At 39.8% G+C, this 102,335-nt stretch overlaps 11 protein-coding genes and 1 pseudogene across 12 annotated transcripts; 8 read left to right on the forward strand and 4 right to left on the reverse strand.

Annotated features, from left to right (window-relative positions):
- Positions 1-3,380: 3,380 nt before the first annotated feature.
- Positions 3,381-8,847, forward strand: LOC145897151 (solute carrier organic anion transporter family member 4C1-like). The gene is made up of 11 exons (XM_082985334.1): positions 3,381-3,519; positions 3,850-4,116; positions 4,592-4,783; positions 5,120-5,219; positions 5,462-5,583; positions 5,883-6,143; positions 6,487-6,676; positions 7,125-7,296; positions 7,682-7,863; positions 8,096-8,301; positions 8,624-8,847. The coding sequence occupies exons 1-11, from the start codon at positions 3,381-3,383 to the stop codon at positions 8,845-8,847; spliced, it is 2,055 nt and encodes a 684-aa protein (XP_082841460.1).
- Positions 8,848-11,625: 2,778 nt separating this feature from the next.
- Positions 11,626-15,896, forward strand: LOC145897152 (solute carrier organic anion transporter family member 4A1-like; annotated as a pseudogene).
- A 2,219-nt stretch (positions 15,897-18,115) lies between these two features.
- Positions 18,116-25,696, forward strand: LOC145899043 (solute carrier organic anion transporter family member 4C1-like). Its single transcript, XM_082987752.1, has 11 exons — positions 18,116-18,334; positions 19,487-19,753; positions 20,338-20,526; positions 20,842-20,944; positions 21,367-21,488; positions 22,091-22,351; positions 22,808-22,997; positions 23,252-23,420; positions 23,739-23,920; positions 24,421-24,626; positions 25,441-25,696. The coding sequence occupies exons 1-11, from the start codon at positions 18,163-18,165 to the stop codon at positions 25,596-25,598; spliced, it is 2,019 nt and encodes a 672-aa protein (XP_082843878.1). The 5' UTR covers positions 18,116-18,162; the 3' UTR covers positions 25,599-25,696.
- Positions 25,697-26,447: 751 nt separating this feature from the next.
- On the reverse strand, positions 26,448-50,203 carry LOC145899286 (small conductance calcium-activated potassium channel protein 2-like). The gene is made up of 11 exons (XM_082988019.1): positions 49,045-50,203; positions 44,217-44,300; positions 43,443-43,538; positions 40,132-40,272; positions 38,316-38,488; positions 37,013-37,117; positions 30,365-30,506; positions 29,893-30,003; positions 29,441-29,568; positions 27,834-27,903; positions 26,448-27,537 (listed from the first exon to the last, which is right to left on the reverse strand). Exons 1-11 carry the CDS (start codon positions 50,053-50,055, stop codon positions 27,127-27,129), a joined length of 2,472 nt encoding a protein of 823 aa, XP_082844145.1. The 5' UTR covers positions 50,056-50,203; the 3' UTR covers positions 26,448-27,126.
- A 10,063-nt stretch (positions 50,204-60,266) lies between these two features.
- Positions 60,267-66,308, forward strand: LOC145897372 (phosphorylase b kinase gamma catalytic chain, liver/testis isoform-like). Its single transcript, XM_082985631.1, has 10 exons — positions 60,267-60,427; positions 60,600-60,769; positions 60,906-60,960; positions 61,683-61,748; positions 61,991-62,063; positions 62,478-62,568; positions 62,828-62,948; positions 63,314-63,437; positions 64,887-65,021; positions 65,360-66,308. Exons 1-10 carry the CDS (start codon positions 60,345-60,347, stop codon positions 65,690-65,692), a joined length of 1,251 nt encoding a protein of 416 aa, XP_082841757.1. The 5' UTR covers positions 60,267-60,344; the 3' UTR covers positions 65,693-66,308.
- Positions 66,309-67,028: 720 nt separating this feature from the next.
- On the forward strand, positions 67,029-68,197 carry LOC145897436 (small nuclear ribonucleoprotein Sm D3-like). Its single transcript, XM_082985730.1, has 3 exons — positions 67,029-67,243; positions 67,486-67,665; positions 68,059-68,197. The coding sequence occupies exons 1-3, from the start codon at positions 67,118-67,120 to the stop codon at positions 68,146-68,148; spliced, it is 396 nt and encodes a 131-aa protein (XP_082841856.1). The 5' UTR covers positions 67,029-67,117; the 3' UTR covers positions 68,149-68,197.
- Positions 68,198-68,347: 150 nt separating this feature from the next.
- Positions 68,348-70,335, reverse strand: LOC145897435 (selenocysteine lyase-like). The gene is made up of 8 exons (XM_082985728.1): positions 70,256-70,335; positions 70,054-70,160; positions 69,679-69,948; positions 69,442-69,569; positions 69,193-69,345; positions 68,908-69,138; positions 68,751-68,847; positions 68,348-68,680 (listed from the first exon to the last, which is right to left on the reverse strand). Coding segments are annotated over exons 1-8 (1,212 nt in total). The 5' UTR covers positions 70,258-70,335; the 3' UTR covers positions 68,348-68,456.
- An 11,100-nt stretch (positions 70,336-81,435) lies between these two features.
- On the forward strand, positions 81,436-90,695 carry LOC145897442 (uncharacterized). The gene is made up of 6 exons (XM_082985742.1): positions 81,436-81,619; positions 86,308-86,443; positions 86,758-86,965; positions 88,545-88,858; positions 89,265-89,472; positions 90,050-90,695. Exons 1-6 carry the CDS (start codon positions 81,475-81,477, stop codon positions 90,455-90,457), a joined length of 1,419 nt encoding a protein of 472 aa, XP_082841868.1. The 5' UTR covers positions 81,436-81,474; the 3' UTR covers positions 90,458-90,695.
- A 1,912-nt stretch (positions 90,696-92,607) lies between these two features.
- LOC145897444 (glutaredoxin-like protein C5orf63 homolog) lies at positions 92,608-93,077 on the forward strand. Its single transcript, XM_082985745.1, has 2 exons — positions 92,608-92,775; positions 92,904-93,077. The coding sequence occupies exons 1-2, from the start codon at positions 92,626-92,628 to the stop codon at positions 93,075-93,077; spliced, it is 324 nt and encodes a 107-aa protein (XP_082841871.1). The 5' UTR covers positions 92,608-92,625.
- Positions 92,944-95,284, forward strand: LOC145897443 (ankyrin repeat domain-containing protein 16-like). Of its 2 annotated transcripts, none has more exons than XM_082985744.1 (4): positions 92,944-93,084; positions 93,308-93,734; positions 93,885-94,069; positions 94,270-95,284. In XM_082985744.1, exons 2-4 carry the CDS (start codon positions 93,312-93,314, stop codon positions 94,673-94,675), a joined length of 1,014 nt encoding a protein of 337 aa, XP_082841870.1. In that variant the 5' UTR covers positions 92,944-93,084; positions 93,308-93,311; the 3' UTR covers positions 94,676-95,284. The 2 variants fall into 2 exon arrangements, with proteins under 2 accessions (XP_082841870.1, XP_082841869.1); XM_082985743.1 differs by having other exon boundaries at positions 92,959-93,084; positions 93,297-93,734.
- On the reverse strand, positions 95,057-96,282 carry LOC145897445 (RIIa domain-containing protein 1-like). Its single transcript, XM_082985747.1, has 3 exons — positions 96,102-96,282; positions 95,523-95,599; positions 95,057-95,279 (listed from the first exon to the last, which is right to left on the reverse strand). The coding sequence occupies exons 1-3, from the start codon at positions 96,195-96,197 to the stop codon at positions 95,162-95,164; spliced, it is 291 nt and encodes a 96-aa protein (XP_082841873.1). The 5' UTR covers positions 96,198-96,282; the 3' UTR covers positions 95,057-95,161.
- Positions 96,283-97,033: 751 nt separating this feature from the next.
- LOC145897155 (latrophilin-like protein LAT-2) lies at positions 97,034-99,839 on the reverse strand. Its single transcript, XM_082985339.1, has 2 exons — positions 99,730-99,839; positions 97,034-98,865 (listed from the first exon to the last, which is right to left on the reverse strand). The coding sequence occupies exons 1-2, from the start codon at positions 99,812-99,814 to the stop codon at positions 97,034-97,036; spliced, it is 1,917 nt and encodes a 638-aa protein (XP_082841465.1). The 5' UTR covers positions 99,815-99,839.
- Between the last annotated feature and the right edge of the window lie 2,496 nt (positions 99,840-102,335).

The following is a 102,335-nucleotide window of genomic DNA, read 5'->3' on the forward strand; positions in this document are numbered from 1 at the left end:
ACTCATTCTCCGCTCGACCCCCGTCACACACGCGGGTCATAAAAAAAACGATTTTTCAATTCCAAGACAAGAAACGACCCGCACGATACGAGTTTGCAGCCACTTTGGGCGTGGGAAGTGTCAACACCAGGCGCACGTGATCCCCAACCTACTCGAACCCAGCAACTTGTTCATCAGTCCACAGACCACGTTTATGGCGTCAAGTTACCAAACTTGACCACTCAGGTTTCGAGATTCGATAATCTCGCCCCTATCTCCCACGCACATCTCGAACAGACCGACAATAGGCACAGTTACGCCACGTTATGACACGAATAACACAAAACTATGCTGAAAAGTAATCTTACACGTCAAGTATCAAAAAATCACCTGTTCTGAGGTGACTATATAACGGCATAAAACCGTATGGTAGTAAGAATCTAAAATAATAAAGCCTTCATTTACAGTCGCCAACGCTGGTAATCCATGTTTCAAACCGGACAGCGTTATAACATAATCTTTAAAAAAACAAAAAAAAAAAACATTGATGAGTTCCCGAAACCGATATGAACTTTTGAAAGTTGGGAAGTTAAAATAGAAAAAGATAAACTGGATGAGACGAGAGTCACGAAAGACACGCGGTTTGTGAAAGCGGCTTTAGCGATGCAGTAATGAGAAAAAATATACTCACAGCATTACAAAACCTGATGTTTCTTAAGATAACAAATTATTTTGCGTAAAGACAACTGAGCTACGCAATATCTTAGAGTGCGTGAACCAGCAATGCTGATGTGAAAGAACCGAGGCAGACTTTAAACCAATGGCCACAAAGGCCACAAAACGGGGTTTGCCGGCAGCCATTTTGGTTGTAAGAAATTTTAGGGAAGCGACACAAATGAAGCTTGAATCGAACACAACTTTTTTGATCAGACAATGTTGCGTTTTAATGTTTTTATTTTTTTACCACCATTTGAGGGAAGACAGAATACATGCAGTTAATATTAACAATTAATTGAAATAACGTATATTTCAGTGAAAAGTTTTGAAAAGATTTTCTCGAAAATCTCTGTAAATTTAAACTGACAAAGTTTATGTGGCATTGGGCAGTTTAAAAACCATTTGAGCCGACAAGACTAACCCCAGTCCCTATCTGTAGCTGCACTGCTAGGTCCAAACAGTGTATAGTGCCTAAAGCTCACTAATCATTGTTGGCTATATTGCTTCTCTATTTAGGTTCGTTTGTATTTGCCACACATCACATATTGTAAATCTTTGAACGGGGGTTGCCCTGGTTGGCTTAGTAACGCCGTATTTGTAGCCTGGATGTTCGCCGCGAGAAAAGTACGAGAAATGACTGATCCAGAATTAGATGAGGTTATAATTTGACGATACAGTGCCTTGAATCATTGCCACCAATTTCTCCTGGTGTAAGTCAAAATATGACCAACTAACCCATCAGGTTATCCTACAGCTGCTGACGACCAGGGCTTTGATTCGAGTCGCCATTTTTAAGTAAATAAATTTCCCCAGAAAGAAGTTGATCTACGACCCGAGTCATTTGCTAGTCACGTGCTCGTTTCTTCGCTAATGCCTGAGTTTTACCTCCATGTATTTAATTATATTCATAGCAGGAGATAGAGCAATAATACATGCAAAGAATTGAAAGAAATTGGAGTCTTAAAATCTTGGGTGAAATTTACGTGAATAGTGAAAAGCCACACTGTCCGTCTCACCACTGCCAGATGACCACCAAGATCAAAGGTCATTTTCCGGCGCCATTGAAAATGGGCAAGCGATGAAACACTGGGTCTCAATGCGAGGTCAAGCGCCTTAGCATGGCTGCCAGTGTTGGATTGCCTGCTTTGAATGAAAAGTTAACAGCGCAGGATGAGGGATAACGTTAACCCTGGGACTACTAACGGATATACAGACGTCATTCTTCAGCCCCAGGTAAGTGTGGGATGGGGAATGCGACGTTTTATTACGCTGTGTTGGATGCTTGAAAGGTAAAAGGGCAGCAATAGCATCTTCGCACAAGTTATGGAATGTTCCAAATGGTTTGAATAATTCTATGGATGATGCGACCACGATTGCGATGATCTTGTGCGTATTTGGATTGGATTATAGACATGGAGAGCGGAAGACTTGAGGTGCTGGATCGAGATCCAAACAAAGGTGCATTCCCATTTTGAAATACGACGGTTTAAATGAGAGTAGATAAAAGTCATTGGGCTTTATTATAGAACAAGATTGTCCGACTCAAGCCGAAATCCAACTGAAGTCAGGTCTCCTAAAACGGCCCATTATGTTTGTTAAACAATAAAATTTGCATACATAGACAAAAGTTTGTGGTGTTGCTGTATAAAAACTCACAGTAATTCGCAAGTTCTATGCGTTCTGTGCAAATTGCTCTTTTATCAAATCGCATTTGCTGCAGAGGAAGACCTCAACTTGTCATTTTGGAGTAAATTTTTATTAGCTTTTGAGGAAGACTGAAATACCAACACTATGCAATCACCCTGTACCTCAGCTGTGCTCGCATCGCATGTTTGTAGTTAGGTTTTAATCTGAAATTAAAAACTCCGTGATTTCTGTCAGATAAAACTTAAATGCAAGAAAACAAACACATTCCACATGCAAAGATTAGCTGTGGCTGATCAACCCCTTTGTTCAAATTTCATTAAAATCAGAAAAAGTTCCTGAACATCCAAAGTCGTGAATGAGTAGTAATGTTTCCTTAACCTTTTTCCCAGTCCCACAAACCGTACAACCTCAACTAAAAGGGGTTTGTCTGCTTTTGCGGAACGTTTGCATTGTGCACATTTTGATAGTTTACCGTCAAACAAGAGCACAGAAGAAAGTGAAACACCAGTGCATGTACTGTGCAACACATAAAGCGACGTGCTGCTCTGTTGCGCTGTTCGTCGTAACTCTTAACTGCATCAAATTAAACATTAACATGCTGCAATTCGACTGACTGCACAAACGGCGTTTAATGGGTTTCACTGCGTACACCAGATTGCTTCCGACTTATGTTGTTCTAAATAGCAACCCAAAGTTTGAGGCCCACGTAATAATCTTGGGTTGTCTCACAAGACATGTTTTTTGTGGCCATGCGTTTAAGCAATCAAACAAGTATTTTTACGAGATCTGCCAATGTTGTTAAAGCGTTGACTTTGTGGCAATTAGCTTTACTGTATTTGTACAATTGTCTTCGTGCTGTAAGTAGTTTCAGGCCGGTTTTAATGATTGGTGACACAATTAGGCACGCAGCTAGTTAAACCTTTAAACCAATGCCTGCTGAAGAAGAATTGCATTAAGAAATCTGACAAAAAAGTTACCAAGCACAAGTAGAGATTTGATGATATTTACTTTTGCAGAAGCAAATGTCATAGAGAAGCATGAGTGATTCTGAAAGTAACGCGGACGAGCCGAAGGAAGGACGCTACAAGTTAATTTGCTGCGCTCCTAGATGGCTGCAATGGCTCAACAACCCGAAAGGCTTTTTGGTCGTCCTGTCTCTCTATATAACAATAGCAAGTGAGGTGTTAAACAAGGCCTTTTACCAAAAATTGAACGCACTCAGCCAACATTTTTTACTGTCTTGTTTCATGTCGGACAACATGTACTGTAAAAACGTTTGGATATCACATAAAAACGTTTGGATATCACACAAAAACGTTTGGATATCACATCACATACACAAATTTTTATGGCTAGATTCACCACACAATGCATTAAACGCCATATAAACTCTATATAGGCAAAAGTCACAAATCGGTACAAACCAATGAGAGACTATTGCCCGCTGCAGCAGGCTAGCTGTACAGCAGTCATAACAAAAAGTACTCAGCGCAACTTGATTTGCAGCGTTTCTCACCAGCGGTATCGTGAACATCAATGTAAGTACAGTGGAGAAAAGGTTCGGATTGGAAAGTTCTCAGTCTGCCCTAATACTGGTGGGCTACGACATCGCCTTCTGCATCCTCACCATATTTGTGACGTATTACGGTGGTAGATCGAGCAGACCCAAGATAGTAGCAGCGGGCTGTGGAATTTTCGGCCTGGGTGGTTTAGTTTACGCTTTGCCACATTTTGTGTCACCAGTCTATCTGTACGGGGAAGATGAAATACAAGGTATGGCTTCCACAATACGTGCAATTTCCTTTGTTATTGCAGTGAAGTCGCGCCCTTATCATACCATACTGTACTATGTTGCCTATAAAACTTCCACAGCTTAGACAAAATCCAAATTTATACCAGCATAAGTAGAAGTAAATCCCAAGTCATTTGTCGTTATGATCGTGTTTTTTCTTTGATATATATTTGGTCTGCAAGGCATTGTCAGTCTCACTTATTCAAATAGGATTATTCCATAAGCTGTCGAAAAATTTAGATACAATTCGTGTTGCCCATAAGACTGTTTAATGATTTTGATACTCCATCAAAAAACCTAAACAAAAGGTACAAGTTTCAGAAAAATATTGATCATTGGGGCAATTATGATTTACATGCAGTATTCTCATCTCAGTGACACCAAAAGTGTCCTGAAAATGCTATTTTATTTATGTAAGATTAGCAAATAACACCATGTATCTATTTTGTATTTAAGTTGTTTGTCCTCTCGACCCAAACAGCAACAACTCGACTGGGTGCGGAATTAAGGAAGGAAACCTCAGCAACCTCATGTGGGTGATGTTTATCGGCGAGCTGCTGATGGGGGCTGGCGCAACCCCTATGTTTACCCTTGGGTTGACCTATATCGAAGACTCGGTGTCAAAAAATGTTGCATCTATTTACCTAGGCAAGTAGAAATAAAGTCAAATGATAACAACTGAATTTTTACCAAATAAATTGCTCGTCAGTGGTTGCTGTCAAAACGCAACAATCGTAAATTTAAAGGTAGACGACAAATTAAATATCTTAATGTAATATCCATGAAAAATTGCCCCAGCCCCTTTTTTAGAGATCAACTGCTCTTTAAAAGGCGGGTTTAAGATGCCTGTTATCAAACAAAGCATCAAACCACTATAGATGAATTCGTTTCTTTGTGTTTAACGTACCAGTATGTTTTTAGGCCTTAACAAACCCCATGTCATTATTGACACAAATCGTGAAACTGTTTGTGTGTTGTTTGCAGCTATTGCGAACTCCGCAGCTGTTGTTGGGCCAACGATCGGATTTCTTGTCGGTGGAGAATTTTTATTTAAGTACTACGTGGATTTCGACACGAAAGTAGAGTAAGGGCCCAGTGTCTACAGTAAACCTTTTGATCGATTTGCATTACTTAGAGGTATTTTTTAAATTATACGCTTTTGTGAAAGTTAGATCGACTGTTGCAGATTTTTTTCGGGTTCCAAATCACACATACTGACTTTAATCTAAAACAAACGCTAAAAACGTTTTTAAGATTTTTAAAAGAAAAGAAACAGTGCACATCTGCATGTAGCTCGCAGAATCCATTAAATGTGTTTTTTTGCAGAACTGAACTAACTGTGTACGACCCGAGGTGGGTGGGAGCTTGGTGGGTTTCACCATTGATTGTTACAGTAGTTTGTTGGGTTCTTGTGATACCTTTGTTCGGGTTTCCAAAACAACTGCCAGGTAAAAGCAGAAACTAAGATCGCCCCAAATATTTGTGAGGCATGCATTCGGATTTTTTCCGCATCTATCGTGGGATGCTGGTAGACATGTGACGTTGATTTAAAGGCAAATAATTTTAAAATTTATATTATTCGTTAACTGGTTCGATACATTAAATCTTTGATTTAAAGAAACTGAAATGTAATTGCGTATATCAGATTTTCTGTGTAATTTCATCTGGAATCAACTCCGTAGAAATAATTTGAATAGAAATGTCGTCGACAGAATATCATCAACCACCATTCATACTTTGTTTAAAGGTACGAACGCCAACAGAGCAAAGCGTGAATCGGAAGTACACAAAGATGGCGGAAGCGATCTTGCAAGTAAAAGTAACTTCGGAAAGTCGTTCAAGGACATCCCAAAGGCGGCCTTCATCATTCTACGCAACCCCACATTTACACTGCTCATACTTGGAGGCTGCTGTCAGGCTGTGCTCATTAACGGAGTCAGCGCCTTCATGGCGAAGTTCGTCGAGGTTGAGTTCCACATGACGGCGGGAAGAGCGGCACAGATTTCCGGTGGGTTTTTGTCAAAACTTCCAATCATTTGTAGGAAAAACTCGTCTTGACCAAGGGGTAAAATACACAGGCGATAGAAGTTGTGAAACTTGAAAAGTCTGAAAAGTCCAGGCCTTTAAACCACACTGATGGTCCTAAACTGCGATCAACATTATAAAATGAAAGCTTAACATAGGGAAACACATTCATGCATGAGACCAAGGCTTAAGTTAGTTGTATCTGTGTGAGAACCCAGTAAAAGACTAATCCAGAAAACTAGTATTGGATCAGTCAACATATTAAAAAAAAGTTGCCTTTGTTCGCTGTTTAGCTTCCGACCGACTTTATGTTGTAATATTTCTAGGTGCGGTGTTGGTTCCTTCGGGTGCCCTTGGACACATTATCGCAGGGATAATTATCAACAGAATGAAATGGAAAGTGCCCACCATGCTCAAGTTCGCCTCGATTTCAATGTTTGTTGTCGTGGCAATCGTTCCTGTAGGTTTTGTTTACTGCTCCAATGCCGATATCGCCGGAGTGACGGTGCCTTACCCGTGAGTTGTGTTTTTTAATACGCCACAGCAACAAATGTGCCCCAATACCATAAGCATGATGAATAGTGGTAGCTATGTTATATATTTATGAGCTGACTTTGGCAAACAATACAATAAAAACAACAGCATCATTCGAATTGTGACCAGCATTTAACCAACCAGCATCGAATTAGTTTGCGCCCTAATAGTTTCAGACAGTATGTCTATAATCAGGCGTAAAAATACAACGATAATAAATACACTTACTTATTAATTATTACAGAAAGATTTCCTCTGGAACTAATACCATGTGACTGTCATCAGTCAGCAAAGACAATATTTTTAAACGTACATTTCCAGAGCGAAAAAAATAGTTATGCCCCTTATACAAGTGTTTTTAGACGTGTATGTGCTGTTTTGCCAACACCACAGTAACAACGGAATTAAAACAACTCAAATTTCTACATAGAAACGACGCTGTGTTTGCGGCAAGAAATGTGACCGCACCATGCAACGCTCACTGTCAGTGCCAGGAGGAATATTATATTCCAGTATGCGGGTCGGACAATATAACCTATTTCACTCCATGTCATGCTGGATGCTACGATGCAGAATACCAGAACAACGCTACGAGCCCAACTGTAGGTTAAAACATTATCGAGTATCATTATACTGTATGGTATAAGGTTGTGTGTGGGTGTTTATATTGCTTTATCTTTGCCTTATGGGTTTAACAGAGAATTTACAGAACATAGACTGGGTTTAACAGAGATTTTACAGAACATAGACTGGGGTTGACAGAGAATTTGATTGTACAAATGCATTAACAATAAAACTTGTCGGGGTCACTACTGAATTTAACACAATATTTGCGACCATCTTCTCCATAATCCGTTACTGACGCTGCTAGACATATTCATATTGCAAATAGGCTCTTAGAGAAGTACATCCCGTTGAAGGTTGTCAAAATTAAGAGCGATTTCGCATTGTATTCTCCATAAGTTTAAAAGAGATTATTCTGTTCAGCACTACACCGTGTGTTCGTGTGCACCCCCCGGATTCTCACCTGAGGGTTATCCCCTAGGAAGAACAACCTCAGGAGCTTGTGAAGTTCCATGCAATTCAGTGGGTGGATTCCTAGCCGGAATGTTCTTCGCTATTATGATTTCCTTCTTCCCTCTCACTCCATCGCTTATCGTCCAACTCAGGTCAGTCCTAAACACAAATTTATGCAGTTAGATACCAACATAGCAGAAGTCAATGTTTGAAACTTGTTTGACAAGTAGATCTGTAAGATCGGTCGTCCTGTTAAAGCATTGATTTAATGCAGGGCAAGGGTGGAACTCTGGGATTTAATGGCAAAAATTCAAAAATGCAGTAACGTTTGATATACAGGTCCTGGGATTCTTCAGGGATTGGATTATGTTTCTTCTTTTTTAGAGTTGTACCGGAGAATATGCGTTCGTTCGCTCTCGGTCTTCAATGGTTAATCGTCCGCTTGCTCGGAACCATACCAGGACCATTTATATTCGGCGCCTTCATCGATATGACGTGTATCCTGTGGCAGAAACGGAGATGCGACGGATCGAGGGGTTCATGTTGGGTGTACGATAACTCCGATCTCGCAATTTCTTTCGTCTCTTTGTGTAAGTTGGAGTGAAATTTGTAATCCGCCTTATAACTTGATTTAGGCCCAGCAATTACCACAAACAAGTTGTGCCACTAGAACAACTGGGCCATATTCCCGGCTTTACATTTACTTAGAAATTGTTGAAACTGGGTTAATGGCTAACTGAGATACCCTGGTCAATTTGACAATGCTTTTTTATTCCCAACCAAATATCCTTATGATATTGATAAGACTAGATTTAAAAGTTAAAATTAAAAACAGTTTAAGGGAGCAGTAATGCCTGTTAGCTTCATGCTGCTTGTAAAACCTAACTACATTAGGTATTTTCACATCCGCAGCCATGGTTGGGAACTTCTTAGCCGGCTGTTTCTTCGCTGTCGCTTGCGTTTTTTATAAACCCGAAAGAGAGGAGGCATCGAAAAAAGCGCTTGAAGTTGTGGAAAACAAATACGCTACGGACACGGATAAACCAAATACGGAGAGAAACATCCACGAAAATGGAAAGGAAGTTCTACATGAGGGAATCAAAGGAGAGCCTTACGAAGTGATTGACAGGCTTTGACCAAAAGCGACCACAACGTCATTGTCTTTTGTTTTTTTAAACAGAATTTCACGCAAATTTACACCGTCTGCGTGTATATTTTTTTAGGTTTAGGGAAATAATTATGTATGGGGTTGAAGTTTACTGTATGTGACAATTAATAGTTGTCATTGTGGTTAATTCGCGCAATCTTTCGTTAAGAAGGTGTAGTGTGATTATGTTTTTCTGACTATCGTGTGATTCTCAGGCGGCCAAAGTATGTCTAATTTTCAAACAAATTTTAATCAGTCAATTAAACGTTCCTATTGCTGCTTAACAAACTTTACTGGTGTTTTGGCTTTTAGTGATATTGTAGAAACAAGAACATGATATAGGTTTACTATAGTAAGTTATAGACCTGTGATTGACATGGTGTATTGAAGAAATTTAATGACATGGGTTATATTTTTTACAGTAAATACAGACAGGTTGACTTCCTTAACATGTTCATGTCAAACAGATAAGACTTATGTTGCAGGTCGTATGGGACCCTGCACAAATAAATCGTATGCAAAGGGAAAGTATATTGCGCACAATATAGCCGATAACCTTAGGGTGAACAGTGCAACTACCCCAAGGACAACTACATTGAACTTTATTTAACCTACACTTAAAAGTACATCGCGGGTGGTCGACACAGACAGGATATTCGACACCCACTTGCCTGCTCGTTGCTGTGGCGGCAATCACGGCTTTACAACGCGCGCAAGGCAGCACATGGATGGGTTAAAGGTTAAATACACAATAAAGTTTCGACATATAGGCAGTGTTGAACCTGCAATAAATTCGAATGCACTGCAACACATTCATGCGACTCACACAAACAGTGGTAGCAGTAAGTATTTGCAAATCATTTCCACTAATTCTATTGTACAGTCGTGGTGCTGATTCGAAAATACTTTGGCCATTGCTTAATATACGATCTAGTATTGACTTCTAAAACAGGGCCGTGTTAAAAAAAGAGAAATGGAATCCATTAGATAAAAAATCAATGCAATAATCCGGAGCCAAATCGGCATGTTTGACAAAACCGTTTGCTAAATGTGTGACCAAAATGAAACGCGAAACAACTAAAACACCGGAGGTATCCATTACCCCTTTTCGTGAAAACGTTTTCATTTTGCACAAAGTCGTGACCTTGAGAAAATGCAAAGCTACATCATGTGTTTATTTATACAGAAGCAATTTTTTGTAGATTTGGGCTGATTAGGAACTGTGTTCTACCCTCGGGCGCCGTTGTGGGATTACCACAGGCAAACTCATGCAATTTGCGACAAAAGATCAACAAGAATCAACATTTTGCAAAAGCTATTTCAAGGGAAAGAGCAGCTCAATTGATCTTCAGTGCAGCAATTTCTTCATCACTGGATGCCAATCACAAACTTTGAACTTGTAATGACAAAACAGTGTTGTTGCAAGCTAAACAAATTGATACTATGTTTTTCTACATCTTCGCTTCAGAGTTCATTAAAAAAAAACGCCGAAAAAGGCAGATTTGATCGAGAATAAAACGCTACTGAAAAGGAAAAAATAGAAAAGGAAGAGACTGGGCACGTTTTCCACGCTTGCCAGCGGCGCTACCTTCAACTGTGACTAGATGTATTGAAATCCTTGCTTGCCTAAATAATTTTTGATGCAATTAGGAGGTTTTCAGTGACTGAATAGAAACTGTAGTTACGTAATGCATCAGTGCATGTTGTTCGTAAGTTGGGTCAATTCGAAAGGGTTGCATATAGAAGGGCCGTTTTTTACAAGTTATATTAGATGTTTTAAAACATTTGTGATATTTTAACTTTTCAAACGTTCGTTTCAGCTCTTTTGCCCTTCATGTGTCAACGTCAGCAATGATTGGGAGCAGTACAACGAGGATAGTTGCAATATTGCAAGACCTAGAACATATCCTACATTTAAGCTGTGTCATTATACCAGTTACAAGGCTAATCGTTTAGGTTCAGTTTTTAATGATCCGTTTTGCACGCCTTTTTTGCGCCATTAGTAGTGTTTGCAAATTTTTCAACAAGTGACAGTGAGTTTGCACAACCAACCTATACTATACATCATATACTAATACATGATTAAAACACAGTTTCCATGTTTGGAACTAGTCCACCTTGTTTTCCAGGACTTAAATTTTGCAATATGTTTGCTTAAAGGCCTACTCCTTCACTGCATGAACATTTGTTTCTACAACGCAGCAAAATATTTTGAAAACAACAAGCAAAACAAGAAAGATATGATTATGAAAATCAAACATCCAGTGCGCAGAAATAATTTTGTAATTTTGATGTTGTTCCTTTTTTTCGTAGTTATTATATTTAAATGGTGTTCAAACTCACAATTTATTCAGTGTATATTTTAGAATTTGTACTATCCAGCTCGTGAGAAGTTGCAAAAATATTCTTTTGGTTGGAGTTAACTGTAAATAGAGTAGGTCGAAGCATAGATCTGCTACTTTGACCTCCATTTCACAGACAAGCATATTGGAGCCGCAGGAAGGTCTGGCCTAGCGACTAAACTGGCGTGAGGGTCAGATCGAGTTACATCACAGAAGAAAGTAAAGCTTAAAGCAACTTGTTCCATATCAGCGGACGCAGAATAAAAAAATTGATTTTTGATCCCAATGTCAAAAGGCCGTGTTGTCGATTGTAAGCGGTAGAGCAACGTCCGCACGCGTACCTTAGGGCATGTAATGGAACCACGACAGTCGAAGCCAGGTTATAAAGCCTTATACATCACATCATCGTAGAAGCTAAGAGACTTATGCTGATTGCAAGCAGAAAAGTTTTGCTTATGCTCCCGTTATTTGGATTTCCAAAACAACTTCCAGGTGAGACAGTGGACTGGCATGTTTTAATTAGCAATAAGGTAACGACAAAAGGTAAAGATATTTTCCGCCTCTAGAGGTGTGTAACGGACAACAATGATACATGACGTCACCACCCACGCGAGCCATATCTACGATCTGTGACGTCAGTCAGGCCAGCCCCATATAATCCTGGAGCTAAACAACCACGTCATTTTCAACTGATGATGGCATAAGTTCTTGCCAAAACGACTAAAACAAATAAAACATGTCTATGTTTAAAACAGTATATGGGCCAGTCTTTTTATTACCAGAACTTAACCTGTGTTTGTCAACAACACCCAGGTACCAGCAGTAACAGGGAGAAACGGGGAACTGAAACTCATCGCGACTCTGCATCTCTGTTTGCCACCAGGAAAGGGTTCGGTACCAATATGAAGGACATGCCACGTGCGTTCTGGATCGTGATCAAGATTCCCATGTTCACTTTGGCGATGATTGGCGGGATTTTTCAAGCAATCCTCATCAATGGAAGCTCGGCGTTCTTGTCAAAGTTCGTAGAAGTGGAATTCCATCTGACTGCTGAGAGAGCTGGACAACTTACAGGTTAATATATTCACTTTGTTAGATAAAAACAGTTTTTTACATTGCCAAACAAGAGTTTATTTGCGTTTTATACAATTTTTGCTTGTGGGTTTCTGGTAATAGTGCTAACCTGTGACGTGTAATATTTTTATTTGACGGTATTTTCTGCAAATAAACGATTTTGCAGAAGATTGTCGTCAAATCGAAAAACGGTTTTGACCGTAAAATAAAAGAAAACGGGCAAAGGTTTTCTGTTGCCAAACTAGATACAAACCACAGGGGGCGAACTAGTTTGGTAACCAATGGTTGTAGGCGACAGCATAGTGATCAGAATGTGTCATACCGTCGTTATTAAGATCATACCGTCGTTATTAAAAAAAGACCGTCATCAAGCTGCACTGATGAAAGTCATAATAGGTCATGAGCCGGTTTGCAGCTCACGTGTCAAAAAGAGAAACAGGCTACAATAATAACCATGAGACGCAAGTTATATAAGGGTGGGTATAAAACAAGGGTAGGAAACCAAGTTTATCCAAGCAATTCCAATCAAACGGGTTTTATATAATCAACGGCTGCTTTAGTCTCACACTTCTTAATTTTGACGATAATAATTTCGCTCAAAGGGGCTGCATTGGTGCCTGGAGGAGTTGCTGGACACATCATAGCAGCCATCGTAATCAGTTGCACGAAATGGAAGATCCCATCTCTGCTGAGATTCTCTGGAATTTCTCTGTTCTGTGCAGCCGCATTGCTACCCATAGCTCTCCTACACTGCAATTCCCTCACAATACCCGGAATTACGGTGCCATATGTGTAAGTTTATGAAAGTTTCAATAAACGCATTTCCTTGTGTACGTGACCGCTAGGACTGACTTAAACTATTGCATAATCATCTAAGATAACTACTTGCAAAAACAAGTGCAAATGTTAACACAAAAACCTTGCAGAAGCATCCGCGCCTTTTAATATCGGCTCAAACCGCGAAGTACATAAGAACCTACAAACCGTTGATTAATAAAAACTATAACCTCACTACAACATCCTTATATATCCGCTAGTGCTGATGTTATGTTCCGCAGAGGCGACGCAGCAGCCACGGGAAATATTAGTTCTCTCTGCAACGTGAACTGCAAGTGTCAGGAGGAATTCTTCATCCCTGTTTGTGGACAAGACAACAGGACATATTTCACACCTTGCCACGCCGGGTGCTATACGAACCCAACATCACTCTTCCTGTAGTAATCCATTCTATAGTGCAAGCAAACGTAACAAAACGTTTGTACGTGAGGACGTAACCCGGTCTCCACGCCACATTGTTCCTTTGGTTTTTATCACTGTGAACAGCACACAAACAATCTTCTCATGGACATAATACATTTATATGTATATTAACATACCACTAAAAGCGATTTGTACGTGAGGATGGAACACGGCCTCCACGCCGTTGCGTCTCCATTTACTAGGCAACAATACGTTATTACTATTGAACTGCGGACAGCAGTGCACACTGTTTCGTTCTGTAATGTTTTATTAGTGTTGTAGCCCTGAACTAGCTTGCATGATATCACGAAACTTGACCGAAACCAAACCAGCTTGTCAGGACAGACAAATTCATACTCCTGCTTGTTTAGCATCTTTGTAAGTGAAACAGGACACAAATGACCTTCAGATGGACATAATATGTTAATTTAAAACCTGATGAAGTCTCGCCGCATGGCAGACGAAACGTCGAAGAAATACAGCACGTATAATTTATGCTAGAAGAGCAGTAGATTTTTAAATTGCAATATGCCTGGCAGCTACAGGAATTTCATAATATTTTAATACACGACTGAAAATTGGTATTATTTGTGCAGGGTTACGGCACGTGCAGTTGCGTGAATCCAATTCCCTGGGCCGCAGTCCCACAAGGTTCAGTGACAAGCGGAAGTTGCGTGGACGAAACTTGCACGACCCTTAGCGGTTTTCTGGCTGGGATGTTTTTCGTCATCATGTTCTCGTTCTTTCCTCTAACACCAGTACTCGTCGCACAACTGAGGTGTGATTCAGATATAATATGTATTTGAACACGAATTGTGAAGAAGGAATAATAGAAGTAACCTAAATGTAGCCTTAAAATGTCATATTTTTGTTGAACATATCAAAACACTTGTGTGCAAAACATCTGAAGTTGATGAGGTCTAAATAGGAAAGCCAAATCTAAAATGCTAATGATCATATTAAGTTAGCAACGCTTTTTGCAAGCACTTTAGTACTGATGATGAACCCAGTAAGAGTTCGAAACGTTTACTAACTTAATACGATCAATAGCATTTTAGCTTTGGCTTTCCTATTTAGACATATCAAAAGACATATATCAAAAACACAACTAAAGTAAAGTAACCAACACCAAACCACTTACGACGAGTGCGTATTATAAAACAAACTGATTTTAAACGCTATTCCCAAAAACTTTGGATCAGAGCCTATAAACAGATACAAACAACTAACACACGAATATTTGCCCCTTGCAGAGGGGTTCCCGAGAACTTGAGGAGCTTTACAACCGGTATCCTGTGGTTTTTCATCCGTGGAGCAGGCACCATACCCGGGCCGTTCATATTCGGGGCGGTTATCGATGCAAGTTGTGTTTTCTGGCAAACTCGACAGTGCGACGGCTCACGTGGATCCTGTTGGATCTACGACAACCGCGCAATGGCGATCAACTACATAATCATGTGTAAGTGCTTCTATGTCCAGTGTCAGGGTATTCTACACCGGTATTCTACACCAAGGGTTGAATAGCGTCTTTAGCAGAACAATCAGAAACTTGAGGGATTGAGACCCACAATTTTGGGTTAACACGATATATCGTAACATTTCCGACCGGACACAAATCAAATTTCAATTTAAAACACAAAGTGATGTTGTAATAATTTCAAGCAAAACTTTTTCTGCTATTAATTAAGCAGTAGAAACTATGTAGAAAAATACGCAAAGCACCCTGCAACCAGTTGCCCATTCCGGGGTCTCACCTTATAACTATTGACAACCATACGAAGCACTAAAATTTGTGTTAAAACACATTGTAAAGCATCAAAGTAGCTTGGACGGACAAACAACACAGATAAACCTAAACTCAACAAGGGGAAATTCACAGCCAACCACAATGACACTGAAATTAAGTTGTAGTTTATTACATTGATTTACCCGATCATGAACGTGTTTACTATAACAGCGATCATCGGGTTGGTGATCGGCGGCTCGTTTTACCTGCTTGCCAGTTTCCTCTACAAACCCCTGGATGACGAGAGTAAACCAATGTGGGTGGAAAAAAACGACAATGCGAAAGACACGTAAGTGAGCTCGGTGGAGAATACGGTCTTTGAAGAAGAAAACTGAATACCTTAATGCGTGTACATAGATTACAGTAGATTGCACTCGTGTTTATCAGCGTTATACATCAAACCACTGTTGAAGAACAAAACTTTTTATGCTCAATTTTAACCAACTTTTTATTTTAGTCAAAGTCTAACGTTAAATGCCATTGTATACGTATAATATAGGTCGCTCTTTACAATTTACATGTTGCCAAGGCACAATTTTGCACTTGTGTGTGTTTATTAGCGTCATACATCAAACCACTGTGAATGAACAAAAATGAATGCTCTTATTGTCAAATAAAAAAAGGGGTTATTTTATATAGATAAGGGGGCAAAACCAGCTATACCAGTTGTTAAATCGATTCGTTGCTTTCGATGCGAACTCGTTGTCGCCGTTGATGTTTAGACACAAATCGCTGAGAGTTTATACAGTACAACGGTGGTTACAACAGCAGTAGAACTTTTGGCTTACAAAGTATATTTATATATATAAGCTTACAGATGCATTTAGAAGCAATAGTACCGAGAGCAATATGACGTACAGTTACATGCAGTTAACCAAAGCTAACTAGTACAGAATGAGAACCTCCATGTTTGGTCTCCATCATTCGTCGCGTAATCTCCCAGCAAACCACAGTAACCAAACTTTTGGCTCACCGGGTCAAGCACAGGGCGCTAAATTTGCGCGGCAAAAGTTTGGGCACTGTGGTTTGCTGTTGTGTGCGCTTCAGGCAAATTACTGTGCGATTCAGCGGCAGCTAATCGTATTGCGTCATTTTCCCACCACATCTGTGATGCAAGCTTGCGGTGTGTTAACAAGTATTAACGTATACGTGTCGGAATGAAGCTTTAAAAACCACCGACTTATTCAAAGGAATAATCGCGTATTCAGAGGTACACAACCTCGGTCACCTATGAACATTTGAAAGCAAACGGGCAGAAACGTTTACCTTCAAAACCAGCAATTAAGCGCATTTTATCAAGACATGATACGATTAAGCTATGTCGCTACAGTGCCACCATGCGTATCGCAGGCTCTTTGTGCAATTACGTTCACGACGTACGCCAATATACTGCTATTTTTGCTGCCAGGCATACTAATTGATAAGAAAAACAGTTCTTAACAACGATGTACGCCAAGTCTGTGTTAGGATAAACCCACTCAAGTGTAGATTGTGATTCATAGTGCGCAGTTTTCATAGGTGCTAGTTTCAGAAAAAATGCATAGCTTTTTCTGCATCTGGACAGGTTTTGTTACACAGAAGAATCAGTCCGAGAAAATGGACGTATCGATTACAATTCACCTGACCACACGCATACAAACACAGTGACCGGGATGAAAAGGTTTAATCTATGACAAGTCAGGTAGAAGACACCGCAGGACCTTTTAGGCTCACTAGTGAGCAAGTGAACAAAAGACACCGATTTGTGTCTGACTTAAAGGCGTGACTCAACACCTTTCGGGTCTTGGGTGGTTTTAAAAGTTGAATCACCGAACTTTTAAAGTTCAGAGTTTCGTAACTTGGGGTCCTTAAACGTGCTAAAGTGAGGTCGTAGGCGTAAAGTCTAATCAAGGCTTTACAGTGTTGTAGCAGTACAAGGCATTGCTTCATAACAAGTATAGGCGCTAGCAAAAATCTGGCAACAGCTTAAAGCTGTGTGCAGTGAAGCGTAGGAAAGTAAACAAGCAATTTTAACATTTTAAGACGCACAGAAAAAAACGTGTTTCTCTGAAGGTTTACACAGCTTTGATCAAAAATTTACAGAGGTCCACGGGGAGGGGTTGTAGAAAGTGGGCCACATTGAAAATAGTGGGGTGGCTACGTGGAAGCAATGAGCCGTCTTCACGGTCATACACCACTGACAGGGGCGTCCACATTCCGGACAGTTGCGATGTTTTACAGCAAGCAGCAGTGTGGTTTAAATATCCACAGCAACTACGTTATCATCTCATGTAAGTTGTGAAAAGGATGTCGGTGGCCAGTGCAGTTATTTTTAGAAGTTTGTGAAGATTTTCAGTTTTTGCATGAAAAAGATGCTTGTTTATGTGAGTTTTACACCTGTCGCAAATCTGGGCGCTATTTGGGTCATTTTCACAAAAGCGCATAACCCTTGTAGCGAACCAACCTTGTTTTGAAAACGCCCTGGGGTCCAAGAATGCCTTTTTTCAACATGGCTACATGCCATGATATACGCACAGAATGCTGTTCGTTGCGCGCCAAAACTCGAGAGGTAACCTACTTTTTCTGCAACTTCGATTCACCGTACTGCAGGAATGTCGTAATTTAAAATCGCTTAGGTGATTCGGTGATCCATCAATTCGACAGGATATGATTTTCGAAAGCAACACAGGAAGCCCGCTAAATTTTTCACTATTTCACTCTATCACAATTTAGATTTATCGGTTAAATACACGTTACATCCTTTGTCAGCAACATGAGAGATACGTAGTAGTGTTTTGTTATTTGGTCACAACTTCGGCATTTTTACACAGGTCGGATTAGTGCTAGGTTTAGGAGTGTTGGAAAGTGGTTGATTCAGAAAAATATGGAGGTAATTGCGGGGAGTAGCGCACCAAAAAGTGATGGAAAGGATGAAAATGCAGACGAGCAGAAGGAAGGAAAATTCAAGCTTTTTGGCCTAAGCCCGAATTGGATGCAATGTTGCAACAACGCTATTGGATTCACAATCACCTTGTTCTTTTTCAACATCCTCAACAGTAAGTTTTGTTAAACTATCGTGGCAGTCGCCTCCAGAAAATCCACGAACATTTCGCTCTGTGAAAATAATTCGGAGTAACAATAATAAACAAAAGCAGGGAGAAATTGCTGAAGTAGAGGCTGAGGTGTAATATCTTTATTGCCGGTAGCCATTCGCAATAAAGGTTTTATAATACCAGTGTGACTGACTATGTGCGCATAAGGTTCCACGTATATTTTTGCAATCTCAACATTGTGTTCCACTCGTTGTTTCGAAATTCAACAACACGGAGCAACCCAAGCGCAAAGGCAGATTCGCAAGAAACCGTGCCAACTTTGTCAACACGTTTTGGCCAATAAAAAGACCGTCCATTGCTCGCCACAATTCAAGTGTGACCGCCAGCACACAAGTCGACAGATCCTTCACCCAAAATAAACCTTGGTCAAATGTAAATCAGTAGAAGCCCGTTTTTAATTCTACCCTAGCGAACGGGAAAAGAAGAAGTGCTTCTGGTTGGCAATGATAAATAATGTACTTAAATTTCGGACAAACAAAAATAACTAAAGTTACAGATTCGAACACAACTATTAATTTAGCCTTTGACAATATTTTTCTCGATCATTGATCTTACTTTTGAAACCACCATAGGCATTCAAATGGCTTTTTAACGTAAACGTAACATAAAAGAACTAATAAAAATGATTTACGTGGCATTTTGCCGCTTGAACACCTTTTCGGAACAGAAGATATGAAACGTAAGTAACAGGAACGACCGGTGAGCACGACGCCAACCACAACAGCTAGATCAATAAACTATAATTTTGTCGACACGAGTTAGACAGGTAGTGGCGCTTTCACCTGTAGCCACAATTACGCTTTTTTGAACGAATCCTCGTCAAAAACCAATGTAGGAGAGCGAGTTTCTTTGCGTTACGACTTTTCGGTAAACGCACAATCCAATGGGACGTGAAAAAAACGTTATATGTTATCGCGTGACAGGTGTAGGACCTAGGTAGTCGCCCCACTGCGCAGGTCCCTTACTTCACAGATATCGTATCGAGATCGTAAGATTCAGCCATGCTGGATCAGCCGCTTTTTACCCACAAGCAACTGCGATATCAGTGATTCGAATTTCACAAACAAAAACAGCAACTCTTCTTTATGGGAACAGACTACGTATCGTCGGGGTTGGTGAATGTCAACGTCAGCTCCCTGGAACGACGGTTCGGACTCAGTAGTACGGATTCTGCAGTGGTGGTCGTCGGGTTCGAAATTGCCTTCTGTCTCTTCGTTATATTCGTCGCCTACTTCGGTACTGTATTGAGCCGACCGAAGATGGTTGCGGGTGGATGTGCGGTATTTGCTGTGGGAAGTTTCATGTACTCTCTCGCTCACATGGTGTCACCAACATATGACTACGGCAACCGCCAACTTCAAGGTATTTGTAACCACATTCGCGACTGTTTTGCTCAACATCAGCACGTACTTTAGCTGAATATACGTTTGACGACTGCTCCCAATATTTTCGACCAAAAGTTACATTTATGTGTATTAGGCAACCATACAGTTGCTTTCAATTGTGAGACGAAAAGTTCAACAGCGAACATTAAAATCGTGTTTTGTCCGAAATCAAGAATAAGTAAAAGACAACAAAACGAAATTACCTTTGATTACAAGAAAACCGAAACAAGACAAGACAACCTTGTCATTGATGCGTGCTCAACATCTTTTTTCGTCCGTATTAGGAACGAAATCATGCAAATATTTATATGCCAAAGCAGTAGGTACGCACAACTGCACAATTCCCTTAAATGTAAATCCCTGCTAACATATCGTTCATCACTAAAGTAGTCACAGGAGCTTAGAAAATCGAACATAAAACAAATCACATCTCTTCGTTGCAAGCATATGGGAATAAAAATACTGCACCAAGCAACTTTTACCACATACTTTTATACCACAAGTCTTAGACAGTAATCTCAGCTACAATTCTAACAGTTACGATTGTTTGTTGTAATACAGTCGTGTGTGCGCTACCTGGAACGAACGGCACCGATCCAGGTTGTGGAGAAACTCAGAACGTGAGAGGTTACATGGGACTTCTCTTCGTCGGCACTTTCCTAATGGGTTGTGGTGCCGTGCCGCCTTTTACACTGGGTGTAGCTTACATTGAAGAAAGTGCACCAAGGGATTTGGCCCCTATTTTTCTCGGTAAGTAACGAAGTATTGTCTTTTTGGCGTTTTTGGTGTCTATGCACATGATAACTTGTTACGAAACGACGGTTATAACAAAATCTCGTAACTTTACACCAGAAGAACAGTTTTACAATGATTATTACAACGCCTGACAGCAAGAATAGCACTAAATTATTGTCGGTTGGTAAGCTTTTCTTTGCAGAAATCAACCGCTAAGAATCCGAGGAATTCGGTATGGCAAAGCGTTTTATAATTATATCTCAACGCCTGTATATAATATATATCGCTCCTTCAATTCAGCAAACGTTATAATTTACAACTGTTTCACAGCAATATCAAACTCCGGAACAGTTTTGGGGCCCATGATTGGTTTTCTCGTTGGAGCAAGATTTCTTAGATACTTCGTAGACTTCGACACGGTCAGCGCTGAAACGTGAGTCTTTAGTCACGTCTGACGTATTTTTGTATATTTTGATCTAAATACATGACAATGCAACTAAACAAACTTATAGGAAGATAGGAATTTTATGACAGAAATGTTACGTCTTGTAACCTTGTGCTGTAAAACTTTGTCGCTGATATTGTCAAGTAAAACTTAGTAAAAGTAAAACACGTCCACTCGGTAGCCACTCAAATAGAATGAATTGTAAACAATAACGGTCAAATGCTGTAATTACGCCACAAGCTCAATTACTGTTTATGCATCAACAACACCGGCAAGTAAATACCAGACATAACGAGACAATGTATATCAAGATGGGGATTTTGTAACACAAAATTGTTTACTTTGGTACCACCTAACACATGTATTTTGAGTACTGGTAAACAGTTCTGATTGCATGTTGTTGATTACAGGCATGGATTAACTGTGTTCGACCCAAGATGGGTTGGGGCTTGGTGGGTTGGACCACTTATATCTACAGTGCTGTGCTTCTTCCTAATTGTCCCTTTCCTGGGGTTTCCAAAACAAATGCCAGGTAAGTTTATGACCGCGCCTGTAGGTCGCCATGTACACGTAATTATGACGTAAACATATTCGGAACAAACGTTGTCATATAGAGAAAGGTATTTTCGGGAAAAAGCACAAGAAAACCAATAAAACTTAACAAGCGGTGAACGTTGTTTACTACTGGACAATGAAACATGAACCATTTGCGTAACTCTAAGCTTCAAACCCGAACCACAGTAATTAAGACCACCAGGAGTATTCTGGTAGCATTATAAATGTTAAACCCACACTGTGACGATAAACATAAAAACAAATCCATTTTTTACACGACCGGAAAACGTTTCCCTTTCAGCACATTCACATAAAAGTTGAGCTACAACAAAACTGTTTTTAATACATATCGTTGCTTGGTATCTTGGTATACGTAGCTTGTAACTTGTTTATGTGTCAGTGCGTATATTAAAAACCGCTTTTAATTTATCTTTGTCCACACTTCTAAATTCAATGTTTTGATTGCCTATACTGTGGATTTGGTTGTTCATAAAAGTGACAACAGTTATGATACAAATCACTCCGTGCGACACCCAAGTTACAACAGTTTAAATACAATCGACTTCAAAATACACACAGGTACCAATCGCAACAGGGAAAAACGTGTGACAGAAACTCACCAAGACGGGGGCAATGAGATAGCAAATAAAAAAGATTTCGCGACCACCTTTAAAGACATGCCCCACGCCTTCTGGATCGTCATAAAGAACCCCGTATTCGCCGTCTCAATGACGGCAGGAATATGTCAGGCAATATTAATCAATGGGAGTTCAGCCTTCTTGGCCAAGTTTGTGGAAAACGAGTTTCATTTAACCGCGGAGAGAGCTGGACAAATGACAGGCAAGTTAAAGTGGAGCGGTAAAAGACAGGTTATCTCTTAGACAAACAATATAGCCCATATAACTGCTCTAAAATTCATTACCAACGTTTCGATTGCATCTGCAATCATTGTCAATGCGAAACGCAAATACAATCGTAACGTTGCTAATGAATTTCAAATATATTTCAAAAGAGCAAATATACGGATTAAATATTTGTATTGTCTCAAATGAAAAGTATTTTTGTAGAATCGGCCCGACTGGCTATGACATCAAATACTCAAATAACCAATATCAACATTAAGTAAAATTATACGAAAATAAATAAAAACAAATTTTAAAACTATTCCATGATATGCGAATAAAAGTACATTTCCACCCACGACTATATACCATCAAGGTTACTCTGTTCAAACAAAGGTTAGGTGATTAAAACTTTTTTTTCTATTTATTTTAAAACTCCACAATCTCATTACAGGAGCAGCATTGGTACCAGGGGGTGTTATCGGACATATTTTAGGAGGGATCATCATCAGTAGAACCAAATGGAAAATACCGGGAATTCTGCGTTTCTGTTCAATATCCCTGCTCTGTAATGTAGCCATCGTCCCCATCGCATTAACGCATTGCGCCACTCTTCAAGTGCCCGGGGTATCACTGCCTTACATGTGAGTTCTATTGGTTATGAGTTTTTTTATGGAATAAAATCCTTTGCGCAGCGTAAGATAGATTGCAATTTAGGCGACATTCTTGCATTTTGTTGCATTTTCAGCAGCCCAGGTACATTTCATGCAAGAGACAATAACAATCAAACACATAAAGTACATGTTAATGATTTCAGCGCCATTCAACTATGGGCCAGTCTCATTATTCTCAAGATATTTGTAATTCTAAGTTTGAACCAGCAATAAATCCACTGCAGAGGGGACTCGGCTGCCACAGGAAACGTCACGTCTCGTTGCAACGTGAACTGCAAATGTCAAGAGGAATTCTTTATCCCAGTTTGTGGTGAAGATAACAGGACTTACTTCTCACCGTGCCACGCGGGTTGCTTCAGACCAATCTACGAACCGAACGTCACTTTACCAGTGGTAAGCAAACGGAAAGACCAACTACAACTGCGAAACAGCAGAACCGCCAATACTTGACACCAGTATGCACACAAAGCCCTAGCTTTAACAACAGAACCAGTCTGGTTATTTTTAGGAATATATATATTTCGCCCTGTTGGCATCATCAGTTTCTTTATAGTAAAACAAAAAAAAATGATGTAAAATTTGTCTTAGAAACAACAACAATAAATGGACCAGGGGTTAAAAACCACTTCAACCCGTTACAACAGTTCTGTGCCATGGCTTGCAAAACGGACAATTTTTGGCCTGGGGTCTTGCAATGTTTACATTTTACAGGGTTTCGGTGCTTGTTCGTGCGTGAATCCCGTGCCTGGCGGAGGGGTACCACAAGGTAGAGTAACAAGCGGCAGATGCGTGGACGAAGCGTGCACCACATTGTCCGGATTCCTTGCCGCTATGTTCTTTGCAATCATGTTCTCCTTTTTTACCATCACCCCACTACTTGTGGTGCAACTCAGGTGCGTCATCTGGCGGATAACGTATAGGAAATAATACAGGCGCTTAGGAACGAGTAAATGATTTTAATATAAAAGCTCTGACGTTTTCTGTTAACCATCTTGCGAACAATCAAATTTGCTATTTGGAACACAACACCAGTTAACATTAAAACTAATGTTCTAATCGAAATGTTTGTTTCGTAAGCACAATGAACTCCACAATGAAATGCGTTCCAAACTAAGCAAAGACATTCAAGGACCGCAATCTGAAGCATTCCTACCAAACGCATCCGTTAATGGAAACGCCATTGGTGTATGACCACAACCACCTCTATTTATCTGGAAGTTTCCACAAAAATCCTCTTTAGCACTATATTCTTAAACCAGAAGAAAAAAATTGCATACCATGAAACATTCACCTAAACATATCATGATCATTACAAGTGCTTCAATTTCCTTACTAGTCCTTATTTAGAACAAGAAATGTTCTAAATGCAACTACAATTCCTTTTACTGCACAGGTGCGTCCCAGCCAAACTTCGAAACTTTGCTGTCGGCATACAGTGGTTGTTCATCCGTGGTTTAGGAACAATACCGGGTCCGTTCATATACGGGGCGGTGATAGATACGACGTGCATATTCTGGCAGACACGACAATGCGACGGAACGCGTGGCTCTTGCTGGATCTACGACAATCGCCAATTGGCAATAAGATACATGTCCATATGTAAGCGTTGGTAAAAAACTGCGGATTGATTTGCAAGAGGGCCGGGGTTCGAATCCCGGTGTGCACGCACATAATTAACTGTGATAAGATATTCCTAATCAGTTAAACTGCATTACACAATCTCACACCTGTATTGTTCTGACAAAAGAGCATCATTGAAAGGACCACACACCAAACAACAGAACACTGTTGGGTAAACGCAATGCGGCAGAACATAACAAACAAGTACAAATTAATCCCCCAAAACGCAATGTTTGCATAAATAACATACTATTACAATGAAGTAAAACACTCTTAACAATTTGCATTTAGTTGCTTCAAAAAATTGGTGCAACCAAGTTATTTTTTTTATTGTACATGCAGTTGCTACAGGACAGGGACAAAATCCTGATAACATGATCTATGTTGGGTGCAAAATATCTGGAGTTAATGACTTTAAAAAGGATAGCCAAAGCTAGAATGCTATTAATCATATTATTAGTGGACGTTTCGAACTCCTACTGGGTTCATCATCAGTACTATAATGAACTGCTTTTTTAAACAAAACCAAAAACACAAACATGGGTGGTAAAGACCCAGCAATCTGTTGGTTTTTGCAACTAATATAAAAAATGACCTTCAGAGGTAAGAAGTCAGCTTAATTTTGTTGGATTTATAGTTGAACCAACAGTACACACAAAACTGTCAGATAAAAGCTATATGTTTTATATTTCCTAAACTGCTAAACTGTTTATTGCATATTTGACACAATTTGTCTGTCACATGAGTGTCTGTTTAAAAAGATATTAATAAAAATACCCATTTACCTTTGCAGCAATGGTGGGAAACTTCTGTGCATCCATGTTTTACTTGGGCTCAAGTTTTCTGTACAAACCCCCACAAGAGGAGGATAAGAACTTATGGACTGAAAAACCAAAAGATGCAGAGCTAAACACAGTGGACAACCCAGCATTTGACAACACAAATGAATGATTGTAAAACAGGTTGCTCCTACCAAGCAAATCAACTTGTAAATAAACATTTGTTCTGCAATTAACGCATATGTGTATTATATGTAGGCCTACTATACTTGCTGCTTTGTGTTTATGAAATACACAACAGATTTTCGTTAATAACTTAATGGAAACACTTTCATGGATTCACATGCAACACATTTTAAATTTTTAAAAAAAGTATGTTTAACCCATAAACATGCACAATAAGTCATAAACTTACCTCCAGTTCCTTACATGAGGCCATCCTTATGTGACAAAGCAAACAGTTAAGCATGATATAATACTCCGTTTTAACAAGTGTTTGCTTTGGTATGTTTCTATGGATTAAGTTTAAAATCCCATTCCCGCTAGTTGAGAATGTGTGTTGGTCTGTGTGGGTCTGCGGTAGGTGGAAAGTGGTATCACAAAATCGAATATAAACACAATATAAAAAGAATTTGAATTATTCCTTACACCAGTGGACGAATCCACACAGACAACGCACTTTTTCAGCTAGCGGGAATGGGATTTTAAACTTAATCCATAGAAATATACCAATACAAATACTTGTCACAAAACGGAGTATAAAAGCAAATTCTTATCATAAATTAGTGCAAAATACACCAGTATTAACCGGATCAAGTTGCATTATTACTGCTGCAGACACCACCTTCTACTGTTGACCACAAAAGAAAATAAATAATTCTTACATTAACTTCTGTTTGTAGTTGAATAGCCAATTTTATGTTGATCAAATTTTAAGGTTCGAAAGTGTTTCCTACAGAAAGTTTAAAGCACAACAGGTGCCGAAAACGTTCATGGAGACAGTAGGGATTAGTTTTGAACTGGTACTTTATTGTCAATGAACGACTCAACAATATATATATGTATAAGTGTATATTCGCATAATAATATGCAAATTGGAGCACCACAAGATCACGTGATTCGAAAGCAAACAGAAGAAAGAAGAGCAAAGAAAAGTTGGGGAGCGGAAAGGAACACAAGAGCAAAAGAAGTGGTTGAAACACAATGCACAAAAACACTTTCCGTTTCTGCAGACTGGTAAAAACATAGCCTATAATGAATAGTTATAACAGCACCTAGCATGTACGAGTTTATGGGCATTTATCACAGGAGAAAAGTGTGTAAGTGTCTGTTAAAAACGTAACTAAACGTATCAATGGCTCGGCAAAGGGACTGCATGGTTAAAAAGAAAGACAGAAACACTATGACGTTAAAACCTTGCTAACAATCCGGCAAAAAGCGACTAAAACGTCCGAAGAGTTGAACGTAAGCTCACGGCGCAAGCAAATATATTCCCCTTGGACGGCAAAGTCTTGCACAAGTAGAGGCACGGATGAAACTGCACAAACCGCTGCAGGTACCACCAACATATATAAGTCCATGTAGAGTCACATGTCGCGATTATTGCGAAAATCCCGAAACTTTCTCAAGAGCTCCTCCCCGCCCGGCTTCTCACAACCTCTGCAACTTTATCTGCGTCATGGGCTTTACTTGAAAACGCTTTACGTTGCGCTCTCGTTTCCTCCACTATCAACCTCATTCCTTTTACTGACGTCCTCGCCCACGTCATCCATACGTGACGTGCTGGGTCGGTTGACGTCACAAGTACCAACGGAACTCGTTTCAGAAGAACTCCCGCTGGATTTTTTCTTTCTTCGTCGACGCAAAAGACTTCCGTCTTTGTCTGGGGGACCACGTGACCCGGAAGTTTCGTGGGAATCTGCTGACGGACTTTCCAGCGTCCCCTGGTTGGCGCTAAATTGCTGGCGGATGACGTTGGAGAGGAGATTAGGGAGTTGGGTCAGTCGGTCCTCCAGGATCTCAAGTCGGGATCCAATTTCGTGAACGCGGTCTTCGATATTTTCGTGGCGTGATGTAATCTCACCCAACATATCCGATACCCGGATTTGCATCTGAGCACAAAACATATTATCGTAAATTATACTGAGAAATTTCCTAAAGTACAACTACACAAACAAAGTCGTAAAACTTGATGAAAGGACATACAAAAGTTTGTAAAGTTTTTAGTTATGACGTCATACTTGATTTTAAAACGTAAATGTGTTAAGTCTCGTTTCCAATGTTTTTAAAAAGCATGGTAAGTTGTGACTTACCACTTTTTTCGAACGCAAACTTATTTGAATAGAATGGAGAAAAGAGTTTAAGCTTAGTTTCAAATGAAAAACATGGTTCGAAAGGCTAAACCTACTTTGGCAAAATCAATTAGTGTGTTGGCTTGATCGTTAAGCTTCCGTTGTTCCATCTTGAAGCTACGCAGCCTACGCAAAATTAAAATGGTAAAACACAAATAGTTCGGGAAAAACATATTGCTGTACGTAATTGTTGCCTTTATGCATCCAATGTTTTATTAATTGAAAATACGCAAACAGTATCCATTTAATATCTTTCAATACATCTTCGGTGTAGCAGTTTATTCAACATAGAAAAAGGAAAAATAGCATATAAATCTTTGCGTCCTTATACATTGCTGAATTATTGCCGACCACCCAGATGTTCTAAACCCATATTCGACTTTTGAATGCATAACATATTGGACTTTGAAATTCAGACTTAAAAGCAATAAAAACCCAAAGCACTTTTACGAACGGTTTGTTTACCAGAGAGCAAATGCCAGCAGTTTTTGGTATTTGGTCCCGGGAGTTGAAAATGGAGGTTGATAAAGGTTAAATGAACGTTCAATTTGCTGACAGAGACGCTTAAACTACGGCTTGACATTTAGCTGCGGCAACGCAAGTCCAACGGGAATAGATCAAAATACCAGTTTTAGTAAAACCGACGCCCAAACGACATTACTTAGCTATTCGGATCAACAACAAAACGAATGAATCATGGCACTCTATAAATGCCACCGGTTGTGCTCTATAAATACTGATATACATAGTTCACCTTATTAAGTGTTCCGGCGGGTACCCTTGCGACTAAATTTGTGGTAAAGTTACCATATATAAACATTGGCTTAGGCCAGAACCGATATTGCTTATACTGGATGGGCTCACGACCTAATCGGCCGATGCATCCACCCTTTAAAGGCCCCTATAAAATATTCATGGCACGGGAGAGGCTACGGCAAATGCGTCGAACCCTTTTAGGACGCCCAATGTAGTCAAGCTACGCAGTATGCCCTCAGCGGTGTAACCAATATAAGGCAGCAGCTCTAAAAACGTGTGCGGCAGAGGCATATAACAGTGTTTTGTTGCGATGCGATGCCTCGACGTAGCCCAATTCTCCCGAAGGAAATACGTTTGTGAGCGAGCGTTCACACTCAGTTGCTCCGACCAGGTTTTTCTCTATTTTGCAATAGCGAGGTTGCAAGGCTCGTTAACAAGATGGACACGCAACGTAATTTAAACAATTATATATTTAAACATCTAGACTGACGAAAAGCAGGATCGGATCATTCGAAATGTAATGGATAAAGAACTGTTACAACGACGTTTCAAAATGTGTTCAAAAGGAAAAATGACAAATAAAATTATTTCATTCTTCATCAGAGTTTATAAAAAATATTTTCCAGCTCATTTCGCAATATCAATTACAACATTCGACCTGTTCCAACAACAGCTAAGTGTAGAGACTCATTGTATTTAAAGTTTGATTGTTGAACTTCAAATAGTTCTTTAAGCCTGGTTACAGCTAGCACATCTATAACATCAACAAAAACCACCTATTTGGTTTACTATAGCTGACGTAATTGACAGGTTGTCGCTGGTTGCAGCCTATGAAGTTTTAAAGTGCGTGTACATAGTATTGGTCCCAAATCTTCGCAAAGAAATTTAAATAATTTTACACACTTACTGATATATGGCATGAAGAAACTTCCTCTGATGTTTTCTAATTCTGGTCGGTTCCAGTTTTTCAACCAGTTTAGTGTTTTTGTAGATCAGCCATGTCTCGCGTAAAACATTCGCAGCCGCATTTTTCACCTAAAATATAAAACACTTCAGTTTAAACCACACCACCATAACCTAACATGCGTTTAATAAGCACGAAAAAGTCCTTTTGTAGGCAAGTAGCACTGTCTACCGCTCACTTGAAATGGTAAGTTTAAAAAGGAAATTCCCAGCTTTAAATGCAATAGTGAAAGTCAAATCCACTCGCTTCAAATGCAGTTTAGTAAAAAACAGGCAAAAGCAACATCGAAAGTGGGATCAAAGCCACAAACACACGAAAAATCAGGTTGGTTTAAACAGGTGATTACATTTCACTTATTTCCATCAACAAATGTTGTCCGTCTGCAAGCAACATACCCGTTTCGAAAGTTGTGTGTCCATCATGAAATTGTGGACGTGCTTTTCGGCTTTGGTGAGTTCCAGCTTTCGGGCCACAACCGCCACCACCAACGCAGTACATCCAGCACCCTGCAACGCGGCAACAAGTTTTACACATGAAAATATCCGAACACTGCGTCGCACCATTGGGCAGCGCTACCCAATTTTACATTTGCATCGTACCGGGCCGTTTTAAAAATAGCGTGTACCTGCAGTAACTTATGGAAGTAAAAGTCAATGGAATGTAAATCTAGGAAAACAGCTACTTCCTTCTGTAACTGTTGCATAATCACACAAGCCGAAGCAAATACAAACACATCTTCCAAAAAAATAGTTAAATTGATGCCAAATTATAGTTGTTTACCGGCAGTAAGCTGCTTAAGTACAGATATTGGTATATATACCATAGTTTGAGTAACATTGCCATATAGGGTATGATAATAACGCTTACCATTATCCCAGTAAGAAGACACACGCTTCTTCCACAGTAAGTATTAGGGACCATGTCTCCGTACCCGATTGACAGAAAGGTGATACAGATGAGCCACATGGCACTGAGAAAGTTGCTGTTTACGTTGTCGGCGTCGTGGTATCTGAAAAAGCCAAAAAAAATGCCGCTAAATATTTCCTTCCGCTGATGGTATCTAATATGATTTCTATGACCAGTTGCATGGAGAAATGAAATGCCGAGTGAGGAAATACACAGACGAAACATGGCATTACAACTTTACATACTGGTCTACTACGTTTAGGTTTAAAGAATTATGCACAAACATTACTTTGACAAATTTTATGTACAAGGTTTATGTCCTAATTACAATTTCAATACTTGATGTTGAATCGATTTTAAGATCCATGGTGGAATGTGATCAATAAACGTCTCACTAATTTCCACAAGTGTTTCTGTCAGTTCCGAAAAGTAGTGACGTAATTTCCCTAATCAAAGCATCTTCAAGGCGCAAATCGTCAACGTGAAAACACGTGACCCATACGTCATCGCCAGCACTCGGCACCTCGTAAAAACGTCAACAAGGATTTCCGCATCGGGAATCGGTTCGATTTATCGCGATCCAGAAAATTAATCGCGATAATTCCACTTTCGCCGGGGTGGGTGACGACGGCTTAACGACACCCGTCAATCGTCTCTAACACGCCCCGCCTTTTACCTAATAAGGACAACGAAACGACGTCAGTGACGTACAAGGTGAAGTCGCGCACTTTGTGAACTTTTCTTGACCCCTCCACTGACGTAATAATTAACCGCCATTATGACAACGAGCAACAATAATTAGATCTCAAACCTCATTTCGCTATGTCTGGACGAGAACCTCACCGAACACGTGGCACTAATCTCTGCAATCAGTTTGCAATTATTTGTACCAACCAGGGGTTGATCAAAGTTACCACAAGTAAGCAGGTTGTTAAGTGCGGTGGTGCGGTCACTGACACTAGGACGAAATGAGGAAACCAATCTGCAATTGCGTTTGGAATGAAAACAAACGTTTGGTATCCGGCAAACGAGCCGATATATGATGCGTTACACATTGAAGTTGGTCCAGCAAAACTGTGGTTTTCACTCCATGCGTTCAGACAATGTCAATTTGTCCACTTTGTTCGGACACTAAAGCGAGTGTTTTACAGGAAAATGATGGCCTTCGATGGCGAAATTGGCTCTTTATGTGTTTGCAAATAAACATCGTGGTTTGCAAAGTGCTATTTCATGTCATGCGTCGAAACACGTGAAGTTAATTGTTGGCTGCGCACCTTTGCTGACTTGGATTGTAGATTACATCAGTCGAGAATCGAAATAGTGCAAAAAACATATTAATGTACTGCATATACGCCCACCTTAAAAGCTAAAACGGTGTGGTTGTCTTACGACAAAACAAAATGCGCACATTCAACGAAATACTGTTACGAAATAAACAAGACCACGTACTCATGTGAAATGAGAAAAAGGGGAAGAAACCATCTTGAAAGCATCGGGTATGTGAACACCAGACGACAGGTAGAAAACAACACACATCGAGCCAGCCAACCCGGCAGTTGCTCTGTTCATTCCGCTAGGTGGTGCTAGGAGTAACACTGGCGATGTTCGCCTCCACACCAATTGTACGAAAGTGTGAATAACTGAAACACGACCAACCGGAACTTTTTGACGCGCAAAACATATAAAATTATGTAGGTCATGATGTATTCGTACATCTTGACGAAATCTTTGCAGACAATCAAGAGATAAACTACAAGTTTTGGAGTGAGGTAGTTTCAAGCTGAGGATAATTTTCGCAGACAGAGCAAACTGCAAGCGGCATGTAAAACTTTTGGCCGTAATCGAAGGTGACAGCGATTTTATTGGGGTCGAATAAGTGGATTGGACGAACAAGTTGGTCGGTTCATGGCAGTACGACAGGGACCAAAACGAGGGGGTACAGAGAGTTTTGAACCAATCCATGGTAACCGAATTACGCAGCAGGACGGGAAAAAATTTGATAAACAATAAATTAAAAGATATTTACTTTAAATATTACAAAACTGTTGGATATTTTATAACATAAAAATGCAGCTTGCAACGACTGAGAAACGTCCAGTACATCAACCGGCATACAGGTTTCACTATCTCATTACCATTCTCATACAATACAATAATTATAAATTGATATAAAGCAGGAAATTATATATTACAGGATTGCTCGGAACCATACAGCAAATACCAGTGCAGAAAAAACATTTGAAAATATTTTGGAAAGCAAACTCAATGTAGCAACGAAATAAGAAAAAGAATATTGTTAAATTAAAATTAAGCCCAACGATTTTAAAACCTTTCTTCCCACCGAACACACAACCGGTGCCGGATTAACAATTAGGCAAACAAGGCACATGCCTTAGGGCCAGCCAAAAAACTTACATAAGTTTAGAAATAAAGTTTAGAAATAAAGATGTCGAAAGGTCAACAACGCTTTCTTCGCGGAGAAAGTTAATTCCATCACAAACTTGATTGACGACTCAGTCTGTTACAGCACTGATGATGAGCACAGCAGTGTTCGAACCGTTTGCTTACAAGGATCAGCATTTTAGCTGTGGATTTCCGTCTTATTGACAAATTTGTCGTATTCTATAGTGTTTCTTACGCTTATTTTTGATGGGCGCAATACATGTGTAGTAACTTTCCATAAGGGGCAAGCAGCAGAGCCCTAATCAAGCACAGTGCTGGACGTTGCAAGTAAAGGTCCTGGCCGAATCACGAAGCCGAAAGCAAATGCGAATTATTTTGCACACAAAAATCGTTTGACAATACATATAGAAGCAAGCTGCAAACAGCACGCGTGGTCGACGGATCGATATTTTCTGGACCTGGTCATCTGCGATCGGTTTCTTTAATTCGGACGAGCTCAATGGGTGTCGGGCCATTAGAAATCGATGTGTGTAAACACCACCCCTTATCGCATAAGCACTTTAAAGCCCAAATGGCTTCAGAGGGAGGATTTGCAATCGTCTGTGCTTTCGCCGAATGACAAAGAAAAACACTGCGTTGTAATTTACCCAAACACAAGCCCGACTCTTAAATAAAATTTTATCGGCGTTTGGCTGCTTCGTGCGTTGCTGCTGAAGCAAAAAAAAGTTTCATAAATCTCATTCCGAAAAAATACGGTCGTTTTGGGGTTTGTTGTACAGTAAAAATGTGGTTTTAAGATTCTTGTGCAGAAAATAAAAGGCGCAATAAATTAACTTGCAACAAAAATAATAATTAAAATCACAAGCATAACTTTTGCTGAGTCGGTATGACGAAGAAAAAGTATAGAATCAACGAAACCAAACAAATACATTCACGTTTTAACCTGAAATTACCAACAAAAAAGGACAATAAAAACTGAAAATAGGTTTTTGACCACCATAACGAAACATGAATCTGACGTTCTTCTGGTGAAAAACCACAAATATACACCTATTGTTTAAAAAAAATTGTATTTTCTGACGTTTCGCCTGCACGAACGACCATTAGGCTTCTTCAGAGAATAAAAGCAACACAGTAGCGAACCAATGGGCAATGCCACCACCAGACCTACTAATGTATATACGCGGATCAAGTTTCAACGACCGGCTGTAGAGGCTGAAGAGATTCGACTGTTCAATCGGAAACGAACGAACGTCAAATTAATTAGGCCAATTCCGCAAACGGCTTCGTCGTGTCTTAAAACACTGAAGGGACAGCACATGGAGCAAGCTAGGTACGTCACAATCAATAAAAGTGACGTAACAAAGGAAAGGAAGAGGCTCCCAGTTTGAAAGGAAAACAACAGCATCGACAGTGACTGCTCTAAGAGAGAAATTAAAACGCAATCTCAGTGAGGGACGGGGGGCAAACACATCTATTTTCCCCACGCAACAAATAAACTAGTTCGGCAAATCGATTCAAACGAGACAATGAAATCGCGCGAAGAATATGCGCGAAAATTTGCTCCCGCTCCGGATCAAAAACAAAGCAATTCTTGCTGGAATATCAATCACTGGAGACGAGATTTGAAGTTGAAAATTGGATTATGGCGAGTCAATCGTTCTTCGATTTATTGCAAATCGCTTGCCAACATGCGAACGATATCGCCCAAACAACATCAAGAGCCAACGGAATGACCTGTTATTTCAACGTCGACGTGGAATTCAAACCACGCTTCCACCTCCGGTTGACGGGTAATTTCGTTGCGGTATAGGGATATTAGAAGATCAATGAAAACCCCCTTCGTGTTTGTATTAATAAACGAGCAGAGGCAATTTTGCATGGTGTCAGGGGGCTTTGGTTTAATCGTTCGTCAAGTCGGGGGGGGGGGGCCTAAATCGTCGCCAAAACCAAAAGCCGCCGGGAAGATGCGACAAGTTACCTTCCTCTCATCCGCTTTCAACGTAATCGATATTAAATCGCTCGCACACCGCCCTGCCCCAGAGGTCTGGGTTATCAATTATTCAACACTGCACATTTCTTGCGTGACGGTTGGGGTGAATGAATGCAAACGCATCACGCAAGCAAAATGCGACAGCAACAACGCCTCTTTCTCTTCAACCGAATTTCCTTCCGGGTTTTCCTTTGCGAGAAAATGCCAGGACCCTTGAGAGAACAAAAATGTGCCGTTGCGGGGACATGTTTTTGTTTTTCTGGAGATCACGTGTAATTGTATAGGTGGGACCCAGTTTCTCTGATAGAAATTCCTTAGTTTTGACAATAAACTTCCTTTTCTAATCATGGACAAAAAAGAATGTTTATTCAATTCGGATTACATTTTTAGAATTGTCAAAGACATAATGACATCAAAAGGGTACCCCTCGGTTTTATTAGAATGCAGCAAAAATAGAAACAATAGGTCGAATGCTACAAAGAAGAAATGAACAATTGGAGATGTCCCCCAAAACCCTGACAAAGGTGTAATTCACAATTCAAATGTTTATTTTGTGACATAACAAGCGGAAGGGATTCTGTTTAGTCACAATTGCTCTTTTGTTACGAACTACCTGACGCAACAATGGCCGACAAACGGCAATGTGGCTGGTGTTTCGGTTCGGCAAGGTTGCGCAATGACGTTGCAAAAAACAAGTTTTTCCTCAAACCGCCACGCACGCTATTTACTTGTCGGCGGTCAAGTATTTCTGCCTCCAGCAAACAAAAGTCTTCATAACAAAACCGCCATTTGCGCAAAAGCGGCGAAGCCTGTTTCCGTCAACGTGTCAACACAACATAAGCATGACGCACGCACGCACGACGTAACGTCAAGACGTCGCACGCAAAACACGTCGGTTTCCGAATAATGTGTTGATAATGGCGCATGGCGTCACGCTCCGCCAACCACGCAAAAACGTGTTCTTTCACGCTCGAGCGAGAACAGGAATTTCTGGCGCGGTCAAACTTACAAGATACCGTAATAGGAGGTTCCCACTTACCTCACGAACGAAACCCGATACTTTGGGATTCAGAAGAAGTAGAATCTGCAGTTGACGGTATATATGTGAATTATGTTAAAACTTCGCAATGTTTTGACATGCCTAACAATTGCTGACGTCATAGGTTACACAACAATCTGTAAAGAATATATTGTAGTTGAATTTGCAAATATCTTGTGACAGATGCGTCGTAGCAACCTATGTGGCAGCGCGTGATAATTTCATTAACGATGGTTTGGCGATTTTTTTTGAAAATAATCTACACAAACACAACAACAACAACAACAGAAAAACACACATTCGTACAATTTAAAAAAGCTTAAAATCTATTATGGGTGGCTCCGTTAAGCCCAAAACACCGTGAAGGTCGCACCACTGTTGATTCAATGGAATCAGGATCGCTAAGCAAAGCGTGACGCCTAAGATATCGAAACGCCAAGCCGGATTCAGCAATCTCCAAATCATTTGCGATCGTTTGGCTATTCTATTCAGTCACGGTTAATTTGCCCAGAAGGCACAAAAAAGACCCGTTGCGTTTGCACAGGATATTTTAATCCCTACCATAGCACTGTTATGCAACAAACACAATGCCATCACAATAGGCACGGCCTTGAACATCATGACAATGATACAATTTAAACCTACACCACAACTAAAACAGAACAATATAACAATGGTCCTCTGTTACGTTGCAGGCTTTCAGTGAGATAGAAATAGAACTCAATGACATAAACATAACATTTCCATAACCCTGACGAAGTCTCGCCGGATGGTGGACGAAACGTCGGTTTCAATTAACACTTTCGAAACTTAAATGCCAGAAAAGCAATTGCCATCAATAACATTTCCAATCAAAAGTGCTCAGGTTTTTTGCACCAAAACGAACGAGTAATATCGCCCCATCAGAACACCTCACGTTCTTCGTTTTTTGTCCATGTCTGCATGATTGTGACGTTAGAACACAAAGTTTCAGCAGCTAATGGGAAACGTTTTCAATAATGTAAGACGTTCCTGTGAGTAAGCATGACGCCTGACTCGATAACCCTCATATGGTTTTATCAGTGGCCATGCCATTTTAGTTAGCATATTTTTTCAAGTTCTTTTTGTGCAAAAATTAATTGAGTTGAGTTGAGTGTGGTTATTACATGAACAACGAACAACAAATCCTCCAAACCTTTCGCAAGCTCTGATCGTCCAAGCAGCGATAATCCACAGAGAAATACTGAAGACCAGCAGCACAGTTCCAGGGCAGATCGTCATCAACGTCTTCATCACGAATCTATTTAAAATACTAATTTATTATTTCTGCTTGTATATTTAATTTATGTCGTTAAACTGACGTGGTTGGGTGAAAAAAACTGTTGAGTTCTCCAACTGCCGAAAAGTTTTCATAAACACTGTTTCACTTAACGTGGACAAAATTTATCCAAAACGAAACACGTTAATAAATAATTTAGGCTTTGATTATTTATGGTTTGATAAAACCTTGAACTCTGCTCGTCAAACTTCGGGCATTGCATGTAAAATCTACAGGAAAGTATTTAAAACCCTTTCTCCTTTCAGTTTGTCTTCGGTAGCATGCTGGGGTTGACGTTAGGCCTCAACAATAAAGCGAAACACATTTTTAATATAACTGCGGGTTCAAAATAGATGACCACATGTTCAAAGTAATCGTGTTTGCCAACATGCCACATTAATATTTCAGCGATTCCCATTTATTTTGCATGATACCGAGTGTTGGCAACGTCAACGGTGTGTACAGTTTCAAATATGATCTTGCGGTCACGAAAAAGGTTAAAAAATGCTTTTGTGTCAAATAGTCAACACATTGGCGATGTCACCACTTGCTTGTTCAAAAGCGAAAACAACATTTTTGTGGTTAATGGTGGAATAAAAAAAAACATAAAGTCGTCGGCTTCAATCATTTCAATTAGTTCAAAATAGGTTTCTACACAGTTCAAAATAGGTTTCTACTTAGTTCAAAACAGGTTTCTACTATTTGAGGTACAAAACTCTTGGATAAAGTAACACCATAAACAGTCTTATGGGCAACAAGTATCTGATTTTTAGGCCATTACATAAAAAAAACAAGTCATTTATCGTCATGTTACTTTCTGATATATTTCATCTACAATTAGACATCGTTGATTTTCCAACTATTTAAACAAGCGATTCTTCGGAGCATGTGTTTAAAAAAAGTAGTGTAAGGTATTCCGATACAAAAATAAAATAAACATGTCTATGTTTTCTGTAGTATGGACCAGTTTCTTGATTCTCACATAGCGATTGTAATTTACAATTATCCAAAAATTGTTGACATAAAATATAGTAATGTGACGGATGAAACATCAGCAAACCAAGCAAAGTTTTTTTTAATTCTTACAGCATTTTAGAATCTCACATGCACTTACAATATAGCGTAGATAATAGCATAGTTTTCGAATCTATTCCTAGACTTGATTCATTAAACCGAGCACCTTGTGTTGAAGTTGATTTTGTTGAGAGCACCGATGCTCCGGGAGGAAGCATCCGTAAAGAGGCGACTATGGAGGAGCATCACTCTTCCGATGAGGTACAGACGTAGGAACATTGGGATCGAGAGGAGGATGTCGATATCGGCTGTCGTTGTCGTGGTAACGCCACTGAACGCCTGGATTTATAAAAGAGCGTTCGAGAATCTTTGCAGCTTACACAATATCCTGATTTTTTTAACTTGAACGATTTGGACGGGCCGTCACATATGTAAGTTTATCAAGAACTATCACCAGCAAACCTGGAGCAGTGTTCGGTGTTTAGTACCAGTATTTCCTGTGTGGGAGGGATTATGCTAATGTTTAACGCCCAATGTAACATTCAGTGAAACCAAGTTTCCTTTGTCAGCTACGCTTTTTAGTTGATTTTGAGTAAATTTAACGACTTTCGTCAAAAGATTCGGGATGACTTGAGCGACTCAACCCGAAAATACGATGTTTAAAAACACTTGGATGAAGATTTAGATTGACACGGCGTAAAGATCCGAGGCAAGCAGCAGTATAGCGGAAACAAAGTAAACGCTATTACCCTTGTATGCCACGTGCAGTGATCCGTATAAAAGCAGAAGCAGTCAGCTATACACGCGAATTTAATTCTGCCAGGTTATAATTCCCCAATTTCCTTCGCACCGCTGGGTTTCACGTTCGTTGTTGGCGCAAAATATCATTTTTTTCTCGATAGGAATCGATGTGTTACAAACCGCATTACAGCTTGCGTAATTGCATTGAAATGCGTAATGTCAATGTGCTGCGGATACATCTATATGCATCACCACAGGCTGAGGTTAAGCCCAGTAAAAATCCCCGGATTTCGTTTAAATTCGGGGATAACTGCTGGGTCGTGAACCAGAAAATATCCCAAAAATTTAGGAGCAAAACCAGAGCACCGGAATAAAGTTGTCAGCGTAAGGTTGTATCACGTGCACGTGTGACTCCATAGGACGTTTATGGGCTTAATGTGATCCAAAAATCCCCTGACCCTCCGTGAACGGACAAACGTAAAAAAGGCGCAGTTATACGTTCCATGAAGTCACACCTACAAACTATAACTAAGACCATATGTGGTCAACTTTGGATGGCAAAATGGACCAGACACGTTCATACGTTCTGTGTTACGGTTCTCTGCCCACAAAAACTTAACCAGCTGAGCGACCAGCGCTGTTAGTTGAAACCGCACACCACGCAGTGAGCCTGCAGTCGGTTCAGTGCCAACGAGCAACGCGGAGATGTAATCGAGACAATGGTCTGGCCTGAAGCCAACTGCCAGATTTGAAGCTGGCTTTGATTTTGTTTGAGAGACAGGACCGAATAAATTTATTGTAAGAAACCTGAATTGCAAAGGCACCTCGGGCCACGGGTCGAAATTGCGGTAATTGTTTGGGCTCCGGAGCGGGCCCAACGTCCCGCTTTCAGTTAACGGTTTTCAAACGTTTCGTTCCTGGAAGAGCTTACGTATTTATCTCACGTTTATCATGAAGTGGAATGTTCGGGCCGCGTGCAACAAATTATTGGCTGGTTTTCATTGGCAAATAAATAAAACGTCAAAAGATGTTAAATTGTGTCAGATTAAGTTTATCCAAAACCTGATTAAGGTTCTCCGAAAAGAAGAAACGCTTTGACAATTTATTTGCACGCAGTAAAAACCAACAGAGAACTTATATTTTTTCTTACTCATGGCTGATTTAGCAAAAAACAATTTTCCATTGTTGTTAGTTCGCTGAAAAAGGGTTACACCCATGATAATATTATGTTACCAGGTTACCTGGCGAGCAGACCACTCAAACGTGTAGAAGCCTGGGATTGGATGAATGCTGCACGTGACCAGCTCGAGAACAATAAACATGACGCGTTCCCAATCCATCGCAATCCTCCAATCCTCTGCGCCATTGTCGATCATGAAAAGCTGCCAAATGCATTGCGGTTAGTTTGCTACTTCAATAAGCCCACTATCTCAGAAACTTTGAGACAATAAAAAGAAAGGGCCGGGCAGACTGGAACCCAGTGGGGGGGTCAATAAAATACTGAAATGTGAAAATTGTCCTAGTTTGGCGCTTTACCAGGTTGACGCGAGAAAAGCTTTGATTTTGCTTAAAATTAAAAACAAGTTTCAGGCTCAAATCGCAATCTTGGTAAGTTAGATAAATATAATTCGATTTGTTAAAAGCATCATCAGTGTCTATAAAAAAGCAAAGCAAGAATTAGGTTAATTCAATCAGCGTAACCTTTTTTCATGTTTTACTATGCTTTATAATAGTTTTAAACACTGCGACATTAATGTTATGTTGATGCTTAACTTTTTACTTAGTTTCAAGCACAAAAATTCTAAAAATGTTTTTACGTGAACATTTCCATCAAACGTTTCAACCAGTACCGTAATCCTTCACCACTACTCAAGATCTCCTAATGCACTATATAAAATATAGGCACCTGTATCACCTGGTGTAGTTATTTTTATTGGGGTATTAAGGAGAGGTGGACAATTTCAACCGTAAGCAGATATAACACATTTCAATTAAAAGCTGATCAGACGGGTAACCGCAATCCCGGCTAAATCGAGTCGCCTGTCGCGCGACGCGGTTGCCTGACGCAATGAGTCAGGACGATGAAAGGCGTTGTGCGAACGTCAGGCCACCGCGACGTGCGACAGGCGACATTTACGTGTCGACGTCGGCCACCCAAGTCGGATGGGTTCCGAGGGCCAACGTGACGGAACCACAAAGATCAGAGACATTGTCTTTAACGCGCCGTCCTGTAGCGCTTATCCCACGGGGAAATACCCACTGAGACAAGCGTTTATCGCCACTTGTGTTGAGTGTTTTCCACTTCATGGAATTAACTCTTATGGAAAAACGACAGCATGTTACTGTTTCCTTTGAATGTGATTTTTGCTATGTTTTATTCAATTGCGCTGTCATGTGAAGTTGTTAAAATCGGTAAAAGCGTTTGATGCCGGCATCTACACCGCGGTCCAATCTATAGTAGAGTTGTTTACACAATTTTACATTAAAGATCATTACAAAATTAAAATATAAAGTCAACTACTTGAGCTATTTTATGAAAATAACAACATGTTTTTGCTCCATCGGCTACTTTTTCTGGCCAAAGTAAACGAGATTTTGCTCAGCAACTCAAAATAAAAGCATTGCTCACAGGAATGCTCCCGACGACAGCAGCCAGAACTTATTAATTATGTATGTCTAGTAAATGCCAACGAGTTTTCAACATCAAAAGCAAAGTCGAACTTTAACTTGACCCGAAATCCTCTTTCCGTTTATCTCACGTCCTTTTTTTCTTGTCCCGTTCGGCTTTGCATAAAATATTGAACGAGCGAAATTTTGCCAGCCAGGCGGGAGAAGGCTGCCAATATTTTAAAGTGAACAAAACCACAAGTTTTTTGTGGCACTGCACGCGTCAATGTAATGGATACGAAACAAGCAACCTTTTGAAATCGCCCAATGAACCAAGTTGGTGAAGGTTATTCCTGTTTGTATTGTCAGTAACTGCCAGACCGCAATGTATTGGATGTATATACGGTGTGTTTTCACAGTGCCACATAAGGCCACCCTCAGATTGGCATTTGAGCGCACAAAGGCAATAAAAAAAAACGATTTCTGCGACATATTTGCTTTCCAAGCGTCACGATATATTTGCGGCATCTCACTCCAAAACCAAAGCAGCCAAAAATTTGCTGTGTTTTGTAACCTAACCGGTTCGCAGAAATTTGGGTTAAACGAGGCCAGAAAGAAACAAACTATGACCTTGGAAAGACCTTGGAGAAGTTAATACCTAAAATGAGTTCGACCCAAACTGAAGTTGCCTTGCCTACCTTATCCTATACTTTTATATCAAACGCGGAAAAAAACTGAGCAAATTCTCGGCTGTGTCCGAAAACTTCAAGTTCAAGTTCAAGACGCGATTCACCTTAAATATCGAACGTCTGGATTGACGCGACGATAATGGGCCATTAAACAAGCGAACCTAATTACCCCAGACAAGACACGACTGCTTTTCAATTACACAACCGGCAACAGGCAAAGGTCAAGGGGGAGAAGAGTTTTTGGTTTACTTAAGTCGGCAACAAGTAAAAGCATAGCAGTAAAATCAATGTTGCCGGGATGTATCTCCGCATATTGACCTTTTCAAAGGAAAAACACATATTGGGTTGTTTGCTGCAAAACACAGCGGGCCAACGAGGTTCGAAAAGCTGTGGTGAAAAACGCGAAACTATGATGAATATGGAATATTTTCCAATGACTTATGCGCATTATACCGTGAAAGCAAGTTCAACTCTCTTACGTTATTGATGTAACAAACACTGTCCATACAAAATGAGTGACGTCACCACATTTGTTTTTAAACCAGAGTGTGAATTCTTAAGTTAAGCCCGAAACCCAGCGCCCCTAGCCCAGGCCTAAACTCGAAACCGACCAAAAAAGTTCGGACTCTTGCCCAACCTACTTCCGTATTCCCAAGTGAACTAATCTGAATACTGTTTGATCGATTTTGTGAACAGGTTAAAACCCGCAGGATGCAAGTAACAAGTCTGATGGTCATTCTTAAGCGGGATATCCCGCGTTCGAACCCCGGTTCGGCCAAAACAGAGTTTACCATAACCAAGGTACACATTCTGTGAATAATTATCCAGTGAACACCATATAGTCTCGCCAGGATACCAATAGTAAGTTGCAATTAATAAAACTTTCTATATGTTGAACGTGACACCAATCTGTGGGAAAACAAACGAGTTGATCAATCCTCTTTCCAAATGTAATAACAACGACCGGACAACGACTGGACAACGTCCGCCCTTCGAGTCAACGGGGCCCCGACTCATCTTTATCAGATCGTTAAAACGATTTTTAGTCGTCCTTCAAGGAGCAACAATCAATGCAACGTAAAAACCCGGCTTATTGTCGTAATTACCTTTACAATATGCAAAGACTTCCATATTGGAGCCAAAACTCAAGGTTGAACATCATTTATATTATTTACTACAACCTTTTTACTGCCATCGGCGGAGAAATAAAAAAACACGAACGCCCTCAAAAAAACAAAATAAAACATAAGATTCACCTGTATTTCTCGGGCGTGATAAGCGACGACGAGTCCAAGCAGAACGGCGGTAGAGAAGGAAATGAGGCACTTGAGGGAGAGAGAAAAGTACGTAGCCTGTAAAACACAATTGATGTCTTGAAATTGTTGATGCAAGTTTCTATCATTCAATTTTTCCTATATGTCCACATGCATTCCAGTATGTGGCTCAGTAACCCATCAAACCGATCCGGTAGAGGCTTGTGTTATAGCCTGATTAAAAACGAATTTGATTTGGACTTTTGTAACTCATAAACCATTGCAGCCAACTATGTCCGTATGCTGTCTACTTTTCAGGTGTTTCAATAAGTTTCACATTCAACATCTTGTGAATGGTGGTTTGGAACGGAAGTTTCATGCAATTTCAAAACCATTTCTTAAGCGGCGCCATATTGTTATCAGAGTCCCATTCGGTTGAAGTGCCCGTGACGTTTAAATCGGGCTCATTTGGTTTTCAATGGGCCCTTGTAGCTTTGTTTTTGACTGCTTCATTTGAAAGTCATTAGTTTAAGAGTATAACCCTTGACCCCACCAGCTTCGGGAAATTTATATTTTGAGATTTTGAAAGTTGTGCTATCTGCTGTAACTAAAAGGTACACCAGGTTTGTCAACGTGCAGTAACATAACAACAGAAACATTTATGCCGTAACATAATAACACAGGGGTATATGATTTTGAAACAAGAACGGTTGCTCATAAACTTTTATAGTGATCGCCATTGCGAAATACAGCAGTGTTTCACATATATTTTCTTACCTTCCACGCGCATTCGGCGAGCAACGTTCCTTTCCATGCTTTGATGATTTGATCGTCCGCATTGCACTTGAGAATTTTTCCTTTCTGCAAAATGGCGGAAGTCAAGTTTATTGCATTGTCCAGTGCTACGTGTTTACTTCATAAACTTCACAAAATCTACTTCTTGCGACCATTTTGTATTACCATGGCAACAGACAAATATTGTAATTCGACTGGAATATTTCAGAAACGTAAAATAAAACACTGGATTGGAAACTTTCAGTCACAAAACTACTCGTTGGTGAAGTTCTTGATAAATGTTGAACAGACATTGGCTGACCGATGACAATATTTTGAACGTAAGAATATACAAGAGGTGAACCTTAGTGCTTGTTTTTTATTAACATTGCTGTGCGAAAGTTGAACATTGACTGACAGCTAAAGACAATATTTTGCACGCCAGAATATACAAAAGGTAAACTTAAGTGCATATTTCCGTTAATGTTGCTATGCGACCGCTGGTATTGGTTAGACCGCGTATAGAAAATAGCACAGGAACGCATCCAAGAAACAAGCTCGATCAATCATAAAATCGGTTTAAGTCGGTTCCCAATCGGAGAATAGACAGAATAACAATTTGGCTTAGGGGTCTGACTATCGCACAGCGCACAGCTCGGCGGCATACACGACGCGATTCCTTCAAAATCATTTCAAAAGAATTGATTTTTCATTTGACTTTCATTGGAGGGATCGGCGCAATCAACGTGCGCGAGGAACATCGATCGGAATAAGGTGACGAAACAGCGGCAACTGCTTGGAAGGGACGTTTCCTCGAGGTGAGGACAGGTTAATTGCCGGCTATTAAGTAATTGCGTTTCATTCCTTTCTGTAACGCCGCCTCTAATGTGTTTAAAATCCCAATGACATTCATGCGGATTAAAACTGCCAAAGTCTCATTGCCATTGTTATGGCATTTGAAGGCGTATAACTTGGTTGTAAAACTACACAACCGAAAGCTCAGTTCCTTTTTCCTTTTAAAAGTGTTGCTTTTAAAATTCAATCAACAAAAACGCCCGATACCTAATATCGCATTGTTGATTTTCGAAACAACTGCACGCCATCTCATGTCAGTTGCACGCGTTCCATTCACAAAGTGTTTTCTTTGCTTTGTTCAGAAACATGATAATTAGCCCAAAAATTCTGTTTTTGTTGTGGTAAGTTTAAATCAAAGTTAAAGAAATGTGACAAATTGGACATGCGGCCACTGTCTATATACGCACTTTCCCTGTGTATGTATATAATACATAGCGTGTATCTTTTCAAGCAACAAGCCTCGAGTTTAGGTCAGCAAATTTATTTAGAAAAATCGATTTCGCTTGGGTGCAACAAGCATCATCATTTCTGCGAATAATAAATAAATTTGCTGACATAAATTAGAGACTTACTGCTCTAAAAGACATACCATGTGCAGTAATTTGCTGTCTCGGAGATAAAAACAATGCCCAACCGAGGACCAGATTCACATGCAGTTTATTAGCGTCACATATATCTTTTAGGTCAAAACAGTGGCCATCTGTCTGCAGCTTATACGCATATATCTACAGCGTTGTGCAAAATAATGGTCCACAAAGTGGAGGGTTCTGATTTTAACAGAAACACTGATGTCGATCACAACGAAGTCAAATGGCAGGGTGAGCAATCCAGAGTCCCTGGAAGCTGAATGGATCTTGTGGTAATGTCTCACGGGACCCAATCATACCTTCTCTGTCTAAGCTTTGTTGATTACATGCCGATGTTTCTCACATAACGTCACCAAGCAAAGAGAAGATGCGATGCATATTTACCATGTTTCGAATGGCCAGACGCGCGTCAAGCGGTCAATCAATGGAGAAGTAAAGTAAAAGACAGAATGTGAATTTTTGTAAGTTTTTTGGGGTGGCTACTTAAGGGTATGGCGTGTTCCTTTTTTCGATTTGTTGGAAGCATCCGGACGTAAACAACTTGGCGGTGATACCACAACAGATTATGTGTTCACAAAAAACAGTCGAAACACCGATCAATTAAATGGAATTTTTTTAGCTTCAGCTCCCAATTCTTGAAACACGAAAACTAATAGGGAGACAACATTGTTTGCGATGTTAATCCCCCATGAAGTGTGTCAAATAAAAACCCATCGGGCTGTTTCACAACAAAGGTGCACACAACAGGTACATTGATTGAAAGAGTGCGGGCCCATCGGAGGACGCTCTACCTTGATTTTACATTAATGAAACTAATTTTATTAGAGAAAGTCAATCGGAATTACTTTAGGGAACACTAGAGACATTTTTTTCTAAATTTAATAGCGTACATCGAATTGATTTTGTAGGGGGCAGTTAAAAGCCAGCGCATGTCTCTGCATTTTATTATCCAGTTTGCAAAAAAGCACCTCACAGGAGACAAACAAATGTTGGAAATATTTTGCGCACGAAAATCTCTTCTTACTCAAACGTCAGCAATTGGAGAATGTGTTTCCTTTGCTTGAATAAAGAAATTGGTCGCACTGGGCGTTAGAACCATGAGAAAAGAAGCAGAAAAGTGTCGCAGAGAGTAGGGGGCCGTGCGCGTCTTGAATAAATAATGAATAGTAATCGACACAAAAACTAATCCGCAATTACATTCCTTTCCGCCCCCGGAGACCATGGCCAGGTAAACGGATGACTGTCCTTGCAAGGCTTTGTCCGGTGGAAAACGCTAATCCGCTTTGTAACGGACGGGACTATGAGATTGCATCTGGCTTTGGGCATCCACATCACCTGTTGTATTACTGCAGATCGATCTTAGCAGAGGAGGTCCGTTTACGAGGCCTTTGGTCAGCAGCAGGTTACATGCACAACAAAGTGGCAGTTTCGAAACAAACACAAGCGGAAACCGACATAACAAACGTCTACATGTCACTTATTCTACTGCATTTAGGATATACCATGTCAAAATAGCTAAAATATATGTGGGGATTAAACTCACTTGGAGCGGTCGCTTAGCATTATTGCAAAGTAGCCTTCATAATTAAGGTGACCAAGAAAAGCTATTCGTTCTCTCTCCTCCCACCAATGTCAATAAATGACGACTTACAGCTAATCTTCAGCCTTATTTGCGTTCTAAAAGACTGCAATGATGCGAAATTGGCATCCCAAATAGGATAACACAGGCAATCAGACGGGTCTTTCGTATTCATTTTCGAAAGACTGAGGTGGGTACATTTCAAGAACAAATTCCCGTTAATCTGTTGGCGTGTTCTAAAGTTGGGAAACTGCGAATCAGCGCACGGTCCCTTGGCCAGATATAAATGGATACATTTCAGCTAATACTCTGATTCTCTTCTGAAATGGAAGCACGGTCCAATCCAAATGTGGTCAGAGCGGTGGTAATAACTGGCATTGTTGGAATTGTAGGTTGGTTGCGTATTCAACAATAAGTAAGAAACGGAGATGGTGAACCAATGGCGCACGGAATCAGCTGCTAATTTTAGAGGCGAACGCTGTGGCCGAGCTGCAGCATGCAGTGTCACGTGATGGCAACTAAGCCACTTATAGGTGCATTTGATATTATGTTGCGTAATTACCCGCATTGGGGTTCCATTTATCCATGCAGCTGAACAAGGAGACGGCCTTAAACCCAGCCCACCGTCTTTTATCGCAACCAATATATTCATAGAGCTGGCAAGTTTCACAGCACACACTGGCATGTTTAAAACCATAATATGTTGCTTTAAAACGAAGGTCATGGCAGAAATTGTGACTTCATGTTGAACTAGAGACATGAAATTCAACGTGACCTGAGTCACCACCCGTCAAACTGGCTTTCTTACTTATAACAAATCCAAAACAAACGTTGTTTCCAAGTTAACACAAAAAATCTGGAACACAGGTTCATTATAGCAAAAAATGGCCATTATCAAACAATGCACGTTGAAATGTAGGGACAGTTTAGCAAACTGCAGGGTATAAAGTTTACGCGGGTTCGTCTTGGAACAGCATTCGTGAGCAATGTAAGGAACAGTCCGAAGGCTCATCTTAAGCCCACAAGGGAGCAATCAGCGACAAGGATGGAAACCCGCCAAGGCAGATGCGAATACAGAAGGCTAAGTGTTTTAATGTCACGACTGGGCAGCCTTGGGTCAAAGCCCAAGTACATCCACGCGTGGTGTAATTGAATGTGGTGCATTTTGTCAGTAGTAGACTTTCGCTAGACGTTGAGGCGCCTGCAACAATTTCAAGCGGAAACGCTCGCCAGGTCAATCGTAAGTTATTCGTTTCGAATTTGACATTCACGTTACAATTGATTAATTGGAGAAACGCGCCCAGTCCAAAGACCAAGTATATAATAATAAACCATTGGGTTGACGAACAGCTTCCAAGATAACTGCAATTAAAGTTACTGTCTGTACTAACTTTACTATCAGCGATAACAACACCAAGTGTACTTCTACCTGGCAGCCAACCAAAACTACAGCTATGAGAGAATTAACACCGTTTTGACAGAAAAATTATGCTTTTTTTTTAATTGGGCTGCACACAGGGCAACTGTTTTGACCTTATAGGCTGACGGCACGATTGGTGTTGGTTTTTGACTGGAGTATTTTCAACTTGGTTTGTTTTAGGCGGGTTACACCAAGTTTGATGACCAATGGTTGGCGGCAACTACTATTTCACCACAAGTGGAAGTCTAGCCGGTAATTTAAATTTGGAGGTCGTTATAAGTCACCATGGGTGCACTGATGAGACCAAGTAGGTCGGAACAGTGTCCCTATTTGCAGATCACTACAAAAAAAATTTTGGCTCTATTGCTTATAAATAATATGCCCACTTACGTGATCTGCGATGGTCCCTGACGATAATTCAGTTTCAACCACCATCACTATAATCCCGAACATGGCAAAAATCAACGCGTAATCGCTCAGTCGTTTTCGCCGTTCAAATAGTGTCCGTCGGTATCCCAGCCTGTAGCCAATGTTCATACTTTTTGCAGTCCCAGGTGCTTTCTGGTCCGTCATGGATTCCGTGTCATTTTCAGGCACGGATACGGCGACAGAGTCCCTCGTGAGTGGTCGCGCTTGACCCTGGTACGGGGGTTGCGAGTCTCTTCGGACTAAAACGCCGTCGGATGGGTTCGCAAGTACGTGAACCTTTGAACTTCTGCGCTCTTTAGAGTTAAGAGAAGAATCGGAAAAAATGTTTTTGCCCACTTCGTCGCTCGGCGCGTTCGTGAGCGGTATACACTCTGGGTCGGTGTCGCAAAAGTTGTCCTCCAGCCTGTTGAGACTGCGAGTCGACTGACCGAGTTTCGGAAAAGCTGACATCACGCCGTTATGCTTGGCACTTTTCATCGCTATCTCAGCGATGGGGTTCTGACGGCCACTGGAAGTCGAACCGTGGTCGAAAGGACCCGATAAAAAATTCAAGGTTCCAGCCGACGACGAAGGTTGAACATCACTATAACGATATGCATGTTTTTTGTAGTCCGGGCGGTCATGGTCTAGAGATTGCGCCATATGCCCGCCGCTCAAGCGGTTTCGGTAGATTTGGTCTCGCCGACTTTGTCGGGGTGAATTTCGTTCCGTCGGCCCGAGAGGCAGTTTAATTCCTCCCTCTGATTTGGTCTTTCGTTTGTGCTGAGGTGATGAAACAGGATCGGGAAAAAATGAGTGTATGCCCCCGGGTGGGTGGGACTCCACCGCCGCCCGATTGCCTTCGGATGCTGGGCGTTCGGTCCGCGTTGTATCAATTTTTGTGTCGTGGCCCATGGCGTCTTGGCGGCGTACAGGGGGCCGAGCGCTGAACGACGAATTTGAGCCCGCCTCGTCATTCCTTAAGGATGACATGAAAGGCCGCTTTCGGCTTTTTGCACTTGCACGTGGTTGCTGCGCCTCCTCCTCAACCGACTCGCTTCGAACGTATCCGGGTAGATTTAACTCCCCAGCACAAGAATCTAGTTGATCCGGACTTGAGTTGCCTCGTTTAGAGGCGACGGCGGCAAGTTTGTTTACATTATTTCCCCCTAGAAAGGAATTAGAATCGCCCAGCGCCCTATTGTCGCACGAAACTGAAGCATTCCAGTTTAACCCGTTCGCGCATCGGCTGCTGCGGACAGAAAAGTGATTACTGGTTACGCTATTGTCGCTGTCGTCTTGCGCCTTAGAACCAAGCTCTGCGCATTTCGCACTCACGTATTCGGAAAGCGACCCAACCTTTCTGTGTCCCTGTTGACGTATTCTGCTTCCTTCGCCTGCAGTTAGCTTTGGTTTCTCAACAAATAAACTGGCCAAACTGTTAACTGAGTCCCCTGGCGAGGCTGCTGTAACCGTGACCACTGGATCATCAAGGCAACGCTGTTCTATCAGGCGTCTACGCGCATTGCCGTCATTCTGCGTAGCAATATCTCGCAGCCTCTCAGCATTCAACTGCTCGAAAGCGTTATTCCCAAGCGGCCTCGCGCCGTAGCTCAGAACAGCTGTGTCTGGCTGCGTAGCGTCTTCACGCACAATGCCAGCGCTCGTCTCTGCCAATCCAGGCGGCGGCCTTGCGGTTTCTCCTTTCGACTCCTCTTCGTTCTTTTCTTTTTTTCCCTCGGAATCCGGCGCAGTGAGGTGCCGTTTGTCCTTCTTCTCTCTCTTCTCTTTCTCCGGCGAGTTGTTGTTTTTGGTTTTGTCCTCTTCTCGCGCCCGAGGGGGCGACGCGGAAACGCGGCCGGGCGACGTAGTTTTGTTGTTGCGTCTTGCCACAAGTAGAGGCATGACGGCGACGCAAAGTGGCCATGTTACCCCAAAATCAGTGGCGAATCCATAACACTCACAACCGTAAAAGCGAAAGTAAACCGATTTGATTCTCCGCCTCTCTTGGTTGCAGATTATAGTCTGGAAACGAAACACAACAGCTTTTTCTGTTGTGGAATAACAAAACGTTTTATCTGAAAAGAAACACATGTGGATCATTATCTATTTGACGGACGAATGTCTGCAAAGGCTGGAGCACAAAGCTTTTATGTTGTTAAACAAGCAACACTAAAAACAATTTTTTTCTAAATCAAAATTTTTTCACAGGCAAACTTTTATCGTCTTTTAACAAGTTAAGTACTCTCTTCTGCGTGGTTGCACTACAGTAATTGCTCTCTTACATGCAAAATACATACATGTAACTTGTATCCTTAAGTATTGGTTCACTGGTTATTACGATATTTCGCGAAAAATTTACTCCACACTCCCTCGTATGTGAATATGCATGTGGCCTTTGCAATGGAAAATACATGCTCCCCCCAGAAAGGTTATTTCGGTTCATCTTGGTGCATTTGCTAATAGCTTAAAAAGGTAAAGACAGATCCGTCGGTCACCGACTTGCAAAGGCTGATACCTGTAGTCAATTTCTGACGTTTTCTCTATTAGCTTAAAAATGGTATTTTCTTTTACCTGGGTGCTTGGGAGTCAATACGTTTTAATCAAACCCGACTTCGAAGATCCGACACGAACGCGAAAAGGGTTTTAAAGTCGGGAATCGTTATCGAGTGCGACTAGGTTTCAGCTAATAAAGACGCAAAATGGTCTGCTCCAAATTTCAATAAATGACCGGGAGGCCAAGAGAAATTGCAACTGCCGCATACCCCCACCTGGCGGACAGATATTTTACGCAAGCTACAAAACAAACAGTCGTCATACGATGGTTGATAAAAATTACGACAGTTTCCGACCGAAACACATACGACCCTTTCTTGTGTTTGATCTAATCAAATTTACAAATGTCCAATCTTTCCTATACATTCCGTACGTAGGGATGTAAATTGACTATGAAATCGCATTAGTTAAAGCTGTGTAGTCTGCAAATCAACCTTTGTAAACTGGAAACCGACTTACACTTTCTATACCTTTAAAACCTCCATAGCAAAATACTCAATGAAGGGACAGCAAAAATTTTTTGTTAATTTGTCATGAAAATCCTGCAAACTACCACGCCTGTACACAATTCGCAGCATGTGATGAAACAAAAGCAAACCCAAATTATTAGCACAAATTATTGTACTACTATTGCTGCCACTGATCTTCTGGGATAAAATTAACGTACTGTATTCTTCCGACGTTTCGTCTGCCGTACGGTTAGACTTCATAAGGTTTTGGTACCGCGTTTCAAAGGTAAATCACAAATTATGTTGCCAGTTTTAGCGAGACTTTTTATACTCAGTCTGTTCCACGAATTCTACGACCACGAACTGCCATAAGGTCGCGTTCGAAATTGCACGAAAATCATGCGGTACTGGAAAATAGCGTGAAATGAGCTTTCACTGTGAAATTGCAATTAAAACAGCCACTTGGAAAACGACCGAAGGCAATTTCCGCGGCTATCTCGGCCACCATCTACCAGGTTTCATATTATCGCTTGTGATCTAACGTTACATAACTGCAAGAATTAGTAAACCACCAGAATTTGTAATTTCAACACTGATGACAAGTGCACCCATGAGAGCAATTGAAAATGCACTGGCTGAGGTTATCAACTCGTTTAAACACACCTGTCTACATGCAAATTTAGATCTGTTGACACAGCATACACCTTTTCATGTAGGACCTGCCAATCACACTTTATAGCAAGTACATCATGTATTATTTCAAAAACTTACTGTTTGTCGTGTCGCTTCTTTCTTCAATATCTAGTCCTCTTTCTTTAATGTATGCAACCGCAAATGTACGGCGCGAGTGCAAACACACAATTTTCCTTCCTGTTAACCTTTAAACACAACTCACTCACAGGCAAGCCATCGCTTATCGGTAATTAAAATCCCTTTCTTGTACTTCGACGGTCAAGAATTAATAATTAAAAACCGTTTTGTTACCCACAAAAATCCCATTCGCACGATAGAGCTCACGAGGCACAAAATCACCATCATCGGTATCAATTTTGGGATTTTGTTTTATCTTGATCGCACAGTGGCCCACTAGGCAGGAAAACGTACTGTTTTAGGGGGTCTGACCTCTGTTCTTGGGGGTCTGACTCAAGTATATGTAATTGGTCAGACGTCGTTTTGGTGCAAATATTGATCCGAGCATTTTTTTGATCTGCTGATCAGCATCCGCACAAAAAAAATACTCAAAGTAATGGCGCGATAGTCAAATAAATATTTAATAACGTGTATTTAAACTACTTGGTACGAGCACTTGTACATGGTGGGTGCGTAAGAAAACATGTTATTCGAAGTGAATTTATCATCAAAACTTTTTACACCACGTTTTTCATTAAAATATAATCAGTTTGGCGGAAATGAGAAATGATCACAGCGAAATATTTATTCCCCCGAAAATGTTGAAACGACACGAAGAACTTTATCAAAATATTGCGGCCCGCTTATTTTGAATATTTCATGGCGGTTTGATATAAAAGCGGGCAAACTGTTCATGGGCGGAGTGTGAAATGATGTAATTTCACCCTTTCCCATATTTTAAATCATCCCGAAAGGCACCACATGACTGGCGGGAAGTTAAGTATAAACAGATGAACTTGACCGACACCGAAACATTGACACCGCAAATGTTTACAGCTGATGTTTCACCGCTTCCTCGCTATGTCGACGTTTGAACATAAATACACGGATTGTAGGGTGCTTGTTTATGCATATATAGGCTGCATGCTACGCAAATGTCTGGTTACAACATGATAATTTAAAGACAAAACATGTCAACCAGACTTCATTAGGTAAAGATATTGTTTAAGCTAACTAGGCTGCATGCTACGTGAATGTCTGGTTACTACGCGACAATGTAAACATAAAACAAATATGGGAACAAGACTTTATCAGGTTAAAGGTCTATTTCTCAACAGGCAAATTTTTGGGAGTGTTTCAACTTTCCTATAGCAAGCAACCATTAACAGTTTGCCGCACCCTTGCAATATCAATCTAATCTAATGCCATATTCAACCTTATACCTGATAGCATAATTTCTATTTTAGCAAACAGCAAGCTTTTGTACATGCAACCTGGCTTTTGCCATATATAGTAAACGAGCTGAAAATATGTAAAGTATAGGTCAGTGAAGTTGTCATGGGTGCTATAAATAATATAATATCACCCTATACAGCCGATATAACCGCGCTATATTAATTTAGCAGCGTAGCCTACTTAATTACACTGCAACAAAATTGCCTCATAGCATGCATATTTCAAATTTTTTGAAACAATATTGACTGGGACATGTTGCACGAATTTGCCTAAAAATCTGCCTGTATGTATACATATGTGCACATATGTAGTCTGCGTGTTTTAACTCCAATTGGAAAGGTCTGGTAGCGTATAAACTGAAAACTGCTCAAAATACTCTGTTCCAACATTTTGTGTCTCATTTCCATGCCTGTTGCGTCATGAACATGCCTTGCATAGTTACATGCTGTTTTTAACTGGACTTTAAAAACAGACATGTCAAACGTGCATTATTTATTTAGTTTGCCAACACACGATTGGCTACCGTATTTTGGCACGTCGCTTATACTGTAGGGCTTTAAAAAAACTTCCGCTCAACTATATTCTCTTTGTTTGGTAAATCGCACTTGCCTAAACACTTTGGTGACAAATAGCCTGTTGTTTTATCATACAGTAAACTTAAAATAGTTCATTAAACAATGCAGTAGGTAAGGCTTCATTCGCCTAATGGTGCTTTGTTGAATGGTAGAAGTGACAACGACCGTCAAGTTCTTTACATTAAAAGAGAATAAAACAAACTTTAACATTAGCCATATAAACTATGGAAACAAATTACCCAATTCGAAGACTTTTAAAGTTAGTTTGATCTGTTAATTTAACAGAATTAAAAACTAAACTCATAGTAAAACTCCACATATTTAAAACTATGGCGGTATATAAACCACACGTTTAACACAAGTGTTTGAAAATTTTTATGCAATGGCTTTATAGACAAGGTTGCCATACCGTCTATATTTCTAATATTTGCACTTATTTGTGACTAGCCGACCTCATTTTGGACAGGGCTATATAGGCTGTTGTAGCCATCGGCGTCCTTGATTTCAATGTGATGTGCCAGTATCATTTGCCGGCATTTTCCCATAGCGATTAAAAAGTTCATCATGAAATTCAATCACATTCTTTTTTTTTCGTCCTTCTTTTCGCTTCCACGTCAATCACAACCATGTTTATAAAGCAACAAACAACACAAGCATTCTGCTACCCTTTCTTTCAACAAACAAGGCATTGTTTCGTAACAACCCTCAACTATAGGAGCACAACAAGGGCGAGGTGTTTGTTTTGTCACACAAGGTTTATCTGTAAAAAAACGCCAAAATTGAAAAGAGCCAGTAAATTGTAAATCTAATGAAAGAGCGGTAACACAGAATTATTTATGGCGTTTGGTTCGCTTTGTCACCTCCAAATGTCAGGAACTGCTGGGAACATGCAAAATGCAACTGCTATATGCTGGTATTCTACGATTGTCATGCCATGAGCGTGTTTGCTGCACACGAAGTATTTTAAATCAACGAAAACCGACTTTTGCCTGATGCACCAATACACAAACTTTGACTGGAAAAGTTTTCAGGCTTAGCCGTTATACATATTCACTCGATAAGCATTTTTTGTTTTGCTTGATTCTCAGATTTGTGACAAAGCAATTATTTGAATAACACCAAATCCGCGTTGTATAAGTTCCATGGCAACAGAACAAAATCTGTTCGAACGAACTGCAGTATACGAGGTGCCATCAATTGCAACTCAAGAACTATACACAGAGCTACACCTCAAAATCTCAAAATCGCCATCTCCAGCAGTAACCAAGTTTAAAAATCCTGTTTGGCTGTTCTCCAACAATTGTGATGTGCTTTCTAGTCATGACAATTGGCTGAGCAGACAGTGCCCACCCATTTGCCGATGGAGTAATGAAATATTAATGTGATTACGTTTCAGGATCAGGATCATTATGATCGGTTACCGAACGACGTACAAAGCGTTGCGCATACTCAGGCGTGGAGCATGATGTTCCATCGCGCTAATTGCCACCGTGGAGTGATTGAGCGGTCACGGGTCCTTTTTTCAGGGTTTATGGAAACAAATCAATCATATGTGTTAGTGCAGTCCTTCAGGTAGCCTTGTAGCCCTGTATGGTATTTTGATCTCGAATTAAACGGGCATACAACATTACAAGCGTTTCCTTCAACGAAATTTATCTTTTCTGAAAGCACTCGATGGTAACAAAAATTTTGTTCAGTATAATGTTTCTAATGACCTTTATAAGTGCTGTTGGTTCATTTGCGCATGCTTTTTCCTATATTTTTCGTTATTTTGCAGTTTTTTTAGGGTTTTGCATTTTACCACGGTGTATCCTAATGGAAATTTGTTGAATATATAACGACCGAAACATTGATTAGAAAAAATAGTTTTTGCCAGGGGATCCCAGTTTATTTATATGGCTTTTATCATTAACATATATTTTTGCGAAAAATAAACTCCCCATTTTTTGGTAATGCTTGTTTAAAATAAGTTTTAAGTAGTAAAAGAAACAACTGTTGCAGCAGCAGGACTCGAACAAGGTAAAAGTTAAATTCGATTGGCTTTTAACAAATATAGATATCGGAGGGCATATTTCCCTCATCCTACAACGCGAAACATTCCTTTTTGCTTTCTTGCATGCGCTTTTCGCTCATAAAAAATAAAGTACTGACCCAACGGACACAAGACTTGCTTCAGAAACAATCATTACAAAACCTCTGCTGCTGTTACAATTGTGTGCATCTCCATTTCACTTTTGCTCTGCTGCGCGAACCAGAAGGTTTCCTAATTTAAAGTACGATTGAGTAGCTTAGTCGTAAGCTACAGCACCTCTGACCTGAACCTTAGTCTTAAAAACGCGGCAAAATGCTGTCGACATGCCCTTACACGTTCCTTGCCTTGTGCATTGCAATTAATTCAGCTGGACGTAAAATCGACCCTGCCCATAATTGCATACTTCACCATGAGGTTAAGACCGTGCTTGTAAAACAAGCGTTCAACATTTTCACATGAGAATCTGGCCGAAAACTTTGAAGGCGAAAAACAGCGCATTTTGTTTTGTTGTTTTTTTCCTCTGCCTGTATTGACTTTCTCGTATGTGGAAACCGAATTAGGCTCGATTTATGGATTTTTATACGGAAGGATGCCTGTTCTTATACTTTAGAGTCAAACCGAGTCAAACCAAATGTGTAATGTTGCAAGTTTTAGGAGACAAATATCACACTTAAGAATACCTTTTTATCCACACTTCCACATACTGCACAAAACTGGTGAACCATCTAAAGCAATACTAATTCTATACGACCCAAATCTGATATACATCTATAGCAGAGCGCAGAAATTTACCAGCGTCAGTTAATCAATTTAGACAACATATCAGCTTCACTACGCCTCCATTACAACATATAGGTCTTCTTGCCCCTCAAACACCCCTGTCTTTCTGCTTGCATAACCAATTTATGTTTAGTGCTAACTGCATCAGCTAACCTCTGTTACGTCCAATTTCCTGGGCTCTTAAGGAGAATGCGAATCTCCAATCAATTTGTCTTCCTTCGGGACGAAACGTCGTTATTTGATTGCCCTTGCATTTTAAAGCCGCTCACTCAATCATTGGCCTGAATAATCAGTGCCGCATGGTGCCCCAGAGGAAACAAATAATAACACAGGCTATTCCTGCAGGTGAAGGAACCGGCACGATTTCCATGTATGGCAGTGAATTTTTTTCGCCCACCTATTTCTTTCAGCCAGAGGTTGCACCTTTTTGTGTTTAAGATTTATTTATTCAAACGGATTGACAGTCCCAAAAAGCCCACAAAGCAATTATAGCAGAGCAAGAAAAACCTTTTCCTAGCGTAACTGGAGATCTTCACGTTAAGGTTTTTTTTTGCAAAACCAACATATGAAATGCGTTTCTTTTTTTCGATTAGAATAAGTTTTCTTTTTAAATATGGTAGTCAATTTGCCCGCAAGGTGTCGTCTGTGAGTTTTAACGCCGCCAACGTCGGCTTATGCGGCGTCGCCATTGTAAGATACTTCGTTGTTGTTTGTGCAAATGCTTCTGTAAAATGATCAAATGACTACTATTATCTGCGTCATAAGTCACGGACAAGCGCGAGACCAAAGTGCAAGAATATGCGTCAAAAAGATGAATACTAAATACGCGTTGCGCTGAAAATATGTTTTAAAATTTAAGACGAAGAACGTGACCTTTTGACGTTCGCAACAACGCTCAAAAGGCAATAAATCCAACCGGCTCTCCAGCTCAATGACGTAATTAGCGTCGTATAATGACGTCTTCCATCAAACGATGTAATGTGGAGGACAAGCGTGTGAAGGACAAACATGTTGTTCTCGGGCCGTTACCGAGCCAAGCTGTCTGTCAAAACAACTTATATTTAAACATTTTAATATTTTTTAATGCCGATTAACACAGATGGGCAGTGATGGACATCCGTGTGAATGTTGCTGAGAACAGCCAAGAATTAAAGAATGCAAGTCTTTTTGTTTCGTAAGTGTCTAATTGCTAACAAAACTACAACAAACATACATCATCGAATTATTCACCACAAATCACATTGCGTCCCCACCAACCAAAGTCCAGGGGGCAAGTCCCCTGGGTCCCCCCGGGATTTCCGCCAATGGGCATGGGCAACCGCAGAAGAGGAAAAATGGGGTATTTGCACCGCTGGAAAACAGAAAAGAGCGCTTACAGGGGCCGACACATAAAACACATGCTACAAAATAAAATAAAAAACAAACTTAAAAAATAACTTTTGCCTTCCCCTTTATTTGTTCTATAGACACACGTTTGAGATTGAATGTGAAAAAATATTCAGATACCAACTAAATTGTTGGCAAATAATCAAGGGCACAATAGCTACTGTTAAAATCACTGGATTTGGGTTGGTAGATTTTATGCACATGCTCTTTTGTGTTTTAAATTAATTTAGTTGAAGTCAAGTTTAAGCTTGAAGCTTGGTGACGCAACGTTCTGTTCTTTCACCACTATGTACATGCTATATTTGCATTGCGCCAGACTCAAACTTTTTCTTATCTGTCCGTTGGTGATTCCCCTAATATTGCACCAGGTAAATTTCGCCGTCAGCAAGTTGCGCCATGACTTGCAATTGCTGAGAAAGTGTTCTCGTTGAGAAGTGCAAACAAAGTGGTTTTAGGGGTGTTGCCTTACGTAAGTTGTTATATTTTTAGACCAAAAGGTATTGATGCATAGTTTGTTACTTTCTACAACCGTGTTTTGAAGTAATAAAAGAACAAAACATTCTAAATACATGTTTCCCTTTTTTCATACAGAGCAAATGAGACATGTTGTCGGAGCAGGCTGGTTGGCGTAACTGGAACAATAACATGTTTTTAACAGTGCCCACAACGCCCTGCAACGACGTCCCACCGAGACCACGTGAGAATCTTTCGCGCCGTCACCGAACCATCTTTTGTCCGGCGGCCATACGCTGAACTTTGTGTACATATGGTTATGTAAGACCCGATGACGACAAAGAATTCGACTAGCCTTGCGCAGTGGAGCGCGACCACTTCTTTGTTTTCTTTCCTCTGGTTAGCGAGCGCTGATTAGTCGACTGTGTGGGCGGTGTTGGAGGCCAGGCAGAAGAAGTTGTGAGTCTCTCCTCTGTTGTCAGCTGATCTTTACTAAGCCGGTTTATAAATAACCAAAGCTTCGCTCGCACTCTGCTCTTGCGCCACTCGACGATGGCGGCATTTTTCTTGTGAACTCGACTGGGTTGAGTGAGTCACCGCGTGGGCCAGACGTAAGTTAAAGGTTTTCATCGTTTGCCTGCTGTGTATTGACGCTCAGTGTAGTATACGTGACTTTGAGCAAGTACATACCGCCCTGTGTACATACGGTTGATGATCACCTTGTAGGGTTAGTTATTTTACCAGCACATTCGTGTTCGATGGTTTAAAAGCTTTGGAAGATATTTTGTTGGTAGACATGCTTGCTTTAAAGCTGCAGTAACGTTTCTCAATTGTATAGCAGTTGCCAGAATGTGATTAAAACATGTGCATTTTTGTTCATGCAGCTTAGTTAAGTAAATAGGGCATGTTTTGAAGTTTGTGCAGTGAATTTATTTGTTTTTACTTGTTAAAACCATATTGTCAACAATGGCTAAAGATGAAGAACTGCCAGATGTAACCACAGCTCGTGAGTTTTATGCAAAATATGTTCCAAAAGAAATTCTGGGAAAGTAAGTGGATACTACATAAACATTATTAGGAAATACATTTGAATTAGTGTTGTTGCTGATACTGATTTGATATAAATCAAAGCTTTCTGTGTTATTTCATACCATCTCAGTGACTTAATTAGTATAATTCACTATTTAATAATGTTAAACTAAATCCTAATTTTGTTTTCAGAGGTGTAAGCAGTTGTGTAAGGAGGTGCGTCCACAAACAGTCGGACAGGGAGTATGCCGTGAAAATTATCGACCTGACAGACCAGAACAATAAAATCAGTGAGGAATTGCGTTTTGTTACCCACAATGAAATCAACATCCTGCGGGAGGTTTCTGGTCATGCTCACATCAGTAAGTTACATTTTTGTATATCTATAACCTATATCAGACTACGAGCAGAATAATTTTTAAGCATTATGGTAAAATGTTATTTTTTTCATGTGTCTTATTGCCCTGTACAAAAATAAAAACCTGGTATTCTTTGCAGTCGAGCTGGTTGACGTGTTTGAAACAGATGCTTGCATCTTTCTTGTCTTCGAACTGTAAGTATTAATAATTCATAGTACAGCATCTGCATTATGGTAACAAAGAATTGAATGCAATAGGGTATATGTTGTGTGTTTGCTTTGATCATCGAAGTGTTAAAACTATTGTACCCTGGCATAGCTAACAGCAGTTATGATTCATAACTCAAAACTTTGTTTTTAATGTGTCATGAATATGTGAAGTCAATCTATCAGCCAGATGCCTTTTCTGTGAATAATACAGGGAAATTGCCATATTAACTAATCACCTTCCTGCTTGTTTAAAATGACATCACATATAAACAAGCAGATGGGGTGTTTTGATAAGTCAGCAGCCAAAATTGATCCAGGAAACCAAGCCATGGAAGTGCATTACACCATATGTCAACAGTGACAAATAATCCCATGCCAGTACATTGGGGGGCATTAAAAATTGGTTTGGTGCATGATCCTAATTGGCAATTAAAGGGTCTTAGCAAAATGAGATCATTGTAATCTTGTTTTCTGGATCCATTACCACAGATTGTCTGACTACATCTTTTGATTTCATGACCAAAAAATTGTTGTTACGTTTTGCTCTGCAAATTTCATGCAAAATAAATATGTTTTTTTTAAGATAAACAATATATTATATTATAGAAATGTCCACCAAATATATTATACATCCGCCCTATGGGCTATGATATTACGATTTACAAATCAATGAGCTATATTCCTAAATAGGATTTATTATGTGTTAGGTTGCGGAAAGGAGAGTTATTCGACTATTTAACCAAAGTGGTCAAGTTTGGAGAAAAACAGACAAGGTATAAATTGTGTATAAAGCACACATATCTACTAACTGCAATTTTAATACATTACTATTCTGTTTTAATTTGTAAATTATATGTAGTATATTGGTTTGTGTAACATTTCTACATGGAATCAAGCTCATTGGATATTGCAATAATGAATTGACATCATTATTTTTAAGACTTATCCATGTATGGTATATACGTTGTTTTTCAATAGATGTTCTTGTACCTGAAATGTACATTATAATTTACAGGTTTACGATGCGTTCATTACTAGAGGCAATTTCCTATCTCCATTCACAAAATATAATTCACAGGGATCTAAAGGTTTGTACATGATGTAGTTTTTTACTAACATCTAGCTCTGTTTACCTTGTGGTAAAATATGCGCCCAGTTGAGGCATTACGCTCCACATCCACTTCGGGCAAACATTCGATGTAATTACACATACACACGAAAGTTGGTAAATATCCAACACCGGCGGCGGGTAATGGTTGATAGAGTAGTTGGTATTTGAGCGTTACATAACCTTCAAAGTCTGCAATCGCCAGCTGCAAAACCACGATCCACTGCGGCAATACTACGCACTGGAATCGCCCAATTGAAACCCAACAATTCGCCTTCAAAACATTGTTTTGAATATTTTGAACAAGTTATAGCAGATCGCATGTTTTAGTTTGTTGTAATGTTGGTAAACTGTACAATATGTAGTTAACACGTTGTTGTTGCTTTATTTTTAGCCCGAGAACATTCTCCTCGACGATCAACTTCAAATCCATTTGTCCGATTTCGGGTTTTCGGTGCGAATTGGGGAAGGTCAAATCCTCAAAGGTAAACCACCTTTTTCTTTGCACTATTCTTTTACTCTTTGTGTATTTGTCCTTAGGGAGGTAAAGTGTCAATACCTCATTATTGGCTATAATCATTCAAAAAACGATTTGAGGTTTGTGATGTGCCGATGTTAGCTATATAACACATGGTCAGTGCGTTCTCGCAGGGCGCGTAATTTCCCCAGTGACTCAAAGCGACCGCAATTGCCCGTTAACAGACGGTCGAGCCATATAAATAAAAACTTCTTTACGTGTCGCAGATTTGTACGGCACCCCTGGCTACATGTCACCTGAAATGTTGAAGTGCACGGTTGACGAATGCCATCCCGGTTACGGCAAGGAGATTGACATGTGGGCCTGTGGCGTCATCATGTACACCTTGTAAGTCAGGAGGCCGTTTTGTCGTTGGTAATATGTGCTGTGACCTTCATGAAAGCATAAAGTTGTGGTTGCCAAACATGTTTTCAAACAAGTTTGTTTGATGATATTGCAAATATATGAGCATTTACATAAATAGCAGATAAAACTCTATTTCATGAACAAAAGACAGTTGTGAATTTTCGCTCCAATCCGTTTGCAACTGGTTACATCTCGTAGGATGTCGTACAACTGCTTCCTGTTGTGTTTAACAACCAACCTATTTTTATACCTATGTATTCGCACACCACTAAAACAGTTTAATCTCCCTCTATATCCTGTGCTCTATTGTTACAAGAACTAACCCTGATATTATTTTTGTTCCGAAGACTTGCAGGTGTTCCCCCCTTCTGGCACAGACGTCAGATTATCATGTTACGTCGCATTATGGAGGGCGAATACGCTTTTCCAAGTCCTGAATGGGATGATGTGTCAGAATCAGCAAAAGATTTGGTAAGTATTGGATTTGTTGGCACAATTTAATGCCACATTTTTGACGTTTGTTGAGATGTTGTATTTTATTAACGTCACAGCTGCAAGAGCAAAAGTTTATTTTCAAACATGTTGCGAAACATTTGGGCTTCGCGATTCTTCTTTCAATTAATTTGACTTGTTGCGTATTCCAAAAATTTTTAATTTAAAAAAAACAATTTAATCGAAATATACACGAATTTTCGTCAAACCAACGCTGATATTTCCCACGCAAATTTTGCATGAAACTAATATTCCTCACCACGCGCTCTTCAGCGGTCTCTAAATAACACTTATCTGCTCAAGAACCAGCAATTAGGTCTGTACGAACCACTGCGAAGCGACAGTTAATTACTTGTACCCATTACGTATTGGGAAATTTGGACGCTACCTTTTTCGGCGCGCACTCTTAAAATAATAAGCGGCCGCTTTGGCAATAGGTCATAAGTTTGTAATTAATTTCTGCCAGACATGAGCAAGCTCCAGATGACCTATCACTATTTTTTGGGCTTTTAACATGACAGACAGGCTTTGAAGTTACACAGTGCTCTCTGTGAGCTGGTATGTTACAGTGTTATGAAAAATATGTTTGTGAAGGTTAACAATGCAAGCACGCGAGAAGAGCGAATCAATGTCGGGTCAAAGTCGAAGGTCGTATGACGTAGAATGTTTTTAACACTTGCTGTTAGTCTGTATATGGCGCTAGGTGTGGAAGCAAATATTGTGTTCATTCTGATTGAAGGTTGTTAACTTATGCACACTGTCTTTGCTTTTGTTTTTGTGTAAAACACATGCGTTAACACACGCACATCCTAGATCCAATAATATTGAGAAAAGGGGCTGAAGTCGTATAGAATGCAATCAAGCGAAGGTGGGATCGTTGCTGTGATCACTGTGAAGCAACAAAACGTTAACTTGTGACTAATTTTAAAATACATAAATACTCGTCAATACAACAACCAATAAAGATAAGTTGCTGCGTTCGTCTGCTTCTTCAAGGCGCAATGTCCCCAGCTGTTGTCTAACAGCTCTGCTAACGACCATCGTTAGGTTTTACATCTCCTAGTTTTGTCGTAAATAATTCACGGCTATTTTTTGTTCTTTTTTAAAGGCTTGGTTTACTGTTAAGTTAACCATGGTACGAATGCGGTGCGCCGTCAACGGGATAATTTATGTGTTGCAATGATAAAAAAGTGCAAAACGGCCACGGTTTCTCAGTGCATCGCCTTTTTGCAAACACGCTGCCCACTTCCTGCGTCACCTCCGGTCTCTAAATAACAAAATAACACGTGCTGTTACGTCATAATCGTCGTTGTTGCCTGCGCCTGGTCGATTGTGACTCAGTCAACTTCCTGTAAAGCTTCCTTTGGTCGAGCTATTGCGTTGGTCGGCAAAAAAACGGACGATTAAAGTGTCTCTTGTTGTGTGCAGGTGGTGAAAATGTTGCAAGTTGATCCTGAGAGTCGACTTTCGGCCAAAGCTGCGCTCGCTCACCCGTTTTTCCAGCAAGTGGATGAGGCCTCACGCTTCTCGTCGAAACCCTTCAACGCCCGGAGAAAATTCCGGGTAAGTTTATGAAGTTTTGGTACTTATCGATATGTTTAAGCTATTTAAGTCTTTGTTTAGTCATATTTTGCTCCTATTTACAAAATTTAAAAGTTTCTTTATATGTATTATTAGTAATTATAAAAGGATTTTTGTAAAAACTTCATTTCGCTTTGTACAGATCTTAATCTGCAATTACACAATTATACGACAAACTAAAAGGCCTTTGTTGTTAAAAGGCCAGTTGTTGTCGTTTTGTTGCACGATGTGTCGTCACGGCAACGCACACCGGACGTATAGTTGGTGCTTCTGTCTACGACCCGTAACATGTTGTAAATATTTTGTTTATTTCCTCACAGGTGGCAATACATACAGTGATGTCAGTCAACCGCATGTCGACCCTTGCCTCAAACCATCGGATGCTCAAGTTTTCGGCCGCTTCTCGTGATCCCTACGCCATCAAGAGCCTCCGCAAGGTCATAGACGCCTCCGCCTTCCGTATTTACGGCCACTGGGTGAAGAAAAGCGCCGACCAAAATCGGGCCGCCCTTTTCGAAAACTCGTCGCGGGCCGAACAATTGCGCTTGGCTGAAATCGAACTTGCCGCCGCCGCGCTTATGGAAAACGATATCGGAATACCCTCGTTGGCGCCATCTGCCGGCAACAGCTTGATCGCGCAGGCGGCGTCGTAACGATTTAATTTTTTTTTAATATTTTTACCACTCTTATTCGTTTTAGGCGTTTCGAAGCTCGGTTACCGCTTAGTATATATTTGCCCTTCGTACGTACTTTTGTATTTTATGAAAAACTTATAACAAAAACCTCTTTGCGCCGTCAAAAAAAACGAATTGCTTGGTGGTTAAGTCATGTCTTCGCATGTCAGAATAAGCATTGTGATGTAATAGTGCTTCGAATGATGGCGTCCTAACCGAAGGAAATTTACGATATCGGATTGCGAATTTTACAAACCAGAAGCGACTTTAGAACAATTGTATCTCACGTATAAGATGCTTTAGCCAAGCAACCTCATTGCTTCGTTTGAAACGCTTTGAATTTGTTTCGCACAAGCGATTTTTTTGAATCAACAGTTTCACGTCGTTTTGTTTTCTGTTTTTATTCCAAACTAACGCACCTGACTGCTTTTATTATTTCCACGTGTTTTGTCACGATGACGTCACGTCTCGTACATGATTTTTGTGTTCCTGTTTATATTTTGTGTCAGATTTCTATGCTTTTATGTTTTAACCCTCTGTGCGAAGTTGCAACGTGGGTGACGTAATAGAGGCAATAAAAATTTACAAACCCTGATATCTGTAATACATTTCCGGTTTGTGCAGCTGGGTGGAGTATTTTTGTTTTCTTTGTCTAAAAACACAAAATATGGCAAGATTTAGGATATTAAACAATCAACGTAATGAAATAACGTGCCATTTGGCACCAACAAAACCATAATGGTTGTCCAGTCAGGTGCCAAGGTAAAATGACAAACAATTGCTCGTCTGTCTTTTGTCGAAAAGTGTTTTAGGGCCAATTAGGATTTTCAAAATTGTTCTACCAGAAGTGACAGCGACGCCCTGAACAAAAGGTCAACGAGGGACATGTAAGTGGGATTAAGACGAAAGCAACGGGGCAACGCTCACCGAAGGACAGCCATAATTGAATATCAAACGGATGAAAATGCCCTCGTGAGTATTTTACACAAGTTTAACAGCCGAAACATAGTGAGAACTTGACAGTAAAGCATATCCGCCATTGAAATAGGCAAAAATATCTTTGACCAATGAAAAACCCGGTAATCACCCATTGCTTTCAGGTGATACGTATTATCTTGGGTTTTCAATAATTGTCAAAAGTAGTACACTTTTAATCACAATATTTAAGCGTGCACTGCTTATCCTAAAGATTTCTGAAAAAAATTCAATATACCGACAAGGAGCTGGCAAATTAGTCCCCATTTGTTAAAAAATATCACCTCCCACTCCACTGCGCATGCGCGTACAACACGCGCAAAATCCGGTTCCACTTGCGTGAATTCGTTTTTTGATCGTTTCTCAAACGTAAAACAACTGTGCGTTGAATTTTTGCTGCCAAGCCTTCGTTTTGGCGTATTTACCACCATGTCTATTGGCGTGCCTATCAAAGTCCTTCACGAAGCTGAAGGCCACGTTATCACGTGTGAAACAGCCACTGGAGAAGTTTATCGGGGAAAACTAATTGAAGCAGAGGATAATATGAACAGCCAAGTAAGTGCATTAGACATTAATAACCAAGGCAATGACACAGTTTGATTTTGGATAAACCACACCAAGAATGTTAATATAAACAAATTGTTTTCTGTTGATTTTATTTACTACGTTTTTGTGTCATGTGTTAATGCTGCCAAAACACTGGTTGAGATTCACAAAGAAATTTAGAAACATTTATTTTTTGAAAAAAAACTACTTTTTGCAAGCGCAAAGATTCAAGTTTTTATTTTATTTTGCAGATGCAAGATGTAACAGTAACGTACAGAGATGGAAGAACAGCACAGCTTCAAAATATTTACATTCGTGGAAGTCAAGTGCGCTTTATGATTTTGCCCGACATGTTAAAGAATGCACCGATGCTGAGGCAGGTTAAAGGTGGTAGTGCTGGAAGAGGCAAAGCAGCAATTCTGAAGGCCCAGGTCAGTTTTGTTTCTGCTTGTGTTATTACATTAACACCTATTTTAAATCCACATAAGTATTTTTAATTTAGCTAATCTATTACATTGGATAACACAATTATTATAAATGTCTGTAATAAGCATAAAGCTGCAGGCAGTGGTTTATCTGTAAGATCTCAGTGCATCAGGAGATTGTGGCACTGAACTAGCTGGTGAACCAGCCACAGTCACCAACTGCAATAATGAAATCTTACAGGTTAAAGCAGTGTGCAGTTACTGTACAGGCTCTTTGGCTTTTATGTAGTGCACCTGTTTGACATGTATTGTATTTTGCACAACATTTTGTTGTAATTATATGATCTACCTTGAGATGTGATCCTCGTATTTTTAATGTTCAATTAATTATTTCTGTAGGTAAGGGGAAGAGGCAAAGGTCCGTTGAGAGGAGGTCCCTCCAGTTTCAGAGGAGGGTATGAAAGAGGTGGATGGGGAGGAAAACAGTGATTGGGCAGCGTCAAGCAGAGCGTTTGAAAAAGTCCTTTTTGTTTACTGCTAAATTGAGCTGCTCAATTTTCGCATTCATTTCTGCCATTGTTTGTCAGCGCCAAGTTTTCCAAATAAAGACAAACCTTTTATAAAACAGCATTTTATTGCACCAGCAAGTTTATAAAGGTAAACTAATTGCAAATTGCACAGTCAGTCAAAAGGCTGTAAATCTTACTCTGTTCATGTGACTGCAATTATTACATCGATTTGGTGGTTGTGAGCCCCTCACATGTTGCCAGTTTAGCAGCCACTGCACACTATTCTGTTCAAAAAGTTTGCAGGGAGCGAACAATTTCATTTAACTCTTCAATTACTACATCAATCTCTTTTATGGTGGTTGTGCGCCCTGTTGATATTCGCAAGGCATTCCCGGCTATGTCTGGATCAACGTGAAAGTTCAGTAAAATTTTTGACGGTTCACATTTGTCTGAGTGACATGCAGAACCAGTACTGCAGCAAAATTTTCTTGTTCTTTCCAAAACCTTGTATCCTGCATAACATTTATACAATATTTTGTTTCAATCTGTACAGTGCAATGCTTTGCAGGGTACAAAAATTACCTTCCAGTCCATTACCAATAATAGAGAAGTTACAGGTGTTGGGCAGACAATGTTTGGATGTACAATTGAAAATCACATTTTCTTTCCCAAAAGTTTCCTGACAAACAAAGCACAAAAACTCTCCAGTCTCCACCTTAAACTTAAAACCAAGTCTCACCAAAAGTCGCTGTTGGAGATAATTTCTCGTGTCCAACATATTCTGTTTATACTTCTCCAAGTTTTCTGATACCAGCTTCGCTGCTGCACCCAAACCAACAATCATGGGTGTATTTTCGGTCCCAGCCCTCCAGCCCATTTCCTGTCCACCACCAAACACAAGAGGTGTGTAAAGAAGCCTTTCACTCACGATGTTTTTGACGTACAGTGCACCGTTTCTTGGTCCATAGAACTAAATTGCAATGTATTGTTTGCAACTTAAACATCAACAGTTTACCTGCATAACCTTGTGGCCGACTATGGTTAAAAAATCCACACCCAGTTGTTGAACATCAACTGGTAGTTTTCCTATTACTTGTGCTGCGTCAGTATGAAAAAATATTTTGCTTTGGTGAGTTTCCTCCCGTTGGCGAATAGCACAACACATTTCTCTAACTGGCTGAAAGACAAAAAAGTAATTTGGAAAAATAAACTCAATTCATTCACGCCCATGCTACATTTTAAAAAATCTGCCAAACAATTTTAAGTTTTTTACCAGTACAGTTCCAGTTTCGTTGTTGGCCATCATTACACTAACAAGGACAGTATTAGGTCTGACTGCATCGGCTACAGCGGTTGGAGAAATGCTTCCCGCAGCTTTATCAATTTTAACCACTGTCAGTTCTAAAATAATTTATATTTGTTACTGAAGGCAAACAAATTAATTTATTTCAACAAACTTTATGAACTTCACAAACAGTTTTTTGCAATGCAAGAAACAGTTAATGCCTACCAATATCTCCAGTATTTTGCAGATGTCGCAGTGGAACTAATACTGAGTCGTGTTCAACACTAGTGGTCACAACATGAGGCTTCATGTCATTTCTTTGTAGGTCTCCGGCAGCATCATTTCTGTGCTTATAATATTGTATTGCGGAGTGAATTGCCCAGTTGTTGGCTTCACTTCCACCAGATGTAAATATGACTTCATCGGCAAATGCAGCGTTTATGCATTTTGCCACTTCACCCCTGGCCTGTGCTATTAAGGTTTTTGCGGTCACCCCTGAAAACGAACGTTCAATATCAGAGTCAGTGCAAAGTGAATAAATGCAGCCTACTCAACAACCCATCAATGTTCCTTTGCTTCTGGAGCACATTTTATATTTACCTGTAGGATACTTGCTACTGGGATTGCCCCAAGCTGACAAAGAATCTATAATGCTCTTCTCCACTTCGGGGGCCAGCGGCGTAGTGGCGTTATAATCCAAATATATCCTTCAAACATAACGCCAGTTAAATGCCGGCTATCATACAGGTTAAAAGAAAATTTCTACTTAGTTTGGTCCAACATTTTATGTTGTTTTACTTACATAGTTCCTTAAAGCGTCTTGACTCTTGAGGCAAAAAGAAACTAAAAGTGCTTAACAAACTCATGGAAGCATGTGTTTGTAAACAAAATAACCTCGCTCTGTACCGCCCACTCGTGGTTGTTACATATGGTTTACATTGACACTATACGTCGCACAAGAAGTTTCGTATGACTGAAAAGGTTTGCTGGAGATATCGTAAAAAGAAAAACTAATGTAATTAAGTTTCGTGTACTATTTGGGACACATCAGCGGTTGGTTTCTTACCCAAACGCTGTACCAGTACAAACTATTTTATCGCAACGGCGTTCCGGACCGTTTTATTAAACAAAGCAACCCCTAATATGCAAATAAACAAAGTGTTTCGATGCCAAAAAAATAGTCACTCCGTACTTTTGTGAGTAACAGAAGGATACAAACCGGACAGCTAGACTGGAATAGGACTCAACTATCTCCCTTGTTTTCATGGAATATTTATGAGTTTAGGCATTCCGAGGCAATGCTAATCGTCTGAGCTGTAGATGTCCTTCGACCACCGTACATAAAGTGGTCGCTAGTTTAATGGAAAGTTAACTATTACACAAATTTCCTTTTAAACCTTTTTGTCTGCCCTTCTTACACATTCTCCTAGACTACTTAAGGCACAGAAAAATATGTTATTTTGAAACAAATGAATTATCATAAAAAACAAAAAAAACGTTTTTATTAAGTACCGAATTATTAGTTAGATGCAGGTGCATGGTACGCTTTCCAAAACGCATGAGGTGTTATGCATCCCAATTGACTCCGTAACCCATTGTAGCTAATGCATTTTTGAAAGACCGACAAATATATGACTACGGATTTTTAAGCACGTTTGAAAGGGAATGATTGATAAGACCGCTATTGATTTTGTGCAATAAGTGCACTTACCTCAATTAAGAAACTCACGAAATTTGTAAGACATTTTCAGAGTTTCATTGTATGGCGCGGCTTTGGTAACCAACAGCTCTTTGCTGGCCGCTGACGCCATTGTTTTATACGAGAAGGAAAGCGATATAATTATTAACATCTGCCACAAGCATACTGACAATGACTATGATATTTGAATGTCATTACTCATGGCATATATATGGCGAATAAATGCATTTCCACGTGATATATTTAAACAAGGTTACAACCAGTGCCGAAAGTAAGCTGTACCAGCAGTAAAAGAATTCTTGTCGGTACGCCGTTCTGGTAAGAATTCAACGGCTGGTGTGTCCCAAATAGTTAAGAGAAACTTAAATTTAGTAAAGTTCACTGATTTAAGAAATCTAACTTTGTATGCGAAAGCACAATGGTTTATTTCTCTTCGAGTAAATTCAATCGATCCGAATTTTTTTTTTTTACTTTAAATCCTGCATGACTTTAACAGTTAAGATGCGATGTCCAAACCAAAACAACATTAGTTTTTAATTATTGCTTGGCCAAACCTAAAAAAGAAGGAACCTTGCATGTTTAGCAAAAATTTAGCAAATTAATCTTTTTTTTTTTATGAGACCTTTTAGGTCGAAACAGTGGCCATCTGTCTGCAGCTTATACACAAATAATCTTTTTTTGATTGTCAAAAAGAACGCTGAAGTGTTTCATGCAATTGCATAACAAGGCATGGGTCGCCCCTCTGCACAGGTCTGCTGTCTAGCACTCACAGCTATAGTATCGAAATAATTGGTGTTCAGATCCAGCTGGCTGCCATGTCTGCAAACCTATTTGTGAATAATGGACCTGTGACCAAAAGATACTGAAACAAGTGACATGAATGTTTTGAAACTTTTAAATAGCATAACATCGAGGTTTCCTATTGAAACTATATGTCTATCGCACTTTTCTACATTAGACTTGCAACACAAGCATTATTTTATACAACAGTTGCATGTTTTTCACTGTGGCTCAAGGAGATTAAACAGGATAAGAATATGTGCAAACATTTGGAAACAAAAGCAAACAAACAAATTAAAAGAATTAAATTACATTTAGGTTGAGGTTATAAAAGTGCTGTTTTTCCAATATCTGCCGTGCAGCCAGCGCAACGAATGACTATATTCTGACGTTACCGAATTCCATTACTTTCATTAAATGCCAACCCACTTATACTATTTTATTTTACGTTATTTAAAATCCAAAAAACATAAAATTGTAAGCGTGAAAGTGATTTCGTGCATTTTAGTTTCACTGACCCCGGTTTGCGATCGATCCCAACACTTGGTTTCCCGCGAAAAATTGTAATCAAACGTGACTTAAAGGGGGAACCCCCCTAGTAACTTTTGACCTCGGAAACCACAGAAAGTTGGCAGTTTCTTTCCCAGAGGATTTCGTCAGACTAACTCAATAGTCATTGATTGTAATTACGAACCGCGCAACTTCCAAAGTAAGGAAGTTATTCTGATTCCATTTCCGCTGTGCTTAACGTGATTTCTTCGTAGTCCGATTCCGTGGAATGGAATATAAAACTCTTTACGGCCTTATTCGAGGCGCGCTTTGTGATATGCATTTGGTGTTTACTGTATAACGAACCGTTGTGAAAAGTTCGGCCAAAGATACTTCCAAAAGGACACATGCGTACTTTGCCACTTTGATGATAGGTGGTCGTGCCAGAGACTGGGAAAAATATGTAATACACTGTTGTAAAATTAAAAGGAAATCTGTAAAATTTTGAAACTTAAAAAAATAATCGTACGTCAGTTTTCAAATGTCAGACATTTTGACCACAAAATAGTGCATAATTTTCCTGATACACGATCCCAAACCATGAATAACGTAAAGGAATATTGGGGCATAATTTTGGGAAAACAAGAAGTTCAGAATAAAAAACAAAACAGCCTTAAATTTAGCCGATTTCTACATGTATGGGTTTGGTTATTACTCTATTTAAAGGTCCTGATATTTTGCAACATTTATTTTTTATTTTTATTCAGTTAATCATGTTTTATAAGGCGTTTAAAAGATCACCGCACTCTATGTTCGAAGGATCTGCATAATTAAGTCGCACATGACAAATTTTCCAGCTATAACATTTTATTTATACCAATCAATAAAGTTACCCAATATCAACCAGATCTGACAGAGGTGGACATGCCAAGCTTGTCAATAAAATTAAAGTTGGTTCTAAAACCGGGCGGTTTTAATTTATTTCCAATACAGAAACAAACAAAAACATATCAAAATAGCAATTATTACATTCCGGAACTTCTGATTGAATTTGGTGACATTCCGAAAACATTCAAATCGATTCGGAACGAATCACGTGGCAACCGAGCAAACCAATTTCGACACGTGACCTGCAAAGGTCACTGTTGGTCACCGGGATCTCATCAAAGTGTCGTATTAATTTTGATCCTACGAGCGAGAGAGGTTTCCGAAAAAAAGAAAAAAATCTCTCTCGTTTTGTTGTGTTGGGGAAAAAAGAATGCTGCCGGATTTTGTTGAGCGCCAAATTTTTCGCCGAAAGCAACACGCACTTTGGCAGTTGAACAATTGCTGTTTTTTGTTATTGTGTATGAAAACTAAAAGATCATGAAAAAAAGGTTTTTGAGGAGAATGTTGTGGCTAAAAGTTTGTTACAAGTTGTTGAAAAGGTTTGTTTGTCGTGGGAGTATAGGGTTAAGTTCTGTACAGTCCTAACGTATAGTGTAAGCGATGGAATTTTGGTGTTACCTTAGCACGTGGTGATGCAGGCAAGGTGACACTTAGTGGTTCCTTGCTTTAAAGTCACGAAAGTCAACCAGACGTTTTGACTCCGCCTACCAGCACACACCAAAGCACTTTGTGTTCGTTTGAGGAACCCGAACGTGTCATTGCGGAAAGTCGATTTATGACAAATGAGCCTGATAGTGAGGTTGCGACACAACTAATGCATTACGCCAACTATTCAGGTTGAAACCCAACTCATTGAATGGAGTGTATTGACACGAGGCCAAATAAACCTTGCTAAACGTGTAAATTTTTGGCCTACTGTGTGCGCTCTGCAAGGATCGTATAGACATATAACATATACTACATATCCAACTAATCACATCACAATGTGTGTAAAATTGTAGCGCAATTTACTGCGCAGCAATTGATTTTCATAAATATGCAGCGACAACGCTAGACCACACGTCAAAGTGATGCATTTTCATGTTGCTGGTTAACGTTACGCAGGCGCAACGTGTGGTTAAGTGGCTTCTAAAACGGAAGAAATCGTTTGTCAACGCAGAGATACATTTTATACAACATTTTACCCTTGAGTGAGTATTTGAGAATATGGTCACTTTGTCTTGTGCCAGCAACCAAGCAGCCCACAGCTGTTTGGGTTTTTGGCGGGCAATAGCCTAGTGTTGACCGCGTACACACATGGGAAATAGTTTGAATTATTGTGGGGATTTGGGGACGCGGTGTGCAAAGAAATTGTCGGAAGCTTCAGTCAAGTGTGGTCAGTAGCAACAGTGTTTCACGTAGTAACATTTTTGTTAAGTTTCGCGTGTGGCTGTATATGGCCAGGAGCAACAAGACTTGATGTATGGAGGTTCCCAAACTTTTCAGATCGCGACCAATATTTAATGACAATATTTTTGGCCGACCGCTTTAAAGATATTAAGACAAAGGGTGATGTGTCACCACTGTATGTGATTCGTTTCTTCAAGGATGGATCTTGCGCACCTTGGTCCATCCCTGGAATATAACGACTCAAACTTCGCTGCCCACTGTGATTGGAAAGTATGTAATTGTGCAAGGAAAGACATTTTGAGTTAAATATTTTCGTTGCATTTCACATTTATTATAAAAACACGTTAACAGTTTTTGCAAAAAGTTATTTTAAGAGTATTCTGAATTTGTACAAAATAAATGAGATTATTATGTGCGAGGAAAGCCTATCTACATGGGCGATTTGTTTGGTCTCAAATGACTTCGTGTTATTTTGATTTACGTTCTTTTTGGTGATTAAGATAGGTGATAAAAATTTGCAATGTTGCGTCATAATAATCAGATTTCTAATACTTCCTACAAGTAGTGTTTTCGAATCGGTTCCAACTTCACCCTGCGGTGCAACTGGGCATCCTTTTTCAAGCAGTCAACGGGCCAGTGACAGTTGCGTTGAACAAAACCGGCCACAGGGGACGTCCAACTAAATACCTGTTTAATTACCAAATCCCCGTTTCCAGCTAGCAGCTTCCTCCCTGCGTCGCGTCGATCGATACCTCTGTGAAAAGTTTGCTTTACGAGTTTAGCGAGCATAGGATTAAATAAAGTGAGTTCATTTCTCAAAAACGGCGGTAAATCAACCTTTAAAGGTGGTGGTTGGGGTTCCATACGCGGGAAATCCTTTTTGTGAATCCCCTATGGGTTTTGCAGCGATGGAAAGTGACTGGTATTGATTGCCAGAACCTTCCCCTAAACACTCAAGTTGGTCTTTGTATGATAGATTTAAACGCAAAAACTGTCCATTCGGATTTATTGATGGGTACCGATTTCACGATAAAAAGGTTGTTGAAAAATCATGCTTACGTTGACGTCGCTAAAACCCAAACCAATTCGCGTAATTTTTTTCCTGCCTTGGCCTAAACCAGTGTTTCCCAAACGATTTAAGCTCGTCAACCCTAATAGTCTGTAAGATATTTCGGACTTTAAAAAGCAAATCTTACCAATTTATTCTTGCTGAGTTCCGCGGCAAAAAATAAACATATACGGAAACACTGGTTACAGCAAGCTTATGTCGTTTAAACTGTATATATCTGCTATAAGCGTTGTTGATCCAGTCAAAAACAAAATAAGTTGCTGTAAACGATTTGTACAAAAAAGTACCGGCCCGTCTGTTTACAGCATGAAGCTTTAAGGATAATAAGGACGTTTTTTAAGTTGCATATAAGTTGTATGCAGACGTATGGCAAAACAGTTTTTCCTCACAAGGATCTTACGTTGAATCAACCAAACAAAACATCTAAATGAAAATTGTTTTCGCTATCAAGTGCCAGAGAATGGTATAAGGTAGTTCGTTTTGAAGTAAAGTTCAAAATAACGGAGGCGTTCTGCAATTCACGAAGCAGCCTCTTCCAGAACTTTGATTCGATTGCGGTTTGAAAGATCTCCACGACGCGCTATACCGTGCTCTTTAGAGAAGAGCTCCCTTCGATTTTCTGTCCAACAAACGTAAACCGCATCTGTGGGGTAAAGTTATTCTACCTGCATTTCATTCCCACTCATTTGCATTCATCAGGTTTTTGTCACATCATAAACCTTTCTTTTCCGGCACCAACAGACCTTGTGTGACCGTAAATTGTGTACCATACCGCAGTTTTAACATACAGCATAGGTCATCCTAGACAAAAATATCTTAGCGTATGCAATATTGCTTTGGCGGCCGTCTGTTTTCGGGTTGCTTCGTTTAACGTGTATCGTTTGAGAACCAAATTTATCGAACGATCCACAGCGTGCGGCAACATACGCAAGGAGAAGTTTTCTCCGTCTGCTGCTGGTTAAATCTCCTAATAAGGCGTTAACCTTGTTGCTTCGTAAACTGCGTCGATTCAGACTTTTCTCCAAATGCGTTGCTCGATACAAAAGCGGTTCCTGGTAAAATCACCCGACTTTTGTGAGCTTGGAAGCTACAATTATTTACCTTGTGTTCACCATAAGACCAGCGAAAAATTTGCCAATTTTTATTAAAAAACGCGTTGCAAGTAAAAATTGGAGAAGAAAAAAAAAATCGTTGTAACGGTAGCGGGAGAAAAAACTTCAATGAGAAAAGTACATGTATGTTCAATCAGAAACCCATCGGGCAAGGAACCGAAGTATTTTAAAACAGCGAGGCGAGTATAGGTTGTCGGAATGACGTCGAAAGGGTTTTAGGTGTCAAGCATTCTTTTACCCCGTGCGGCACGTTAGTATGAATAATTAACACATTAACGGTTTCATTACGACGCAAACCTCCAAGGGCGCTTTATTTAAACACTGGCACAAGAGCCATGATATTACCCACTACCATTGCGCGTGTTTAAAAGATTTAAGAGAAAATTGATGATTTCTGATGAAAAGACAGACGCCGACCGTCATTTGTGCCGAAACGTACACATAAGACTGCTTGAGGCTCTCATTAAAATAACATTTTCATTTGGTTGTAAGTAATATTTATGTACTTGAATGTAATTAAAAATCATGTGCTACGACAATACCGGCGGCGATATTACATTCAGTGTCAAGGTTCAAGGCCTCGGTTTCTTTCCAAATATCAAATTTAGTCCAGGGATTTGATCTTTCCCTTGATATATAATCAAGTAAGTAACCTTTGAAGCTTGTAATAACATGTATTGATGAAATACTCTATATATGTTTGGTGAGGAACTGCGCGTGTTAGTATACGACAATATTTGTTGCCTTAATAGTGTCAAAAACAATGAAAAAGATTCTTCTTGTATCAGACACTGGCGATGCTTTTCTAAACAAAATGCATTCGTTTTAAAATCGAGAAACACATTTTAACATCTCACTGCTTCCCTAACATCAGTGGTGCTGCCGGTAAACAAAGGATTTTTGTGTCCTCCAGTCAGCATCACCCGCTGAATAACAACGTACAGCAAAAAATGAAGTCGATTTATTTATTCGCGGAAATAAACTGACTGACTGACTTACCAAGCTGGCTGATTTTAACCTGGAAACAAACGTTTCGTAATTGTGGTAATGATTATACGTTAGGTGGAAATCGTCTAAGCTTTTGCAACAGAATGGGGAATGATTCCCAGAAACGAGTAATGAAGTTGCATCTTATCGTTGACCAATTTTGCAACCCGACGCATTATACGCATTTCATTTTAACCGCAGCGCCCGGGCCTTTCTCTTTTTTTTCTCTTTATTTCACCTCATCCGTACATTAGCTGCCACGAAATTACCTACCACAACGACCTTTTGTGGCCCCCCCGAACAAATTTCGCCCCAGTAAATGGACACAGAGCTGCCATTTAAGAGTGCGACTCGGAAAATTCATTTTATTTACTCTGCAAAATCCCGTGTCAAAGTAAAAGCAACGTAAAAGTGCTGATTTATAACGAAGTCCTTCGGACGCTGGACGCCACAGTTCGCCGTTTCCCGGAACAGTGAACAATTATTTCTGCACCGCCTGCTCTTGGTGGGCGTTGGTAACGGTTTTTGGTGAGCTTCGGTGATAAAACAGAACAGTTTGCGACTTTACGACCTTGATGTAGTTGTTGATAGAAGTGTTTGGAAAAGTATCGGAGTCGCCAAACAGTATTATGGGCGATTTGGTATCTTTTTTAGCATGTTATAGGAAAGAAAACCTTTAGGCATTTGTCGTCATGTTTTTTTTCTGACATATATATTTCGTCTACAGTTAGGCGTCGTCAGTATCACTTGCAACACGACGCGTTTCACAAAATACGAAATAAGTCAAACAAAACATAAACTGACGCAAAGGTCAATGGACTGTGTATTAGCGCACATCCTGTCAGCTTCAGTAGGCTGTTGACAATAAATCCATGTAAACAACATAGCCGAAGCAGTAATATGTTGACGTAGTTCAATCGTATAAAGGTGTTATTTAACAGCCGATATGTTATTGCCAGGTTAGTTTCGAAAACAAAATTCACCACCACGAGCCTTCTACAGGAAAACCGTTTATTTATCAGCATATATGAGCGTACAACACGACAGACTAGACTATTTTTTTTCATCATCGGGATTTAAACCCAGAATATCCTGGCCATGAATCCTGATCAGATTTTCTTCTTGGTTTAAGGGTCGGTTGCTTGACCAATGTTGCCAATCGCCTGCCGACAGGCTAGACTGGCTAAGTTTCTTGCTAGTAAAGTTAGACCCGACGTGTAGTTTCGCGCCTGTTGAAAGAACAGCCGTGTCTATTTTGATAAATAGTTTACATAAAGGTGTGTCAGTCGCTTTCTATACAACATATCCGCACCCGTAACCGATAAAAAAATTATTTATTTTAGTCTCAAGCAGCATAGAAACGTTTATTACGACAAGTCGGCGGTCTGTTTCACTCAGGACAAATACATGTTTTAAAAAAGCATCGTGAGTGCCTCAAGACCAACTTATGAGAAAGGTACACTGTTACCTCTAGCTCGCAATGATGGACACAGCTGAAACGTTTGGAGTATAATGGGAATGACTCCCAGTATCAATTAAAAAGAATCTATTTTATCTTTTAAACATTTCGCTTTCTAATTTTTTTGAACTCGTGAACTCCGTACCTAATGGGTTGAACTCCGAGTTTAAAAGCTTTGTTATCTTGCCAGTCAGTCGCTTTTAATTAACTTTCAGGGTTGCATACACTGCATATATGCATGCCATATAATGTCCCACAAACTCCTAAGCTGAAAAACGAGACGGTCCCTACAGCTTAGACTATAGGACGCTACATAATTTATTAAGGCATCTTGGTGTCACCCAATCAACATCCCAAAGGCATCGTCGAACTTTGGATGTAACCTATCACGAGTTGTTGATTTAACCAACACTACATACAGACGTTCCCAAAAGTGTTTTGCGAACAAGAGGAGATTTTGGCAACTATTGTTAGCAAGAAGTGGATCTTTCGTGCTTGAATAATCGTGTTGCCAGTTGATGATATAGGTTTGATGCCAACCTAGCTATAGATGTCATTCGCCGTGGTATATATCATGGGTTTATAGGAGCAAATTTTTTTGTTGTGAACATCGCCACCGCGTAGGCGCAGCAGATACGGCCACGTGTTCTTAATGGCAAATTGCTCAAAAAAAACTTAGACTCAAATTAAACGTATGAAAACTTCAAAACTTACGAATCACAGATTTTTTGTGGGCATGGGGGTCGTGGCCTTTTACACGACTGTCAATGATTGACATTTTAAATCTCAATGACGTTTTTTGGCGGCTCGTAATCCTTCAAACTTAAAATTAAATTAAACGAAGAGAGAAAAAAACGGGTTTTAAACGGGACGTTATGAATTAATCAAAGACACTTCAATTCTCTCAAAACTCTATCATAAAATTGCCCTTTTTTAAACCACCTACCATTAAGAAACGTTACGAAAGCAACTTGAAAGCAGCATTGGCATTGACAAACTCCCCATCAGCAAAGCAAACTGAATTTACGGGTCCACTTAGAAAGTAAGCAAACAGTCGAATCGAAAAAAATTGGATTTGACCTTGCGTCCGCTGAAGTCTTCTGCATAGAATAAGTCCCTAATGGCTTGCAATGCATTCCTGACGGTGGCTAGCGGTTGCGCATACTTTCATTAGGCATTGAATTGCTTGGTCGGACTGGAATTGGCGGTGGGACACAAAAGTATACGCCATCATACAGTAGATAAGTTACTCCTTAGGAAGAGAACCATTGGCTTCCGAATCAGTCAAATGTTTCGTCATGGCTTTAACCCTCGCAATAAACTCTGCTACTTTTCTGCTTTTCTCAAAAAAATATCAAGTCGAGGTTGTTATAAGAAGAATAAAAAAGTCGAGGTTAGACACCGAAATAACTTTGCAATCTTTGTTGCAATCCAGAGTTGCAGCTCACAAGTCACAATAGGGCAGTATTTTTGCAGTATGCTGTAGCACAGCACAGAAAACAAAATAAATGAGGTCTCATTTGAGCAGATTATACCCCATATCTGTTGACATTGAACTTCACCAAAATAAGCACGTTGTTATTTGGCGACACACTAAATAAAAATATGATTTATTTCAGTTATATTGGCGATTTTTGAAATCTATTATTAACTACGTCAGGGTGATCAGCTTTTCACACTCGATTTGTTGGTTTGTCGGCGAGGAGGCCCAAATACGCCGACCGCAGAGCGCCATGTTACTTAATATACGCATTTCGTGCAAAAGAGCCAATCGGAATTAAGCGCGTGTTGGCAAAGGCGATAATGTTTTTTATAGTGAGTTGCAGACTGTTTCAACCTAATAGGTATCATCAGTGCAGCTATTGTGTGACCTTTAACGCACTTGTTAGCTAAATTCGTGGTGCTTGTACAGCCGCCAAAAAAGCGCATGTCTGTTTTATAACACACTGTACGTATAAACTAAGCACGATTCATAGAAAAATAACACAATATGGAAACACTGCATTTTGACTACTGGCGGTGAATACACACTGTTTGATATAAATTGTAGTCGTAAAAAATTACAACGCTGCAACCAAACTAACTAACTTCCACCTTTTAGATCCAACGGACTTAAGCATTATTTATAAACGTGTTTGATTGAAACGAAATGGATGCGATGGCGGACGCCGGAGCAGTGACCGGGTTTGAGCAGTTGTTTGAGAACTCAACGTCGGGGGGTCGCGACAGACCTCACAAACCAGCAAAACACCTTATGTGGATGTTCGTGGCAATATCTGTCATCGGAATACTAGGTAAGGTTTTGCAAATGCACAGTGAATATAAAAAATTGGACTCTTTCAATCTACCCGCCAGTTGTATACGCTACAAACTAACGTCGCTTGAGAACACTTTTAATGCTGCAGTTTAATGTAATTTTGGTTTTACTGTGTTTTTTGCTTTCCAGTTGCAACTTTAAAACCCTAATGATATACATAAACTTCAGTGTTGAATTTCCCATTCCTGATATAAATGTATGGTTTACTGTTAAAACAACATCGATTGTTGAAATAACAATAGTCATTGCATAAAAACGATTATTCTGAAGCAGCAATTCGTTGTGAACGTAATGAGTGCATGAATTCCATTCAGTGAGTCCCAAAATCCATTTGTTTACTAATAGAGCAAATACGCTGGATAAAATCAGCAGTCAAACCGCTGGGACATTGAAGCAACAAAACGTGCGGTTTCCTGTATTTGTGTGTTCGGTTCGCCCATCCCAAATGCGTTGCAAATTCTAAACAGCGGTAGCAGCGTTCCAACCACCCAATAAACATACCCGGGTGAACCTACCTTACTCTATAATAAACTATTGCTGTTTTCGTGAAACATTGGAACCCAGCCAATAACTATGAGTTGAACCGGCAAAACGGTTCCCCAATGACTACAAACATCCTCTTATGCGCTGGCCCCGCGCATCACAACCTGTAAGTGCTGTAAATTGTAATCAAAACAAAGCTCACAATTTGCGCAACAAGAGATTGTTCAATAGAAATAATGATACCAATATTTCAAGTGTGTTAACATTTTAAGGTGAATATTGCTTGAACATGAACACAGATATGTGGGTGAAATTAAAAAACCCTGAAAGCAATCAAATTATTTAAGAACAGCCAGACTGAATACCCACTCCATGGATAATATCTTTGTACTATATTATATTGGTATTGACTATATTGATTTGCCGCTTCGTGTTTTTGTTTATTCCGAAACCCATCTCCACTAAATCCTCGCCCTACCTATTGGACACAAGGAAAAGGTTGTTTTTATCGATCAGCTGAAGGTATGCCGGCATAGGAAAATGTCATCTGCTTTCACTGGCCAGATATCCAAAATTACCAACAAAAAGTGGTTGTATGTGTTAGTGCGAACTTTTATTATCAAGTATACAGAAATGATAATTTCGCCTAAACTGCATCTTCAGTTTCTGTACTTATTTAAATACTGCTTTATTGAATAAGTGCAGAAACTGACAAAGCCGTTCTAAGCGAAATTAATATCTCCAATTCCCGCCACTCTTTGCGAGTAATTTTGGACATGTCAACATTATGGAGGCGAAAACCAACGTGATTTATCGCGAGTTTAACGCGATTCGTCCTTCTCTGACGTGGAGGGGACGACAAAAACCGAATCACGTCAACGACTTCCCGAAGTAACCTTGTTGATGTTGGAAGGTCGCTTGCGCGGTTGAATTAAGGCGCGCTTGTCGTTTTCGGGTGCCTCGGAGGGCAACTTCGACGGCCAAATTTGATCACTTTTACATTCTAGACTTCGGTCGTTGGCGTCAAGTTTGCTTTCCTGCGTAGTCGACTCGACCATGGTTGCCTTGAAGCAGTCGCTCTTAAACGTTTCCGCGTGGGACGCATTTGGAAAGTTTCAGTGTAATTGCGAGATGCCCTAATTATAGATGTATCGGTGGTAGAAGGCTTGACTGGGTATTTTCCTGCATTTTTCCCCCAAAAAACTCATTTTTTTAGTTTTAATTACTACGCGACGATCTTAAAAATTCGAACGACGCGCCACGCACAGTTTGAAAACCACTGAGTAAAATTGTTGTAATGTTTTTAGTGTGGATTTTTCACTCATAAATATGTTGTTTTTTTTCTGCACCGCCAGAAACCTGTTTTGCGACATTTTAGGTTGTTCCTTTAGCCGAGGAAAATGCAATGTACAACATACGGTGGCAACGTAATAATCTTACGTGGCTGGGTATTTGGGAAGCCCGGTGTTCATACCATAATCTTTCTGACGAAATTCTGAAACAACTCTGTAGCATGCGCGCATAATTTTTGTAGCATATTAATATTGACCTGGAACCGCCTGGTTTTGTTTTTATTCCCACTGTCTCTTATTTAACATCACAGTTTAAACACGTGAAGTTCGAACACGACTCGAAAATTTATCTTAATTAGGCCTGAAAGTAAAATTAAGACCCAAATGCCAGAGAGTAAATTCATTTTTTTTCAAACAATTGTGATGTAGCGAATTTTATTTGAACTTAAACCCGAACTTGAATCGGAAATCCCGATCCGTCCACAGCCCTGATTAACATTTTACCTTTGGTCGAAGGTTTGCGCAGAAAAACAGCACGTGTTCTATTGGTGCGGAGGTTTGTGCACTGGTAGTTTTTTTGTTTATTGATTGTTAAAGTTTGTTGGTTGAAGTTTGGTTTCTTTCGACCTCGACTTTTGAATGATTGAAGTCTCGTCAAGAAGCCGATGTAATCAATAACCAATATCCTGGCTCTCCAACCAATAAAGCGAAACTTGATTATTTCAGACTGTAAAGCAAAGTTCATTGGTGATAAATAAAGAACAATTGTTTAGATTTAGCGGCGAAAACTTGAAACAGCGACTTCTGCATCTATTTTTAATTAGAAATAAAGAGGAATTAACATAACTTGAAACTAAGACTTCTTCGTTCCTTTTTAATTAAAAACATAAGATCAACGTAATTAATTATTTTAACAAGTGTTTGTCGTTGGGTTTCAACGTCAACACGTCGTTAATTGCACGTGACAGGAAGATTTGCTGCAGTTCCTCGGCGGGTAGTGATGCTCATGCACGCATCGTTGTGGCGTTAAGGGGCAGGGAAAAAATACATGTGGCTCAAGTTGATCCGGACAAAATATCAGCCATTACTAGATTATATTCCATTTATTTTCTTATGCGATCCGTGTAGTTATTAGAAAGTTATATATGTCCATGGTTGTCAATGGAGTTCAATACAAAATATACGCAGCACTTTTTCCAAAACTTTAGCTTTGCTGACCGATAGCGGGTTGGTTGCTGCGTAAAAATACACGATATGATTGACTAATTGAACAACTACAACCAAGTTTGGAATGTTGATATTTTACTTTGTTTTCATCGAACAACTCAAACCAGCGCTTCTCAAACCGTCGGATTGGGGACCGGTAACGTTATGTGGCATACCGCTCCGACCCCCCCAAAAAAACTCCCCAAATCCTTTCAGATTAAATGAATTTCTTATGGTTCGAAGTGGATACTTTTGCTATGTTGAATATTCTTGTTTATCAATATTTCCTGTTCGTCATATTTCAGGTTACATTTCACGAAATCTTCGGGGCGCAAAACTAGTTTGAAATTTAACCATTTCGCCAAGTGCAAAAATGATTAAGAACCACTGCTTTAAACGGTCTTGGAATATCGACCTCGTAACATCAGCATTTGTCGTGTTACATTCGCTGCTCAATCCTAGCAAATGCAATAGACTCTCATACCGTACACAGATGATATTCTCCTTACATGTTCTGACATATACCCACACGCCATGCATTTTAATCGATTATATAATTGGTTGCGAAAACCAATTTTCTCCAGTGCCAATTTTATCAGGTTATGCGATCTGATCTGTTCTTGCAATAATAATGAGGGGCCAAATTAAAATGAAGATTAAAGAAATCCACGTAATTTCCTGTGCCGATTTTTGCCGGCTCCAAACCGATTTTCTCTGACAGTCCACTGCTGTCTATTATTAATTTATTGCATTTATGTTTTGTACTCCGGGTGCGCAATTCCATTAAATATTCTTGGGATTATTATTTTGTATGTTGCACCAGACGCCTCCACGTGACCATAAAACAGTCCGTCCAAGGTTTGATAACATGCTCTGATAGTGCTTGTCAGCAAAACTTGTGGCATTTGTAAAATATTGATGATCTGGATTCACTTACATACTTGTGACGTAACACGTTATGCAATCAAAGTTTCGGCCTCGATGACGTAACAGTTCAATAATTTTGGTATTCTGCTTTGATGTGACAAACACGCAACGATTGTGCAACAAGTTTAGTGTGTTGCCGTGCGTCTATACCTATAGTACTCGTATATTGCTAAAAAACGTACTTAATTTTCCGCTTTAAGCAATGTGATTACTTGGTAGACTACGTATTCCGTTGGTTGCTATACATGCGCAACTGAACTTGACGGCATTCATTACCATCACGTGGATATGCCACACAACGCCAATATGCGCATGGACAATATTTGTTCGTAACGAAATTTACGTAAAATCGGTGTTACCCAAAATATCTCGGCCCTGTGGTGTATCTGGTATCGGTATTGATTCGTTATCGGATATTCCTATCAGAAAAGTGTTGTTACGTTTTTACACCATAAGGCCGGATACCGCTCTGTGAAGGCTTCCAGGCGATGTGTGAATTCGTATCGATCACATGCAGGTTTTAGTGACGTCTGGTCAACATGTGTGTGTTGCTTTGATGTACCCTATTAGTCCTATTAACATTAAGCGTTGATCTCCATGTTGATTAGCTGATGTAAATCATTTTTAAAATCAAAGGGAAGTGTGATTGGTCGATATTTCATTTTAATAAATTTTACTTTCAAAATGTGTACAGTATAACTCTGATATCTTCGGCACATGAATTTATGACGAAATGTACATTGCTGTCTTTTCGCAGGAAACAGCTTCTCCATTGTGCTGGTTGCTAAGAAACGACGAAGCAACGCGAAAATTCTTTCCGATATTTATCGCGTCTACGTCATCGCGCTGGCGGTGGCTGACAATGGGATGTTGTTCTTTACCGGGATATTGAGGTACAAGAACATGGTATAGGTTGTAACTGATGTAAATTCTTTGAATTATAGATTAACCACAAAACTTTGTTTCTACAAAACTCAAATAAATGGTAAAATACCGCAAATACCACAGAAACTTAACTGGAAATGTACTTGCATAGAACCACTGCATTAAATAGTTTCAAATCTGTTAATTTGCATTATGTTGACGAACACAATATTTTCTTACGGTTTTACCCGATATAAACCACATTTCGCAACAGCAGCCTGCAATATAAAGCAACACATGATCCCGATATATCCAGGAATTACCTGAATGTGGTTGTCCACAGATATGTGGTGATAGCGTGGTTCTACAAACCGGTGGAAGCAGGCTGGTGGTACGAGATCCACGTATGTCGGTGGCATCGGTTTTTTATGCACACATTCCACAACGCCTCAGTATGGCTTCTCGTTGTCATGGCTTTCGATAGATTCCTGGCCGTCTGCTGCCCCTTCGCCTATCGTGAGATGAAGCATCAGCCGAACAACGCTATAAAGGTAACCGCTGGGTGGGGTAAAAGATCTTTAGTCTTGTGAAGATTTGCGAGCCGTGGTCATGTCGTTATTCCACCCAGTTCATTTTCTCACACAATTTTGGACGTCTAAATCAGTGTTTCCCAACCGATGGTACTTTTTTTTTAATTTGCGGATATAATTCGAATTGAAAAAATCGTAAGTGATCTCAAAATGTTTGTTACTTCATCCCCTAGGTTACTTTGTAACACGCAACTAGGTGGTACGCGTCGATATTGTTTTACCTCCAACCACAAAAAGTTTGGGAATCACTGGTTCAAATGATGGACTTATACAAAAAGTTACCGTACCATGTTTGTTTCTAAAATTTGGGCTTATTTTCACAAGTAGTGTCTAAACAAATGCAAATGTGCTCATTTCTAAAAAACCTGCTTATTTTGGACTTGCGTGCTTTGTTTTCCCCAGTTTTTACTATGTCGATGGCAGCCCTACTTTTACATCAAAACTATCAGGTTGTGATGGGTGCGCAAGGTCAACCAAACTTTAAAGTGTAGATAGCTAATTAATGAGAAAAATAAAGTATTTGCTCTATGGAATACCACGAATATGTAACTACCAGGTACAATGGTGATCATTTCTGTTGCGCTTTTGGCATGGGGGTTTAACCTGACCGCCATTAACCCCGAGCAGAAAGACTGCAATTAGGAATTAAACTGTCTTTTCGTGTCGTGTGTTTTCAAGTCTGTGGTATTGATTTAGAACAGCATTATATAACTCTCTCTCAAAAAATCGTATATCTCTGTCAAGACATGATTGCGCAAGCAAAAATCCATCAAAAAACATAATTACGATTGGTTGGCGCTTGTTGTTTTGGTAAATGTGCTCTGACATATACAAAACTGGCAATTTTTTGTCCGTCGTTGTTATTTTTAGATATTTTCCTCGAATCTGAGGCAGGTAATATCGACATTATGCCAATTTTCCACCTTTATCAGCTGAAATTTTCCATCCTTGATTGACTAATCCCGAAAAACGATCGATTGTGTCTTTTTGTTAGGTAACAAAGCCCAAGAACCTCGATTAAGCAACGGGTGTTTGTGTCTTGGATTAACGTCATAAGCATCTGCTTAACTGACAAAAGCACGTCAATATTATCAACTTGTCATTATTTCCCTGACTTTTACAAACAAGCTGTTTACCCGGGAAAACATAACCAGATATTATTTTGCTTGTGTCTTACAGCATGCAACTTCGGTGTGAAAAACTAATTAATTTCAGTGGGAAAACCAATGCCAATGTGCTGACCATTATTAAGCAAACGTTTCGAACACCGGCACTGGTAACTGATGATGAGCGCCGCCGTGTTGAAAACTTGTGCTTATACCGATAATCAGCATCTTAGAATTGGCTTTCCCATACAACAAAACTCTATGCAAAAGAAATTCAAAAACTTTGAACATTTTAAATTTAAAAAAGGCCCATATCGTGCCAAAAGTATTAGGCAGCACACGTACACTGAACCCATAAGATCTCAGTTTTGTTAAACGTTCTTTTCAATTTATGCCAACAGAATATTAAACCCAAATTATTTCATTTTTTACAGGTTGTAGTTGGGGCATTCATGTTGTCTCTGGCATTCGCAACCCCCTTTCTAGCAGTCGGCCCGTTGTACAAAAGTGAAAGTTTGGAAGTACTGAAGAAGTACGTTGATGACATGGCGGTGATCTGTCCCAGAAAGGAAAAACTTTGTCTCCTAAATAGCGATAATTTAGCCGTGGAGAAGCCGGCTACATTGATTTCGGCCTACGACTGCCAGCACGCGGAGAGCAACGTGATAGAAAGACTTATTTCTCCACATATTCATGTAATCAACGGGACGAGATTGATCCACACCGGCCTCGACAATACTACGATAAAGTAATTTTATTTGATTTAGCTAAAATTCGTTGAGAAAGTGTGTTCCACGAAAATCTTATAGGATTCCATAAACAATATGTTGTGAAAATACTTGGTGTTTATAGGCTTGTGCCGACAGCAAAACGCTGCAGTTTTGCCCTCAGCCTTTTGCTATATTTGAGAATTTACTGGATATACATTCAAACATATCAGGCTACAAGTATCCAAAATTACGCAATCATCGTTAGTGCGATCATTTTTAAGAAATATCAACAGAAATATCAACAGAAATTTTCGAGTAATTTTGGATGTCTAACATTTGAGAACAGGTCACAAAGCAGAATAGGCTGATTCATGTGGTCTTTATGGCATTTTTTTCTCTGCTATAAGTATACATAAATGAAAGATTATTTTTTTATTATGTTAGACTAGTCGTTGGATGCTCCCTGGAGGCCTTTATGTCGGAGCAAAACGCCTACACTATCAACGTCATCTTCCACATCATCCTTGCGTTCCTGCTTCCTTACTTTGTGCTCATCATCTTGAACGCGGTCATCTTCTGGAAGCTCAACTGTAGAAAGATGGATTCTGTTTCTTCCGCTGAAGGACGCCAACGTTTGAACCGTCGTATCACCGTAAGTACAACACCTTAACGTACGTTATGTCCGAGCCATATACCAGGAAGAAAACCTGAGTGTTAAATTTAATTATACAATGAAGTGCGTTTTTTACCACGCCGGGATTCGAACCCTGGATATCCTGGCCACGAATTCCGATGTGGTAAAAAAAACGCACTTTGTACAATTAAATCTAACACTTTTCCATGTTAAATAATCAGGGATTGATAAATACTAAAAATAGTATAGGTATAATGTTAAGGTTCGAACAACGCTTAACGAAAAGCATTTTGTACATATGAGTAATAACAAGTACATGAGTTATAGTTGTAAATTCCAACAATTATAAATTTCGGATCTGTTTGAATATGCGGTATACTGACGATACCTGTGATTATGCAAAATGTGTACCGGTGAAAATGAAGACCTTCAGACAAAAGACAGTTGATTTATATTGGTACAAATAGGTGTTTGTAGTTCTAACGGTAACCTATACGCAGCCACACAAAATTAAGTGGATATGATTCTTCATTCATAAAATTTTTTCCTCAGGTTATGAAAAACGGTAACCTATACGCAGCCACATTTTCCTCAGGTTATGATGTTAGCCGTTTGTGGAACGTTCATTCTTCTCTGGCTACCTCAAGTCCTCACCCTGCTATCCCACGTCGATGCGCATGCGCACAACTGTGACAAGGATTCCTACTACAGCTCTCTGGCGGCGCTTAGCGGAATTACAAATTCAGCTCTCAACTTTATTCTCTACTGCCTCACAGTGGCTAAATTTCGTCGCGAGGCCGCTCTCACTCTGCATTTGAACTGTCGTTTTCCCAAGGAAAAACCCTTTGTCCGATCCCGAATTGCAAGTGGCAGCGGGAGGTTGACCACTTGGAGGCAAACGCATAGGCGAGAGACGAGTCTTGGTCGCAAACCCGCAAACGACGAAACGCCGGGAAAACGGGTTTATGCCGACTTGCTGAACGAACCACAAGCAAAACTGTAGTTGACACGTGATTATATATTGCTTGCAACATTCTGTTTCTTCTGCACATCATACGGCGATTTTTACTATTGTTTTTCTGTGCCCGACACATTTTGACACTGTCGCGGGTATAACCGGACCATCCCGACAGCACTGTGAATGTTTTTGTTTTTATTTCAGTTCAATTTGGAACAAAATGCGATTTGTTATACATTAATATTGCAAAGTTCCAGTGACTCGCCAAAAAGTCAAACAAATATCCTGCACAGTAGGAAATAATATTGAATCCCAATGAGTTGAAACACTGACTGTTTCGATAACTTCAAACGGTATTTATTCCAATACAACATACTGTGGCGACTCGTGCGTCCTCGGTTTGCAGACGTGTTTGAGATTGTTTAGTGGGATATAGGCTATTACAGTACCAAGTGGTAGACATTTTTTCACTGAGACGATTGATAAATTTATTAATCGAGAATTAGATTTCATTTTGAAGTGTTACTATTTGGTACTAAACCAGCCATTGAATTTTGCGTTACATAAGATTTAATTTTAAATCATCTAGAAACGACAAAAATAGCGAAAGCAATTTTGCTACAACTGTAACAGTGCTAACCACTAGTGGTACGCGACTGCATTCCAGGTGGTACGCGAGCACTTTTCCGTAAATTGCAGACATAGTTCGAATTGAAAAAACGTAAATGATCCCAAAATGTTCGTTACTTCATCACCTAGGTTATTTTGTACACTCAACTAGATGGTACGTGTCGAAATTATTTACCTCCAAGTGGTACGCAACCACAAAAAGGTCTGAATTCAAAAACACACAAAAATTTTCGAATCTAGTTGATTGAAACAGAATTTTATGTACGAAATCACTTCAAAGTTCGATTAAATTTAATGTCGGTATATGCTGATGTTAGTCTTACAACAAGTTTCAATGAAAATAAAGCTGTTTTGCAAAATGTTGGCAAATGTACTGTCCGCTCATCCAGGAATTGAGTAAATTTAAGCCGTGCACGCACTAACAACACGAACTTGTGCAAAAACTTTTCTCTGTTAATAGTCGGTCGACGCCCCTGCTTTACGATTTCTTAAATTTACTAGAAAAAAAACACAAAATGTCTGCTGCATTTAATAAAGCTGCTGATGATGTCAAGGCTTTGACGACCAAACCAACTGATGAAGACTTGCTGTTTTTGTACGCTTACTTCAAGCAAGTAACAATTGGCGATTGTAACACCGACCGGCCCGGAATGTTGGACTTCAAAGGAAAAGCGAAGTGGGATGCGTGGAACTCAAAGAAGGGGGTTAGCAAAGAAGATGCTGAAAAAGAATATATCGATAAAGTTGAACAATTGAAAGCAAAGTAACTTGCATCACTAATTAGATGTATTGTTGTCCAAAGACCATTAATTATATGTGTGTTCAAAATTACTAAAACAGTAAAAAATCAAGAAATATATATATATTGTCCTCTTGCCTATAATTCTTCCAAAGCAAGTTTAAGTGCAGTCGTCAGTCATATGCCAAATTGGAAACAATTTTGCAAAATTTATCTCTAATTGTGCAAAAACAGTATCTGTTGGATTTAATATAAGAAAAAGGTTCACAATTAAATGGTTGCCAAAAAAATAGTGTACAAAATACAAACTTTTCATTCTGGGTTGTATGAATTTGTGTGCTACTCTTGTTTTTACAGTACATAACACCTCTAAAAAATCAGTGTTTTGCTGACCCCGTCCTATGTTCCAATAACAAATGGATGCAATTATCACATATACAAAACCATAATATGCATGCCATTATTCAGTGCCATTTTTAACAGTTCTTACTGCTGGTCCCCGAGTGTTATAAGACTATAGTTTTGATACCTGTGTTATGTGTTTCTGAACAATATTTGTGCAGCTGTTATAAATCTTGGTGGAAATATGAAAATGTTTTGAAATATCTTATATGTTACTATTTCGTACTTGAAAAACCCTACCTATGGACGCTCCACCAAAACTTTTTTTACTTCCAATGTATGCAAAATAATAGTACTGTTACACCATCTATGTTGACATGATGTGTATGATTTTTGTTATGTTTAATGAAGCACCCAAATTATTTCAAAATCATTTATTAAAAGAGGTACAAAATTTACTTTGTTTGTGTAATGTGACAGAGGCTTTAGTGGACTATTAGTTATGCTAAAGTCAACAAAGGTAATTTCTGCTGTAAGTAAAAGATCTTCTTCCCGAGGCTCAGAAAAGCTCCCCCTTCTTACTTTGTTCACCAAGGATCCTTGTCCACTGTGTGATATTGCAAAGGAAGAATTGAAGCCATTTAACAATCAGGTAGTTTGGGTGAACACTATTAAACAAACCAGTTTTTTTGCAAAACTGAGATTTTTAAATTCCTTTGAAAGTGAAATTTTTCGTTTGTTTCACTAAAATAACTGTTTAAAACTTGTGTTATTGCACAGTTTAGATTTGAAACTGTAGATATTACTGACAAGGAAAACCGACGGTGGTGGGACAAGTACAAGTATGATATTCCAGTTTTTCATTTTGAGGGAAAGTTTTTAATGTGGCACAAAGTGGACCAAAAACTTTTGCAAGAAGCATTGAAGGAACATAACGAAAAATCAAGGGATTGATCATCAGGTAGAAAACTGTATAATTCTCCCTAAAAGATAAATTTTGTATGCTGCAGACATATACTCACTGTTCGACCGAAGGCCTCCTCAATGCAGCTTGGATTGTCCAAAGCTGCACTAATTTGTATCTTATGGCCTGAAACTGGCAATCTGTCTGCAGCCCACAAAATTTTTATTTTGGCCCATGCTTATTTAAAAGCTGTGATGATTAAATTGCAGTGATTGTTTAGCAATATGAACCTACAGACTTTGTGGAAAGTGATTCAAAAGAAAGATGCTGGGGTGTTGAGTGAAAATTTGGCCCACATTGGTGAAGAGGAAAGCAAAAAGCTGCTTTCGTCTGTCCACAAAAAATCTGGGGACAACTGTGCACATCTTATGTCACGCCATGGGAAGCTTGCAATGTTACAAATGGCAAGTGAACATTTTAATCTTTTTCTGGAGCTGGTTAATCTGGACAAGAAAACCCCTTTGCATGAGGCTGCTTCCAATAGGCACGCAAACATTGTTGAATATTTGATATCCAAAAAAGTGGCCGTCGATCCTTTGAAACATGCAGATTGGACGCCACTTATGTTAGCTTGCACCAAGGAAAAGAATTTGGATGTTATAAAGTTACTTGTAGATGCAGGAGCCAACACAAACTTGGTCAACAAGGTTTGGAATTTGTACAGTTGTTTAGGTTTGCACTTAAATTCAGTATGCCACAGGCAAACATATTAAAAATAGTGATTTTCACATGTTGTAACATGCACAATTTATGAAAGTTTAAATTAAAAACTTAAAGCTTTTTTGGATTGTTTTTAGGATGGTTGGAACTGTTTGCACATTGCCAGTCGTGAAGGTGACACCGAAATCTTAACCTACCTGCATAAATCGAATCCAATGTTATGTGAAGCAGCCAGCAAAACTCAACGCACTCCATTACACACTGCTGCATTGCATGGTCAAACAAACGCAGTAAAGCTGCTAATAAACATCTTCAAAACAAAGTGAGCTGCATTTGTCTTTTTGTTCAAAAGTTTTTTTGCAACAAAATAATGAAATTAAAAATAAAAAAGGAAAATGTGCAAAATAGTTGGGGTGACAAAACTGCCAAACAACATTTGAATGCAAACGTTTGTGTTATTTAGGTAACAATGTGACAAATCAAAATAGTTTAAAACCCCCTATACTCGCATGTTTGAAACAGCCACGAAAGCCCTGATTCTTGTGGAAGCACGCCGCTAATGGATGCATGCAGAAGTGGCAACGTGGAAACAATGAAAGTGTTGTATGACCTTCATCGAAGTGGTGTTTTTGAAACTGATAAGGTTGGCAAGAATTGTTTGCACATATCGGCTGAAGCAAACAAACCTTCCTCCGTAAAATTTCTGGTGACGGAATGCGGTATGAACGTAAATATTGCTGTCACTAAAGCCTCCATTTCTCAAGGACAAACAGCCTTACACTTGGCTTACAAAGAAAACAATAGTGAATGTATAGAGCTTCTTTCATGTCTTGGTGCATCACCGGATATAATTGATGCGAGGGGCAACAAACCAGCAGATATGAAATTGGTGAGAGGTGTGAAGTGGTTGAACAAATTACAGACCTAAACCTTTGCTTCTTCTAACACATTGTATCTTGCAACTTTTTGCCAATGAAACCAATCATCCTTTACTTTTTCTGGTGCTTTTACGAATCGGATATGTGACTGGTTCGTAAAATAAATAGTTTGACCTTTTACAATTTCAGCATTTTGCACACATTTCCAAAACACCTTTAATGGTGGTGTCTAATCCATGTTTACATTGAAGCAATTAGTACTTGTAACACAAACAACATTAAATAACAACGGTGCATAAGTGCAACTACCTATACCTTTTATCAGTGTGAAAGTATTTTTGTTTAGCCATGTAGGCCTATGCCCCTGCTATCCCAAAGTCATGTAGCAAATTAACCCACTTTTACAGAATACTGCAAATCACACCCCAAAAAAACTTGTCTGGCTTTGTAATATAATTTGCACTGTTTTCAACAATTTGAGCTGTAGTTTTTCACAAACAACATAAAAACGTAATGGGCATAATCTGTGTTTGTTGTTATGACTTTCTTTGTTTTTCAAGTACTTTTTGTTTGACGGCTCCCGCTAAGTCTGGATGTGTAAAATATGAGGCAGAAAATTCCCTGATATTGTTGGGTCGTCTCAGCAACAGTTCTCTGAAGTTAATAGAAATGTGGTTAGCATGTGTTTCCTTAAAGTTAGACTAATGTCACCAATGTACGCATGCATCAATGTAATCTAACAATAAGTTTTGTGGTATTACATTTTATCACAAAAAGCATAACTTAAATGTTAATGAGGTGAAAATAGCAGTGCAGTCTTAACTGTATAAAATGTGGATAACAGGATACTTAACACATCCACAACCCACTAAACTAATGAAATGCAACAAGGCGTACCTTAAAAAACCTGTAATTAGTACTTCAACTTCAGGATGTGTCCGGAGATATTCCTCATTTCGCATTCTGGTTTTTATCTTTTAAAGCATTTAACAGTTACGAATAAAATTGATAAATATATTATGACTTTAGGGTAAAGGTCAGCAACCCATGACTTGAAATAGATGGCAGGCACACACATTTGAGAAAAAAACTATAATTTAAAGAATAAAAAAACCTAAAACTAATGATGCGTTTGGTTCTGTACAGGATGTGCAAGTTCACTGAAAGCATGTGGTGATGGTTAATTTGGTTTAATTGCACAGTGAAGGGTCGAAATAATCCCTGCCAACTTGGGTTTTGTGACTCTGAGTATGTCTTAGCTTGGTTAAAAAAGATGTTAACTAGATCTTTGTATTCCAAAGGTTGTCGACCCCTGCTTATAGTACTTGCATTGGAAACGGTCTTATTGGTTGTAAAAGAAAAGATATGTAACAAATATGTAAGCAATCACAGGTTTATCCAGTCAATCTAACAGATTTCTATTATTTTTCGCCAATAAGTATTGAATTTAAGTGTTGCTCGTAAACCTAAACTTACCTTAAAACTACTCAGGGCAACTTGCTGCTCATCAGACAAAGCTCCCAAGTCGTAGTCTTCCATACCATGTGGGGGAAAGCGTTCTGGACGAGCCATGCTGTTAAACAGATGTCAAACAACTTACTTTTAGAGAATTTACCTCGGCATACGATACCTTGTTTACAAAAATAACTCCGGTTGACAATTCGTACAGCTGGAAACAAGAGCACTTATTGGTGGTTGTCATAACGATATTTTAGGCCACTATCGGCGCTGTTTTGCTTATAAAATAAAATTTGCCCATCAACTTTTTTCGGGGCTGCCAATTTAATGGCAAGAATTGTAATTACTGACCAACTTAAGCTTTTTGGCACAGAAAACGAAAATACGAACCGGGAAAAACTATTTAATTTGATTTTACTAATAGCAAGATTTTGTACTTGTAAATGTTAAGTTGCTATGGTGCAACCCTGTTTTACAATGTTCCGTAGACAAGAAAAAACAGCATTACGAACCAATAAAGGAAACGAATTTAAACTGAAGTGGAATACTTTATCATATAACTGTAAGGTTTTGTATACTGATTTGTGTGTTAGCGTACGTTTCTTGAGCTCTGTTGTTTTGCTTCTATTTTCTTTGTCTTTTGTCGTTGTTAAAAATCAATTAACTATCGGCATTCGTGGTTTGCAACATTTTATTTTCACAATTTTCACATTGAGTAACGAAATACTGTCACAGTTTGTTAAACAAATATATATATTTATGTGAACAAATCAAACAAATCGAATAATAAAACGGTGAAACAAAATCTTCCAATCTTGGCAAGCGCAAGCAATTTTCGTTCTTTTTACACAACAAAAGAAAGCTAATGAAAAACAGTGGAATGAACAAGCAAATTATGGTGTCTCCAAATCTCAAAATCGTCTTAACTGGCAAGGTGAACACTTTACATATTAAACGGGAGGCGGCGACACGGATACTTTGGCGCCGGCAAAACATCGACAATTTAATCTCAATTTCCTTCGCAAAGCTTTGCGCACGTCACGGTTGACTAGACACACTACGCAGGCGACCAGCAGACCTTGCAGGCTGCTGGCAAGCAGATGTAAGGCTGTGATGTAGGACTCGGCCCCTGGCACCACGCCGACAAATGTACCTATCCATGGAACCCCAAGAATCGGCAGTAGGATAAGAAACGCTCGAAACGAAGCGACGACCGGTTGGGAACGAATAGCGTTTGTCCCAGCGGCCGATGAAACAGCGTGTAGCGGCCTCTTGCGGACAGAATTGTTTTTTCTTTCACAGCTTCGAGTTGATGCGTTATGACGCGTTCCATCCAAGCGTTTAATATGCCATACGCGGGTGGAAACTAAAATGGCGATGACGACGTTTGGAAAAAGCATCAACGCTAATGGCACCGCGGCGGCGTACGTCATCGTTGGGTTCAGCCAGCAGATTGTATATTTGGGATACTCTGGCGTTAGATCCAATTCGCTTTGTGTGGGAAGCGCGCTACGTCGTAACGTCATCATGAACTCGTATTCTGCGGAGTGATCCATGTATTCACCCCACGGAAAATATACGCCGAAACAAAAACCCACCAGTATAGCAGGGCTTATCCACGGCAGTACGACGTACGTCGCGAAGTGGCGCCAACAACTGGCCGTCTCACGCGAAAACCCCGCATTGCTGCAAGTTCTCCGGTAGAGGTAGATGCCCTCGGCTAACATCCAGGCCCCCGACACGAGGAGAAAGTAATGAGTGAGAACAGCTATCAACTCGCAAGACGCGCTGTGCAGAATTCCAACAGGTCTCAGAAGAACGGAAAGATGCAGAAGGACCAACGCGGCGCACAGGTTAATGTGGTTTGCGGTGTCGCCTCTCGACTTGTTGCGTTCCTCCGTTGATGCCTGGAGCGCTCTTCTTAGACACAGCAACGTCACAAACGCTATGAGTAGACTTATTATCGATACCGACTCGAAGACAATGCACAAAGCGAGTACTAAGTTTGGCACGGTCGACTGTGTCTCCACCTCCAGAATCAGCGAAAAGGTCGAACTATTCGCGTTAGCTTCGCACGAGCAAGTTTTCATCGTTGGATTTCCGCCTTCCTCCACGAGAGAGCATCCATTCGTGCTCCACCGCCTCCCTCTCTTCTCCCATCGCCCGCAGTCCCACCGCCATCCGATCAACCTCCCCGGAAGTGACGTCACAGCTTTGAAAACAGTCGCATATTGGCCGGTGAGACAGACGGTGTAGTTTACTGGGCCGGAAAATAAGGAAACCCTCGATTTTTTCTCCGTAGAGTTTTCGAAACTCTTGTTCGCCAAACCCGACAACGTGTGCAGTGAAACAGCCGCGATGTTTCCAGGGATGAAGTGGCTCCGTTCCGCAGAGGAAGGGTCCTCCTCACCCACGTGGTGATGTTCAACCGCCTGCTTCCCGAACATTTCCGGAGTCGTTGAGTGGAACAACGATATAGCCATCGCTTGCGTTTCGTTTAATTCCTTTGTGTCCACCGAGACCTTCGCACAGTCGGATATCTTAATTTCCAACATGTCGCCAGGTGGCGCTGCGAGCGCTTTCACGTCGACGAAGAACTTTGTTCCCGCGCCCTCTACCGGATACGAAACGTTCGGGCAAGTGACGTTGGTGTGAACGGTGAAGTTAGCGATTTGCGACGCGGCAAGGGCAAACCCTCCTCTGTGAATGATGTCGATAATATTCAAAGCTGCTGACGTGTTTCTGTCATCGGGGTACGGTTCGGGTTCTGCCATTGGTTCGCCTGAAACAATGTAAGAGTATTTAGTATAAATTCTTCACTGATCCGTCTGTTGGCAAATGTGGAGTTGGGTGGAAGAAACGCTTTTCTACACCTACACCAATGCTGTAGATTTAACGATTTAATTGTGAATTGTGCTTGCAAACTTTTCAAGACCAGACGACTTACATCAGATTTTATGTTGCATTCAGTAAAGAATTTTGTGGAACAAGTGACGACACGACACGCCTCCAATCAACTACAAGGTATTTGTTATAGAACACAACCAATCAAATAATTAACGCACAGCACCAGTATAAGGCCACAGAGATATCAAGCCAAATGCATCCTGTGGAAGGTTGGGAGCAGAAGTCAAGCAATTGCACAATGGTGGCCTTTAAATTACGCGGAATACTAAAATTAGAACCAAGGCGATGATGGAAATTCGGCGACCGAATTGAGGGCAGCTGGATCAGCACATCATGTTGTAAATAAGCGTGTGATTACATAATTGTTAGCACGTTTCTGTGCGATTACACCGTGTTTTTTTAACACACTGAAAAGACTGGAGGATTTTCCTCCCGCTGATAAATCAAAGTTATTTACTGGCAAACGGCATTATGTCGTCATAAATGAGATGTCGGAGCGTGTATATTTTTTGCAATTTGCCGCCATTTTTAACTGCGATTATCTTCAGTAGGACAAACGTGATTGACGGAATTCAGAATAATTGTTCAAATTTAACGATTGTCGCTAAATTTTTGAATAAATTGTGATGAAAACAATCGTAGCAGTTTTATGTATATGTGTGTGTGTGGTTATTTACTAAAGCTATGTAACACATGGCGTAAAGCTGTGTGCCGTGTAGGTAGCAGCCTAAAAACTTACCAACTGCATATTGTCCTCGGGTTACTGGTGCGAACAAAAACAGGAATAAACCCAAACAAGTCAAGAGCTTAATTCGCAACTGCATGGTACTGGGGGGTAAAATCCAATTGGTATTTTCCGAATTGCTCTCACAGTATTTCCCTAACTTAGGAAATAATAGATTAGCTGATGTGTTGTATTCTTAATCTCAAGGTGTCATTTTTGCTTTTAAAGACTGTTTGGCCTGAAAAAAGTGAACATTATTATCAGTATTTCCTGAATAATTTAAACATATCATGGTATTATGAAATAAAATAAGTTGTAAATGGCAACAACTTTACTATCTGTCATGGGTGCCTGACTCTATAACCTCTGCCCATGGCATTTTAACCTTTCTATCTCATAGTAGTAGTGTTTTGCGGAAAATAAACTTGAATTGATTTGACAGTTTCGAAATAATTTTTCTCGAAGTACTTTCAGTAACAGATTTTAATCAAAACACATCACACCAATTGCAAAGTAATTTCAAGATTAGCGCTTTTGCCTGCACGACATTAATTACGTCATATTACGGACACTCCTTCACGAGTAAAGGTAATGACGATGATTGGGTAATTTTTTTATTTGCTTTGCAGCTTTGGCGAGTACTGCGTTGTATTACGTCAACAAAAATGTGTTATTACGAAACAATTAAGACAAACGTGGAACCTCACAAGCATTTCTACCTCTTTGTTGCGTAACTGCGGTTGTAAAGAAAATTAAAGTTTATTGGCACCCATTTAAAATAAATTTTGGCATAACAGTCGAGTTTCTGGCTAAATTAGGACCTCTAAAGCGTTAGAACCGCACGACGACATAAATAACCTGCCGAAAAACGTGTTCAATCATATTCCTTGGAAAACTATTATCTCTAAATAGAGCTTTCGAATGTTTATTTTATTGTGCTTTGAGGTAAGTTCGATTTTCGCCACAAAACATTTTCTTTGAAACAAAACCGTGCGTGTTTATTTTTCATCTGATACAAAACTGCAAAACGCTGTGGTAACCCCTAACCGTGTGAACAACGGTGTGTCGTTTGCTTGCTTCAATGCGATTAACTGACCAATAAGTGCAGGGTTCCTGTACTTTTCCGTAAGCCTGAGGTTTTCGCGAACAATCGTCGCTAATTGTCCACTGCGTCAAGTATTTAATATCGCTTATTAAAGGAAATTGTCGTCCCGTAAGGCTGCCCGGGGCACTGTTAAGTGCGGGTTGCTCTGTCGTCATATCAGATTGGTCACAGGTGTCAATTACGGCTTCCCGCAACGGCCAATACGGACATCAACAATGTGTTACGTTATGACTAGCCATACGTGCCTAAATGTCGGGGATTTTGTCTATACATTGCAATGCACACGCATTATTGCGCAGTCGCGATTAACGGGTCCCCTCCCAAAAGGTCATTGGCGATGCATGACCAAATAAGGTCATCCCCAAAACGTCCTGACAAAAATCGGGTCTTTAAATTTAGTTAAAGTGACCGAGATTATTCAGGGATTGTTCCGTTTTCTGTTATGGCTATGTTACGTAAATCACAACCGTTAAACAAAAACTTTTTCTTATGCAGATTTGAACAAATAAATCCTATCCGGACAATCAAGTCCGGAAAATCTTGACGTAGGTTTGAACACTTTTCTCTAGAGCAACTGTTCCCAACTTTTTTCAAGAAAACCCTAATTTTTTAAAAAAGTTCATTTTCACAAAATTCTTGCGATCCAAGCATCAAAGTCATGCAGTGAGTGTGACGTAACAAACAATAAAGGAATTACAAAACACCGATATTCACAAATCATAATTCGTATTTTTTTGCTTCACTTGCAACGAGCAACCCAAAAACACTTTCAGGCGAACAAACTTCTTCCCAGAGGTTGGGAAACACTGCTCTCCAGGATCTAGGCCTATGACAAGATATCGTTTGCACGACAGACTGTACTGGATTTAACCGATATCAAAACCAGAAATAGGCGGTGTTTAACGTCACGAGGCGTTCTAACTACCTGACAATTTAATAATTGAAACTCGAATTTCTGTAGATCGTTGTTTGATAAACAATTTCATCAAAAAAATGTGATGCATAAATCATCATTTGGCCGACCCCTCTCTTGTGACGTCTCAATCATCCATTTTTTTGACAAAACTTTTACATCGCTGCATATGTTTTTCAACAATGCCTCACAATGGATTTTAAATGCACCCAATATTAAGTTTAATAATTTCTCAACATTAAATTTCATGCGTTTGGTCTTCATCCAATAAATGTGCACTGTCACCCTTGCAATATTTCTGCGCCAAGTTCCTCAAACTTCTCTCTGATTTCTATAGCGATGGAAAAGGAAGTTTGAAATCGTAACGAGGCTTGCACCAACAAATAACGTCACTTGGCAAGAAGCGGAAGACCTTCGGGCGACGAGGTTGGCACACATTACGTAATCAAAACGGTCGAAGTTTGGGGCTACTTTTTGCTGAAAGCATTGTTTCGCCATTGTTTGTGATCCAACAGATGCGATAAAATGGCGAGAACTTCTGCGCGTGCTGATATGTCGTTTGGTCTGTGTCAACACAAGCATCAAAAACTTGACAAGGGAATT

Source organism: Ascidia mentula, chromosome 4 (assembly GCF_947561715.1).
Source record: "Ascidia mentula chromosome 4, kaAscMent1.1, whole genome shotgun sequence".
Taxonomy (NCBI): Eukaryota; Metazoa; Chordata; class Ascidiacea; order Phlebobranchia; family Ascidiidae; genus Ascidia; species Ascidia mentula.

Bases quoted from the DNA above. Each gene is read 5' to 3' on its own strand.
- LOC145897151 (XM_082985334.1), top strand. From the start codon at position 3,381: ATGAGTGATTCTGAAAGTAACGCGGACGAGCCGAAGGAAGGACGCTAC. The intron at 4,117-4,591 runs GTATGGCTTCCA...TTTGTATTTAAG, and splicing joins CGGGGAAGATGAAATACAAG to TTGTTTGTCCTCTCGACCCA. The intron at 4,784-5,119 runs GCAAGTAGAAAT...TGTTGTTTGCAG, and splicing joins TGTTGCATCTATTTACCTAG to CTATTGCGAACTCCGCAGCT.
- LOC145897155 (XM_082985339.1), bottom strand. From the start codon at position 99,814: ATGCAGTTGCGAATTAAGCTCTTGACTTGTTTGGGTTTATTCCTGTTT. The intron at 98,866-99,729 runs GTAAGTTTTTAG...ACATTGTTTCAG, and splicing joins CCGAGGACAATATGCAGTTG to GCGAACCAATGGCAGAACCC.
- LOC145897435 (XM_082985728.1), bottom strand. The intron at 69,570-69,678 runs GTAGGCATTAAC...AAATTATTTTAG, and splicing joins GCAAAATACTGGAGATATTG to AACTGACAGTGGTTAAAATT. The intron at 69,346-69,441 runs GTAAAAAACTTA...TTTGTCTTTCAG, and splicing joins ACGAAACTGGAACTGTACTG to CCAGTTAGAGAAATGTGTTG.
- LOC145899286 (XM_082988019.1), bottom strand. From the start codon at position 50,055: ATGTCATCCTTAAGGAATGACGAGGCGGGCTCAAATTCGTCGTTCAGC. The intron at 43,539-44,216 runs GTAAGAAAATAT...TGTGTTTTACAG, and splicing joins TCGCCGAATGCGCGTGGAAG to GCTACGTACTTTTCTCTCTC. The intron at 29,569-29,892 runs GTATGTTGCTTG...TTTATATTTTAG, and splicing joins ACACACAACTTTCGAAACGG to GTGAAAAATGCGGCTGCGAA.
- LOC145899043 (XM_082987752.1), top strand. From the start codon at position 18,163: ATGGAGGTAATTGCGGGGAGTAGCGCACCAAAAAGTGATGGAAAGGAT. The intron at 19,754-20,337 runs GTATTTGTAACC...GTTGTAATACAG, and splicing joins CGGCAACCGCCAACTTCAAG to TCGTGTGTGCGCTACCTGGA. The intron at 21,489-22,090 runs GTAAGTTTATGA...AAATACACACAG, and splicing joins GTTTCCAAAACAAATGCCAG to GTACCAATCGCAACAGGGAA.
- LOC145897444 (XM_082985745.1), top strand. From the start codon at position 92,626: ATGCTAAAGTCAACAAAGGTAATTTCTGCTGTAAGTAAAAGATCTTCT. The intron at 92,776-92,903 runs GTAGTTTGGGTG...GTTATTGCACAG, and splicing joins TGAAGCCATTTAACAATCAG to TTTAGATTTGAAACTGTAGA.
- LOC145897436 (XM_082985730.1), top strand. From the start codon at position 67,118: ATGTCTATTGGCGTGCCTATCAAAGTCCTTCACGAAGCTGAAGGCCAC. The intron at 67,244-67,485 runs GTAAGTGCATTA...TTTATTTTGCAG, and splicing joins AGGATAATATGAACAGCCAA to ATGCAAGATGTAACAGTAAC. The intron at 67,666-68,058 runs GTCAGTTTTGTT...TTATTTCTGTAG, and splicing joins CAGCAATTCTGAAGGCCCAG to GTAAGGGGAAGAGGCAAAGG.
- LOC145897443 (XM_082985744.1), top strand. From the start codon at position 93,312: ATGAACCTACAGACTTTGTGGAAAGTGATTCAAAAGAAAGATGCTGGG. The intron at 93,735-93,884 runs GTTTGGAATTTG...GATTGTTTTTAG, and splicing joins ACACAAACTTGGTCAACAAG to GATGGTTGGAACTGTTTGCA. The intron at 94,070-94,269 runs GTGAGCTGCATT...TGTTTGAAACAG, and splicing joins ATAAACATCTTCAAAACAAA to CCACGAAAGCCCTGATTCTT.
- LOC145897445 (XM_082985747.1), bottom strand. From the start codon at position 96,197: ATGGCTCGTCCAGAACGCTTTCCCCCACATGGTATGGAAGACTACGAC. The intron at 95,600-96,101 runs GTAAGTTTAGGT...ATGCTTTAAAAG, and splicing joins TTGCCCTGAGTAGTTTTAAG to ATAAAAACCAGAATGCGAAA. The intron at 95,280-95,522 runs GTACGCCTTGTT...TATTAACTTCAG, and splicing joins CTAATTACAGGTTTTTTAAG to AGAACTGTTGCTGAGACGAC.
- LOC145897372 (XM_082985631.1), top strand. From the start codon at position 60,345: ATGGCTAAAGATGAAGAACTGCCAGATGTAACCACAGCTCGTGAGTTT. The intron at 60,428-60,599 runs GTAAGTGGATAC...TTTTGTTTTCAG, and splicing joins CCAAAAGAAATTCTGGGAAA to AGGTGTAAGCAGTTGTGTAA. The intron at 62,949-63,313 runs GTAAGTCAGGAG...TTTGTTCCGAAG, and splicing joins GGCGTCATCATGTACACCTT to ACTTGCAGGTGTTCCCCCCT.
- LOC145897442 (XM_082985742.1), top strand. From the start codon at position 81,475: ATGGATGCGATGGCGGACGCCGGAGCAGTGACCGGGTTTGAGCAGTTG. The intron at 81,620-86,307 runs GTAAGGTTTTGC...GTCTTTTCGCAG, and splicing joins ATCTGTCATCGGAATACTAG to GAAACAGCTTCTCCATTGTG. The intron at 86,966-88,544 runs GTAACCGCTGGG...CATTTTTTACAG, and splicing joins AGCCGAACAACGCTATAAAG to GTTGTAGTTGGGGCATTCAT.